This window comes from Pleurodeles waltl, chromosome 6 (assembly GCF_031143425.1).
Source record: "Pleurodeles waltl isolate 20211129_DDA chromosome 6, aPleWal1.hap1.20221129, whole genome shotgun sequence".
NCBI lineage: Eukaryota > Metazoa > Chordata > Amphibia > Caudata > Salamandridae > Pleurodeles > Pleurodeles waltl.
In genome coordinates this window covers 1,154,800,233-1,154,918,482 of record NC_090445.1, presented here as the reverse complement: position 1 = coordinate 1,154,918,482, position 118,250 = coordinate 1,154,800,233, and the positions used below count along the sequence as shown (strand labels likewise).

At 44.6% G+C, this 118,250-nt stretch overlaps 1 protein-coding gene across 1 annotated transcript; it reads left to right on the top strand.

The window, feature by feature from the left end:
* The first annotated feature begins 455 nt into the window (after positions 1 to 455).
* On the top strand, positions 456 to 48,122 carry EIF4EBP2 (eukaryotic translation initiation factor 4E binding protein 2). The gene is made up of 3 exons (XM_069240372.1): positions 456 to 763; positions 24,251 to 24,427; positions 42,986 to 48,122. Exons 1-3 carry the CDS (start codon positions 631 to 633, stop codon positions 43,015 to 43,017), a joined length of 342 nt encoding a protein of 113 aa, XP_069096473.1. The 5' UTR covers positions 456 to 630; the 3' UTR covers positions 43,018 to 48,122.
* Positions 48,123 to 118,250: the final 70,128 nt, after the last annotated feature.

The following is a 118,250-nucleotide window of genomic DNA, read 5'->3' as shown; positions in this document are numbered from 1 at the left end:
GATAACTACAAAAATCCCATTCCAAAATGACAGCCAACGCTATAATCCTTCACGTTTAACCGTGCCCTGAATCATTTATATAGAAGGGCATTTTTAAATATATAATTCGAATTACTCTGAAATAGACAACAATGGGAGGCAAAGAAAAGAAGAAAACTTTGAAAAACTGTACAAAACAAAACCAAGTATATGTATAAATACTATACCAGAAACTGTGTTGAAAATACTCAGAAACAAATCCCAATTTTTTTTTTATATAGCCATGAGACCATATAGTTATTACCAAAACGAGTTCTCTATATCTAAACCTTTGTCGAGATGTTTGATATTATGTGCATGTTCCAAGATGGCCGCATTTTAGACAAAATGTAGTGACGGTCGTTAACAAGAACGTGCTTACATCCGTAGTATATTTTCTATATCTATGCCTCTCGCTGCCGCCTGCTTCCTGACGTGGGATCTAGCTGAAGGGCGGAGGAGAGAGTGAGCGAGGAGGTGGTGGCGGAGGTGGGAAGAGAGCTGGGTGAGAGAAAGGAGTAAGTAAGGTCCCGTAGACCACCCCTGACAGGGAGTCAGACCTAGCAGCGCAGACCTCCGCCCCAGAAGACAAGCTCTCAGCACAGCCCGGACATGAACACTGGACACCACTACAGCCAGAGCAGGGCCATCCCCACCAGGACCATCCCCATCAGCGACTCAACGCAGCTACCTCATGACTATTGCACCACGCCCGGGGGCACCCTCTTCTCTACCACCCCTGGAGGTGAGGGTTTGTTGGTGTGACTGAATGTTTGAAAGGGGTTGCAAAGGGCGGTGCTAGAGTGGCCCATCTTGGTATGCAGGGGAGGGGTCAGTTGGCTTTTGCACGAGTATTAATAACATTGCGTGGGAGTGGCTGGCTGTGCGGGGTGCAGCACTCGTGGTCAGGACTAGTTGTGTTGAGTACTCGTTATGTCTGCACCTATGACCCTTCGCTTACGGCGGCCACATGTGGCCTACGTTAAAGGACACATGGTCTCTCAACGCATGTGTCCCCAGCCCTTCGAGGCACGCCGTTTCTCGGTCCTAGTCGTATATGTTTCTTCGCCAATTAAGTGGCGTACCAAAGGTACCATTCTGTGCGCCCTAAAGCTAGTAAGCAAAATCAGCGTCCTAACTTCGGTAGTAAAAAAAAAAAAAAGCGGTTCTGCTTTAACTCAGTATGCCATTCAGACCCCTGGGGTTCATTTTCTTGAACAATATTATATGCATCTCTGAGGTTGCAGAGCGTTGGGTTGAACCTCTCGGCTTGTGGGACACATTGTCTTGCAGGCCGTCTGATCCACTTTGGATTGAACGTCTGGCGTTTACATGTGGCCATGACGAAGAACATTTAAGTCTCTTAAATGCATTTTCTTTAGTTGCCTTTTCATTTTAGTGTATGTCGTAGTTGTACAACCCTCGCAAACGGAATATACTAGTCAATGTACCAAAGCCCTGCGGTGTAAACTGCGTTTAAGTTAGTGATCCTGCAGAAAGTAATTGTAGGGTAAATGTTCTTACGAAGATTTTTGCACAGTTGCCCTTTGGCCGGAGAGAAAGGTGTGTAGTGTTCATTAGATCCATGCTTTACATTTTATAATAATAAAAAGGGAATGTCCTTTCTGGGGTAGTAGTAATTCGTGCCTAAGAGGCCGAGGTGCTAGCCGCTGCTGTATTTAGTGCTGCTTGTGGAACCATGTGTACCCTGATTTCTACCAGACCTTCTGTTTGCACCCCTCCATCACCGCTGAAAAAAAAGCTCAGACCAAGGCCCGTGCTTACATCCCCCAAGACTAGTTGGTCTATCTACTTGGCTTAGCGCGATCGAAAGGAGTTGGTGCGGTATTTGTAAACAAATGCGTAGAAAAGAGAACCCGTGACTGTTTCGCAACGAGAGGAGGAGAGTAACTTTTTTCTATAACGGCAGCAACGTACACTGCATTTCGCTTGTTCTGTATTCCAAAATATTTTAAGGTAAGCAGACTTCGATTAGTTTTTAGATACCTTTAGTTCGTTAGCATTTCTTGTAGGTATACTTTACTTTTCAGTACGTGTGAGAAGTTATGAAAAAATATACGTTGTGTTGGGAAAAATACACGAAAAGTCCTAATGAAAGCCCATCATCAGGCTCCGCCCTTTTCTTGGGATGCCAATTCCTAGAAATGCTCTCGCGTGAGGCATGCGAGGCCAAGTGTTGGACGTTCTCTCTCTCAACCTCCTCCTCTCGGAAACAGTGACGCCGAGGGGCATACATGTTTGATAAAAGAATCACTGAATTTGCACCGACTAACAGCGTTTTATTTTTTGAAGTGCCAGCCTTCTGGGGCTTGAATGTAGACTGCACTTCTGCACAACAGAATGCGGAAGTGCATGTTTTCACACGTTGGGGAGTAAAGTCCCCTAACTTGTCTTTACCTTTTTTTTTTTACATATCTTTTTCAGCGCACTTTCGTGTACTTTATATTTCGTTTATTGGAAGCAATGTCCATTAGTCTGTAAAATACGTTTTATCCCTTGAGAACGAATGGACCAATCTGAAAAGCAACGTGGGTTATGAGTGTCCAGTGACCATATTAACCCGGCTTTTAACTTAGTTTCTATCTGATACCTGTTCAGTAATTCTGATCAATCACCACTATCCACACTCGAAACCCCACATCTTCTAGGTTGTGTTTTTATGACCATCGTAAATATCTAAATTTACTCAGCCAGGAGGACTATCAAATGTTCACCTTTTTGTGAATGTGTAATAAACTGTTTTTTTGAAGCCAAATGCTCTTCCTGTGAAACCGCACAATATACTGGGAAAAGTAAGGGAGACCAGAAGGAAGGATTACATTAGACAGTGGCTGTAGGTAATCTTAAAGGTTGGTGCTAGTGAGTTTTTAGCCTGATTTTGCAATTGTTGCATATGCCATAGTTGAAAGTAGAGCGCCTAGCCACAGGTAGTCATTGGAGATTGTTCAGACAGAAACAGAACCTCGACAGAGAAGGTCAGTAAGTTGTCGGTACCAGAGCTTATAACAAGCTGGAAACAGTTGATCCAGTGGAGGAAATCCTAGGTACACATAGTGGCAGTAGGTGAGTCATGAATCTGTCAGTCCGGATCACTGCAAACCATGCATCACTATGAAGAAATAGGAGTATTTTTTGTTAAGCATACTTCGATTGGAAAAATACTTAACTTCTGATGGAGGAGAGTAAGATCCTTGTTACAAGGAAATCCTGGTATGGAATTTAGCAAACAGATGAATGTAAACACAGATTGGAGTTTGTAGTTGGGTCCCCGGCTGGAGAGAGACTATCTCTGCCCATATTGAACACCACTAGTCCTCAAAAAATGTTACCAGACCTGCAGGTTTAGTGACGTGAATAATCTTCTTGACCTAGCTGTAATGCTCTTGACCCATAAACTCGTCTCAAACTGTGTGATCTTTGGCAAATCATTTTTCTCCTTGAATCAACTTTTCGTTCATTACACATAGGAGAGCACTTTCAAATTTCTGAGTTCAGCATGTCTGCAGTACAAGGAACTCCTGTTTGGTTTAATAGGCTAAACGTTTGTTACATGTATAATAAAATATAGCCCACCTGTGAGGTACACGTGAGTCTGAACGTGCCTCCTAGTTGGCTAATACCATTGTCATCAGGATGTTGCAGAAATGTTTCTCAGGTAATATTTAAATTCTTAATTTTCATAAATATATTACTGAAGCACGAAGTGTTGGGGCCCTGTCGTGTACAGACATTTTCCATTGAAATGGACACACACCTTCCCACCACATTGTTTTACTGATTAAAAAATCTCTCTATCTCACCTGGGGAAATTGGGTTTCAACAACTATTTATCTTTAGCACACCACCAAGCAGAATGTTAAGATCCTATCAAAAATCTCACTTCAGAATTACAAAAAAGTTTTTCTAACTACTGAAACATATTTTGAAATATTTGTACAGTTCACTTGCAAGCTATTTTTTTGTTGTGTGCCCAGCATGATTCTAAGGTAGTTCACTTTACAAAATCCTCTAACTTGCAGTCAGAGAAAGTAAACACCAGTCTTGAGAATAAAAGAAGCAGCAGTTTGTAAGCTGATCATAATAAAATGTTTCCACCACACGTAAGAATTACAGAAATGTGCTTAATTAGTGCTTTCCTAATTCTGATCTATTTTGAAAGATTTGCAACATTTTTTTGTTTTCCAGAACAAAAAACATTGTACAGCCTTCTTCCAGAACACCACTAGGACCCAGCATGGTTGTCAAAGAAATCCTTTCACTTTGAAATCAGAGAAATAAAAGTAAACACCAAGCTCCCTTGGAAGACAGAGCCTTACATTTGACCCCTGTCTTTGAATGAACAGCAGAAGAACAACATTTAAAGGCCTGTTTATAGAAAGCAAGCACTTGTGGAGGAATACAGTAACTAGGCTGTACTCCATAGGAAGGACAATGGCATACTGAACAGCTTAAAACAAGATCAGCTAATAGGAAACAAGCAACTGTGAGTTACAACCCACAAAAGCCAATGGTAATCAGTTATGGAATGCATTCCCAGATAACCTTTCATGAATTTCAGCAAGAAGTCTTTGCAAACCAGACAGCTGCCCTGTCTGGTAGGCTTCAACCTAACAAGATTTTAAGGCAATCTGTATTGCTCATCTAGTTTCTGGCGTGGAGTGTGGTGGATTGGGGAGAGTGGAACGGAGTGTGGTGGATTGGGGAGAGTGGAACGGAGTGTGGTGGATTGGGGAGAGTGGAATGGAGTTTGGTGGATTGGGGAGAGTGGAACGGAGTGTGGTGGATTGGGGAGAGTGGAACGGAGTGTGGTGGATTGGGGAGAGTGGAACGGAGTGTGGTGGATTGGGGAGAGTGGAACGGAGTGTGGTGGATTGGGGAGAGTGGAACGGAGTGTGGTGGATTGGGGAGAGTGGAACGGAGTGTGGTGGATTGGGGAGAGTGGAACGGAGTGTGGTGGATTGGGGGGGAGTGGAACGGAGTGTGGTGGATTGGGGGGAGTGGAACGGAGTGTGGTGGATTGGGGGGAGTGGAACGGAGTGTGGTGGATTGGGGGGAGTGGAACGGAGTGTGGTGGATTGGGGGGAGTGGAACGGAGTGTGGTGGATTGGGGGGAGTGGAACGGAGTGTGGTGGATTGGGGGGGGGGAGTGGAACGGAGTGTGGTGGATTGGGGGGGGGGAGTGGAACGGAGTGTGGTGGATTGGGGGGGGGAGTGGAACGGAGTGTGGTGGATTGGGGGGGGGGGAGTGGAACGGAGTGTGGTGGATTGGGGGGGGGGAGTGGAATGGAGTGTGGTGGATTGGGGAAGATGGGGGTACATAGTGAAGGATAGGAGAGGGGTAGGTTGGGGGGGGATCAGTGAGGGTGTAGGCTGGAGTGCGGTGGGGAAGATTGAACTGGAGTGGATAAGTTTTGTTTGGAGTAGGGTAGATTAGAGTGTGATCGATTGTATTTGGGTAGATGCATTTTAGTGGGTGAATTGGGGTTGTATGGGTTGGAGTGGGGTAGACATTTGACTTCTGTCAGTATCTGAGTGGAGGGATGTGGAGTGGCATGTTGTAGAGTGGACTGGAGTGGCGTGGAAAGGTGTGGAGTGGCATGTGGAGTATGCATGATGTGGTACTGCACTGCCATTACAGAAACACATTTAAATTGAAATGACCTTTACATTTGCACAGAAATAGTTTAGTGCACACAAACGATCATGTGTGCAAATATCACCTACTGTATTGATGTGTTTTGGTCATATTCAAATATTTGTTTCCACCACACCTCAAAATTACAAAAAAGTACTTCATTTGTACTAATTCTGATATTTTCTGAAACATCAGCACAGTTGATTTTTAGGTTGTAACTTACCAGTTAGTACAGCTGTATGATTTGCTCAAGACATCTTGGAGGATTTTCAGAAAGTTGACCCAGGAGTGCATTCCACCCGTTGATTACCATTGGCTTTGTGGGTTGTAACTCAAATATTTTGGCTTTTAATTTGCTTTGGGCTATCCAGCTTGAGTTCTTCCTTCCCTTTTCCCAAATCTTGTTTACTGTATACTTCCACTAACTCGCTTTTTGTAAATAAGCCTTTAAATCTTGTTCTTATCTTGTCACATTTACTACGCATTTAAAGACAGAGGTCAAATGATGGGTCCATTCTTCCTGCAAGCTTGGTGTTTATATTTCTTTGTCGGACTTCAAAGTGATTCGATTTATGTGACGATGTTGCTGGATACTGGGGATAGGAAAGAGATTTTTTTCCCTAGTACAAGACAACATGTAAATGAACGGTGTAAGTATTGCAGAATATACCAGAATTATAGAACGCACGTTTTTACTTCTGAAGTGCTGGAACAAAATACTTAAATATGATCAAAATGAATCATTTAACTAGGTGATGCTATTTTAACACATTTACGTCTGTGCACTGTATAGTTTTATTAGTAAACCTGTATATCTGTGCCAGTGTAATGGTCATATCAATTGAAAATGTTTTGCGTGTCATGGCAGTGTGCTACCACACCATGGATACCCCAATGTGCGACACTCTACTCCATACCACTGCACTCTGCATCACTCCACTTTACACCATTCCACGCCACTGCAGTCTGCTCCACTCCACTTCAAGCTACGCTTCTCTACTCTACCCAGTACCACTGTACTCTGTACCAGTGAACTCTTCGCCACTGCACTCTACAACACTCCACACTACACAACTCCACTCTACGACACTGTACTGTGCCACTCCGCACCACTGCACTCTACACCACTTTATGCCATAACTCTGCCCCTGTGCGCAACTGTATTCTACCCTGCACCCCTCCACTTTAAAACAATGTACTCTGCCACTCCACGCCACTGCAATTCACGCTACTCTTAACTACACTCTACTTTGCATCACTGTACTCTGCCACTCCTCTCTACACCACTGCACTCAGTCTACTCTGCAACGCTGCACTCTCCGCTACTGAACTCTGTGCCCCTCTCTGTGCACTATTCCTTTTTACGCCACTGCACTCTGACTCTGCACTCTAATGGTACTATACTCTGCTGTGTTACTGTATTCTGCAACACTCTACCAACTGCACTCTGTGCGTCTTGACTTTGCGCCACTCTAATGTATGCCACTGCATTTTACGATGCTCATTGTACGCCACTGAATTCAATGCCACTGCACTCTACGCCCCTATACTCTGCAGCACACTATGTAGATTCACTAAATATCTGTCCTCATCTGCCACTCCAGTGTATGCCACTCTGTGACTCCATACTTTGCCACTCCAATACACAACACTATGCCACTCCCCTACAAAACTCCACTCCAGTCTGAATGGCGGGAGAGTAGTGTCTGCCCTATCGATTTTCCAGTCTAGTGAGATTTAAACCCACAGGACTAGGCCGCCCAGCAGTAGAAGGCTTTGCTTCTTATTTAAAATTAGGAAACCTGTCCTATAAATTGGGCATTGGACCATGTGTTTGGAACATGATGGTGTCATAGGAGTCTGTCTATGCCCACCCTGCTTTATCCATTAATTTGGAATGCAGCCCAGCAGTGTTCCAGGTAAGTTCTCACAACTGCTTGGGCTTCCTCATAGACTGTATATTAATGTCTTTGAGGTATTTTGACCATTAGTGACACCCACTAAATCAATGGATATATGATCAGCGTTACCAGGAACATTTTGATAAAAAGGGAGGGACTAAAGTCAGTTGACCAATTTCTCCCAGTCTTGGGTGCTTGTGTTTCATTTAAGGGAGGACCTGACCTGGCACTGCTTGCTGCACTGTCTTCTTGGAGCAGTTGTGTATTTGCTATAATGATCCCTTGTGCACTGTGCCACAGAAACCACTTTACATCTAGCTGAGGAGCCCCAATCAGGGAGAAACCAGGCTTGAGTTGCCAGGGCTCTGGTTGAGGGAGAGTCTGGTGTGGCAGTTGGTCCTGGTCTGTCACTGTTGGAGCAGGGTCAAGACTGATTTGCACATGGCTGGGTCCAAACTGAGATGGCATGGTTGGCAAAAGAACCATGGGTTGGAATATCTCCAGCTTAATCTTTTGTTTTCTCATTGGAGAACTATTTGATTCTATGATATATATTGGAAATCCTCTATTTCACAGCAGAAAACCCTTTTCCTTAAGGACTGTACCAATGTTCATGCACACTGTATTTAGTTTAGTCAGTGTATCTCTGCCTCTCAACAATTTGAAGAGGTTCCTCAGTAGTTGAATGTGGCCTAAATCCATAGCTCCAACGATCCACATATCTCTGCATATCCAAGCCTGTCTTAAGTGTAGTTTGTGTCCCTTCTTTAATTATGCGAGCCATCTTTTCCACAAGTCTATTTTATAGAGTACTATAAAGGGACAAGGTAAATGCTCAATTTTACATCAGCCAGAGATATCTGCATACTAGTAGAAACAAACTCCAACAAAAGGCACTGACCAGTGAAAAGGAAGAAAATAAATGACAACGAACCCAACCAATTGTAATGGGCAAGCTAAAAGCTCCTTTTTAAAAGTTTTTATTTTTTATTGCTATTAGCGTTTAGAAATACTAGATCCTCACAAGCAGCTGTGCACATGCAGTGTCTCAGGTAGGACCTAAAAACAGGAGGTACTTCCCTAGGGATGGTTCTCGTTATATCCTCGTAATATCCTCATTGTAGGAAGCTGGCCTAGTGTGTGGTGGATACCTATGGTACGTACACCTTATAGCAGGTGCAGGGTTCCCCTGTTAGTGAAATGTAGGCAGTGCCTAGAATCCAGGGTCTCTAGGGGTAGCTGTGGATATGAGCCAAGGCTTATCTAGGAGACGTGCAAAGCTCATGCAATACCACTGTAGTCACACAGAACTTAAACACATGAAAGAAAACACTCCTTGTTACAAAATAAAGATACTTCATTTTAGGGACACAGTTACCAAAAATACTAGATAGGAAGTAACCCCCAACAGGAGGTTAAGTAAACACTAAATATCTACACTAGTAATCAGAAATAGGCATAATTTGCAATAGAAAATAGTGCAATATAAATAGACAATAATAACCCTAGGGGGAGCCCAAACCATATACCCGCCCCCGCGACCAGAAATAAATTTCCCCAAACCACCAAAAGGACTAAAAATAAGAATGCAACACCCAGACAAGACTGCAAGAAACCAGCGGTGGATTCCTGAATAGGAAGACCTAAAAAAGAAGGGGACTAAGTCGCAGACGTGTCCGGTGGTGGCAGGAGCCACTATCCACCCGTCTGTTTTGCAGGTGTTGGTTGACGGTAGGACGAAGATGGTCAGCAATGCAGCCCTAGAGTTGAAGTGTTCCTGGAGGATGCAGTAGACATCAAATGCTGGATGGAAGATTGCAGTCTGTCTGTGGTTTGATAAAGCCACCGACAAGCCTTGGCGAAGACGAGAGTCGTGGTAGAGGAAAAGTGGACTGTCTGGAACCAGCAAGGCCCATGATGACTCAACCCACGGGGTAGTCTCAGGGGACCGCCAGCAAGGCAGAGTCCTCGGAAGAAAAGGCAGCCCCCGCTGGAGACCCAGTGGAAGAGGACCAAGGAGTCGCAGAGGAGCCCATGTAACACAGCTGAAGAAGGGTTCCTCGCCACAGGAGAAGCATACAGAGGGCTGTGCATTGAAGGGAAGAGTGCTGGGGGCAGAGGCTACACGGAGCCTGATGATCCCTTGGAGGATTTGCCAACAAGCCTTGGTAGCTGCAAGAGACTCTGTGCACGGGGTAACTGTCCTGTGTGGGATGGCAAGGGCTTACTTTCACCAATGTTGGACAGCTGGCAGAGAGGACCAAGGGGACCACTCCAGACCATCACCCGTGATGCAGGATCCAGGCAACTCAGGATGGAGGAGATCCACGCAGCCAGTTGTTGCAGTTGGTACCTGCGGATGCAGTTGAGTGACTCCATCACTCCAAGGGAGATTCCTTCCTCATTCTCTTGGTGACTGAAGACTTGCTACCCTCATAGTATGCACAACCGGGGAAATGTTGCAGAAGCTGGAAGGAGCCGTGGAAACAATGTTGCAAGCAGCGTCTTTGTTGTGGATGCAGATTGTTGGTTCTTGGAGGGTCCAGTCGCAGTTCCAGGGGCCAGAAGTCGAAGTAGAGGTTGCATAGGAGTCCTGCTGGAATCTTGCAAGCCGAATTAGAGGACCCACCCAAAAGGGAGGCCCTAATTAAGCCTGGAAGGGGGGGATTGGTCACTGAGCTGGCTGACCACCTATCAGGAGGGGGCTCTGACATCACCTTCTTGACCTGGCCACTCAGATGCTCCCAGAGGCCTCTGCCCTCCTTGGATTCACGATGGCAGAATCATAGGACCCTCTGGAGGAGCTCTGGGTACCATCCCTGGGGTGGTGATGGACAGGGGAGTGGTCACTCCCCTTTCCATTGTCCAATTTCATGCCAGAGCATGGACTGGAAGTCCCTGAACCTGTGCAGACTGGTTTATGCAAGGAGAGCACCAAATGTGCCCTTCAAAGCATACCAGTGGCTTGGGGAGGCTACCCCACCCAAGCTATGTAACGCCTATTTCCAAAGGGAGAGTGTTACCCCCTTTTCCGAAAGGGAATCCTTTGTTCTGCCTTCCTAGGCCTAAACTGATCAAGCAGCAGGAGGGCACAAACCAGTCTGAGGGGGTGGCAGCAGCTTGGGGTGCTAGAGAACCCCAGAAAGCTGGTCGGAGCAATGCTGGAGGTCTTCTAAGGAGCCCCCAGAGTGCATGGAATCCTACTTCCAATACTGGCAATAGTATTGGAGTACGATTCTGACCTGTTTGATATCAAACATACCTAGGTTCGGTGTTACCCTTATGTAGCGCGACATAGGTAGTGACCTATGTCCATTACACACTTAAAATGGCGTCCCTCTCTCACAAACTCCTTGAAAATGGTGCTGGAGTTCGTGGTGGCACCCTGCCCTTTGAGCCACAAGGGCCTACCGTATGGGGGGACTTAGTGACCTGTAGTGAATAGGGTGCATGCACCCTTTCACGCAGGCTGCAATGGCAGGCTTGCAGATACTTTACACGGGCTCCCCATGGGTGGCATAATAAATGCTGCAGCCCATGGGGAGCCCCTGGTGCCCCAATGTCCCGGGTAGCATATACTGGGCTCTTACAAGGGGTTACCAGTATGCCAAATGTGGGATGTGTGGTCAAAGCAACCAAATTTGAAGGGAGAGCGCGTAGTCACTGGGGGTCCTGGTCAGCAGCATCCCAGTGAACACAGTCAAAACATACTGACAACAGGCAAAAAAGTGGGGGTAACCATGCCAGAAAGATGGTACTTTCCTACACTCATTCTTCAAAAATGAAATTATTACTTTCCTATGGGAGAAAATTCAATCATATGGCTATTACTACTTTGACATGTATTTCCATTCAGACCTCCTGTAGAGCAATATTGACACTTTCAAATTCAGAGTCAAGACAAATATCAATAGGACCCTTGTGTACTGTGATTAACCAGACAAAACATACCTGTACAAATTCAACAAAAATATATATTTATTCATCAAACTTAATATCCTGTTTTCTTCATGTTTTTTTTATTTTTATTAAATTGGTACATTCCTTGTATGTCAATTCGGAATTTACTGGGTTTGTTGTTGCAGAATGTCATTCTGATAGCAAGCCTCTTTTGTAAGTCAAAACCTGTGAAAGACTTTTTAGAGATATTCGGGAAACTTCCCTGGGAATGCATTCTGCCAGTCGCTTACCATTGCCTTTGTGGTTTGTAACTCACATTTTCTGGCTTTGTTTGTTGGCCTTATTTGTTTTAGCCTTACCAGCTTTTGTATGTCTCTCCCCAGGAGCAAAACCATTTCACACTGCCCCCCCCCCCCCCCCCCAACCCTTGTATTCTTCCAGGAGTGCTTCTTTCTGTAAACAGGCTGCAAATCTGGTTCTAATTGTCACATTTGCTGTGCATTCACAGACTAGTCAAATGTCAGACTCTGTCTTCCGAGGGAGCTTAGTGTTTACTTACCTTTCTAGGACTTCAAAGGGATTGAATTTATATGACAATCTTGCTGGACACTGGGGATAGTAAAGGGCTTTTTTTCTAGCACACAACATATAAACTGTACCAGTATTTCAGAATGCATCAGAATTTTTTTGTTTTTTTAGTTCTGAAGTGTGTTGAAAACAAATATTTTAATATAGTCAGAACAGATCAGTGCACTAGCTGATGTCATTTCCACACACAATTGTTTGTGTGCTGTATAGTTCTGTGAAACTGTTTGCGCGAATGTGATGGTCATTTCAATTGAAACTGTCTGTAATGGCAGTGACTATCATGTCATACTGTCTTCGTCCGTGCGGCTCTTCGCCACGCAACTGCATTTTGCCCTGCGCCACTCGACGCTACTGCATGCCTTTCTACTCTGCACCAATCTGCTCTAAGCAATGCATTGTACGCCACTACACCACTTCGTTCTAAGCCATGCCACTCTGCACAGCTCGACTCTGCATCACTGCAGTCTATCTGTACCACTCCACTGTACACCAATCTACTGTATGCCACTCTAACCTATTCTGCACCATTTCACTCTACACCACTTTACTCTGCCATTCTGATCTACTTCACTGTACTTTACCCCTTTGCCACCTCCTTCCACTGTACTCTATTCTACTCTGCTCCACGCCAGTGTGCTCTACACCACTGCATTCTGACACTCTACTCTGCAACACTTCACTCCACCACTGAACTCTGTGCCACTCTTCTCACTAATGCTGCCTCTGCCAATGCACTCTACGCCACACTGCTCTGCATCACTCATTCTGTGCCACTGTGTTCTGCAGCACTGCACTGCTCTGCCCTTTATGCAACTCACTCTGCAACACTCTAATCTGTGCCACTCTACTCTGCACCACTGCACTCTATGCAACGATCTAATCTATGCTGCTGCATTGTATGTCACTGAATTATATGCCATTGCACTCTATGCCGGTGTACTCTGCAACACTTTATGCCAGTGCAATCTTAAACCAGTCCACTCCGCTCCGCACCACTCCACTCTGACACTCAACTCCACTCTCGCCATTCCACTGCACGACACTCCATGCCACTTTCCTCTGCTACTAACTTTTAGCCATGCAGAACAGCAGCCACACTGGTGTACAACATGGACCAAAACACATTGGCGAGGCCAATGGCTCTGGCATGGGCACAACCTGCTGCCTTTGCCAATACTTGTTACTTAACTGTAAAGGAGACATTAGTACTACCTTCCAAGTTAAACACATCTTAGAAAATGAAATGAATATCTGTGATGGGTGTAGCCAAGAATGAATAACACATCCATTAAAAAAAAATAGTCAACCACAACAACCAAATATTGCAAATGATCCTTTGGGATATAGTGAAGGCCCAAAGTCAACACCAGTCTTTTCCCAGAGGGCAGCACACAGTGGCACAGTACACAAATGAGTTTGCCACTAACTAGTGCTTCTCAGAAAGTAAACATTCTCTCTAATTTCCCTAAACCACTCCACGCAGGTCTCCATTCGCGGCCACGAGTAAAACCTGTTAAAAACTTTATCAGGAGATGTTTCCAAGTGCCTCGTGCAGCTAACAGGAAAGTCCTGCAAATACCACAAGGAAGCCACAAAATTATCTCCTTAACATTAGGAGAAGGTTAAACACCTAGTTTGTTTACAATCTACTGAAAAACAACCCTCCGATCTGTTGACAGCCGAGATCTGAAACCAACTCTTTTCTAGATACTTTGGTACATTACACACAACTGCATCATCTAAGCCAGTGGTTCCCAACCTTTTGACCACGGTGGACCCCCCACTTAGTCATTACTGGAAGCCAGGGACACCCCACTGAATCATTACTGGAAGCCGACGACCCAGATCTATACATAGTCGATGATTCGAACAACAAAATAGTACCCAAAAAATACACAAGCCTTCCATCAAGCATACAATACAGTGATACACATTCTATTTAATTTGTAAACAAATAACATATGTATTTTTATTTATTTCATGGGAAGGTTAGAGCTTTTTTTAAATCAATTAAAGCCACACATTCATTTAGTGTATTCTGTATGATGCACCTGCACCGCTCCCACAAATCAATTTGAAGATACTAATTACAATTTTAGCCTCCTATTTCACGTTCTGTGATATTTAAAGTATGTTTTTAAAAATATCAATTATGTTTAGCCATTTTATTTATATACACTTTTCTAAGCAGTTGCAGAACTCCTGTGGAGGCTTTGCAGACCCCCAGGGGTCTTGAGACCGAAGGTTGGAAACTACTGATCTAAGCTACACCAAGCCCACTCTTCGGCAGCCACAATGTCAACACTGCTGAGCTTCACCAATCCAAGCTACAGTCTCACTGTTCACACTACCATTTTTTATAAGTGGGCAACCTGTAATTGCAATTTACTCTGGTAATCTGCAGAATACTCAAATCATATTTCCGTAGCAAAGTCACCAAATGCATTAGTCTTGTAGTCCGTTTACCTGTACCTTTCACACAAGTCAGACCAAAGGTTTGTATTCGCTCATGAATAACACTAGAACATGCCTTCAGCCCAAGTGCATGCTGACACCTTTCACTTGTGCTGTAGGGTCTTTTAGGCATCTGAGTGTAGCAGAACCAGAGGCAATATTATGCTCCTTCCTACTCACCCTCTGATAAAAGTGACTACCCCCAAAGCAACATTGCATGTAAACCACGGTTACGTTGCATGCTGATTTGGACTCCTCATGCTTTCACAACTGGTGTTTTAACTATCAGTTCATTAATATCCTAGAAAATACTCCCCCCAACATACATTTTTATCTTCCTTTGTGTTTGTTTTAATATTTTAATGATCACTGAAAATCCACACACACACATCTCAAATAGCCACACATCCCCCAAAAATGATAACTAATCCTTATCTTTGATCAGCAGAACATTGACAGTTTCACTTATCAAATTATACTTTGTCCTGATCTTTTCTCACTGGTTATAATGTGCCCTAAGAAATCAATCTACTTAAGCAGGCAAAAATGTATTGGTTTTCTTCTGCACTGTCAAGGCCCTAATCATTTTGATAATAATGTATATGTTTGTGAAAAGCATTTACATAAGTAACCCAAAAGGCAGTTGGTAATACTTGTACAACCAAAATACAATAACGGATGAGGTCACGTAGTGACACTGAGTGCCACATAAGCTGCCTGTAAATCTATAATCCAACAAAAACCTACCATGGCCCGCTTGTCCTGTATTTTGAGTAGTGGATGACACTCTGGCGCAGTATTCTCACCGAGAGAACATAGAATGACACAAGACTCACTGGTCTGTCTTTTTTTTTATTTATTTATTTTTTATGATTATCTGAGAAGACCCACTTGGACACATGCACAGGTTGAGTAATTTCCTTTACAAACGTCTTCACCAACTTGTCTTTAAGATCCTTTGGAACGCAATTGATGCCCAATTTGACACCTTAACCACCAGACTAGATGGCATGGGAAATAGTCTTGACAGACACCAAGCATGACTGGCGGATGCCGAAGAGCGCATATCTGGACTGGAGGATGGGTCCACGAAAACTATGAAGAGGCTGGAGAAGGTGGAAGCTTCGCTTCGAACAGTAGCCATTAAGAAGTAAGACCTAGAGGTGAGAGGCCGCAGAAACAACTTGTCCATCGCTGGTATTGCTGAAACTAGGAACACCGGCAGAATGGACTTCTTTGTGAAGGGCCTATTGTTGTATCTTCTAGGCAGCCAAAATTTGACTACATTTGTTGAGTGCACCATTTGCTGGGGCTGCCTCCAGCGCCTGGGGCCCTGGCACGGCTCATCATAGCGCGGTTACTTAATTTCAGAGACCGCAACATGGCGTCTGCCTCGCCAGGGAGAGTCTACTATACTTGCAGTCCACTGCCACTATCTGGTTTAACCGGTTCGGTGCCCAGGATGAGGTGATCTCTTCCAAGGCGCCGCTTCCCCGGTGCCTTGGCCGAGATCACCTCGTCCTGCTATGGGCCCCTGGGGGGAGCGCTAGCGCTCCCCCGATGGCCAGGCACCCCCCTCCCCTGGGCAGGGATGGGAGGGGAATCGCTTCCCCTTCCACCCCTGATTGCCCCCCCCTCCCCCCTCCACCCCCCAGTGACCCTCCATGGCGTCTGATAAAGTCAGCAGAGGCGTTCCCTCCGGCGCTGGAAGATCAGCTTCCAGTGCCCGATCGGAGGAGAAATCCTGAAAGGAGAGGAAATGCGATCGGGCAGCAGAAATGCCACTAGACACCAGGTTTTTTTTTTTTTTTTTTTTTTTTTTTTTTTTAGTTATTTGAAATAAGGGGAGCGGCCCCTTGGGCAAGGGTCGCTCCTCAGGGGGCAATTTATTTCTTGGCATTTCTGCCCCCTAAATTATTAGGCTGATCTGCCCCGGGGAGGGGGACAGAAATCCCAAAAATTATCCCTGGTGTCTAGAAATCCACTAGACACCAGGGATAATTGTTTTTTTATTGTTTTTTAAAATATTTTTTTATGTTTGGGGAGCGACCCCTTAGGCAAGGGTTGCTCCCGGGGGGCGGCAGGGGGGGCAAATTATTAGGCCATTTCTGCCCCCTCCCCCTGGGGGCAGAAACCACAAGACACCAGGTATTTTTTTGTTTATACTAACGCATAAGGGGAGCGGCCCATTTGGCAAGGGGGGCAGAAACCTCTAGACACCATGGATTGGTGTGTGTGTGTGTGTGTGTGTGTTTTTTGTTTGGAGGGGGCAAGGGTCTCTTCCCCATGGGGGCACATTATCGTTGGCCATAACTGCCCCCCCTATTTTGGAAGGCCAGTCTGCCCCAAAGGGGGGGCAGAAAGCCCACCAGAGAATTTTTTTTTTTTTCTTCAAAATAAGAGGTTGGGGGAATGGCCATACCCCCACCCCAAATAAATGGGGCCAAAGTTGTGGGCAATTACCCCCGATCCACACCCCGGGGGGGACAGAAAGTCTACTAGATGCCAGGGAATAAAAATAAATAAAAGAAAATAGTGGGGTGGTGGCTACCAACCAGTATGGGTCTGATTATGCCCCCACCCGAACTGAAGGGGCTAACAGTCTTTCAGCTCTCCCCGCATACTAAAACATCTTATCCCATGGCAAGCAAGAGGACATTTGATTATTTTTGGTTTTTGTCTTACATTTGGGCCATGAGAACTTGGTAACTCTCAAAATCGTCCCACTTGGAATGGTGAGGGCTGCACTTTTTTTTTTTTTTTTACTTTGGGACTCTGCCATGTAGAAAAATCCACAAGACCTAGACACATCTGAAAACTAAACATCTAGTTGATTCCAGGGTGGTGTGCTTCACATGCACCCTTTCCTTCCCCAGAATGCCCTGCAAACCTGAAACTTTGCTGGAAAGCACACATTTTTCCCACATTTTTGTGATGGAACCTTCCGGAATATGCAGTAATCCACAAAATTCCTACCACCCAGCATTGTCTCATCTATACCGATAACATTTCGGCTGCACCCGTGAGCCTAAAAATGTTTTTTTTCAAACTGCCCTTTTGGACCCACTTTGGTTCCCCCTCAGTTTCGACGTGTTTTTGGCTCTTCCCTGTCACAAACACTTGGCCCACCTACACAAGTGAGGTATCATTTTTACCGGGAGACTGAGGGGAACGTTGGGTGGTAGGAAATGTGTCCCGTGCAGTGATCCCACACAGAAATGTGGGAAAAATGTGATTTAAAAAAAAAAAGTTATTTTTATTTTTTAGCTAAATTTGTAGTTTGCTGAGGATTCTGGGTAAGAAAATATTGGGGGATCCACGCAAGTCACACCTCCCTTGACTCCCTCGGGTGTCTAGTTTTCAGAAATGTCAGGGTTTGGTAGGTTTCCCTAGATGGCTGCTGAGCCCAGGACCAAAAACGCAGGTCCCTTCCCCCCGCAAAAACAGGTAGTTTTCTATTTGATCATTTTGATGTGTCCACGTTGTGTTTTGGGGCATTTCCTGTCACGGGCCCTAGGCCTACCCACACAAGTGAGGTATCAATTTTATCAGGAGACTTGGGGGAACGCTGGGTGGAAGGAAATTGGTGGCTCCTCTCAGATTCCAGAACTTTCCGTCACCGACAGGTGAGGAAAAAGTTTTTTTTTTTTTTTTTTTTTTTAGCCACATTTTGATGTTTGCAAAGGATTCTGGGTAACAGAACCTGGTGAGAGCCTGAAAAGTCACCCTATCTTGGATTCCCCTAGGTCTCTAGTTTTCAGAAATGCACAGGTTTGGTAGGTTTCCCTAGGTGGCGATGGAGCTAGAGGCCAAAATTCACAGCTAGGCACTTTGCAAAAAACACCTCTGTTTTCTTTGTGAAAATGTGATGTGTCCACGTTGTGTTTTGGGGCATTTCCTGTCACGGGCACTAGGCCTACCCACACAAGTGAGGTACCATTTTTATCGGGAGACTTGGGGGAACAGCAAAACAAGTATTATTGCCCCTTGTCTTTCTCTAAATTTTGTCCTTCCAAATATAAGACCGTGTGTAAAAAAGACGTCTATTTGAGAAATGCCCTGTAATTCACATGCTAGTATGGGCACCCCAGAATTCAGAGATGTGCAAATAACCACTGCTCCTCAACACCTTATCTTGTGCCCATTTTGGAAATACAAAGGTTTTCTTGATACCTATTTTTGACTCTCTATATTTCAGCAAATTAATTTCTGTATACCCGGTATAGAATGAAAACCCACTGCAAGGTGCAGCTCATTTATTGGTTCTGGGTGCCTAGGGTTCTTGATGAACCTACAAGCCCTATATATCCCCGCAACCAGAAGAGTCCAGCGGACAAAACAGTATATTGCCAAATATCTGACATTGCAGGAAATAATTAGAGTAAAATGTAGAGAAAAATGGCTGGGTTTTTTCACCTCAATGTAATTAATTTTTTTATTTCAGTTGTTATTTTCTGCCGGAAACCCTTGTAGGATCTACACAAATTACCCATTGCTGAATTCAGAGTTTTGTCTACTTTTCAGAAATGTTTAGGTTTCTGGGATCCAGCATTGGTTTTACACTCATTTCTGTCACTGACTGGAAGGAGGCTGAAAGCGCAAAAAATCGTAAAAATGGTGTATGTCCCGGTAAAATGCCAAAATTGTGTTTAAAAAAGTTGGGTTTGCTGATTCAAGTCTGCCTGTTCCTGAAAGCTGGGAGGCTGGTGATTCTAGCACCGCAAACCCTTTGATGTCATTTTCAGGGGGAAAAACCACAAGCCTTCTTCTGCAGCCCTTTTTTCCCATTTTTTTATTTTATTTTTTTAAACAAAATTTTCACTGTATTTTGGATAATTTCTTGGCCTCCTTCAGGGGAACCCACAAAGTCTGGGTACCTCTAGAATCCCTAGGATGTTGGAAAAAATGACGCAAATTTGGCGTGGGTAGCGTATGTGGACAAAGTTATGAGGGCCTAAGCGAGAACTATTCCAAATAGGCAAAAAAAGGCCTGGCACAGGAGGGGGAAAAGGCCTGGCAGGAAGGTCTTAATGGAACATTGTTGTTGTTGTAACAACAATAATGACTGGCATCCTCGCATTCGGTGGGAGGTCCTCACTCTTCCATATGAGCATAGAGGCTTCGAAGTGTGCCATATGAAGCTTTATTTCTGGCAGCACAGTGTCTATTCTCCCATCACTGGTTTCATCCGGATGAGCGCATTCCTTATGCAATCCCAGAGCAGGACATTGCTGCCCCTATACCTTTGTGAACGCTGTTACCCCGCGGTGTTCCCTTGGACCCCAAGGATGTTCAAACATTGTCCACTAACAGCCGGGCGTGGCGTAAAATTCAGCGATTGCTGAGGTATGATTTAGTCTGTGCTCCCACACTGCCATTAACACTGAGCGATGTTTCCCAGATCATATTTTCTCATGCACCGAGGACACATTTTGCTGGTGACACCCAGCTGGAACTTTGTGCTATGTCACTAGCAGAGTGCTTTCTGCTGTTGCTTCCCTTCATACGTACAAACCCCCCCCCCCCCCATGTTGGTTATAGCGGATTCTGGAGCGCAGCTGTTCTCCAGGCTATACCAAGTGAGCATTGCACTATTACCTGTTATTGATGTGAAGCTTTGAGAGGCATGGGAGTTAGACCTCGGTAGATCCCTTTTGGAGAGCATATGTCCGCTTGTTGGGCTCAAACCCGTTGGGTATCCTTTAACCACAGACCCAAGCTCTTGCACTTCAAATTCTTGTGCAGTATATACGTAATGCTGTGCGCTTTGGCCCGCATGGACCCCTGTAGATCCTCTGCCTGTCCTAAATGCCTTGCACCCCTGGCTCACTTCCTGCACCTGACATGGACGTGCCTCCACTCATTAGTGCTTATTGGTGTGGGGTGTTTGGCCTGCTATCAACAATGGTGGGTACAAATATTAATCCTGACCCACTGATGGCTCTGTTGGGGTAGTTGGCCGAAATTACTAAAAGCCTGAGGCTGTATGCTGCTAGTGGACTCCTGCTTGCCAAGAGGGAACTTCCCCTCCTTTAGGGAACCAAGAGGGTACCAACCACCAAGAGATGGATCGCAAGCCTACTCTATTGTGACAACACTAGTAAGATTTTTGCATCTCTTCAGCCACCATCTCGTCCTTAGGATATTTGGCAGCTGTTCAGAGATTATTTATGCACCCTTGACACAAGCCTGTCCAGTCACTTACACAACGCAGAATTGTTGATATGTGATACTGAAATTGTTTATTGTTAAATGCGCCTGCATGTCTTTGAAAGCCCCTACAGGTTATTGTCTGCCGTCCGACTTCTTATCGATACGTCCTTATGATAGAAATGCCTCCCATATTTTCTTTCTCCTTTTTGTGGGATACTGTATTTTAACCCTCATAGCATTGTTCATTTATTTATTGTGACATTATCATTTTCAAGATCAAACAGCAATGCAATCAGCAAATGCAAAGTATCAAAAAAATAATATCCTTTAGAATGCCAAGCAGCACATGTCAAGCCTTATGAGCTACAGGTACTGCTTATTTTCTTTAACTTAGTCATGCAAACACTTGTGTAAACATCCACACTTCTCTCTGAACATATCCTTGAGTTCTACAAGTAACTGTTCATTATTGGAAATGTTCACTCTCTCAACCGGCATGCAGTGTCAGAATGTAAACGGATATCCTACTACCATTGGTGTAACCAACTTATGACCGCTTTACCCTTGCTGGCCACATGATTCTTCATTTGTAGAACTCTATTAAATTCTTAATCTTGGAAATAATCCAGCACGGTAATGTTGTGCTTTCTGAATGCCAGTAGAATAATGCTAGAATATTACACTTTGCCACTTGTGCATAAATGTTTCAGTTAAAATGGTGATTGGTGAGCCACAATCAGCCATGTTGTCTAAATCACCACTCCTGCTCCCGTCGGACGTTACTTTCATCTATCCCAATTAAACTATTGCTACTATTCACATTGAATGTTTTGATCTCTTTTTAAGAACCTCTTCAGTTAAACTAACCTTACTTTAGCTGGTGATCCACCCTTGTCTAATTTAGCAAAATGCCCAAACTATTTAGTTGGTCTTTTTTTTCCCCAACAGCTGAACAAATACTACAGTTGCCCAGATGATTTTTGACCCCCACAGTACTAACTCTTGTTGTCTTTCTTAGTCTTTTTCCCTTTTTCCTAATGTTTTCATTTTACACCTCTTCCACCCCCCCCCACTAAACTTAAATGAACACTGTCCTGTTTTTGTTTTTTTTCTCCACCGCACAGGGCTGATGATATGGATCTTACTAAGCCCTTGGTGAGTGTTGTTTCTTCTAAGGTTGGATTTTTTTAACTGAGCAAGTATCCCAGAGTTTGAACAATAACTTTTCCACTTAAATGTTGTTCAAGGTTTGTCTCAAATTTGCTCATTGATGCCAACAGGTGCTGGACTGCTGTGTTTAGACTGTCACAAGACTGCCCTGCTTCCTTATAAAGAATCTTTTTTTGGCCTGAAATTTAGCTCCTTGTTAAAGTGGCCTTCCATCCTTCGTAGGTTCTCAACACACTTGTCTCCAAAATCTGCAGATGCAGGTTCCGCCTTTGGAAGATTCTCATACATTTTATGCTTCATCACTTGAACAATTGAACACAATGCCTTTCTTGTATTCTTGTTCAAATATTTTGGCATCAATGGCTAGTAAATCGTTTTCAGATGAGTAGGTTCATTATTTCCACTTACGGTCTCCGTGGGCTTTGCAGAAATAAGTTTGAAATATTAATAATTTGTGCAGTTGCCATGGCTAAGCAAAAATAAATCAAAGATGGTTTTTAGTTGCACAGAAAATCACTTGTAAGTAACAGTAACAGCCATCAGATTCTCACTTTATATGTTGTGAGCCACTGTCTTTAATATATGTATGATCACTTTTTCACAACCTGTGCCTAAGGTTTATGCAGTGTTCAGCTGATGATTCTCTCTCTGTTACATGTGATGTCATTCCTCAAAGTACAGTGATATCCAGCAACATGCTTATATGTTGAGTACTCAAGATGGTATCACTTAGTTTCAAATCTCTTGCGTAGTGATTTGACGGCGGGGGTAACACTAAATGGTTATTGGGTACTAATGTACCTGTACGGGTGTGCGGTAGACTCAGAATGACATAACTTACTTGCTCAGGGTCCTTCTCTGCACAGTTGTCGAAATCAGAGCTTATATTTGCACAATATGTTGCTCTGACATTGTTCTGGCAACCAAATAACCCGGCGTTATGACCAAAACCGGGGTGAAAGCAGCTGTGATGATCTGCCAGATGTGATGGTGAGCTCCGTTTGTTCTTGTCTGCATCGTTGAAAGTAATCTTGTAAGGTTTTTTTTTTTTTTACGATTGCAAGAAGAACCTGGTACGTAGAGTTGAGTATTGGTATTATAACCTATGCTATATAACCAGTGCCTACAGGTCATTGAGAGAAATTGCCAAGTGACCAGGAGTCTGGAATCTTAGTTGGATGTAGCTGAACCTGCTGGGGTCGGTTTTGTTGTCTACTGCTCTTCAAATAAACCTGCTTACTTACTAAACAACCCATGCAAAGAGCAACCAGCCAGGAGGATCTGGAAAGCAAGAACCCTCAGTCAGAACATAAGTGACACAAGCATAGCACAAGTTCTAAAATATGACACTTCAGTGTTACCAACCCCTTATGTTAGAAATGTTTCTCCTTCCATTGCTAATGATATAAGTTTACAGAAAATATCCTATGTACTAAATATTGAAATGGTTTCTGGATTCATGAAATGATTGTCTTCATCCCACAAACCAGATCATAGGATCAGGGAATGGGTTTTGCAGGCACAGAAGTCTTTTCTTAAAGACCTGGTGTATCCTGGGATGCACATTCATTTTGGTTAAATTCTTTGTCCTTTGATTTTGTAAGTTTAGGGTGGGAATTTTGAAGAGCTTTGACAGAATTTTCTACTTAATGCAAGCACATCTGTTAGCTTAATGGTGCAGCCACGGCCTATCCTTCTCACAATATTGACAAGTCACATTCCAGTTTTTTATCTAAATGTACTGCTTAGGAAAAATCTGGTTTTAAGTTGAGATTTGTAGCTGCCCAGTTTCGGAAAGTTTACTTTGGCTTCTGTACTTCTCCAGTAGTTGTGATATAGGAGTACTTTCTATAGTAGTTTCAAAGAATTTGGCCTAAAACACTCAATTGTCCAAAGTGTATATAGCCATTTTCTCCATGTGTATAAACTGTATGGTTTATTGTTGAATGACAAGTATTTTTTTTGTAACAAAGGTGCCTCTTTCACCAAGTACTGTGTTGCTCTATTTTTTCTATTGACTTTTGATGCTTTTCTAGTGATACTATTTGGAGTGGCAGTGTTACACAGATGAAATGATTTGTTGCAAGGTTGTGGAGCAGCATGTTTAGATTTAGGTCTATGGGTTTGCACAGAATTCCAGAGCTGAATCTGAAGACGACTGTTTAAAGTCTATTTCTGATTGAATTGAAGTTCATGTTCGTGATTCAGAATGAGCTGTATGTTGCACATTTTATAAACGGTAATAAAATGTCTTGGATCTAACTGGAAAACAGTGCTACTTGAACTGTTGTACAACAAACAGAAACAAGTCTTCACTGACAGTTGTAAATCATGTACTCTGCTCATTGTGTGTTTTGTTGGGTATTTTGTCATTTTGATGCAGCACACTGACTTTACTGGGTCTTTGTAGGTACCAGAATAATCTATGACCGCAAATTTCTGTTGGATCGTCGTAACTCGCCACTGGCACAGACCCCACCACGTCGCCTGCCTGACATCCCAGGGGTTACCAGCCCTACCACAATTGCTGAGGAGCCCAAAGTAGAAACTAACAACCTGAACAATCATGACGGAAAGCCAGCAATTGGTGAGATTTATGAAACTTGTCAAACCGTATCACTCCATTAGCTTCCTATTGTGCCCCTGACTTTGAAATAATAGCAGTTCTTCATCATTGGATAATAATATCCCACATGCTAATTTGGTGTCTAGCCACCCAACTCTGAAATCCGCTTCGGCAGTCTCTATAGTAGATCTGGTCAAGTTTGCCAATTTTTGCAACCACAAAACTATAAAATTGAAGCCAGAAAAGACAAAGTGAGAATGCAGGGAATGGAGCAAGAAGAAGCTATGGGGGAGAGAAGGAAAACTGGAGTGTTTGGGCCAAAGCAAGCACCTCCAGGGGGTCCAGGCACTTGCATACCAGCTGTGTCCCTGCCTCTGGAAGTCTCTTTACTGGTTGTGCATGCCTGGTGGTTGTTTTTAGCTGCTTGAAGGTGGACTCTGCCTCCAGGAAGCTATTAGTGGCTTCACAGGCCACGTAAAGCAAAAGGGAGAGAATGAGAACACCTCTTCTGTCCACCCACAGCCTTCTTTTATTGACGTGTAATGTCAATAAAAGACTAACAATTATTTTTTTTGGTTTCCTGTTGGCTTACTTATAAATCCAGCCTTTTTTAACCACTTCGCTGCCAGGCCTGGTCTCCTCAGGTGCCAGGTCTTTTTTTTGGCTATTTGGGGCAGTTTGCGTTTAGGCTCTCATAACTTTTTGTCTTCATAAGCTACCCATGCCAAATTTGCATCCTTTTTTTTCCAACATCCTAGGGATTCTAGAGGGACCTAGAGTTTGTGGGTTCCCCTGAAGGAGACCAAGAAATTAGCCAAAATACATCTATTTTTTTAGTTTATTATTTTTTTTTAGGAGGGGTGGAAGCTGCAGAAGCAGGCTTGTTTTGTTTTATTTATTTTTTTGCCCTTGAAAATTGCATCAACAAAGGGTTTGTGGTGCTAAAATCACCATCTTCCCAGCTCTCAGAACAGGCAGACTTGAATCCGAAAACCAAATTTTTCAACAATTTTGGCATTTTACTGGGACATACCCCATTTTTACTATTTTTATTGTTTTTAGCCTCCTAGTTAGTGACAGAAATGGGTATGAAACCAATGCTGGACAAAACTCTGAATTTAGCAAGGGGTCATTTGTGTAGATCTTACAAGGTTTTCCTACAGAAAATAACAGCTGAAATAAAAAAAATATTGACATTGAGCTGAAAGAAACAGCCATTTTTCTCCATTTTTTTACTGTGTAACTTTTCCCTGCGATGTCCGATTTGTGAAAGCAATATACCATTAAGTCTGCTGGGCTCTTCCGGTTGCGGGGATATATAGGGCTTATAGGTTTATCAAGAACCCTAGGTACCCAGATCCAAAAAATGAGCTGCACCTTCCAGTGGGTTTTCATTCTATACCAGGTATACAGCAATTCATTTGGTGAAATATAAAGAGTGAAAAATAGGTATCAAGAAAACCCTTGTATTTCCTAAATGGGCACAAGATAAGGTGTTGAGAAGCAATGGTTATTTGCACAGTTCTGAATTCTGGGGTCCCCATACTAGCATGTGAATTACAGGGCATTTCTCAAATAGAAGTCTGTTTTTTACACACTGTCTTACAGTTGGAAGGGAAAAAATGCAGAGAAACACAAGGGGCAAGAACACTTGTTTTGCTATTCTGTGTCCCTCCAAATCTCCTGATACAAATGGAACCTCACTTGCGTGGGCAGGCCTAACGCCCACGACCGGAAACGCCACATGGACACAACATTTTAAATTGAAAACTGATGTGGTTTTTGCAAAGTGCCTAGCTGTGGATTTTGATCTCTAGCTCAGCCGGCACCTACGGAAACCTACCAAACCTGTGCATTTTTTAAAACTAGACACCTAATGTAATCCACGATGGGGCAACTTGTGGGGCTCTGACCAGGTTCTGTTACTCAGCATCCTTTGCAAACCGCAAAATTTGGCCAAAAAACACGTTTTTCCTCCCATTTCTGTGACTGAAAGTTCTGTAATCTGAGGAGCCACAAATTTCCTTCTACCCAGCTTTCCCCCACGTCTCCCGATAAAAATGGTGCCTCACTTGTGTGGGTAGGCCTAGTGCCTGTGAAAGGAAATGCCCCAAAACACTTTCTGGAAACATCAAAATTATCAAATACAAAACCAGCTGTTTTTGTGGGTGTGACTTGCGTGGATCTCTTAGTGTTTTCTTACCCAGTATCCTCAGCAAACCTCAAATTTAGCTAAAAAATATTTTTCCCACATTTCTGCGTGGGATCACCGCAGCGGGATAAATTTCCTACCACCCAACATTCCCCTCAAGTCTCCCTGTAAAAATGATACCTCACTTGTGTAGGTGGGCCAAGTGCCTGTGACAGGGAAGAGACAAAAATATGTTGAAATCGAGGGGGAACCCAAGCGGGTCCAAAAGGGCAGTTTGGGAAAAAAAAAAGAAACATTTCTAGGCCGACAAGTGGGGCCAAATTTTTATCAGTATAGATGAGACAATGCTGGGTGGTAGTCATTTTGTGGATTCCTTCAGATTCTGGAAGGTTCCATTACAAAAATGAGGGCAAAAAGTGTGATTTCCAGCAAAGTTGGAGGTTTGCAGGGCATTGTGGGTAAGAAAATGGTGCGGAGTGCATGTGAAGCACACCACCCTGGACTCATCCAGATGTTTAGTTTTCAGATGTGTCTAGGTCTTGTGGATTTTTCTACATGGCAGCGTGCCAAAGTCCAAAAAGTGCAGCCCTCACCATTCCAAGTGGGACGATTTTGAGAGGTAGCCAAGCTCTCATGGCCCTAGTGTAAAACCAAAATAATCAAATGTCCTCTCGCTCGCCGTGGAATAGGATGTTTTAGTATGCAGGGGAGAGCTGAAAGACTGTTGCCCCTTCAGTTGGGGTGGGGGTACAACCATGCCCATACTGGTTGGTGGCCACCACCCCACAATTTTTTTTTAATTTTTTTAATTCCCTGGCATCTAGTATACTTTCTGTCCCCTTACGAGAAATTGGCACGAAAAAAAGCCACAGAGCCTAGTGGTTTCTGCCCCCGTTGGGGGCAGATCAGCCTAATAAAAGTAGGCCGATATGCCCCAAGGGGGTGGGGGGGGGGGGAGGCACAGAAATGGCCTAGAATACATTTTCCCCCAGGGGAGTGACCCTTTTCTAAGGGGTCGCTCCCCTTGTGTGAAATTGACGCAAAAAATAAAAATCCCTGGTGTCTAGTGGTTTCGATCTGCTAGCCTCATTGCTTTTCATTTACTTTGCTAATGAAAAAAGATAGTTGATAGGAAAACGCTATAGGCAGTGTAGAAAAAAGAAGCTCCAAATGAGGGCGTTGGAATTTCTATCGAATTGATCAGCACCCAACCGTGTTTTTTCACCTCCTTTGGAAAATGTAGTAAAACCAGCAGTGGTGACATGCTATTACGGGCTTTAGACTATAGTGCACGTTAATAGCCATTGGTGGCCATGACCTCCAAAGTTTCTTCCTTGAGTACCACTATGAGCAGAAACTTAAGACCCAGCTCATTCACTATGATGGAATCTGACAAAGGGTGAATGTCTGCCCTATATTGTAAGCATGGCTTCAAGCTTTGCTTGAGGACTTTCCTGCCCAGCTGTGCACCCAAGGCTCAGGACTCCACCATCCCCTCCCTCCCCTCCCCCACCCTCTCTCCCCCTCTTTCCCCCCCCATCCCCCCCCCCCCCCAAAAAAAATCTCCAACAGCCACTGGTGCAGGATTCTGTGGTAATTCGGTAGAATGAAATCAAGGTTTTGAGGTGGGGAATAAAAGAAATGGTCACTACGGTTGGAATCACTGACCATTTGTCAATGTAGATTTCAAGACAGTCAACTGGAAACAAATTCCTGATACTTCCGTTGCCTGAAATGTAGTTCCATCTCCAACAAAGCAATGGTGTGGCTGTCATACTAATCCTAAAAGAAAATCATTTTCAGGTGCCAGGTTCTCTGCCTCAAGGTAAGAAATATTCACTTGATCCAGACTTTCCTTTAAAGCTTAAGTAGGCTCTTCAAATATTATTGAAGGATGCACTTCAGTGTGCAGTGATAGTGGTAGCATCCTGAAAACACCAAGGGTTTGTAGTTTATTCCGATCTACTCTTCATCCCCTTAACTTTGGATAACAGACTATCTATGCATTCTTTTTTGGAAATGAAATATGCACTGTGATTCAGTTCACTAGCTTATCAGCCTTGGCCCCAAAAGCCATGTGATTTTTCTTCATATGACACTTGCAGTGACCTCAAATACATTCACATGGTAGACAAAGTGTCAGTTTTGGGCTCCATGTTTTAATGCATTTATTGTTCCAGTCCATAGACTCTCCAGAACTCTAGTGCAGAAGAGACTGGAGGACCGGAAGGACTGGACATTTGTTAGGAAGTGACAGTGTATTTAGAGGAAGACCAGTTCTTTATCATGTGGTTCCTGGGAGAGGTGCAGAGGGGTACCTTTTCTGAATTCTCTTTCCATTAATCCATTTTCTGACTTCTTTGTGCACGTTTGGAGATCCTATGTGTATCTGATGGTCTAAGAGAAACTATTCCCCATCAGGAGTTCTGCTGCTTGGGTTGAAAGTAAAACACCAACCCCAAACATAAAACCAAAATCTTATCTAATGGGTCAGTAAGCTTGAGAGTTCGATCGAGAGTTACAGTACAGAACGGCCTTTAGCTCCAAATATACACTACTCTGCTTCATCAATGCTTTACATGTCAGCATTAGATAGACATGAGATTTAAGTGAAAGTTGCAAATTCTGAATTATATGGGCAGTCTGTCAGTTTAATTAGTTTGAAATTGGAAATGAAGAAAACCCCTGACATTGTTCAGGTATTTTAAGACCATGCAGACAAAAGGGAAACATGACTGTCGTAAAGACCTATTTGTGTACGAATGAGAAGCTTGGTGCTGTAGTGGAAATACTGGCTCACCTAAGGAGAAATCTTATCTTAAAGTGTTGGGTGTCCCACCTGCAGACTCTTAACTACAGAATTAATGTGTGTCCTAGTTGATGTATTTGTAGTGTGCTACTGAGAGATTTCTTGAAAGCAGATTACAGACTTGCAAAGCTCTAAGATGCAGCTTAAATTGAAAAGGCATTGTGATGATTTTAAACTCTGCAATATGGAGGTACATAAAACTGCAGTTGGTGGGACAGTGATACTGGTGGATATGACAGTCTTAAATTTCAATACATTTGCCAGAAAAACAGCATTGCTGGAGGTTAAAAAAAAGTTCTGTAAAGGGTATTGTGGTATTGGTAGGGTTTCACATTGTATTAAAAGTGGACCACCAAGGAAGGAGATATATTTTCATGTAACATCCACTAGGTTTCTCTTTTATGGCATGACCGCAGAGAAAGGTAGAACCTGGTCTCTGTAAGCACTACTTATTTTGGAATGCAGTCTGTGGAGGTACAGTGTATATTGATCCTGGCTGACAAAGGTTAAGGTCCTGCCACCTTGAGAATCGGGTGGGAACAGTTTTGGGGGGTGGAGGGGTGTCAGACATGTTTGTTTATTGACCTTCGAGTTCTCTCTGCTTTTTTTCTACTTTTTTAGGCACCATGTTGGCCACTGTTTGTGTTAGTCGTTATTTATTGATGGACTCGTGTAGATCCTGGTTACAGTATGTAAAGAAATGGCTCCCTGTTGCAGTTACCCCCCACTTTTTGCCTGATACTGATGCTGACTTGACTGAGAAGAGTGCTGGGACCCTGCTAACCAGGCCCCAGCACCAGTGTTCCTTCACCTAAAAAGTACCATTGTATCCACAATTGGCACACCCTGGCATTCAGATAAGTCCCTTGTAACTGGTACTTCTAGTACCAAGGGCCCTGATGCCAAGGAAGGTCTCTAAGGGCTGCAGCATGTCTTATGCCACCCTAGAGACCCCTCACTCAGCACAGACACACTGCTTACAAGCCTGTGTGTGCTAGTGAGAACAAAATGAGTAAGTCGACATGGCACTCCCCTCAGGGTGCCATGCCAGCCTCTCACTGCCTATGCAGTATAGGTAAGACACCCCTCTAGCAGGCCTTACAGCCCTAAGGCAGGGTGCACTATACCATAGGTGAGGGTACCAGTGCATGAGCATGGTACCCCTACAGTGTCTAAACAAAACCTTAGACATTGTAAGTGCAGGGTAGCCATAAGAGTATATGGTCTGGGAGTCTGTCAAACACGAACTCCACAGCACCATGATGGCTACACTGAAAGCTGGGAAGTTTGGTATCAAACTTCTCAGCACGATAAATGCACACTGATGCCAGTGTACATTTTATTGTAAAATACACCACAGAGGGCACCTTAGAGGTGCCCCCTGAAACTTAACCAACTATCTGTGTAGGCTGACTGGTTCCAGCAGCCTGCCACACCAGAGACATGTTGCTGGCCCCATGGGGAGAGTGCCTTTGTCACTCTGAGGCCAGTAACAAAGCCTGCACTGGGTGGAGATGCTAACACCTCCCCCAGGCAGGAGCTGTGACACCTGGCGGTGAGCCTCAAAGGCTCACCCCTTTGTCACAGCCCAGCAGGGCACTCCAGCTTAGTGGAGTTGCCCGCCCCCTCCGGCCACGGCCCCCACTTTTGGCGGCAAGGCTGGAGGGAACAAAGAAAGCAACAAGGAGGAGTCACTGGCCAGTCAGGACAGCCCCTAAGGTGTCCTGAGCTGAAGTGACTCTAACTTTTAGAAATCCTCCATCTTGCAGATGGAGGATTCCCCCAATAGGGTTAGGATTGTGACCCCCTCCCCTTGGGAGGAGGCACAAAGAGGGTGTACCCACCCTCAGGGCTAGTAGCCATTGGCTACTAACCCCCAGACCTAAACACGCCCTTAAATTTAGTATTTAAGGGCTACCCTGAACCCTAGAAAATTAGATTCCTGCAACTACAAGAAGAAGGACTGCCTAGCTGAAAACCCCTGCAGAGGAAGACCAGAAGACGACAACTGCCTTGGCTCCAGAAACTCACCGGCCTGTCTCCTGCCTTCCAAAGATCCTGCTCCAGCGACGCCTTCCAAAGGGACCAGCGACCTCGACATCCTCTGAGGACTGCCCCTGCTTCGAAAAGACAAGAAACTCCCGAGGACAGCGGACCTGCTCCAAGACAAGCTGCAACTGTGTTTCCAGCGGCTTTAAAGAACCCTGCAAGCTCCCCGCAAGAAGCGTGAGACTTGCAACACTGCACCCGGCGACCCCGACTCGGCTGGTGGCGATCCAACACCTCAGGAGGGACCCCAGGACTACTCTGATACTGTGAGTACCAAAACCTGTCCCCCCTGAGCCCCCACAGCGCCGCCTGCAGAGGGAATCCCGAGGCTTCCCCTGACCGCGACTCTTTGAACCTAAAGTCCCGACGCCTGGGAGAGACCCTGCACCCGCAGCCCCCAGGACCTGAAGGACCGGACTTTCACTGGAGAAGTGACCCCCAGGAGTCCCTCGCCCTTGCCCAAGTGGAGGTTTCCCCGAGGAATCCCCCCCTTGCCTGCCTGCAGCGCTGAAGAGATCCCGAGATCTCTCATAGACTAACATTGCGAACCCGACGCCTGTTCCTACACTGCACCCGGCCGCCCCCGCGCTGCTGAGGGTGACATTTCTGTGTGGACTTGTGTCCCCCCCGGTGCCCTACAAAACCCCCCTGGTCTGCCCTCCGAAAACGCGGGTACTTACCTGCAAGCAGACCGGAACCGGGGCACCCCCTTCTCTCCATTCTAGCCTATGTGTTTTGGGCACCACTTTGAACTCTGCACCTGACCGGCCCTGAGCTGCTGGTGTGGTGACTTTGGGGTTGCTCTGAACCCCCAACGGTGGGCTACCTTGGACCAAGAACTAAGCCCTGTAAGTGTCTTACTTACCTGGTTAACCTAACAAATACTTACCTCCCCTAGGAACTGTGAAAATTGCACTGTGTCCACTTTTAAAACAGCTATTTGTGAATAACTTGAAAAGTATACATGCAATTTTGATGATTTGAAGTTCCTAAAGTACTTACCTGCAATACCTTTCGAATGAGATATTACATGTAGAATTTGAACCTGTGGTTCTTAAAATAAACTAAGAAAAGATATTTTTCTATATAAAAACCTATTGGCTGGATTTGTCTCTGAGTGTGTGTACCTCATTTATTGTCTATGTGTATGTACAACAAATGCTTAACACTACTCCTTGGATAAGCCTACTGCTCGACCACACTACCACAAAACAGAGCATTAGTATTATCTCTTTTTGCCACTATCTTACCTCTAAGGGGAACCCTTGGACTCTGTGCATACTATTCCTTACTTTGAAATAGTGCATACAGAGCCAACTTCCTACACAGTACCTTGGGAAACAATGGGGAAACAAAGGCCTTGCACGATTTTGGGAGGTGAGGCATTATTGGAGCAGATGCAGTGTTTCCATATTGTCACCGGGGATGTGAGGCACGGTTTCCTTACTGCTATGTAGGGTAGGTTAGGCGTTGGTTCCTTACCACAAGGTGAGGTCTCAACTTTGCGGTACTGTGATCACACCATGGGGCCACAGATGCAGTGGAGTCTGGTGCTGCAGATGTCGGCGACAGCAGTTTGGACTCGTGCTGTGGTGGGACTTCAGAGGTGCTGCACCAGTTTTGGGCCTGTGTTGTAGGTCTCGATCGTTGCACTCAGTGGGGATGACCGCTCCAGTGCAGGTAACCACGCGGGGTCGGGGAGCGGCACTGGTTCAAAGTCCTCCTGGAAGGCTAGTATCCCTATTGCAGCAGAACTCATTCCCAGGGATCAAAGAACTGTATTTGCCACCACTTGGCAATTCAGGACTCTCAGCAAGAGAGCCCAAGTGCTGGTAAGTGAAGATTTTGATGTCCCTGAGACTTCTTAACAGGAGGCAAGCTCAGTCCAGCCCCTGGAGCACCTTTGGAAGCAGAATGTATAAAGCCAAGTAGAGTCCTTTTATTCCCAGGACAGAAGCAGCAGGTCGGCACAACAGGCAGATTGGTAGTCCTTCCTACAGCATCCACCTCCTTTTTTTTTTTTTTTTTTTTTTTTTTTTTTTTTTTTTTTTTTTCCCCCTGGCAGAATGCCCTCAGTCGAGAATTATACGAACTATGGTGTCGGAGGTCCAGTACTTACACCCATCTGTCATTGAAGTATGCAAACTTCAAAGAAAAGTCTTTGTAGTGCACAGGTCCCTGCCTTCCCTTCCTGGACCCCAGACATACTCAAGGGGGTTGGAGATTGCTTTGTTTGAGCACAGGGACAGCCATATTTAGGTGCAAGTGTCAGCTCCTCCTGCCACTCTAGCTCAGAAGACCCATCAGCGTGGTGATGAGCCATCAGGATATGCAGGGCACACCTCAGCTCCCTTTGTGTGACTGTCTTGAGTGGATGTACAAACAGCCCAGTTGTCATCCTGACCCAGACTTGTATTCAGCAGACAGGCAAAAGCACAGACTGGTTAAGCAAGAAAATGCCTGCTTTCTAAAAGTGGCATTTTCAAACCTACAAATCAAAAAAACAACTTCACCAAAAGATGTACTTTTAAATTGTGAGTTCACAGACCCCCAAACTCCAGATCTCTACCTGCTCCCAGTGGGAAAAATACAGTTGAAATATAATACAAGGCAATCCCCTTATTACCTATGAGAGATACATCTTGCAATAGTCAAAAATGAAATTAGTATTCACGATCAGGACATGTAAAACACACCGGTACATGTCCTACCTTTTTAAATACATTGCACCCTACCCATGGGGCTGCCCTGGGCCTATCTTCGGGGTGACTTACAGGTAAAACAGGGGAAGGCTTGAACCTGGCAAGTGGGTGCATTGGTCAGGTAGACACAGCAGTTTAAAACTGCACCCAGACACTGCAGTGGCAGGCCTGAGCCATATTTACAGGGCTACTCGTGTGTAGCACAATCTGTGCTGCAGGCCCACTAGTAGCATTTGAGTTACAGGCCCTGGGCACACACTGTGCACTGTACTAGGTAATTACTAATAAATTAAATATGCCAATCGTGGAGGGACCAATCACCAATACATTTTAGACCAAGAGTACATGCACCGTAGCCCTGGTTAGCAATGGTAAAGTGCCCAGGGTCCTAAAGCCAACAAAAATAGGGGAAAGAGGGCAAAAAAGTTTGGAGATATCCCGGAAAAAGGGCAAGGTCCAACAGTTCACAAAACTAAATCTTAGCATTTTTTTGTTTTTTTTGTTTTTTAAACTATGTCGGAAAAGGTGAATTAAAGAGGTTCTAACATAGTGTCACAGTGTCCTCAAACAAGTCTATCCCACTATCTTGGTCGAAAATTATGTAAAGGCTACCTAGAAGAACACAAATGTTTCCCTTATCAGACATCTCTCCCATGTTTTAAGTTGAGTTTAAAATTGTTAAAATTATTCAAGGCACCATTTTAACTTGATAACACAGCTACATTGCATCTCGGAGATGCTACTTTCAGTAGTCCTAAAACTAAATAGGACGACAAGTCTTTACATTTGTGAGCCATAGTTAAACTGTTGCCAAAGACCCACTTATCAGCCAAAAGTCCTTTCACATTCCACATGAATATGGCAATATCATTGTTGGCATTCCTTCATAAATCTACTCCACATGCATGAGAAAGTGCTGCATGCTTTTGCATATTAAGCATTTGATTTTGAGGGTCCATCAATACTGGCTTTGCAGCCTCCAAAGAATCTATCACAATCCTGCAAAACTACAAAATGACAATTGGCTAACTCCTGCCCCTGCAGAAACAGCACTCTGTTAAGGCCGAATCAGCAACTGCATCTCATGAGAAATATCCCCATACTTGACCGAAACCTGGTGGAACGACTCTTCGGCCTCTGACATCGCTATCGCCATACCGGACGGATACAAGATCACCAGAAGAGATCGAACCAACGGAATCGGCGGAGGAATAGCCATCGCCCACAAATCCACCCTCAAGATCCACACCCACACGGACGACACTCTCAAGACAGCCGAACACCTCCACTTCCAGATCCACACGGACCCCAACACGACCCTCAGAGGAACCCTCGTATACCGCCCTCCAGGACCAAGAGCCCCTTTCAGCGACACCATCTCCGACCTCGTAAGCACCCACGCCCTCGCCTCTCCAGACTACATCCTCCTGGGAGATCTAAACTTCCACCTTGAAAACAACAACGACGCCAACACCGCTTCACTGACCACCAACCTCCACAACTTCGGACTCCACCAACTGGTCAACACTCCCACCCACATCGCCGGTCACACGCTTGACCCCCTCTTCAACTCAAGCAACCACATCTCTCTCAGCCACACCTCCGAACTCCACTGGGCCGACCATCACTGCGTCCATTTTACCTTCAAGAAAAACACCGAACACCACCGCATCCCTCTACCACCTCACCACCGCTGGGGAAAAGTCACCAAAGACCAACTAACCAGCTCCCTCGTCAAACACCCACCACCCGACTCCAACGACCCGAGCGCTGCCGCCATCAACCTCCATCAATGGATCCTCGACTGCGCCAACACCTTAGCTCCACTCAAGAAACACACCACCAACCAAGGAAAGAAAAAACCAGCCTGGTTCACAGAAGAACTGACCACCTCAAAACGCACCTGCCAGAAGCTCAAGAAGAAATGGATCCTCGAGCGCACTCCCGACAACCTTGCCACCCTCAAAGACGCCAACCGTGATCACCACCAACGGATCCGACTCGCCAAGCGCGCCCATTTCACTGAACGCCTCAACAACAACGCCCACGATTGCAAAGAACTCTTCGGCATCGTGAAGGAACTCTCTAACCCTAACGCCAACATCAACGACGTCCCACCCTCCCAGAAACTCTGCGACGACCTCTCCACCTTCTTCCACCAGAAAATCGCAGCCATCCACGACAGTTTCAACACCGCTCCTCCGCCAGACCCACCCCTGACGACGACGCCCACGCCTGCTGCCTCACCGCCTGGACCCAAGTGGACGACGCCGAAACCCTAACAACCATGAATTCCATCCACTCATGCTCTCCCACGGACCCATGCCCACATCACACATTCAACAAAGCTGACGCCACCATCGCCCCCATACTCCGCAAGATCATCAACCTCTCCTTCAACACCGCCACCTTCCCGGACAGCTGGAAGCACGCAGAAATCCAACCCCTTCAAGAAACCCAAGGCTGACCCCAACGATCTCAAAAACTTCCGACCGATCTCTCTCCTCCCTTTTCCAGCGAAAGTCATCGAAGATCGTCAACGCACAGCTCGCCCACTTCCTAGAAGTCAACTCCATCCTAGACCCCTCTCAATCTGGATTCAGACGAAACCACAGTACCGAGACTGCACTCCTCGCCGCCACTGATGACATCAGACAACAAATAGACAACGGCGAAACCTCAGCCCTCCTCCTCCTCGAACTATCAGCCGCCTTCGACACAGTCTACCACCGCACCCTACTGGCCCGTCTCCACGAAGCCGGCATCCAAGACAAAGCCCTCAACTGGATCTCATCCTTCCTCTCTGACAGAACCCAGAGAGTCCGGCTCTCCCCCTTCCGCTCCAAGGCCACCAACCTCATCTGCGGCGTCCCCCAAGGCTGCTCTCTCAGTCCAACTTTGTTCAACGTCTACATGGCCCCCCTTGCAAAAGTGGCCCGTCAACACAACCTCAGCATCATCTCCTACGCCGACGACACCCAGCTCGTCCTCTCCCTGACCAAAGACCCTCTCACCGCCAAAACCAACCTCCACGAGGGACTAAAATCCATCGCCGAGTGGATGAACAACAGCCGCCTGAAGCTCAACTCCGACAAGACGGAAGTCCTCATCCTCGGACGCTCCCCCTCGGCCTGGAACGACTCCTGGTGGCCCACTGCACTCGGACCCCCACCCACCCCAGCCAACCACGCAAGAAACCTCGGATTCATCCTCGACTCCGCTCTCACCATGTCCAAACAGGTCAACGCCGTCTCCTCTTCCTGTTTCAACACCCTCCAAATGCTCCGCAGAATCTTCAAGTGGATTCCAATAGGAACCAGAAAGACGGTAACTCAAGCCCTCGTCAGTAGCAGACTTGACTACGGCAACGCACTCTACACAGGCATCCCAACAAAAGACATCAAACGACTCCAGCGCATCCAGAACGCATCCGCCCGCCTGATCCTCGACATACCCCGCCGATGCCACATCTCCCCCCACCTGAAAGACCTCCACTGGCTCCCCGTGGAAAAAAGGATCACCTTCAAACTCCTCATCCACGCTCAAGGCTCTACACGACACCGGACCCTCTTACCTCAACACCAGACTCAACTTTTACGTCCCCACACATCAACTCCGCTCTGCCAACCTCGCCCTCGCCATCGTCCCCCGAATCCAGCGCAAGACCTCTGGCGGCAGATCCTTCTCCTTCCTCGCCGCCAAGACCTGGAACGCTCTCCCCACCTCGCTACGCCAGACCCAGGACCTCCTCACCTTCAGGAGACTCCTCAAGACTTGGCTCTTCGAACGCTAGCAGCTCCCCCCCCCCCCAGCGCCTCGAAACCCTGACGGGTTCATAGTGCGCTTAATAAGTTCTCTGATTGATTGATTGATATTTAAGGAGGTGACCTCAAGAAAAGGTTGTTCTTCCTTAATGTATTAGTCAGTTGCCAGAGCAAACACTGTGCTTGGGGAAGCTTCCTTTATGCAATTTATTTCTGTAAATGCTGTCCTAAAGGTTGTCTATTCCGGGTTTTCACCTCAGCCAGCCATTGTTTATTTTGCTATTAAACTCCAATCAATTTGAAAACCGGGTTTGCGGAAATGTATTAGTAAACCTAGTTCTCTTTCATAGGTGTTTTTAAAGTGATTCAGGATTTCATCCCTCTTCTAAAACAGGGAGAATAAAAAAAACATAGTATATTGGCCATTTTTCTGGTGGCTCAAAAATGAACTGGTTAATTCATGAAAGGCATGCTGGGGCCCTGCACCTTGGCCATTCATTATTAAAGAGACAGCGTTAAAACATCTGTAAAATGCTTTGTCGGTTGTACCATTTCCTGTTCTGTTTTTATTTTGGGTGAGAGGGGGAGGGTTGACAAAGTGGGAGGAATGATTCTCAGCCAAACATAATTTATAGTCTTGATTATTAAATTCATTGTTGGATACAGACGAGGCAGTGTTGGCTTCTATAGATCTAACGTAAATAGGTCTCTAAGTAGAGGTTTCACAGTAGGCTGCAAACTGTGAAAGGCAGGTCGGCCTAGGTAGTTGGTAGTATGCCTTAACTTGAATGAATACAAAGGCAAGCTTACAAATCTTTGTCTAGCCAGAAGTTATGCTGCTACTTTGGGACAGTTGCAGTTATCACATTTTAGTTTCTACTTTTTGCATGTTGTGAGCAGGTCAAACAATTTGAACATTCCAACAAAAGGACAGTGATTTATAAAGCACTCCTTAAGTGTTTTGGTGTCACACTGGCTCCAAACACTGTACCCTGGAACTAAATGTGCCCTAGTTGCATTCTTTAAGAGTGAAGTTTACTTTAAACAATTCATCTTGATACACTAAACCAAGAGGACATTATGAAAGCAAGTACTACTAGTTTTTCTCTTTCAAATGTTAAGAATTATGAAAGCAAGATTGTTGTATCAGTTTCTCATTTGGTCTTAGTCACTGAAAGTGTCCTGTGATAACTGAAATTTCTCCAGCATTGGATCTTTTATAGATTCACATGCTTAAATCATTCACAGTTGCTGAAGTGGGAGTCCCAAAGGTGTACAACCGGAAGCAGTTGTGAAAAACTTACGTAGAAGTTACTTTTAAGACATTTACTTTAATAGCTTATCAGCACAATTTAAAAAGAGCTAAAGTCCAGCCAATCGGGCAACAGCACCCTTTAGAGCCCTCACCATAGAGGCTCCAGTCTCTCAGATTTTCTGCTGCACGTCGTGTGATGGGAGTCTCCCTGAGCTCTGCTTAGTTTTCTATTCAACAACTCTGCATTCAAGGAGATTCACTTCAGGTTCTATACATGTTCATATTATCTAAGCTCGTACTACATGACCATGTCATAACAACCTAAAAATGTTTATTTAGGCAATGTGGAGCCTGTGGCACAAAGAAATTGCACTCAGAAGACCCGCATAAAGAGTGTGTTTACTTCCTCCATCTGGACCATACAGTCGGACTGCAAGATTTGCCACACGTTTTCCCAGAAAACTCAGACAGAGGGATGATTACTGTTATGGTTGCAGAAGTTAAAATCTAAAGAACATCCTTTCGAAGGGGGATAATGACAACTCTAGGACAGAGAAATCCTTCAAGAGGGGGAGATCTCATGATAAGGAGCCGTCAGAACCACCAAAAGAGTCTGCCAAGAAAACCCTATAATGCATAAAGCTGTGGAGCTGTTACAGACTGCAGTCAAAGAGAAATTTTCCTCACAAAGTTTAATCTGAGCCTAAAACACCATCCATAGTTTAGGTTTCTTTACAAAGAACTTCAAACTCTCTTCTGTCAAAGACCAAACCTGTTTCTAGGGGGTCACAATTTCAGTTTTTGTCTGACTGCTTTGCTTTGTCAACAAGAGTAGTTGATGACCACCACTACCACCATGACGTTGACCTCTGCAGTATCTCCTATGGTCATCTCCAGTGCCTTTAAAGACTACTACCACCTGTAATGTATTGTCTAACACTTCACGATCATCGAATAAAGTGTCTGCTAAAGTCCCGACACTTTCAGCCACGACTACACCGAAGCACTTATCGACCACGATGTTGACAAAACCATAGACGATGAAGATGACATTGACTACACCGCTGAGGGTAACACTGCCAACGACCGCACCGTCTATGGAACACCAAGAAAGACCTCGTTGACTAACCTGCCGACAAAGGCATCAATGATGGAACCTATGCCTCCATTTACGAAGGCACCTCTGACACCACTAATGCCCGTTTTTGCCATGTCATTTTCTGACACATTAGCTATTGAGGCGATCTTTCCTATACACATGTACCAAAGTAAGGTTTGCTCCATGATTATTATAAGCGGTTCCCAGATCCAGCTGCAGCTGACCTTCCACCACAACCTCAAACACCTATTCAGTCTCTGCAACAAAAAACACTGATGCACCAACCTCACACGTTAAAACTACCAGTGACCCCTTTAACATCACTGTCGAACACATTGGCAGCCCTTCAGTTGATAATTTGCAGACCTCGATGAAGATGCAGAGGAGTGTGAGATCCGGGACTCTGCCTCCATACACAATGAATGGGACCATCCCTTGCTACCTACACAATCTCCTGCTCCACCACCAGTGGATTTACCACCTGTTGATATTGGTGGTTTTCATAACCGCATAGAGAGGGCAGCAAAGAGGTCCCAACTTCCTTTGACCACCAAACAAACCGATTGCTTCCTTTACGATTTTAAGGAAACCATGAATAAATCTATAAAAAAACTATACCAATTGTGTATTGTATTTGGCAGGAGGGAATCAAAACCTCAAAGGCCTTCTGTAGTGTCAACAGTAATGCCTGAACTACACAATGTACAAAGCACCAAATGATTCACCGGCATGTCTAGCTGGTCATCCCAAACGAGATTCCGTTATCACTCAAGTGGCTCAGCGACATTTAAAAGACCCTTCAATCCCCATCGCAACACCTTCGGATAGGGATGGGCGTCATCTTCGTCAGCATAGCACCCATCACAGTCAGAGCAGCCAACTCTCTGGCAATCCTAGGAGGGTTTGACCGACAAATGAGGTTTGATATGGCTCAATACATAGGGCCCTTGCCAGAAGAAGCAAAGATTGATACCAAGAAAATTCTCAAAGAGGGAGAAGGGGCTTCCTCTGAAATAAGATTGTGTAATGGATATCCACCGTACAGGTTTCAGACAATTAGCCAGAGCAGCAGTGCTAAGAAGACAAAGGCTGGCAGAATCAACGTCATTCAGACCAGAAATTCAAAGCAACATCTTAAATATCAAAAACACAAAAGGCAACACTGACTATAATTAGCTGCACATTCCTCAAATTTTCAATACATACTGTATACGCTAATGGTGCTTGACAGGGCAAAACATGTGTTGGCTGAAGTTCGTATTCATTGGCTGAGGTCATACAAAGTTGGAACATCTGAGATCCAACAATTTCTTCTATGGAATGAAATTAGATAGTTTTTGTTTGTGTCTTGTATATTGTTTGTGTTTATTTGTATTGGATTGTATATTTATAAGTATTTATATTTATAAATTATGATTTATAAATCAGTGGTCACCAACTAATTAGGTTAACAGACACCCAGACATTCATGCTATTGTTTTTGGATTGTATTTCTTTATATACTTATGATTCAACATCTTAAATATGGTGTATGACGGCGCAGCATAGCTCGGCAAGCATATTGAGGATAGTCTGTAGGCTAGCAAGGCTGTACAGAAACAGCTAAGTCTCTAGGAACCTTACAAGTGAGGCATCATCCCTTTCGGGGAGCTAGGGGCAGATGTTCATTTTCTTAGAGGAGGATTTCAAACCTATAAACTACAGTTGCAGCCTTTCCAGAGCCAATATTGGCCACAGTACACCCAACAATTCAGGCAACCACCTCCAGCAGCTTAGAAACAACCAGCAAGAGGGAAGCAACCTCCCAAAGACCAAGACACTGCCTGAAAGCAGGGACCTGACAACACTTGCTCCCAACGTTTGGGTCGTATATCATACTACTATCTATGGTCCATCATAACACTGGACAAATGGGTCCTGGATGTCATAGCTCAAGGACACGTTCAAATTCACAAGCCACTGAATTCTTCCCACTCCACCTCCCCACCACCCCAAGGGAGCACCACCATGCAAGCAAAAGGTGCAATCAAGGAAATCCCAAAAAGTACAAAGGGAATCGGTTTCTTCCTGATAAGGAAAAAAAATCAGGAGACTGACGCCCTATCTTTGACCTTTAGAAGCTCAACAAGTACTTGAAAAAACAGTCCCTTTTGCATGGTCATCCTGGAAGATATTTTACACCTACTCAATCATGGGGCAACATGACTGCTCTAGACCTTCAGGATGTATATTTCCATGCCCCAATCCATCCAAAATTAGTATTTAGGCATCTCTTTCAGTAAGATGAGCCAATTCTATCTTCCCACCTTCCACAGTGTACATATAGTATTATTAAAAATGCTAACTGCTGGCTATTCTGATTCAAGCATTTGAATCCATGAAACATCCAATACTGGAGAAGAAAATAAGCTACTTACATGTAACTGTAGTTCTCCATTATTGCTATCTTTCATTGGTTCACATGTGACCCACCCTCCTCCAAATAGATGCTGCCCTTACAACTATTCAGTGTACATCTCAGTTCTTTTGGAAAATCTAGGAGACTTCAGCTTCTGTGGTGAGGGTACTAAAGGGTGCTGTCGTCTGATTGGCTGGACTTTGGGTCTTTTTAAATGATGTTGATAAGCTATTAAAGAGTCTCTTTTTCTCTACAGCTTTCATCAAAACATTTTGTATGTATTCTCTACATCATTTGATTGTAATGAAAGTATCAATTTTTCTAACACTTAATGTTTTTCACCACTCCTAGGGGACGATTCTCAGTTTGAAATGGACATCTGATTTCTTTTGGTGATGGCAAGAGACACAGGAGAAGCTCCCATAAACAACTCGTACCTGACTTGAAGTAGAAGATCTTTCCCTGCACCCGAGGAAGGCACACTTTTATGTCAAGCTTTCCTTCTGGTGCCGATTCATCAAGAATAAGCTCCACCTCTTCTATCCTATATTGCACCTGAACGTATCCGAAATCCACACCGTTTTTTCATTTTTAAATTCCACATCACCTACACATAGGAGGAGAGACACTGAGGTTATGGTATAGCCCATGTCAAGCAAGCCATATCAGATCATTGAACATGGTCAGCAAGCAATATCAGATGTATTCTATAGCTCGTTCATCAGTTTGTAGGCTGATCTCTTTTGTGGTGCTTTTAACACATTGGCACTTTCATAATTCTGTTGGCATGTTTGATTTATATTTTTTTCCTTTGGTTGGTGTTGGGAAACGCTCCTTTTCTGGTTGGTTGATGGGTTCCAGGCCAAATGCCCACATCGGTAAATGAGTGTTTTCCTTTGTACAGAAATTATGATTGCAGTTTTTATTATTTGTGCGTGTGCCAGTAAGGTTTGTGACACCTAGATTCTTTAAATCCTTTGGTGATACAATGCACATCCTGCTAATCCACTTTACTTAAACCAACCTTTCCAGAATAAAATATGCACGGTATTGCAATGTAGAGTATAAATGCACAGGATAATAGACTTTTGTATTGTTGGCTTCCATTTTGGAAAGTGGGGTGAACTAAACCAAGCAGGTTTCTGATCTGACTTGGCATCTTGAACAAAGTTCACAATTTGGATTTTTTAAAAATCATTTTGTTCCCTTTCGCAAGTGATCTATACGCACAGGAGTCCACCACCTTTGTGAGGGACTAATATAATGTTGCTGTGCCTACTGATTTTTATTTAGCTTGAGCCATTTGTGTTGGTAGAGTGATAGGGCGCGTGATAAATTCTAACATTTAAAAAAAAAAAAAGAGATTTGGTGGGAGGATCCTGCTTTACGTTTTTTTTTTTTTTTTTTATTCATTTGTGAAACCATCATAAGCTGCTTTGTTGCTCTTAGTGTCAGAAATGACTGTTTTCCTTTTAATGGTAATATGCTCGCAAACCGAGTAAAACAGTTGAGCTCTCTGCTCTGGAAGGAAATGTCTCAATTGGCTTAATTTTTAACTCGAACATGTAAATGCACCCAACTCGTGCATTTACAGGCCCTGATCGAGCCACCAAAGGGAGTGCTTTCCTCCGTTATTTGCGATGAACTGTGCAAATTCCTTCTCACACTTAGATGTTTTATTCTTAAATATTTGTTGCAGTAACGTTCTGTCTCTTCATTTTGCTTTACAGTCATTATCCGATGTACAATGGAATTTGGGAGACCTACTCATTTCAGATTTCAGTGATACATTTCACTGTTTGACAATCGGATGTTTTTGTTTGTCATAGTAACTCCCCCACTGGACGACGAGACGGCAATAACTTTATAGTGGCAAAGCTGATAAAATAGTGTTTTACACACATGCTTTCAGCAGTCTATCTTATTGAGACGTTGTAAAAATTAAATCAGCCTTCTGGTCTTATGGAATACCCATGACACACTTGACAGATTGTTGAATCCTACTCACCCTCCCTCACAGTTCATTCTCTGCTTTTTGCTGCATCAAAAAGCAATACCTTAATGTTTCTGTATGGAAACTTGTTTTTCTTTGTAATTAGTCGGTTAAAGTGCACCCTTTCAGTAATCGGTAATCCCCGTGTGTGCAATTGAGGGTGACTGATATTAATGCAATCTTTAGCACACTATTCAGATATTGAGCTGTTGGTGGTTGTCACCCAGCCACCCCCTCCTCGCCCTGGCAGTGCCTTGGCTTGGGTAACACGTAATAATTTTGATGTATCCTTTTGAAGCTTCTTGCTGTTGATGCAGTTTAATTTAGTTTAATTTGTGCAAAATTTATCTGGCCCTTTCGTGTCAATTGTATATGCTTCCTCCAGTGAGCTTGGACTGCTTGGCAAGCTCTGTACATATGCGAACTGCCTCACAATAGTAAAACGTCATTCTGTTATATTTGTTTTAAAGGGAGCATCAATACACTTGGGTGATGATTTGCTCATACAAGTTTTGGCTACTTGTTGAGCTGTTCAACCTGACTCAGAACTGTGTTGGGTCAGAATTAAACTGCTGCTTGCTCTGGGGCCTTCAGTGTTCATTTTGTGTACCAGTCACCCCCAATTATTCAACAGTCTGTGACTAATAGGAATTGTGTTGCTGCTTTCATACCAGTAATGTTTTGAGCCTCAAATTAAGGATGTGATTGGCTAGGGAACGTGGAGTGAATGTTTTGTTCTTGTGTAGAAATAGGTGCAGTGCTGCCTTGATACTTACCTTAACTGTTACTGATGCTTAATAGAATACTTTGAAATTGCACTTTATATTTCACCTATTTTCTCAGCTTTATAATCTGTGGGTAAGAAAATTGTATTAAAGTGTTGGCTCTGCAAATGTTCATGAAGTATTGGAGAAGTACGGGTGTGCAATTTTTTTACATACAGCCCAGAAAGAAAATACATGAAATATAAACCAAAATGCATCCAGATATACTTTTCAAAGTTTTCCATTCACTGGTTCTGTAGTGCTGTCCTAATTGTATGGCACATCAGGGATAGAAAGCTAGTGTTCCACATAGCATTTACTGATTGTTTACCTTTGATCACTCAAACCCTCTTGATCTTGTTGACTGAAGATCATCCGTGTTTCCTGCATCTTTTTTTTTTTATTGATGTTCCTACCAATCTACCAAGTTGACCACAGTTGTAGCATTGAGTGTACAGGAGCTTCTTCAATGAGATATGAAAACAAAGGCATGTAACATGGATTCATTTGCCATTCAGAAACGCTTAACAAAATCATACAATGAGCTATCAGTGAAGTCTAAACACAGCCAATTTTGTACTGATGTCCTAATCATTGATGCTCATTGATGGTTGACACATTGGGGTATTTTGGAAGATTCAAACCATATCCCCCTCGTTCACCTTTATCCATAAACGAAATGAGTTCAACACAGTTTGTTCATGACTGCTTTTGACAAACTATTTCCTCCTCTGAAAAGTGAATACGAAAGATCTACAGAATTTGCTTACAGTTTGAGATAATGAGAATTCTCCAAATGAATAGTTCAAATTATGTATGCAGATCTTTTTTTCTATGTGTTTTCTTGTGCAAATGATGTTGTAGGCTGAAGTGATGCAAACGTCCTCTTGCAGATGACAAAGCAGGGGCAGGTCTGTAAGGCCCCTCCACCACAGTATTAAAGAATTGATACTACATCTCTTTACCACAACACTATCTTTTTTTTTTTTTTTCTTCTTTGGATAGCCCCTATCACTTTTTACGAAGAGTTTCTTCAACTTAATTCACTGTTTCTTTGTGATGCATTTGACTGTGAAAGCAAATTGCTGCTCATTTTAGTAAAAAACAAATCTTTATTTTTTAGCCAGTTACATTCTGCTGTACCACATTTCAAGTAAAGCTAAGTAGTAGAATCAAAGGTTGTGGGTATAGTTCATTTCTATTTTTAGCCAGTGGTTAGGGGGTGATTTGTGGTGTAAGATTCCTGCTATTGTTACCAGTACTACTTTGTGCATTACACTGATGAGACAAATTGGAGCTCGTAGTGGAGTTTTTGCCTTTAGTTTTCGGTCTGGCGTCTAGCATAGTCAGTTACTGTTTCTTGTAGCCAGAGAATCCCTGACATGCTTGTGAACATGTAGGTGTGTAATGACTTGAAACGTTTGGCAAAATTAAGGCAGATGATAAATTGACCATAATTAACACCAGTTTTTAGTTCTTTATGTGCATCAAATAAAAACTGCAGTGCAGGGATGCTGGTCTTCTTATTTGAACCTTTTCTCTTGGGTCTGAACTTGGCATCATTTAATTTACCCCAAACATAGCCACTTAACATGAATGTTAATGATTTGCATGACTTTCCCTTGCTTATCCATAGGCTCAATTGTCAGCTTTTAAGTGACCACCAGCGTGTTCTTCTGCACACCAGATCATTTTGGCTTCTAGATTTACTATTGCGTTGTATTTCCATTATTAAGTTATTTTCAACTTTGCCCTTAAATGATTTATTTCATATTCAATATGATCTACGGAGCCAGATTAAGCTACTGGGTAATACTGTCTTTGCCCTGCGAATTTCTCTCCTGTAGAGGAAAATGTGCTTTCACTAAAATCGACCTCTATGCAAATATGGGAACAACCTCATTGTAGAAGGTGGCAGGGAATTAAATGGTCATGTCTAACTGTATAGAAGTTAGATTGCGTGTTTTCTATCCCTTGCGGTGCAATTTCTATTTGGGTGTTGGAAGCAGATTTAGAAAAAGGCCTGAACGTTTGATTGAGTTAAGATTTGGCCTCTTTATTGTGGATTAGAGTCTTAATTAAAAGATTTAGATCTGTAAACATGTGATTTGTTATGCTTTTATACTTTCACTTGGACGTTTATGCATGGGAAACTGTGACTAAAATGTTGCTAGTTCATGAAAATAGAACACTACGGCACAAAATTCCTTGTGCGCTCCCTAGAGTGTGGGTCTGTGGCATTCTAATCTTCCCAGTCATTTGAACCTGATCACCTCTGCAGTGGCATTGTAGGTTTTAGCTGATCTCCCCCCCCCCCCCCCCCCCCACCCTCCTCTCCCGGTACAATATGGACATACTTTCATTTTCTTTTTTTTTTGTTCGCGTATCCTTAATAGAAAGGATGCAGGATGGTTAGCCGTGTGAATGCTGAAAAGGAGTGTGCCAAGGAAAAGCTGTTGTGTGTGTTTTTTTTTTTTTTTTTAAACCCCAAGTCATAAGTTCTTCATCATGGTTGGAGTTTGGTAAATGTTGTGTTATTATGCGAGTCCCAAATAACAGATTTAGAGGTGGGTGTATGACATGGACCAATAAAGTTATGGCTTCTTTAGTTCATATTCAGCCAGAATGGTAAATCAAATTATGTAACACCTGAGGTGGTGGCTGTAAGAAATGCCTTCATTGAAACTTGCAACGGACAATATGTACATTAAACCACTTTTGATTTCTCCTATTTTCATTCTTTGAACAAATTGAGTAGATTATTGATTGGTCTTCTAATTTACTGTACGTCTGATGTTGCCAGTTAATAGCCTTAGTTAAAAATACATAGATACATTTTCCATATGTTTAAAAGCAGAAAATGGAAGAATTCAACTACTGTTTTCATTGAACAGGAACAAACTATGGTTATTTTACAGGTACAGACTTGTATGAAAGAGGCCCTCCTTTGTCCCTCCCTGCTGCAGTCCTGCTATAGCAGGCCCTTTTATATTTTCCATACATTTCCTCACACCATACATCGCAACCCTGACCCCAGCCCAGTGCAGTTCTACCCTTCACTGGGTATTTTTTTTAATTTTTTTTTTCTCCTTTGATTTCTACTCTTAATGTTCATTATAAATGTGCTTTGGTACAAGCATTTTTTTAATTTTTTTATTTTCTCCACACTCTGGACAGTGACTAAACAAATTACATTGAAACAGGCAGGTGTCTGGATTGATCTCTTGCCAGTTGTTGCTGTTAACTGTGCAATCAATAAAGGATCTGGAGTATAAAATTGTCTTATTTTTTTTGGGGTGGTGGGGGGAGGGTTGATCTACACTTTTTATCCTGTTTTTGATTCCAACCATTAGAGGAGTTGTCTAAAATGGTGTCCGAGTAACTAAGGTATTGGCTCAAAATCTTTAGGGAATCTTAGTTCAAAACATATCAAGGAATTATCGGATTCATCCTACTTCAGAATTTTATTTTCAGGAGAGCAATGTAAATCACGTGGAATACTCCTAAGTAGTCCAATTATATTGTTGATTTCTACATAACTAGTAATCCCAAACCTGCAGATTGTGATTGTGGATAATGTCTGGGCATAAAGTTTCACTAATGTTCACAAATTGTATTCTTCTTTTGCTCACATTTAGGTGACTATTTCCTATCGGGAACAGAGCGCAGGTCTCGTTTTCGCTCCTACCTTTGGGTGTTGCTTCCCTGCACATTCATTGCTTCTCATACTCCTTCTGCCCCCCACCCCCTTCGCTTCAAGTTCCTATGTTGCTCTCCCATCCTCTCCTTGATTCCTGTGTGCTCCTCTGTAACTTTCCCATCCTGTTCTTAACGTCCTATTACATTCTTTGAAATGTTTTTTTTACTCTTGTTTTGTGGGACCAGCAGTTGATGCTAGCTGATGGGCTGAAACCTCTTCAAAGTATGTCAACATAAGTTGGAAATCGTTTAATTAGTACACTTTGATTCTTCCATCTTTGGATGGTTAAGAATAAACAAGAGGATAAATATCTTGCATTGGGCCCCCACACATGCATCACACAGTCGCCATAGCTTCATACGCAGGTGTAGTCATAGTTTTTCCCCTGTGTTGCACAACATCTGCAATAATCATTCTCAACCTGTGGCTATCCCTTACAATTTATTTTGAGACTTGATACTGCTTCTGTAGCCGGTTTATTATAGAACCTTGTGCACTATTACTGGATGCATCATATGCTGCATGCACCTATCTGTGTACATATCAGCCCTGGTTCTTTTCCTCCTCCCACCTCTCCCCTTCCCCCTCCTCTGTCAAGCTGTGTGGCTAATAATCTGTTTAAGCTAATAATCAACATGGGTCTGCCCCGTCTTCTCCCACATCTTTTCTCAGATTAGTTATCTTAAGCTACAGCACTCATTTACACCATTTATCCAGTGGCTGTATTGTGTTCCGTAAAATATTTATCATGGTGGTGTCATTGCAGTGGTACCTGGCTTTCATGCATAGAGAAGGTGCAGGGGTACTTAAAAAAAGGAAAAGCAAGTTTGATTTATTATGAAGAGCTAGATTTAGGGTGTATGTCACTGGATGCAGTACCAAAATACCCTTTCTGTTAGAAAGGTCATGAGGGATCGTTCCAAGAAACTTGGGTGGGGTCCCGGGAGTGATCCCAGTCAGTGTTAGTAACTGGGGGAGTACTTAATATTCTCTTCAAGAAGCATGCTGTGGGTTTTTGCAATGAAAGATTGTATCTGTCTCCCTCCGCGGGTGTGGCCTCAGTATCATAGTCTTCACTTGTTTCAGGGTTGGATAGTACAGCCCACCACCTTCTGTGGGGTCCAAAGAAAGCTGCTCCCAAATCATCTCACACTTGATCGGGTCTTTCTTGATTTGTAATTGGCATTTGATAAAGAGTGCCAACTAGTCGGATCGCATAGAGCGAGGTTCTCAAAAGTTGTCAGAGGTGGGCCTCTTAATGTTTGTGTGCACCCAATCTTTGAAATGTTGACACTGCAAAAGAGATCAAAGCACTGATCAGTGCAGAGCTTGTTCCCCGTACTACCAACTGCAAACCTTTTTGTTAGTATGGGACATCTTGGGTCTGACATACTCTCAAGGAGTATCTGACCCCACAGCCTGCTCTGCTGGTTGTGCTTTGGAAAGTGATAAGGTTTTACATGAGTTTCAGCAGCAGAGATGGTGGGCTATCTAAAGTCTGTGCTAATTCTCCATTTTTTCAGGACAACGTTCCCAGTAGACTTAATTTGTGGCTCTTCCTCTATCATGTATTATTGATTTCATTCTACCTTTTTGTCCATGGTCAGGTAGAGCAGACATTCCATACCCTGGCGAACCCTCTTCATACACTGTGCTGTCTTCTGTGCTTCTTGGACTCCTTCCTGGGTGCTCTGTGTGAAGATCAAAGCACTGGCACTGCCTTCAGTACCAGCCATGCCTGTGTACCCTATGAGGATAAGCAGATTTGATTGGGGGCCCTCTTTAGGCATGTTAACAGTGCAGCAGCACGTGTTGTACAGCTATGCCTCCTGAAATTACTTTTTTCCTTTTCTACTTCAGTGTCATCTACAGGGAAAAATATTTTCCCTGTTTATAGCATTACCTTGCTCTACACCCCCTCCCCCCTAATTTTTGTGGGGCTACCTTAATCGTCCATCCCAGTAAAGGGTATTAGTTTGCAAGGGTATCTCTCAGGCTATATCTTCGTTGCAGAGGAGTTTGTAAATATGCTAAAACTCATCTTTCCATGGACACACTACTTTGGGACATGATTGTTCCATCCTTATTGTAACTGTTTTATATATGCTTACTACCTCTGACGAGGCATCAAAGTGCTTTTCGTCGAGTAGCACGCTACTCCAAGACCAAAAAGCATTAGTGGTGAATTAGTATAGAGCAATATGAATATAGTATTAATATAGGGAAATATGAGTTAATATGAGCGGTGGACATGTTAGTCTGTTAGTTGGATTCAATAGAATAATGGAGGGATCGACGAGGGAAGATTTCAGAAAGTTAGTTGGGTAATCCTAGTAGTATGATGAGGTTTGGGATGAGTAAAGGAGAGATGGAGGGACAAGTCTGTAGAAAGGGATTAGTCAGATCTTAAAAGTAAAATGAGGTTTGGAATGACTCAAAAGAGATGCATGAGGGAGCATTTAGTAGAGTTGTTTTGGAGATCATAGTAAACTGAGGTTTGGGGGGGGGGTGAGTCAGAGTGTGGAGATAGAGGAATGATTGAGAGAGGTATATGGTGAGACGATGTATTGCATAGGAAAGTATGTATTTTGTTTTACTTTAGCATTTTTTTTTTCTCTTGCACAGTAGAACTAAAGTAATATATAGATACATGATTACATAGAAAGGGAATAAATGTATAAGGAGAATAATATATTGGAACTTGAAGTTGTATAGCACATACATTGAGATTTAGAGTTGTATAAACAGGCTTTCGTGTGTTGCAGTATTAGAAGGTAATTTGTGTACTTTTTATATTATTTTTTCCTCAATATTTAAAGTGAAATGCTTGTAGGTAAGATATTTACCTACTGTGATAGATAAATAAAACGGCTCATAAGCATCTAATCAGATAACTTGCAAAGAAATTATGCAGTGACCTATGAACATGTCAAGCATAGAATAATATATATTCACTGAAAAAAATACAGGTTACATGGACGTTAGTTTCAATTTACTCGTACAAAACCGTAGAAATTCAGCAGTTCTAGTTACCTGAGCTAACTATATCTTGCGTAATGCATTGCTTATGACCTCACATATTACATCACTCATGACATCGGTCAAGGACCTCTCTGATGGCATCGTCCACACACCCACTCATTTGCTGATACAAGCTCTTGAATTCTCGCTCTTTTCAGATACTGAACGAAAAAAAAAAAACGGTTCTGGTTAGAACCCCCACTGAATTATACAAAGAGCTGCGTTTGAGTCTTTATTATTCATCAGTATTTCCTTACCTGTGTGAGTGCATATATAACTTTTCATTTCCATGTATAAGTTTATTTACCAGTTTCTGTCTAGGTGTCTCAATCTATCCATAATTGTGTCCCTGGGTGTGTTAGTGTTTGTGTAAATCGGATCGTGAATATATCAATGTATATGATAGCGTCTACCTGTATATTTGAATGGAAGCATTACTATTTAACTGGCTTTGTTAGATTCTGTATTAGTGTCTTCCTGGGTGTCTCGGTTATATGCATCTGTGTGTTATTGTGTATATTAATGTGTCTCTGGATGTATTAATCTATAAATCAGAGTGTCAGTCTGCAATCATGTGGGGCTAGATTTGTCAGTGCGTGCATCATTTTGCATTTGGATATGCCAATATATGCAGTAGTGGCTGTATCAGCAATTGCATAAGTTTGTATATATCTGTGGGTGTATGCATGAGTTTCTGCCTGCCTATCAGTGTATGCATCAGTGTGTGGTAGTTAATACATGGAGTGTACTCCTAGGTGTATATATCTATCCATCTCTCTCTCTCTCTGGGTGTTTCAGTGTATTCATCACTGTACAGCTGAATGATTCTCGGAATACATACATCAGTGTCCACGTGACTGCATGCACCAATATGTGCCTGGATTTATCAGTAGATGCATAATTGCATCCCTGGATGTATCTGTAAATGTAAGAGTGTGTCTGAATGCATCACTGTATACATCGGTGTGTGCGCCTGGCTCTCTGTCTATATAAGAGTGTATCTCTTGTGTCCCACTACATCCATTACTGTATACCGAAGTGTCAAAGTGTATATGTCAGTGTATCCCTAGATGTGTGATTGTATACATCACTGTCACACTATTATATTGTGTGCAATACAGTGCACCTGGGTGTTTCAGTCAATGCATCAGGGTCACCTGGTTGTCAGTGCATACAACACTGCATGCCAGGGTTTCCTCACTAGTACGCACGTAGGGGATGTTAGTGCATACATCAGTGTGCATAGGTGTGTCAGTGTACAGATCAGTGCCTCTCTGGATGTGTTATTGAATCTATCAGTGTGATCCCTGGTGTATGACTTGGTATATTAGTATCTGCGTTGGTGAATACACAAGTGACTTTATGACTTTCACTAGACACAATTACATTTCTACAACTCCAATATAGCATTTTTTTAACCATTAAATTACTCCTTAGTGCATTCAACATACTAGATTCAGCATACATGAGGGTTCACTTTTAATATACTGATAGAAACTGGAAACGTCCATGAAACTCTTTATCCAAGTTTAGCTGAATACCTTTCTTATATAATGAATTACTTGTATAATTCCTTTACATACCTCACAAACCCAGTATTTATCTTTTATAGCATTTTGTGAACACGCTACTCACTTTTTGCAACCTAATACTAATTTATTCATATACTAACACTTTCTAAAATAAAGTACATTTCACTACACATACCTGAAGATTCTCATTCTAGTGCTCCACGTTTCTCTTTCAGTATTGATTACAATTTCTTTTCACTGAACAAAGCTCAGAAAATCAACCACAAGAATGGAAGTCCACTCTCCATAGAGAACCAGTAATGGCAACCTCTTCAACTCTCCTTTCAAGGTTGCTGGGTCAGTAAACCAATCACAATCTCCCTTTCATGTTAATACAATGTTCTGCAACGTCTCACTGGTTTGTATAGTTAACCCTGTGCAGTGCTTCTGAAAAGTTAGCCAATAAGATGAGTTTTGCCAGATCTGCGGACCAACTGTGGTGTACAATATGTAAAATTCAGTTTGATCCATGGGGAAGTTTGGAAATTATTGGGGTCGAGCCTGCGTTGCATGCGCTCGCGCATGTGTATCGCAGCAAGACGCTTTAGGGTTTAGAAAAGGGCTCGGAGCCCTGTCGACATCACGTCAGTGTTTTTCATTGGTTTGTGGGCTTGCCTAATATCTGCTTGCTTTCATTAGTCGAAGGCATGCATACGTCATGCCTTTTCCGGTGGTTAGCCCTCCTCGAGCGCATCGACCAAGTACAGAAAACATGCGAGGCTCGCTGTTTTCTGTCAGGCTCGTGGACTACTTTTTCTCTAATTTACTAGCATGACTTTGCTTGGCCGAAGTCGAGCGCTTTACATAGTTAATTGCACTTTTTCGGGTTACATACATAAATGCACTTTTGCCGATAGGTGAAAAGTCGGGTTAGGACTTTACAACGCTATCAGCTCTAACATGAGCAAACGCGAGACCCGTTGCATTGTAAATGCTTGTTTCTTTTTCTTCTTAAAAAAAACAAAAAAACTTTTTTTTTTTTCTTTTCTTTTTTCTATTCCCTTCCCCCTCATGCTCCTGTAGCTCTGTTACTGTGGTTACACAGTCTGCAAGATTCTGCTGCACCAGGTCACAAGTTTGTTTGACTAGAGCATTCTTTGTTTCAAGCCAGGTGCGGTTGAATCTTTCAGAGTAAACATATCACAGCTCTTTTTACTGTTTTCCAATTATTATTATTATTATTTTTTTTTAAACCCAATCCCACATATACTTATAACTCACATCACCTCACTACTGCTAACGCACCACGGAATCCTAGCTATTATCTACAGCGAATAGTGGATTCTGTCCTAGAGGACGATGGATCGAAGCAACAGGTTTGAGGGGGTGTCATCAATGAAGGTCATGAGTATCAACAAAGGTTAATAACAATCAATATATATAACTCCAATCAATAACCACACCAGTTTATTAAGAATTCATAGATTTATGTACCTATATTAACAATGCTAATGTCACGAAAATAACTCTCGAACACAAATGATAAGCATATAAGATCAATAGCAGTTGGTTAAAGTGTCTTATATATCTCAATTTGATCAAAACAATTAAATTATCTCCAAAAGAATTACACTTATTAATAATACAAAGACCGGTACTAGTGGCAAAATATACATTAGTTCAGCATCAAATTATTTCAGAACATGTCATTTCAAAATTAGTTCCCTCACTAACCACAAATTAGCATCAGCATATTGGGCTTCATGTGTAAAGAATTTAGTAACACAAATTTAGAAAACCCTCTTTATCTCAGTTAATGATTAAGGCATAAGATGCAGCTGGTACCTAGAAAGCAAAAGAGGCACATATTACATTACAGTGACATACATTACCAATGATAAAAGTAGAAACAGCAAGTAGCTTGCTTCAGCCAGGGGACACCATCAGTTATGGTCTAATGACCGCTAACCCACTCAGCCAATATGAACTTCATCTGCTCCAGTCTGCTCTCCAAACTCTAAAATTGTAATAATCATACTAACACCTAAAGAATTCTACCCAAGTTGTTATACTAAATCCTGATAAGCTTATGATTGGCTGAAATGAAACCACCCCCATAATTGACCAACAACTAAATTGACGACCTAAAACACAACAAATATACGCTAACTATAACATTTTCTTCAAGAATAACTTCCTCTTCAGTCTCGTCTGTAGCTCCATTGTTTTACCGCCTCTCGAATATCTTGTCTCAGGAAGAAACTTTTACTATTTCAACTCACTTCCATCCTCGAGGAAAGACCCGATATTAGTAACATTCTCAAACAATAGGACATTTCAACGTATGCCATGCTTGGTTAAAACATGACCTTGTAAGCTGTGAGCACTTCTATGCAAACTTCAAAGACACTTTTATGTAAGCTTTTGAATCATGGAAAATAACCACTGCTTTTATTTAGAATTTCACTCAGCTAAGAACTGAAAAGCAAACGTTTTCAAAAGTCACTCGTTTTGCACGTTAATTCATTAAGCGTTTTAGTATACAAATCATTAATAAACATATTAGGAAATTCACACTCCCAGTCCCTCCTCTGATGATGATTCTTGTCATCACATCAATCCATTGTTTTTCTTCTTTTATTTCCTTTATAAAATGTATTCATTTGTATTTTAAAGTTTCTTCTATTCTTTTCCAATGTTCTTCTAAACCCATTTTAGCACTTTATACATTCACCAAATTCCAATTAGACAAAATATAATTAACACCCATTTTGCTATTGTCAAAATAAAATTTCTCCCCACATTGCTAAACCAATTTCCCACATCTTCAATCCCTTTTCCCAAACTGTAGTTTCTATTAGTTATTTTAGATCCTTACTATTAGTGTTTGTTACATTAGTAATTAACTTTTTGACTTTACCCGAGTTGTCAGGAATGTAGGAAAAATGATTATAACCTAATAATTTACAAACTCTGACCTGTTTTGGCAAAAGAATGTCTAACGCAAGGCCATTCTGAAGTGCCATAGCTCTTGTAGCAGCCAATTCTGTATCCAGAAGAATGATAGCTCCGGAATATCTTGTCAACATGTTATCTACTATTGTAGACAACTTCTGAATCTTAATCGAATTTAGGACTACTCCCACTGAAGGAATTAAAGCCCCGAATATGTCTCCCACAATGCTAGAAATTGATTCTCGCTTTTGTCTCTTTTGAAATTTCATTGTATCGGGGATCTTACTCAAGTCTTCCAACGGATAGAGTTTTGGAAAGACTATTCCCAAATAACATGTTTCTTCCTCTACGAAGACGGTAATATGCATTTCTTCCACAAATATAGTAAATCCCAGGTATTGGAGGATCCTGTCCATGCATCATAAAACCCCACTTACTCCTAAACATAAAAACATGTCTACACTCACTCTTTCCAACAAACACTGTCATTTTTACTCCAAGGTCTATGCATACAAAGTTTTCCTACATGCTCAGCATCTGTTGTTAGTTTTCCTTGTTTAGTAATGTCACTATAAGCTTAATCTATTCCAGGCTTTCTACTTATGATTCCCTTATCTATATTTGCCTTTATTTCTCTCCTGTCTTCTGTGTTATCCGAAAAACTTATTTTCTACTGGTGTTGGTAAACAAGTTAAATTATTGCGATGTGCGAAAGCTGTGCCAAAAGTTAAAGTAGGCTCAAAGAAATCTCTCGTAATTACTGTTATTTTCTTTGACTATTTTATTCAAATAACCTATAACTGGTATGAAAGCCAATACAATGTCATAGTTTGAATAAAAATAGTGAATATATTCTTGAATATAGAAACGCGTTAGCAAAAGACTGCAACTTATAGCATAAGTTACAAGCAGGTTATGCTAAGTAGTTCCTCCTTCCACTGAAGTCGGAATCTGTGTACATACATAATCATTCGCGTCCATCACCTCAACATACTCATGCAATAAGCGATAGAAAACATTAGAAGAAAGCTCTTTCTCTCCGTGTAAGTATTTGACATCTATCCTAAATTTATCTTTTGTTAGTGACTTATCAACCAAATCTAAAGAACTTATTTTCGTAGTCTGGTTAGCTCCATCCAGCTCCTAAACAGGTGCCCTTACGAACAACAATAAACATTAACACACTCACGACCGCTAATCCAATACTAAACACTTTACAACAACTAATCCTACTTTTTTGGTTATGTGAGTTACTCATTTTCTATGTTTAAAAAAATAAATAATTCAAAAACACTTAAAAAAAATAAAAAACTTCAACAATCCCTCCTAACATTTTTTTTCTTTCTTTCAATATTTCATTCACTCTTGGGCAGTTCTTTTGTCAAGTTCAGTATAGCAGATTGTCTGATTCAGTAATTCATTTATCTTCTCCAGTAAATCTTATTTGTCTCTTCAGTATGATTTTTCAAACTCGATTTCCATTTTCTTTACCCAAACTTTATTTCTTGAAAGTCTTCATGTTCCAAAATAAGAATTTTTTAAGTCTCTGTCAAAGCAATAGCTCAAAAATTCTTCTTGCCAATCACTTGTATTCAGATATGCCCTTTCAGGTCCAGTATATCTTCTACTTGCAACTTTTTCTTTTCGGGCGTCTTCCACTTTCACTATCTTCTCCACTGGTGTTTTCTCCAGGCAATTCTTTCTCCTCTTGAATTGGTGGTATTACATCAACTTTTCCACTCTTTGCAGCTTTCTCTGGCCAATTGTCTCCTTTCAATGTTCCTTTTGTCAGTAATCTTCTCAATATTGAGTCTTTACTTGCCTTGGGACCTTTTTCTTCAGACGTTCCCACAATTGGTTCTGGAAGAGTATAATCCACTTGGGCGGGAACTATTCTCACTTCCTTTTTCAATGGGGTTTGTCTCTTCTTTGGTTTGTCAAACCACTTGCTGCTGAGGTCACCTCCATCTGAGCAGATCTTTCTTCAATTGATTCTTGTTTTTCACCTTCTTTCGAGGGCACCCCCCTTAGATCGAAATCAGTCTTATCTCTTTCTTCTTGGACTGATTTTTTTTTTTTTTTCCCTACTCCCTTTGCACCTTGTTCAACTTCTTCACTACTCCGTTCTTTTTCCTCTGTTATGGGAGTAGGTACATTTCTGTCATTCTCGACATCTTTCTCACTTTCCTTCCCCCCCCCAATATTCTCAACTGTTAATCTCAACAGTGCCTCTTCTCTTTCTGTTGGATCATGCACTTTTCTCGTATGGCTTGCTAGCACCCAATTCGGCAAACCAGGACACTTCACAGTAGTTCTTGTAGTATTCCTGATCTGATAAGGTCCCTTCCACCGTGGCTCAAGGCAAGCCTTTCGTACGTGCTTTCGTATAAGCACCCAGTCTCCGGCTCTCAGACTGTGACCTTGACCTTGAGTTTGTTGAGCTGTTTCAACTTCCACCTGATGAAAGACCGAACCACATCAGCCAGGCTTTTGCAGTAATCTAGCACCATATCATCTGTAATATTCACAAGTGCTTTTGCGGGAATTGCTGGCAATCTCACTGCTCTCCCCATCAATATTTCATGCGGAGACAACCCAGTCTTTTTGTCAGGTGTTCTTCTCATTGACATTAGTACTAGAGGTGAAGCATCTGGCCATTTCAAATTTGTTAAGGCACACACTTTGGCCAATCGTGATTTTAATGTTCCATTCATTTGCTCTACAAGACCTGAAGCTTCTGGGCGTTAGCTGCAATGTAGTCTCTGCTGAATGGTTAATGCCAAAAAAAGCAATTTTATCACCTCATTATTGAAATGTGTACCCCTATCTGATTCAATTGAAACCGGAAAACCAAAATGTGTAATTAGTTCTCGCAAAAGCAACTTAGCCACTGTGAGACGATCATTTCTCCTGGTTGGGTAAGCCTCAATCCAATGACTGAAAATGCACACAATCACTAGCATGTATTTCAAACCAGCACATGCAGGCATCTCAATGAAATCCATTTGCATTCTACTGAATGGACCTCCCGCCACATGTATGTGACCTATGTTGACAATTGTTCCTTTGCCAACATTCATCTGTTGGCAAACTATGCACCTATGGGACACCAGCTCTGCTGCTCGTCTGAATTTTGGATCGTACCAGAAGTTCTCATCGCATCTCTTCCAATATGCGCTTGACCATGGTAGTACCTAGCCATTTGAGTTAACAAACTGTTTGGCAAGACTACCTTTCCCTCAATGGTAACCCAAATTTCATCTTCCCTTTGTATGCATCGATGCCTAATCCAATCCCTCCTTTCCTCTTCTGGAGCATTGTTCTGTACTGCTTTCAACTCGTCTAGTGTGTCCACTATCTGCATAGTAAAATTTGCATACATCTCATTTTCAGACATCAATTTTCTTTCAATGAAATCCCATTCAGAGCACAACATTTTACTACTTGATTTGCATGAGCATTTCCCAAAGTTACATAATCTTGTCCCCTCTGGTGTGCACTGCATTTAACCACGGCAATTTTCTCTGGTTTCTGTACTGCCTGTAACAAATCATGTATTCTTTCTCCATTTCTTAAAGGTGAACCTGAAGAAGTCAGGAACCACACTTTGTGACCAAATCTGCCCAAAATCGTGTACAATACCAAATACATATTGGCTATCAGTGTAGATTGTCACTTTCATCTGATCTGATAAATGACATGCTCTAGTAAGAGCCACCAACTCAGACTTGTGCAGCAATCACTCCTTTAAGCCATGAAGCTTCTAATATGGCTGTGACTCTACACACTGCATATCCTGCTCTTAATGCACCTCTGTTGTCTCGTAAACAGGAACAATCGGCAAAGAGAATCTGATCGTTGTCTTCCAGACAAGTATATTTGATATCGTCTCTTAGTTTAGTACATAATTCTGTCACTTCCAAACCATCATGTTCAACATCGTCTATGTTAGACAGATCTTTCCCCTCATTTGGTAATAGAGTTGCCAGGTTAAGCACTGTGCACCTTTTTATCCTTACATTTGGTGCCCCCCCGAATCACTGTTTCATATCGTGTCAGTCTTGGATTTGTCAAGTACTGTGTTTTTGACCTGGTCAATAGACTTTCTATTGAATGAGGTATCATCACTGTCGGAGGATAACCCATCGCACGATTTTCACTTTGAGTAATGCTCTGCTCAACTGCTGCAACTGTTCTTAAGCATCCAGGTAAGACTGCTGCAACATTATCCAAAGTATCTGAAAAACATGCTACTGGACGATTGACACCACCATGTTTTTGTGTCAAGACAGACAAAGGAACATCCACCTCTCATATGACTAAACAATAGAAAAGGTTTTGTGTAATCAGGCATACCTAAAGCTGGTGCTTGACACAAACTCTCTCTTAGCCCAGTAAAAGCTCTCACACATTCCTCATCCATCATTATGGGATCTGAAACATCCTAATTTGTCAACATCTGCAATGGCTTTGAAACAGCTGAAAAATTCGGGATCCACTGATGACAATATCCTACCATACCCAAAAACATTCTCAACTCTTTTTGTGAACTGGGCATTTTCATTTTCATTATTGCCGCTACACTCTCTCTCTGGAAATTCTCCTCGACCCTTTCTCGATCAAATGTCCCAAATATTTCACTTCTTGCTGACAATACTGCAACTTAGCAGGAGAAACTTTATGACCATTGTCTCCCAGAAAATTCAACACTGCAGTTGTATCCTCTTTGCAGCCTTCCTTTGTTTTCAATCAAATCATCAGTGTACTGTACTAAAGTCGACTGATAAGGCTTTACCAATGACTACAGGTTCTTTTTCAAGATCTGGTTGAAAATCGATAGTGTAGAATTCCACAAGGGTTTTCAGAATCACTAACAATAGACTCTGCTCAGGAATTTGAAACAAAAGAAATCTGCTACCCTCATGTAGAGGTACTGAAAAGAAAGCTTGGTACAAATCAATGACTGAACCATTCTGATTCACATGGAATCTGAAACATTATTACTGCTGGATTTGGAGCAACTGGACAGCACTTCACCACTAGTTCTTTTATTTTTCTCAAGTCCTGGACCAGATGTATTTTCCCATTCGGCTTTTTCAAACCCATTATTGGTGAATTACACCGACTGCTCATCACGTCTTTAAAAACTCCTTGCTCCAAAAATTGTTCTATCAATGGTCTTGTCCCCTCTATTATCCCATTTGTCATCGGGTATTGAGCAGTTTGTGGAAACACCCCATTCTCTTTCAGTGCCACTCTGACTCCTTCAACTCCTTTAATCAAACCAATGTCTTTTCCTAAAAAAAAATCCCAAACCTTTGGTCTAACCCTTTCCTGCAAGTCATTCGGCAAATCCTTCTTTTAAAAAACTTGAAAGAAATTGATTTAATCTTCCAAATTGTGCTCTTCGTTTGTCTCTTCTTCATCAATTGCCTGATCATCCTCAACATTCAATAAAGATAGTTCACACGACATAATTCTTTTCATCAACTGGCAAATTTTTCTCATTGTCACTAAAGATCTCCAGCGTGATTCTCTTTCTTGAACACATAATCGAACAATTTACCTTGCACAGTAAGTCTCTTCCCAATAGTGATACCGGACTGGAATCACAAACAACAAAACTATGACAATCCCTAAAATTTCCAATTTTCACTAGAACTGGTTCTGCAAGGGCATTAACCAACTGTTTATTTGCAACGCCTACTATCTGCACCGTTTTTTTGGAAACAAGTATGTGTGGGATCTCTGTTGTCCTTATCGTTGAGCGTGTTGCTCCTGTGTCAACCAAAACATTTATCTCATGACCATGTACTTCACCCTGCACATAAGGACCTCACCTATCCACATCTAATGATGCAGCCTTCATATACTCGTCCTCATTTGAACTATCCAACGGCCATTCAGCGTTTATTTCATTCTCAATTTGTAAGGGAAATTGTTCAACTATCTTTGCACTTTTGTTTTCACTCTGATTCATGACCACTTGCGAAAGCATAACCTGTTGCTGTTCCATTGGGCTCTGTATCATTTGAACCTGTCTCGGTATGTGCATTTGCTGTACAGGCACCATCTGCACCTGTGGCTACATTTGTTGTATTTGTGGCATTTGTACCTGAGGTTGTACATTTTGCGTTTGTTGCACCGGCTGTAAAGGCTGACAACCTCGCATATTATTCACATTATTCTGGAAATCTTGATTTTGACCTCCTATTCTAGGTCCTGCCCTGAAATGAATTGACACCATCTGTTTGCTGAACCATTCCTTCCTGATTCAGCATTGGACACTGTCTTTTCCAATGTCACAGCAATCAGCAAATGTGACAAAGTAAAACCATGCGCCTTTGCTGCTTATCTCACATCACAACTGAACTCAAATCTACATTTCGATTAACTACCAGAAGCATCATTCCACCTTGACTCAGAAACAAACCATTTCCCTGTGGCAGTTGTTGAAATCCTGTCTGTGCAGCCTTAATCTGCATCACCATTGCTTTATCTTTCAGCTTTTTCTGCTTCAACTCAATTTCATCACTACAGTATTCTGCAAAGCTTCATCAATTGGCTTTGCTTGCCAACAGATCAAATGATTCTGGTTTCATCCCATCAACAAATCTGAACACCAAATGATTCATGGTCTCCTCAATTGTTTCTGCACCACTGAATTGTTTGAAAGCCTTCAACAATCTTTCATAATACACATGAACTTATTCCTTCAGTTCCTGTGTTGTTCTATCTATGCGCTGCCAATCAACATTTTTCGGCAAAATTCTCATCTTCAAAAACTCAATGACTTCATAGTAATGATTTTTTTACTTCAGAAGATGGCACACCTGTTTTTGAATCCCTTTGTGGTTCACTCGTCGGCCAATCAACACTTCTCTTGCATTCAATCTACAAATCTGCTGGAACAACAATGTCAAAAAGTGTATTCAAGTCTTCCCACAGACATTTCGAAAGTTTCACAAACCTATCTGCTGGTACCACTCCATTGATTTCTCTCTGTCTTGGGTAATCATTCGTAAAACTTATATCACTTCTATTCCAGGGTACATGTATAAAGTTCCATCCTGGAGTTTCTCTCATTGGTAAAAATTTTACTGTATCCCCTGTCTGGACCCATCATCTTTCTTTGGTCTCTTTTCCTGTCCCATTTACTCTCCCATTTGTCCAATGCCCTCCAAACCTGCAGTTAAGTAAATGAAGTCTTCTTCCTCCAAATTTAATCTATAACTTCTTTTTAGTGTTTTCATTTTTGTCAACTCAATGTCGTAATCGTCTGCTACATCTTGTAACTGTTGATAAACCCTGTTTGCTCCCTTAGAAATGACTTTACATAGATATCTCAATTGCCCTTCGGTTTAGGATTTAAGTCTGTTCAACCTTAAGGCCCCTTCTAAAAGTTCGACCCCTTTCATGTTTAATCTCACCTAATTTATTGTCTCTTCCTCTTTATCCCTTCTCTCTTGTTGTTTTGAATTGTTTAAATCTTCCTGCCATTTTGTGATTTCTTGTGAAGACAAGCCTTTCAATGATACTCCATTGGCTTGCGCTCCTGCTCCTCGCTCTTGCCCTAGTCTCGTACTCTGCTGCGGAGCCATTGTTCCTAAATCCTCAACAGGTGACAAATCTATTAAATAATTTGTCTCCTTTAAATTTGGTCCTTGTCTATTCTGCACATTTATCAATGAATTCGCTCCACACTAACATATAATGGAGTTACCGGACCCATCTTCATAGGTATAGTAATTGCATCTGGATTAATCAGTATTCCAACTTTCTGCATCTGTCCTGCACTCATTCTCTGCATCTGTGGAATTTGTATATGTACAGGTTCTCCTAAATTCATCCCTTGATGACCTTTTGATAACACTAAATTAGTAGTTTTCACAATCTGAGCCTCTGACTGTATCTCAGGAATGTTCATTTCAAACTGCTGTCTGTTGCTTAATGAATCATTAAAACTACTCTGCATCTGAACTCTCTCATTGTCCAGGATACGCTTTGTTGATTCTGAAATCAGTGGTGCAGCAGGAGTTGTATTACTAATTACACTCCCATTTGATCTGTTCTCATTCTGCTCTCTCACATTTGGTGGAGGATATGTATCTAAAACATGAGTAACTATCTCATCATCGCCATTTCACCATCATTAAACATAACTCGCTTCAGCTCCTTCATGTCTTGTGAATCCTTCTTTCTCTTGCCATCTTTTCTCTCAATTGTATCTTCCTTTTCTCACAGGAAATAATCTGTCCCCATGTAATGTTTCTATTCTCCACCTTTTCTGCTCTTCATCCCATACAGCTTCAGATAACATCTTTTCTACTCTTCTCGTTTTCTTTCCAAATTTTAAAGGCTTTTGCTGCTTCGCTACCAGCTCCCATATTGCTATTTCTTCGTACTCTGCTGGCCTTGATGAATGTTTTAAACTGTACATTTTTTACCTCAAATTATCCAGCATTCTTAAATTAAATGTACCATGTTCTGGAAAAGCTAGACAACCTTCTTTCTTTGTAATCTTAACCCAATGTTTCAACCAAAGACATGCCGCTGCACCTCTCGCCTCAAATGCAATATATTCTGGAGTATTTTCTGGCAGACAAACCCCTCCTTCGAGTGCCGGAATGTATTCATCACCCCTCAATGCACTTCTCAAAGCTTTGAAAAACGTAATTTTCGTCTCAATTTATTCAAACCCTGATATCTACAACAAAAATTATTCTCAAACTCAAGTAAAACAAATACAAACAATAAAAAAAACAAAAAACAATCATGGAAAGTGACTACGATCCTACAATTCTCTTTGACCCCCTTGCCTTCCAATTGCGTTACTCTATTGTCGGACTGATTGACAAATCTGTGCGTGAATCCTTCTTACTAATAAACCAATCCCAGCGCTGCACCAATTTCGTCACACCCACACATTCACCCCCCTTCCACCGAGACGCTGACAAAGTCTGTCGTACCAATCTTTCACAACCCACACATAAAATCAACACACTATTAATTTGCGAGCTATCTTAATAAAATAAAGAAAACAAATTTGCTCATTCACTACAGGTAGGGTAACGCATATCCTTCAGAACCTTCCAAAGAAACTTTCATCTTTCGCCTACTCCTTTTTCACAGTACCCACAATTGTGAGCAAAATGTGACCTGTGAACTTCACTTCTCCACTGTTTGTTGGATTATTGTCTAGTGCACTTAGTACTCACCAAGTCTTCAGTATAATTTCATTCACACCAATTTCTCACAAACTCAACTTACCAATCACGACGGATCGGTCTACTAACTGAACGAATTACAAGTGCCTATCTACACTTATTAATATATGCCGGAGCCCCTGACCGCTCTCCTTGGGTCTGTCATCAACAATCAGGTGGATAATTTTTCCTGCATCAAGCGCCACCTACTGCTTCCCTACTCTCATACCGCTAGGAGTACGCCCCCTCCATCTAATCAACTCATTTGAGTATTTCTACTCCTCCAGACTCCTATCCAACACAATCATCTGCAAATTAGCTAAAGCTGTGCAAGCGCAAAAACACTTCATTCAAATACGATCAAACACTGCCAGGAACGTAACATTTAACCTAGGGGTCTCCAAGACCCAGAGAAAGTCACTTAAGGCAACTTATCCTCTCAAGTTCGTCTAACAATTTGAAAAAGAAAAGCAAGAACAAACCAACAACTTCAGCGCACCCCAAACCTCACGACATCATCAAAACAAGCTTCCAAAAACTGCTAACGCGCCACAGAATCCTAGCTATTATCTACAGTGAATAGTGGATTCTGTCCTAAAGGGCGATGGATCGAAGCGACATAGGTTTGAGGAGATGTCATCAATGAATGTTGTGAGTATCAACAAAGGTTAATAACAATCAATATATAGAACTCCAATCAAGAACCACACCAGTTTATTAAGAAGAATTCATAGATTTATTTCCCTATATTAACGTCTCAAAAATAACTCTCCAACACAAATGATAAGCATATAAGATCAATAGCGGTTGGTTAAAGCATCATATCTCAATTTGATCAAAACAATTGAATTATCTCCAAAAGAATCACACTTATTAATAATACAAAGACTGGTAATAATGGCAAAGTATACATTAGTTCAGCATCAAATGAGTTCAAAACATGCCATTTCAAAATTAGTTCCCTCACTAAACACAAATTAGCATCCACATGTTGGGCTTCATGTGAAAAGAATTTAGTAACACAAATTTAGAAAACCCTCTTTCTCTCAGTTAATGATTAAAACAATATATATTATTAATATGCAGTAATTAAGTCATAAGTTACAGCTGGTACTTAGAAAGCAAAAGAGACACACATTGCATTACAGTGACATTCATTACCAATGATAAAAGTTGAAACAGCAAGTAGCTTGCTTCAGCCAGGGGACACCATCAGTTATGGGCTAATGACAGCCAACCCAGTCAGCCGATGCAAACTTCATCGGCTCCAATCTGCTCTACAAACTCCAAAATTTTAATAATCATACTAACTCTTAAAGAATTCTACCCAAGTTGTTATACTAAGTCCTAATAAGCTTATGATTGGCTGAAACCACCCCCTATATTGACCAATCAACAACTAAATTGATTACCTAAAACACAACAAATCTACGCTAACTAGAACATTTTCTTCAAGAATAACTTTTCCTCTTCTGTCTCGTCTGTAGCTCCATTGTTTCACCGCATCTCGAATATCTTGTCTCAGGAAGGAACTTTTACTGTTTCAACTCACTTCCATACTTGTGGAAAGACCAGGTATTAGTAACATTCTCAAACAATAGGACATTTCACCTTATGCAATGCTTGGTTAAAACATGACCTTGTAAGAAACAACGCAGCAACCCACTAGGGGTAACTGTGAGCACATCTACACAAGCTTCAAAGACACTTTTATGTAAGCTTTTGAATCATGGAAAAATAACTACGGCTTTTAGTTTGAATTTCACTCCGCTAAGAACTGAAAAACGAATGTTTTCATAAGTCACCCGTTTTGCACGTTAACTCATTACATTTTAGTATAAAAATCATTAATAAACATAGGAAATTCACACTCCCTTCACCCCAAAACAATATCTACACCCGCCAATGGAATTAGTCTTCCATACTGTACCTACTACCTTCTATTTCAACTGCCTTTCATTCCGTACCAGCCTCATTCAGCGGCAGCGATCTCTGGAGTGTTTCTCCAGATTACCTCCAAGATGCTCAGAGTGTGGCTTGTGAGTCACAGCTTTGTGTTTTGGGCCAGAGCGAGTGCAAAAAGAAGTGGTATTGACAGGGACCTAGGTTTGCCTAATGTGGCTATTACTTGGATTGGCCATAGAGGGTTAAAGTGGCATCAGTTACTTCCATTGGTTGAAACTATTAAGGATTGCCAACATCCAGATCTTATGATTGTACACTGTGGTGGCAGTGACCTAGGTGTAGTTACAGGAGTTGGTTTGGAATTCATAATGAAAGAAATCTTTGAAAAATTGATGACACTTCCCACACAATGCCTTTATTATTTCAAACATTTGCCAATGGCAGAAGTAGAACTGGTCAACTCAGTTCTGCCCACAAATAGAGAAATCCGGAGAACATGTAAGTGAAGCTGTTTCTGCATTCCTCAGGGACAATAACATGATTTCTATATATCACAACAACTTACGATTTGATGTGGAGGGTATATACAGAAATGACAAAGTTCACCTAACAGAGAAAGGCAACAAACCTTTCCTGCATAACTTGAGAGACTGTATCCTCTATTGTGTAGTAATCACCTACACAAAGGTTCTTTTCAGAGCCAATCTATTACCCATATACACTTCTATGTATACACTTTTTTTTTCTTTCAAATCTTGTTTGGATCCGCAAATGGTTCTGTGGATATGTCCATTATCTAGAGAAAGAGCGAATCTTAAACCCCACAAATCCATACAGAGACAACATAGTATTGTGGAAAAGATATATTGATGACATATTGGTTATCTAGAAAGGGGATGAGACACAAGTGGTGACATTTTTGGGGTGGTTAAACAGACCGGACCAGTTCTTATAATTCACTCGCACAATGAGCAAGGAACATTTGGTCTTCTTGGATTTAAACATCATAGCCACTCATGGTGCTCTTAAAACAACCACCCATGACAAACCAACAGCCACAAACTGTGTATTCTTGTTTGATAGTGCTCACCCCACCATTTGAGAGAGAACCTACCATTTGGACAATTTCTCAGATTGAGAGGGAATTGCTCAGAGATATCAGATTACGAAAAACAAGCCCAGAGTCTAGCATCTAAACTGGATGCTAAGAAATACACCCCCTCCCCCCCGACTAATCAACCGAGCCATGAAGTGAGCTTGTAACAACAACAGAGAAGCCCTTCCGGACACCCCTACCCAAAAAGAGGAAAGACCGATATGTATCACAACATTTAACATGGCCTCCAATCAAGTAAGCAAGATCATCATCAACAACCATTGGCACAGCCTCAATAGTGGCTCATTAAATATTCCCAAACCCATGTTTTCACTTAAACGGGGAAAGAGTCTTAGAGACATGCTTGTACACACCTGCCCACGCCATCTTTGTAGTAAACCAAAAGATATCAACTACCTACCACTACCCAATGGACATTATTCATGGGGGAACTGTAGTGTGTGCCATCTAACAAAGGTCATTAAACAGGTCACCTTTAACAACAGCACAACATGGGATATTAGAGACTTCTCCAATGGTAACACTCAGCGAGCAATATACATGATCACTTGTCCATGCAACCTACATTATGTGGGGATGACTACTCGCAAGGTTAAGACTCGCATCTGCGAACATTGTAGTATCCTGAGATGTGGACGGGCTACGACTAAAATGTGTCATTTCAAAGAGAAAGCACACACAGTGGAGGATTACCAGTGGGGTATCCTAGAACACCATAAATAAATTAATTGTGAGTCTACACTGTTTGAAAACGAACAATGATGGGTTTATAAATTGCGCACACACCAATTTAGCCTCAATGAGAACATAAATTAGAACATACCTTGGAGCCAGCTTACGAAGTATTAACATCACATTAATCATTAGTTGGATAATCATCTCCTGAAATGAATGGTACACCTAGGCAGCACAGAAGGTCCTATGTCCATCTCATTCCTTTACATTCCATAGTGTCACAAAGAGCAAAACCTCAACAATAAATAGCCACTCACATATATGTCACCATCGCAGTAAGAAGGGAACGAGTAACCCTTCGTTAAACACAAGAAAGAAACTCCCAAATTATCAAAACAATATGGGAATCCCCAGTTCTGCATCTGTAAGCCTATGAAGCCCCAATGACCTCCGTGCAATTACAGTACTTCTAACTACAGATCTCTAACCATTCAAATATTGCCAGGAATCATACTGAAGCTGCAAAATCTTTAGCAGTACCCCGATGCAACAGTAGGTGGCACTGTGCGACTGAGAGCCAACGTTTTGTTGCTCCAGAAATGAGCTGCATAAAGCGGCTTTCGTGCATGCTGAGGTAAGTTCCTTTCTTTCTCCTCCACCAGACACAGATCCAGAGCTACCCCTCATCTCTTCACAAGACTACTTAAATTAGACCTACTAAGTGTGCAAGGGTAGATCTTATCATCTAAACCCAAAGGGTTCAAGCTTTGTAGACCGTCACAAGGAAAAGTCTGTGACCGCTCACTCCAGATTTGTCTTTCGTGCTTGATATTGGGCCATGACACTGCCTTGATGAGCTGAAGGCCATCCGGGATCGGGAGAAAAGCTGTTTGTCGCCATACATCAGAAGATTCCACGCCATGAGCAGTTGAAGGGAAGATCCTATTCCCATAGTCATCCCTGCAACAGATCTTCATTGAGGTTGAAGTCCTCAGATAACTCAAAAAAGAAGCACAGAAAGTCAGTGGGTCTTGGCCTCTTTAGGCCACCTTAAATGCTGAGAAGGTGCAATGTTGTAAGTGAGCCTTTCGGAGTGTCTTTCAAATTCAGTCTCTTCAGGGGCCAATTCAGACCCTCATCCAGGGGCAAACTAAATTTCTGGGTCATTTGGCGACACTGCAGCAAATCCAGGAGTTCCATGGAGCTATGCTGTGTCACTTCGGCATGCTGCTTGGCTCCCTCTGGCATACCCTCTGGCCCTAAGAAAGGGACTTACGAACGGGACTCGCCAGTGGATCTGCTTGCAGAGACAGCTGGAACCTCTGGACTCAATTCGGGCCACACACTAGCTTTATCGCTGTCAGTGTTCTTCGTGTCACAGCCTACACCTGACCCCAGAGCATTGACAGTGGACCACAAAGCACAACCATTAGTTCTCTCGGGCATCAAGACTATGCCCTGATCCTACTGAGCCATCATGTTTTCAGCAGCTTATTGGACTCTTTGGTCTTGCTTCAAAGAAGGGCACAGATCATCCATAATGTTTTCAGCACAGATTCTGGTAATGAGCGCTATGATGAAGGGAATGAGTTTGCTCGACCGTACACTGAAGATAACTTGGATGATGATCTAACGAGTCAGTGGACAGAATACTGGGCTGGTCTCGTCCTAGGCCAGTTACTGTGGAGAGTGCTTTCTTTGGAGTTGTGATCTGAAGTCCGCCTGAGGTTCTTGACCTCCATTTGTCACCAAAGTCCTCCAACCCTGAAAGACTTACTTCTGTGATGACCTTGTTGCCTTTCAATGAGGCCCTCAGATACTCCCTTTTTTGGTCATGGGAAAAGTATTTTTCCAGACTGCTGGTAAACAGACAGATAGGCACCACCACCTTCACACGGTTAACACTGTTTTCCTAATACAGCACCCCACCCCCAGAAAGCTTAGTGGTGCAAGCATCCATGAGCAGGGTCAAGCCAAACACCTTTCCCACCAGCCCACAGGCTAGAGATTCAAAACACCTTTAACATTTTGAGAATTGTATGTTGTCCAGCCCGGCATTGGAGGCTTTCAATGCCAGCCGGATAGTGGGCTGCTATACTCAACTCCTTTGGGACTACCTCACTCAGGTAATACCTGCTGTACTGAAGGACTCTCGCCGCACTCTAAAGCAAGTCATTCAAGATGGCTGTGACGCAAAATTCACAATTCGCTGTGGGTTAAATGCTACAGATTGGATTGGTTGGACCATTGGCACTTGTGTAACACTAAGGAGACAAGCCTGTAAGAGGTCTACCAGCTTCTCCAGTGATGTCAAATCTTTCCTAACGTAAGTGTCCTTCAATGGCTCTCATTTCAAAGTAGACTCTGGCCTTGAGTGCTTTGAAGAGGGCACAGCCACAGCTCACTCTTTGGGCTTGCCTGCTCCAATGCATCCGTCACGTTTTCGGGCGGGTCTGATCAGGACACTGGTTGGGACACCCCTTGAGGTCACCGAATATCCTAAAGAGGTAGTGTACTGGGGCAGGAGAGCAGCTAAAGGCATACACGGAAACAGGCACAGGAAAGTAAAAGCAGAGCAACCCTTGTGTGAACAAACAGGAAACAGATTACTAAAGGACAAACACGCTGGGGTTGTACACAGTAGGGCGCAGAACCTCCCACAGTGACAGGGAATGTTGATGCCTCTGTGCAGTCTGCTCTTACAGATAGTCACCCTGCCAGCCCCATAGAAAGGAGGCAGCAGAAGTGATTCTGTCTCTGGACCCTAGAGCACAAACAAGGATAGTACTTACATACAAAAGACAAGCTCTTGTGGGTCCAGCTGGGAAAACAGTGATGATTCCTGGAAAAACAGCAATAGCACACTGTCACTGCTAGGCCCGAAAGACAACATATAACACTGTACAAGGATGGGGGCTGGACCAGGAGCCAACCCCAGTACAAAGGAGGACACTTGTACACTGGTGAAGACTGATAGAACACTTACCACACTTACCAGACAGAAATACCAAGAGGAAACAGAAACAGAAGGAACAAACTAAGAGGTAGAGGCAGGAACTGGGTACTGGCCAAAGCTGAGGCAAAGGCAGGACTTGGACTGGAAAGCAGGGCACAAACTTCTGGCTGGAACAAACCGAGACAGGACTGGGAAACAGAGAGCAGGCTCTGGCTGGAACAGGCAGAGACAGGGCTGGAATACAGGGAGTAGGAATAAGCAGTATACAGGACTGGGAACCAGAGAGCAGGTTCAGGCTGAAGCAAGGCAGGAGCAGGAAAGAGAAACAGGGAGCAGGCTCTGGAAGAAACAAACAGGTACAAGGCTAAGAGATAGGAGCAGACTCTGGCTGGAACAATCAGGAGCAGGACAAAGAAACAGGAAACAGGTTCAAACTGGAACAGAACAGGAACAAGAATGGAACACCATCCGTTGAGGGGTCTGTAACACAAAGTAATCGAACTCCAATGCACGACGGGTATCTTGAGGAAATGGCTACTTATAAGCAGTTCCAAGCTGCAGAAAACCTCAGGTGGAATCACATGACTGGGATGCACAGGAGAGGTCTCAGGTGTGTGTAGTTTCAGACACTCGCAAGTCCTGGATGAGAGGACCCGGTGAAAAGGAGCAACTGGACTTCTCCCATACAAAACAATGGGAAACAGAATCCAGGCTTTCCTGACTACCAGGCTGTGCATTATGGGATTTGCAGTCCCAGGAAGCAAATGTAATACTACAAAAGTATACCATGGCAAAAAGAGAAACAAATGGAACTCAGCAAGGGACTCTAGATAAGTGTTCGAGGTGATTCCCAGGCTTCTGACAGTCTCCTTACAGCGCCCCCTAGAAATGGGACGACAGAGTCGTAACAGCATCAGTTTCACCAGCGGTTTTGTGTTCACAGTGGGGCAGGAGAATATTCAGTTTGCTGTGCTCTCTTACGGTCTCCTCAGTGCCTGTCGAATGTTCACGAAAGTGATAGCAGTGGTTGCTGTGCATCTTGGAAGTCAGGCATTCCAGTCTACCTTGATGATTGGCTGCTGAAGGTGGGCTTGCCCCATTCAGCCATAGCCCATGTCCAGACAATGCCAAACTGTATAACTTCATTGGGGTTCACACCACACTTCTTTGCAGACATTTCCCTTAATTGGACACAGTAGAGTTGTCTGCCTTCCACCTCATGGTGCTCAGAGCCTAGGAATTTTGTGCTGTGATTCGCATGTTTTAGCATCTCCTAAATCTCGATGAGGATGATTCTGAGGCTATTGGGAATTCTGGTCTCCTGCATCCTGCTGGTAAAGTTTGGCTGATGGCCTTTGCAGGCTTATCAGAGAGAAATCAAGTCCCAGTGGGCACAGCATCAGGGGTATCTGTCTGACTAGGACTTGATTTTGGAGGCGACTGCAAAGGATCAGCAGTAATGGCTGCTGGACTGTGATGGGGTCAGCGGCAGACCCTTTTCCCTACCCCTCCCAGAGCTAACAGTGGTAACTGATGCATTGTTTCCAGGTTGGGAAAGCCATCTGGGAGAGGTGAAGCTCAGGTATTTGGTCTCTGGAGACCCACCTCCACAAAAACCTCCTGGATTTGTGGGTTGTGTGCTTGTCGTAAAAAGCTTTCCTGCCATCCATTAGAGGAAGGCTGGGCAGTTGCTCATGGACAATACCACTGCTATGTAATTCTGCAACAAGCAGAGTGGGGTAGTGGGCCCTATGTCAGGAGGTGCTACACCTCTGGAAGTGGCTGGAAAACCAGGGTATTTTCCTGGTGGCATCCCACCTGGTGGGATCTTTGAACACCAGGGTGGATGAATTCAGTTGCGTAGGGAATAACGAATCCCACCTGGAGGTGTCACAAGGTCTCTTCCATGAATGATGAGAATCTTGACACAATCTCTTCTCCATTGGAGTGCAACATCAGTGTCAGCATTTTTGTGTGTTAGAGTTCTCAAGATAGCTCTCTAAGAAACACATTCCGCCTAGAGTGGACCTCAGGACTCCTGTACGCATTACGCTGCTCTCTTATGCCCGAGCTTTGAAGAAGATCAGCAACAACTGGGCTCAAGTCATCCTAGTGGCAGTAGATTGGGCAAGGAGAGTCCAGTACCTGGAACTCCTGCCCATTTGTGTCTGTCCTCTGATTAGACTGCTGCTTTGGGAGAACCTTCTATTGCAGCAGGGCAGGGTACTTCACCTGGGCCTATGAAATTGTCATCTCCTTGCTTGGTGAATGATCAGCAGTAGATGACAGCATTCGGCATTCCTAGCAAAGTAGTTTGTGTCAGTCTGGCAGCCAGGCATCACTTCATGAATGCAGTGTAGGCCTGCTGTGGGGACAAGTTGGTGGTTTGGTGTGGGACTCAGCATATTGACTCACTTGATACCAAACTTTCTGGAGTTTTGCTTTTTGTGTTGTCTCTAGCCCATCAAGGACTTTCTTTGGGCACAGTAAAAGGTTATTTGCCGACTGCCTCGACTTTTTGCCGTTGCCGTACCAGCCTCTCCATTTAAATCTGAGATTGTGATGACTTTTGTAAAAGGACTGCATCATTTGTTTCTGTTTCTTGTTTCATCATTATGCCCCAGTGGGACCTGAATCTAGTTCTTACATGTGTGTGTCCTCCCATCCTTTCCTAATGTGATTTTTACTATCATCAATGTACACAGGAAGTAACATTATTACATTTCCCATTATCCAACTGCACATGAAATGACATCACTGGCTTCCTGCCAAAACCATCTTTACAATAAGATACTCATTCATCTGCCCCCTCCCCCTGCGCATCTGCCCTCTTCCAGGACGTGCTTAATGGTGGCAGCAGTGCAGGCATGCCATTGATGCACCAAAGACAAGCCGGCCTGTGCCTGTCCATCCCTGGGCTATGCCCATCACAAGGAACCTGTATTCCCCCTTACCCACCTCTAGCCTGCTGTGTTCTTTTGTGTTCCCAATCCCTGCCGCCCCTCTCAACACTGCTGTCACACCACACAACACGGTATGAGCATTAACATGCCCCTTCAACAAGTTCTCATGTACTTTCCCCACCCTACACCTACCAATCCCCCACCAACAGCATCCTGCATTCCGCTTCCTCACACAAACCTGCCACCCTCTCATGCAGACCAAGCACCACCCATGCAACATGCCACACTAGTATGCAAGTTCCTCAGCACCCACCAACCTTAACGACTACACAGACTAAAACTTTGTTTCTTCTAGAAAACCTCTGAAACCTTGTCCTCACCCAACACCGCCCACACTGCCAAACACCTGTGGACCTGATTTTCTCCTCAATCAACAACATTACAGTCGACAAGCCAGCGATTATGACTTGAACAGACTATGCCCTCATCACATTCCGCATACCCATCCAGCATCACCACACACCTACCACAGCCGGATCTACTTGTCACAGCAGGAAAAGCATGACAGAAAAATACTGGGCTTCCGCCCTCTTTGCAAACAAGTGTCATCAAACTCAGTAGTTGGATCACTGCATGTGCAGACACCCTTGCTCAAGTTGACAAAATGCCACTGCATGCAACTGGAGCTCAATCGGGGGACAAGTACACAACAGATATAAATCTCTTAAAGTCCACCCTAACACGCCACAACCAGCAGACATAGACTACCATGTGCACATTTCTTGCAAAGTGCATCAACCCAGGCACAAACAGCAGTAAGAGAATCTTCGCCTTCATCAGAGATTTCTCTGTACCTCCTGCGCCCTTCAGCCACATCATCCCTTCTCAAGCTGTTTGCAACAGGCTCTTGAAATTCTTCTGCAACAAAATCACCTCCATGTACAGCAACTTCGCGCTCAACCGGATCCCTACCGCCGCAGCTCAACTTCCCATCAGGACCAAAGAACAAATTCTAATCTTGTGGTCTGGCGTCACCACCATCGAAACCACCACCACCTTCAAATGTACCCCTACCATGAAGACCATCGACTTGGGGGCCTCGTCTGACCCTTGTCCCAATACGCCTTAATCAAAGACCTACAACTGACAAGAGAAGTACTAACATTCATCCTCAATGCCTCCATCAATGAAGCCACATTTCCGGACACCTTAAAACACGTCACCATCACATCCCTGCTCAAGAAACCATCTGCTGACCAAGCCATGCACCCCAACTACAGACTGATGTCTCCTACTTTACCTAGCCAAGGTTTTAAAGAAACGTATCAACTGGTGCCTCACTGACCACATCAGCAACCACCAGCTCCTCAACACCGTGTAATCCAGGTTCAGGCTCAACTACAGTAGAAAAACAGTACTCATCACTGCCATGGATGAAATATGCATGATCCTTGACAGAGAAGACAGCAGACCTCATTCTCCCAGATCTGTCTGCAGCATTTGACAGTCTCACACCCTATACTCATCGTGCACCTGCACAGGATAGCCCTGCCCTCATCAATGCTTCAATAATCTCTCTGGCCAATGCCATCTGTATGTTCTCCTACGCTAATGACATCCAAGTCGTTATCTCCCTCTCGTGTACGACCCCCACCATAAGAAACAAGTTCACCACCTGCATAACCAAAGTTGCTAACTGGATGAAAGTTAACTCTCAACACTGACAAGATGGAAGTAGTGATCTTCGACAAGACCTCAATATTGGACTTCAACTGGTAGTTGGTCAAACTCTGAACCAGTCTCTGCACCCATGCCAGGAACAACTGAATCATCATTATACTCAAACTGGACATAACTGCACAAGTCAATGCTGTCATTGGATCCTGTTTTCAAATTCTGACTGTTTAAATGGCTTCCAAGCAATGCCAGAAACAAACATCACTCATGCCCTAGTCAGCAGTAAGTTGGACTACTGGAACACCCTTGTTAGAAATGGGGTCTCTAGTTGGCAGTCGGTTTGCACCCTGTCCAAGTAGGGACCCTCACTCTAGTCAGGATAAGGGAGATAGCCGCTCAGATAACCCCTGCTCACCCCCTTGGTAGCTTGGCACGAGCAGTCAGGGTTATCTCAGAAGCAATGTGTAAAGCATTTGCACATAACACACAGTAATAAGTGAAAACACTACAAAAGGACACCACACCAGTTTTAGAAAAATAGCCAATATTTATCTATATAAAACATGACCAAATACGATAAAAAATCCAACATACAGTAATAAAAATATGAATGCTGCAAGATGTACTTAACAATACAGTTCCTTGAAGTTGATAACTCCACCTCGGGCTATCACGGCGTCGTGAACAACAAAACCAAAAGTTCAGGCTGGCCTCGGCGTCGCATGCCAGCTGCGGTGTTGGGAAGACCCACAAACAGTACCTTGAGTTTGCAGGGCGTCATGATCCTTGCCGTGAGCGTCTGTTCCGGAGTCGGTGCAGGAGTCGTCAGGCCCTTGAAGTCACGCACCTCGGGCATCGAACTCTAGGCTGACTAAATCAGGTGCGCTGGCGGGGATGGCATTGGGGCTGCGGTGCGAAGCGGGACGATGCAACGTGCGGTGCCCACAGGTCACGGTGCAGGCAACGGCTCGGTACGGCGTCGGTGAGACCAGGGCTGCGGTGTGAAGCGGGGCGGTGCAATGTGCGGTGTCCACAGGTCACGGTGCAGGCAGCGTCGTCGTCCTTGCAGAAGCGCTGTCGTCTGTAGGCCCAAGCCAGCGGTGCAGGACGGGAAGGTGCTTTGTGACCCTCACGAGCTGTGTCCACAGGCCACGGTGCAGGCAAGGATACCTGGTGATGACACTGGAGCCGATGGTGCTGGCGTTGGTGGACCGGGGCTGCGACGCGGGACGGGAAGGTGCTTTGTGCTCCTCACGAGCGGTGTCCACAGGCCACAGTGCAGGCAGCGGCGCTGGTGTCAGCAGGAGTGACGTCGTCGGGGATGCCCAGGCTGCGGTGTGAGCAGGTGATGCCAGAGTGCGGGGCCCACAGGTCACGGTGAAGTCGTCCGATGACGGCGTCCGTGAGACCAGGGTCGCGTTGCGAAGCGGGGCAATGCGACTCTGTGCGGCGTTGGCAGGTCACAGTGCAGGCCAGTGGCGTCGTTGGTGGCGTTGCAGTGGTTTCTCCTCTTGGACAGCACAAAACACTCAGTTCCCAGTGCTGCAGGTCAAGGAAACCGAAGTCTTTGGTGTCCCTGAGACTTCCAACAGGAGGCAAGCTCTACTCCAAGCCCTTGGAGAATTTTCTCAAGCAGGACACACAGCAAAGTTCACCCTTTGCACTCTTTTCAGGCAGATGCAGCAACTGCAGGCAAGTCCAGCAAAGCAACACAGCAAAGGGACAGTACTCCTCCTTCAGCTCTTCAGCTCTTCTCCTGGGCAGAGGTTCCTCTTGATTCCCGAAAGATTCTAAAAAACTGGGGTTTTGGGTCTTCTTCTTATACCCAGTTCTGCCTTTGAAGTTGGCAAACTTCAAAGCAAAGTCTCAAGTGTTTGCAAGATCCTTCCTTGTCCAGGCCAGGCCCCAGACACTCACCAGGGGGTCGGAGACAGCATTGTGTGAGGGCAGGCACAGTCCTTTCAGGTGTGAGTGATCACTCCTCCCCTCCAGCACAGATGGCTAATCAAGATACGCAGGCTACACCCCAGCCCCCTTTGTGTCACTGTCTAGAGGAGAGGTGTGAACAGCCCAACTGTCAAACTGACCCAGACAGGGAATCCACAAACAGGCAGAGTCACAGAATGGATAATGCAAGAAAATGCCTACTTTCTAAAAGTGGCATTTTCAAACGCACAATCTTAACATCAACATTACTAAAAGATGTATTTTTAAATTGTGAGCTCAGAGACCCCAAACTCCACATGTCCATCCGCTCCAAAAGGGAATCTACACTTTAATCAGATTTAAAGGTAGCCCCCATGTTAACCAATGAGAGGGACAGGCCTTGCAACAGTGAAACTAAGTTAGCAATATTTCACTGTCAGGACATATAAAACACATTACTATATGTCCTACCTTAACCATACACTGCACCCTGCCTTTGGGGCTACCTAGGTCCTACCTTAGGGGTGCCGTACATGTAAGAAAAGGGAAGGTTTAGGCCTGGCAAGTGGGTACACTTGCCAAGTCGAAGTTACAGTCAAAACTGCACACACAGACACTGCCGTGGCAGGTCTGAGACATGATTACAGAGCTACTTATGTGGGTGGCACAACCAGTGCTGCAGGTCCACTAGTAGCATTTGATTTACAGGCCCTGGGCACCTCTAGTGCACTTTACTAGGGACTTACCAGTAAATTAAATATGCCAATTATGGATAAACCAATCCACAGTACAATTTATATGGGGAGCACTTGCACTTTAGCACTGATTAGCAGTGGTAAAGTGCGCAGAGACAATAAACCAGCAAAAACAGAGTCCAAAACCTGGAGGTCAGAAGGCAAAAAGACAGGGGATACACGCCAAAAAGCTGCCAGGTCTAACAACCCTCTATGCTGGGCTTACCAAGCACATCACCAGAAGACCACAAACTATCTAGAACTCAGCAGCTGGGTCGTCCTCAAACTCCTGGAGAGAGAGCTCCACTGGCACACACATTCAAGGCTCTGCACAACTTAGGCCCCACTTTCCAGAACAGTCACATCTTCTTCCACCAACTAACCAGACACCTCTGCTCTGCAGGACTCTTAATTAACCAAATTAATCTAGCCAGGGCTAGGCACACACACACCTACTCAGTGCCAGGCTATCCTCGAGGGCGATAGGGTGCTTTTAAAATGCACATAACCTAAGTCTCCCTAAGCCTCTAAAGCTCCTTACTATAAAGACAGTTTTCCAAATTACTATAACCTCAATGAGTCGTGTAAGTGAACTACAAGAACTCTCAATCACACTGCCATACACAACAGTGTTTCCAAACAAACTGGTGGACCTGAGCCTCCTTTTTCCAAATGTGGTAACTCCTACTCATGTTGACCAAAACATCTTCCCAGCATTCTTCGCTCTATCTCACCCCACTAAGTCGGAGAGTCCATTGGCTGGATCCCAGAAGAGCACTCAGCTTCGACATTAATCGTGCCAGGGAACATAGTGTAGACTATCAGCTCTTTGAGTTCACTAGAGCAAAGAATGGCAGGCTGTGCAGAAAAGAACAACTTGCTGCTCTATTGGTCTCTGTATTAAAACCTACCATGACTGGTTAAGATGCAGTCCCCAGAAGGTTTGCAAGCTCACTTCATCACAGGGAAGGCTGCGACCACTGCATTTGCACGCAGAGTCTCTTTTCCTGACATTTGCCAAGCTATGATAAGGGATTTGCTTCATACATTGGTGAAGCACTATTGTCTGGACAGCCAGGTCCGACGAGAAGGGCATTTGACCCACTCAGCCCTGATTGAAATTTTGGGGGTTCCACCCAGAGCTGCAGGCTTTGACTCGATAACCCCTGAATAATGCAAGGAGTTAGTTCAGTGCACCAACATTGAATTAGGTAAACCAGTTGGATAACAGCCCTGATACGGACCCTCTGATGAATCCTATGCAGGCATTGTTTTGATGTTACTCTCAGTCCGGTACAAGTTTCAAGGACAACTCAAACAATCTTTAATTTGTGAATAGCACCCTCAGAGGGCACTAGCTTTATGGACATGTAGATTAAAATATTCTTTTTAAAATCATCATTCTACTGCATAAAATACGGTAACCGCACAGAATTGAAGTATTGCTAATGCCAATGGGTCTTGCTTCATAAGAATGTTGTATGGTATTGTGAAGTATAACAAGTAAATATGATAGGAATTACTATGTATTTGTGTGGAAGCAAAGAACTGTAAAATAATATTGATGTAGGTTAAAAGGTCAGATGACAGTTGCACTGTCAATCTAGACCTAAAGATCCATCTAGGTTAATAACTGCCCTCCTCCCATTTATGCTGCGGCCAGAGAAAAACATAAATTATCTAGTTGTTTAAGACACTTGAGTAGAATTTCAATCTCATGTGTGCCACTGAAAGTTCAAGGTCAGGCAACTGGATAAACAAAATGATCACAACTATGTTAAGGGCAAGCATTTTTATGTGGAAGCACATAACCTGCCAAATCAAAACACTTACTTCTGGCTCCCAACGCGAGGGCAGAGCCAAATCCCCTCTCTAGTAATGCTCACATAATTGTCTGATTACAGCTTTGCTCTCAAGCCAGACAATAAAAAATGAGAGCAGTTGGACATATTACATTTTAACCAGCAAAACCAAGCCGAGCATTTTAATGAGATGTTTGAATATCCTGACATCCCAACACATTAAGCCCATTTCTTAGCACTATGCTAAATTTTTGTTACAGTAGTAAATAGGGAAGTGTGCCTTGTGAGTTTCTCTATATGGATCCCACAGCATACCTTTGAACAACTAGTTCATCTGTTGCTTATCATAGCTCAGCCAGTGGAGCAAGATTGTGTGTGCTTGGTCAGGGACACCTTCAGCACAGTTCCTGACTGAGTAGTTGTATCAGCAATGTGGCACAACCTCTGATGGTTAATTCTAGCTCAAATACCTCTCCTAACCAACTCTGTTTTTTAAATAGTTTGCCGGCTGATTATCTCTTGTGATTTCAAAATAAACCAGAGTTTGGAGACACTATCTCTTGCCAAACTAAATTATCATGGCACAACCTTTGTCTGATCTATCTAGATGTTTATCCTAAAGTAAGGTGCCATGTTAATCACAAAAGTGACAAAGTGTCAGCTTAGACAGTAGTCAGCCATGATAAACTCCACATTTTTATATGCTGTTAGGAACTTCACACCTTCTGTTATAGATAACAGACTGCATGTAGGCCATGGAGCAGAAATAAGCTAACTAAAATGTAGATCGCAATGCTGTTCACAACATTGTGGAGATTGTGGTTAGATAGTGTCATAGGACTCCCATTGTTAGAATGAGGCTGCTGTATTTGGAGCAGCAGCACCGCTGTTTGTGGGTAACTCAGTCAATCGCACACCATCTTGGTAGCTGCGGTCAAACCCTTTCAGCTAGCTAACAGTACCTCACCAAAACCTGAAAGAAAAGGTGACTTGTGGCAGGCTGAACATGACACTCGTAACTTCTCAGGGGGAATTGTGGTCGACAAGTCCCTGTAGGAGGCTGTCCCTTTATGTAGGGTGCAAAACTAGGCACCCTATGCAGGGGGTCCGGGCAACCATACATTGGTTTCCAGAGGTAAAAATTAGACCACCTAATGCTCCAATGTTTTAAGGTAGCTGGTCGAGCAGTTAGGCTAATCCAGGAGATTTGCTAAGTATTTGCTGTACTCACAAATCCAATCATGCACCACACACACTCAATGAATAACTGAAGACCAGAATTTATAAAAAAAATACTTCAGACTTTTATATAAATTTTAAGACCAAGATCTTTAGGATACGTTAAGTACTTTTTGAGATATGACTTTTCAAAGTTTTAATAAAGTTAGTCTTTCTGTGCATAATTACGCACCATAGGAATCAATAGGCAGTCTCTTAAAAATGCATTAAAAATCGTACAGTTGAGTTAGCAGTCTCTTTTTTTTTTTGCAGGGTGATCAAAGTAGTCGGTGGGCACACTGTGTCAGCTGGAGAGGCTTGGGCGGCTCCCAGTTCCAGCGGGAGCAGCATTGGAAAGTCTCTTGGCACAGGGCCACCTGGAGGGGCCACTTGGAAAAGGAGCTGGTTTGCAGATTTAAAGTTGGTGCCTTGGTGTCCCATTGGGCTTTTGAGGTCGCAAGGGGTTGAGGACTCGGGGCATACAGCAGATCCCACGATGCAGGGCTCAGGGTGACCGGATGCAGGGCGATTTGAAGGTCTTGGATGCTGTGCGCAAAGGGGCCCTTTGGAGCTGGAAGTAAGTCTTCTTCCATGGGCTTTACAGGATGTATTGGGCACTCTGGTGCGGGGTCCAGGGTGCCACTGAAGTCCCTTGACTGTGGCTTCCTCCTGGTCCAGTTGCAGTTCTGGGTGAACTATTTTTAGGGTTGTCCAAGGTGCACTGAACAGTACCTGGGGTATTGGTACAACTCGGCCGCAGGAGAGGACTGTGCCAACAAAGTTGGCACACTTGCAGGTCTTATCTGGGCTGTTGTTGGTGTGTTGTCGGGTCCAGCTGCAACTTCCAGTTGCAGAGATATTGTCCAGTCAGTGAAGTGACCCTCACCGGTTTGTTGGTTCCTAGTATGTTTCTTTATTTTCTTGAGTGGTGCCTCCACACAGGAGATAGATCTTTGGCTATTTGCAAAGCCTGGAGTCCTCAGGGTCTTTTGAGGTTTGTCCAGTGGTCAGCTCCTCCACAGCGGCGATTGTCGGGACTCTGGTGCAACAAGCAGAGGTCTTGGAGCCTCTTCTGGTGCAGCAGGTCCTCTGTTCTCGTCCTGTTGGGTTTTTTGGTGCTGTCTTTTTTTCTTCCAGATGAATTTAATTTCTTGATCTAGGGAAGCCCTCTAAATACTGAATTTAGTGGACGTTTTAGGGGGAACCTGGTAGTGTCCAATGGGACACTTACCCTTGGGTGGCTACACCCACTACAGTGCCCACTTCCTGTGGGAAGGGTCACTTCCCTAAACCTCATTGGATATTTTCCTGCCATCCAACATGGAGGAAAATGAAATTGGGGGGGCGTCCACTTTGCCTTCAAGCCCCTAAGGGTGGTGCATGCTTAGTAAGACCCTTCCTCCTACCCTTTGTGTGTTTTCCCGCCTTTGCTCTCACCAAAAGTTAGCGTTGACAAAGGGGGAAGCCACTTGCTGCTACCAGTAGGCCTGGGGGCTCGAGTTTCAAGGGCGGTAGCCCTTTGAAGCTCACCACCAGTAGAGTGCACATTTCTGAGTCAGGAGGTGTTAGCTGCTCCACCCAGGAAGGGCATTGTTCTACAAACCAGATAGCCATGGCTCTCCCCCAGGTTTGTATATTGGCTGCCTGGAAGTGGCAGGCTGGATGGAACCAGTTTGCAACTATGCCAGTTAGGTTCACTTTTGCAGGGGGCACCTCTAAGGTGACCCCCGGGTACTTTTGGGTTAATTCCAATACTGGTTCTTTTTTGGATTTATCATTCTGAGTTGTTTGATACCAAACAACCCAGGGTGCAGAGTGGCTATCATGTAGCTGGGGAACTCTTGTTTGACCAGAGTCCAGTATATGTACTTAAAATGGCTGCTCTGTTCACTCACTATGTCCCAGGTTTGGCAAGGACACAGTAGGGGCATACTGCTGTAATGTTATTTGGGTATTGACCACTGATGTCTTGTAACACCGCTTTGCACCTGGCTTAGCTGCCTATGGTCACTTTAGTGGTCACTGGTTATAGACTCCATTTTGTATTCAGCCTAGACTCCATTTTGTGTTTAGTTTAGCTTCACCACCACGTTAAAGTATTTTTCCGTGCAAACATGTTAGCAAAGTGTTTTTCTACTTCTGCGTGTCTTTCTTCTCACCGAAGAACTAGGACTGATACACGACATGTAGGAGGTGAGCAGTTAGTACGATAAGGTCGTAACAAGCTAGTGTTTATCATCGACAAGAGAACGGTTTGACTTTGAGAGGCGTGCTTTGGGATGATGGCCAGCTCCTGACGCATTCCTTTCAAGGTTTACCTAAACTAGCCAGCATTTTTTTATATTTCCATCTGAGAGCGGGTTGTTTAAGCTATAAAAAGGCAGCCCTTCTCAATAGAGATGAATTCCGAGACCTCGGTCAGGATTGGACGTCAAATGCCTGACATTGTTCCAGTGAGGGTGAGGATCTCTTTCTCGCAGTTGAACGGGGTCGTCTTCTTGCTGGCATGAGAAAGATGAAGCATCTGGTGATGAATTTTTATTAATTATTTGCTTTGCATTGCATATGAATATATATCTAAATATCAATATTTAAGTGTTTGTATCCTTGCATGTATATATTTGCTGTTTATTGATTGAGGATTCTTTATACATGGTCTTACGTTGTTGTTGCACATTTTGAAAGTACACTTTTTACTATTCAAACCTTCCTTCACGAACCTTGAAAAAAGCTATAATAAATGTCTTCTTCAGATTAAGAAGTGCATTCCAGAGAATCTTTTCGACTCCTTTCAGTGTGTATATATCGGCTCAGTCGGAAGTAAAGCAAAACAACTACTCATGCAATTATGCTCTCACATATAGTATGGTGCACCCTGCCTTAGGGCTGTAAGGCCTACCAGAGGGGTGACTTACCGATATCATATGCAGCGTAGGGTGAACAGGGCACACAGGGAGTGTGCCACGTCAAGTTTGTCTTTTTAGGTTTGCCCCGGTACACTCAACCTGCACTGGCAGTGCTGGGAGCATCTGGGTGCAGGGCCCTAGAGGGTGTCACAATCGGTGCTGTTCCCCTCAGGGGCCTACTCATACTATCCCTTGCCCTGGGTACAGGGGTACCCATTTATCAAGGTTTTATAGTGATATGTAAGAGTGTCTCCCATTGTGCAAAGCAACTCAACAGATTTAGGAAAAGAGCTCTGGCCCAGGTAACCTGATTAGCAGGGGCCCTGGGTACCACAACTTCTAGGACACATTAACATTAACATCAGGCAAAAAGTCAGGGCTAACCATGCAAAAAGAGGTCTCCTCTCACAGTCCCACCCCTTTCTGTCTTTAACAAAAAGTCTCTTACGCACACACGCAAAGGCAAAGAAAGACACAGTGTGGTTTTCAATACATTTGTTGAAAAGACTGCAATCTACGATAAAATATATGTGCTGCAATTATTAGGGGATTGAGGTGTAACAGTATTAGAATAATGGTGACCAGCGAGAAGAAAATAAACGGTTCCAACATATTGGAATGAAATACATAGACAAACTCTACCTTGCCTCTAACTCCTAAGCGAGAGCATAGCAGTGATAGCCCAATCTGTCCTCACTTAGTCCATGAGAGGAGCACCCACCTCCATTCCCTGAAAGAAAGAGGTCTGCCCGCCGTCTCCTGGTTTGGCTGTAGAAACAGGGCCGAGGTCAGTGATGAAATGGCATGCATGGATGGATCCATTACAATAGAACATACTTTGAGTCATGTATTACAACTTTGCATTTCATAAAATATGAAGAAAAATATGCAAGTATCTCCAACGAATTGTATGGTTACTTTTTGAATGTTAGTTTGGTAAAATTTGTACCTAATTATATATACATTGTGTATTAAAGCATAAAACATTGTGTAGAAATATACAATTGGAGAATATATATGTTTTGATATAAAGCAAACAAAACAATGTATTTGGCTTTGAACTAATGCCGCTGGATACAAGTCGTTTTCCTTTTGTGTTGAAACATGATTGGGTATTTCACATATTTTTTCCCAATCTGTGATGGTGTCACATATTGTGAATGTATTCAGGAGCTGTTTGCTTTAGCTGGAATAGTATTTGCATATGAATGCTCTGAATGTTCAATGTGGTGATTTTTCCCCTTTGTTTTGGTACCAACTGCTGGTGAAGATGGGCAGATGCACTGGATCAGATTCTGTAGTTCCGAAGCACTCTGGGATGCTGACATTGCTTGTGCATTGATTCTTGTAGGAACAGATTGTTCAGGCATTGCAGCTGTTGATAGCTTGAACATTGAGATCTGTCCATCATATTGAGCATACTTTGCATTTGGCTGGTTCAGTGGTTGGTATTATGCTTTGTGCTACTTCAGTGGTCTCAGAAGTTGTTTCTTGTTGATGGAGGCTGTGGGGGGTTCATCTAGTGGCAGTTAAAGGATGATTTATTGTACACAATTTATTCACCAGAAGGCTGGTGCCACTTGTGGAGCATTCATTTTATGAAAGGATCGGGTCGACACTCAAAACTGACAGCCATTCAAAGGCAATGTAAAATGCCAGTAGGTCTCTGTATTTCTTCTCTGATGGATGATTTATTATCTTAGTGGGAGAAAATAAGAATGTTGCAGCTAATGATCAAAAGGATGGTAGGAAATCTGCAGAAGAAGGTTAAAAGCAAGGACTGAATGATTGAAGGAATCAGTCCAAAAACTGGTGGATAGGTCAAATCCAATGTTTTTGAACAGGTGCACTAGGCCAGTTGTGTTGGAGTCGAAGATACTTTAAACAATGTCTGTGACATGAGTAGGGTACTACATCTACAGGAGCTTTTTAATTTCTGACGCTGAATGGGCTGTCTGTGAGTTATTTGTTTCTGCCAATGAGGTCAAAGGAATCTCTTTATTTACTAAAATTGGCACTAATTTATTTAACATATCAAAACGCATAGTAATGGTCTCAATGCGAGGACAAGAGATATTTGTGATTGCTCTTCAAGGGATGGCATACAAGTTTATTCCACAACATTTCATTATCTCTGATATAGTTAGCAAACATAGTCGGCCTTGGGTCATCCCACAGCAGCTTTCGTTAGTGACTATTAAATAGGAACTCCTAGGTTCAGGAGTGTGAGATGGGTTAGGATGTATGAAATCGGTACAACTGATAATGTGCAGCTTAGACTTGGATTCAAAGTGTTACAAGCCGCATGCAGATTTTTAGAATTGAATGGTAGTGAATGATCTAGGGGGATGTGTGCATCCTGATATGCTTTTGAATGCTGAATAATCTTGAACAAGGCAGGACAATTAAATTCAAACAGTAACCCTCACACCTGAAGGAAGGTGTTATGTACTTTTTCAGACCAGCCCAAGGATTTGTATTTCAGCAACTCGTGAAGGGGAAGAGTTGTATTAAGAAGGGAAATTACTCCATGTAGGAGCAGAGATAGTTGTTTTTTGCTACAGAAACGGAGCGTCTTTCATTTGCTCTATACTGGTTAGAGTATAAGTGGCATCTTTTTAAGCCATAGGTCTTTCCATGAAGTGAAACTGTAGGCTTCAAGCACAACGCTCTGATTTATGAGCTGCCACATTGCGTTCCGAGGCCATAGTGTTTGTAATGGGCAATTAAGCTGTGCGATTATTCCTAGCTGAGCCTGTCCATGTTGGAGAAGACTTAAGTTCTCTTTTAGAAGGTCGAGTGTCGAATAATTATGTTACTTAAAGGATACATTATTTTAGAATTTTATTTGAATAGCATTGTCTCTTGTCAGTCCCTTTAGGACTATTTTTGCTTTTCATTATAATTGTATAAATTGCTGCCATTATAACATGTTTAGCTAGAAATGGACCAATAGGAAAGCTTTGGAATACATGTTTTCATACATTTTGGACAGGTGATCCTTCACAGCTGGTAGGTTGGCCAGTGTTACCCATCTTTGGCACAACTTACCTACACTGTATGTGGTAGCAGTCAAAGGCTTATATGTGTTATGACTGGTGTCTGGTTGATTAGCTAGAGGACCATGTGTTTTGGAGAGAAATCGATGCATGTATATATATATGTCAATGTCAATAGGCCACAGGGCTATACCTTCAGGATGTAATTTGGTTGAACTGTGTGTACCAAAGTGAATTAAATAATTTATTTCATTTTCTGGGATATATTCTTTCTTCTGGCCATTTTGATATTTTGTCAAATTTAAATTTTGAATAGAGGGTGTTTAAAGTAATTCAAAGAAGCAAACCCCTTTTGTTGAGAAAGGTTATTTCTCTGGGTATTTGCATGCTCTGCATAGCTTTTCTTTACCTCGAATTTGCCAAAATGTTGCCCCCAAATGTTTTTTTATTGATGTTTTCGTTTCCATAGTCACAGCCTTGTATAGCAAGATGTGGTATCCTATGTGGTCAATGTAATCTAGAACTTTAGTATGTGTTACGACCAAGGAGCTTGGAATATTTGAGAGGAGTTGAAGCTGGGAGTGGGAGAAGTGGTGGCGCCTGATGGGGGTCTGTATATTGTATTGATCCTGAATAAACCCTGGAAACATCTAATCTGCCTTGCATGTACCTTTCTACACTGACTGTGAGTGGAAAGAACAAGTTGAGAGAGAAGACTTAAACATCACGACCTGCAGAGTTCGCACAGGTGTTTACTTATGTACCTGCTGATTATCTAAAGCACACCTTCCAGGTCAGTGCTTCTCGGCCAGCATTATTGAGTATAGTGCCCGGACATCTCTGCATTTTGGTGATCTTGGACAATGCTGGAGCTCGAGCCTTCAAATGTGAGCAAGCTGTGCGTGTGACGGATGAGCACCTTAGTTTGGAATCATTGGCGTCCTGGTTCACGTGCCACTCTCAGCTCACCGACGGCTCCAATCACTCAAGCTGCTATTGGGTGGATTTGTTCTACGCTGTATGGCGTGCGCACATCTGTACGCACCTACTTGACTGATTGACTTGGGCTCACACTTGCTCAAACTGCATAGCGCGATAATATTAAATAGGCCTGACTGGATGCGGAGTTTGGAGTGGCCTTTTTGTTTTGGGCTCCCTTCACAGTATGGTCGCAAGAATTACCGTCCATTTTCTCTTGGGAAATGTTATCATCTGCAAAGATTATTCATTACTTTAGGAGACTTCGCTGGTCATCCACATTGAATCAATTCATTTGAACGCAAACCTCTTTGGAAATTACAATACTATTTATTAGAAAAATAACTCTGAAACTCATTCACTTTTTATTGTTTCTTTCCTTACACGTAGCCCCTATCACTTGGGTTTCATTCCAGACAATGATGATTTTTTTTCTTTCTTTTTCTTCTTTCCATATTTGCTATTTTGCTTGGTGGTTTTATAAATTAATTTCACGAAGAATGTAGCAGCACCTCAGTTTTTCATTTCCTCTCCTGATGATCCTCCCTTACCATGGCAAAAATTGAAGAAAGCTTTCACTCACTATTAGACAGTATGTGGGGCCTCTTTAAGTGCAGAACAAAAAATGTCATTAATAATGTGCTGTTTAGGTTCCAAAGGTCAAGATGTTTTTAAACACCTTACTGATCTTTTTTCTGATGAAGCAGATACTCTTAAGGAGTAGGACAGCTGTTTGGAGAAAAAATAGACTTACATTATAATCCAAAACAAAATACCATTTTAGAACGTTAACATCTTGGCAAAAGATTGTAAACCTCTGGTGAGCCAGTTGAGGCATTTATACACTATTAAACAAATTAGCATGAATGTGCAACTTTGGGGAAGCCACTAAAGAACGGTTGCATGATCAGTGTTATGTTAGGGTCAAAACAGAGGATCACATAATTTGGAATCTTTGAAGAGTTGCTAAGTTTTGTCGGACGCCAGGTTCCACCAATATTTTGTGGTAAGGCATTCCCTCCATGGGCACATTAGAAGGCAGGAAGAAAGGTTCTTGTGTTGGAAAGAAGTCTACTTAACTGTGTCATCTTGCTATGCATCTTTTTATTGATGGATGGGTAAAGATGTACTTATGTTTAATAGGAGAGAGTAGTGTGGTATTTAGACATATGTTTGTCTAATAAGAAGGAGGTGTGTGGTATCCTAGGTGGTTAATGTATTTTAGAACTTTAGTATGTGTTGTTACTAGGGAGCTTGGAATGTTTGAGAGGAGATGAAGGCTGGGAGTGAGAGAAGCAGTTGCTCCTGATGGATGGGATCTCCTTATTGTATTGATAATAAATAAACCTTGTAAACTCCTCATCTGCCTTGCATGTACCTTTGTTCACAATATTTTTAATAAATTATTGGTTATACTCTCACCGGCGTTACGTTACCTTGAGTCTTAGGGGGACAGGTGGATTACCGAGCCGCTGGAGTGCCGAGGAGTCGGGCGAGAGCGGAGGTGCTGGAGAGCGGAGGATTGCACTGCGCCGCACTACAGCTACTGCTACCAAGGCGCTACCGAGGCACGTCCGAGGTGAGTGGGACAGTGGAGTGAGAGCGGGAGGAGAGCAGTGTGGTGTGGGGCACAGCGCAGGGTTGTGGGATGAAGGCTGTGGTGAGAACCAGAGGTCCAGAGGTGTGGTGGGCTGGGGGCTGTGGCAGGGCTGCGGTGGGCCAGGTGACGGGGTTGGGCAGGGCACGCCTGTTCCGCTGTTCTCTGTCGACTGCTTCCTCTTGCTCCTTGCTCTCTTGCCCCCTCCCACCTACCTCTCGTCTGCCCCCCTGTAGCTTCCTTCCTGCTCCCTTAACTCCTTCCTCTCACTGACCCCTGCACCCATCCAATGCCCTATCTACTGTCCACATGTCGCTCCCACTGCCACTTACTGCCACCTCTTGCACCTCCCACTGCCAGCATTGGTGCTCCCTCTGGCTCCTGTCCCACTCTTCTTGCTTGCTCCTCTTTCCTTCACCTTACCTGTCTTGCCTTGCCTCTCTTGTCTCACTCACTCCTTGCTTGCCTGCTTGCCTGCTTTGTTGCGCCTGTTGCGTTCACTGCCTTACTGCCCTGCCCAATTGCCTTGGCTTCAGCCATAGTCTGGACGTGGTCTGGACGGGTGGGCAGGCAGGTGGGTAGGTGAGCGGGTAGGCAGGTGGGTGCTGGAGGGAGTCGGGTAAGTGGCTCAGAGGGCTCGGGCGGCTCAGGGCTTGGGGTGGTAGCAAGCATCTTCAAGAACCCTGTGCTGTGAAGGTGCCATAGGCTGCTGCTTAGAGTGTGCAATGGGACTCTCACTGAAGCAGCCCTGCTATGTCTGGGTGTGGTTTGTGGGACCCTGGTGAGACCCGCTCGTAGTCCATCCTACTCAACCGCCTCCCTAACTACCTGTCTGCGCCACTCCAGGTCCCCCTCAGGATACTTATCCAAAGACAGTAGATAACTGAGTTACTACATTACCTACCACCTGTTACTCGTCACCCACAGCCAACCCTGCCATCCTGCTACCCGGATACCTAGCGAACAGTACAGCAAGACACTAACAAGGCCATAATTCGCTCCGGAAGAACTAGGGCTCCCCAACCTCTCGTCAGAGGAGGAAGCCAAGTCGGGGAAGGAGGACTGAAACATCTGAAGCCCTAGTTAATGTCATTGACATCATTGATCCAGTAGGGTCCTTGCAGGACAGTAGCTCAACTCCGACCGCCCAGACAGGGTCCCGTGATGGGATAATCCAGCAGGCCCCATGTCTGTGCAAGACATTCTCACAGCTACAAAATGCCAGTCCAAAATTTATGCCAAATTTCTTCTTAAGGATCCACTTTTAACCATCTATGCAGCAAACTCAAGTATCGCAGGTCTACCATCTCCTGTGGAGCCAACTATCATCAGTCAATTAGCCGCTTTTGGTTTAGCTGCAAATACATTGTGTAACCTTAAGCTTGTTGGATGTCTCCCAAGCCCTCCAACGCTCTCTCCACTTGAGCTATCTGCTCTTCAGATGGCAACTAAATCATTTGCAGTGGCATAAGTGCAATCTCATGGCCCTGGAACAGAGTTCCTGTCCACAGGCGAAATTGACAGCTGTGACCGCTGCACAAACAAATCCAATATAGTAGAATCCACTCACTGCCTTCCCTCCTGTCTGGTATTGTCAGAACCAAGGCACCAGGCTCGAATTCAAACTACCCATCGAGAATCTGCACCAGTGATACCACCCTCGTCACAGACCGAGCAGACCCAGTGCCTGATCAACACTCACCAAAGGACCCAACGGACAGATCTTGTCTCATCGCCCCCAACCCCCTTGACAGCTCTGCACCCGAGACAAACTAGAAGGTGTTCACAGCAGAATCCTTTTTCGCTCACCTCCCTGGAATAGGAGGCACTGGTGGCAATATACGGAGATGGGGCCTAAGGGCAGAAACAGTCCTGCTCTACCCCGCACTCACCTGCAGAACCTTGCTCCGACACCAGGCGCCGACCTGGCACCGCTACACCTCTTGAGACTGCCACAGATCTAGATATACCAGCAGTTTTGAACATCATACAGAGAACCCTCCAGTTCACCGCTTAAGTCTTAAACTCCCAGTCTACTAAAATGGATACTCAAATCAAGTCTTTTAAATACTCTGGAAGGTTTTACTTCAGGAATTGACTCACAAATTGCAGATCTTAATAATCTGATAGACACCAGAATTCTGCTGACTCTTGGCTATATGTCTGTCCCTGTACCTGTTCTCCAATCCTGGATAAGCTGGGATCCCTACCAGAAACCCTAAGCAGCATCTTTGAGGATATGAAAAGAGCTCTGACCAAAAACGGGGCAGCAAACCCCCAGTCTGCTACCAACACCAGGAGTGACAACCCTCCGCAGCCTCAAATAACATGTCTGCAGGCTGTGTCTCAGGAGTCTTCCAAGTCACACAAACAGTCACACACCCCTCATTGTCACAACAAATTTCAACAAAAGATCCCACCTGGTCAAACTGTCCTTGAATCCGTCAAATCAGGAAAAGCTCAGCTGGAGAGAGCAGGGGAACAATTACACACCGGAAGCGTCAACTACTCATGAGGCCACCAGACTTCAAAAAAGGACTTGCATCATGATGCCCTTGTCTCAGGCTGCCCATTCGGCCCCAGCACCGACCCTCTGTAACTGTGGCACAAGCTCTACAGTAACTCCGATGTTCCCTGAATACAAATCGAGAGGCACATTCGACTTGTTGAATCGGGGGAACATTCTATGGCTGCTGAGACAGCTTCCTGAGACGGCAATTCTCACCTCAACGGATATGGTATCAGTGGAACTTATTCCAACTTCGCCATCACAGACGAATGAAGCAAACAAAGTGACCTGGACCTCTGCTAAGGTAGCAGAGCAAGTACTAGGAGTTGATGGGTCTTTTAGGAATTGAGGGATCCACATTAACCCCGTAACAGACCCTGCCTATCCACATCTTCTACTGACACGACAGGGTGACAGGGAGACTCAACCACCGCCCTATGCCTTTAATGGCATTCCAAAGAATACTCAAGGCACGTTGCTCTCCCCCGGAAAGCATGGGCAAGCACAGTGCCCTCATCCTGTACCAAGGCCCCCTCCTTCCCTAATGAATGGAGCTGGCTACCCACAATCTGAGCACAGGACCAAGACAACTATAATGGAGCAGGCCAACTCCCAGTGATCAGGAAGATAAAACCAACCTTGCAATGTGCTCCTGGAACATAAACGGGTTGATGGATTACCTAGAGGATAGGAGCCTACTGCACTATCTAACATCATTCCAAATAATAATGCTGCAGGAGACCTGGATGGAATCTCCACCTGCAGTCCGGGGATTCATGAGTTATCACGTCCCGGAAACTAGGAGGGCCCGTTTTGGGCACCTGAGTGGCGAACTCATTATATATCTCAGCTCAGCAATGAAGGGGCACCACCACATGCCCTCAGCCACATGCAAAAATCTGATGACAGTTTTTCTTTCTATGACACAAGGGTCTTCGAGCCTCGGTCTAGCTCTAATGAACATCTACATCCCACCGGAGCAAGCTCGCAAACTGGAGGCTGTATGACAGCTGAAAGAGAAGATTGAAGAGATACTAAATAATGCTCTGTGCTCTGAGCTGATTCTAAGCGGTGACTGAAAAAATTGGGAACAGAGCTTTCTGAAGAAGCTGTTACGGTGCAGAACACCTTCTGGCAGATCCTGTATAAAATGTAATCTAGAACTTAAGGGGATAGGTTAGGGAAACTGCTAATAAAATACCTTGAAGCAATGGGTCTTCGATCCACCAATGGCCGTTACAGCACGGATCATTCACGTTTTTTAATCAAAAAGCGAGAAGGCTAATAGACTTAACGATTCTATCATCATCCTTGTTCTGCCGAATATCGAAATTCCAGGTAGCAAGCAAAGGCGAGAGCGATCACTTACCCCAAGAGTTGCACTTCACTCATCCAATTGATCACCATGACCCCACAAATGTGCTGCAGCGTGCAACATATACAAATAACAGGAGGTGAATTAAATGGACATCAGAGACCACACCAGTCCTGGCAGAAAAAGCCCAATGAATGTGGTCCCTTAAACTGGACATAACAGGCCCTGAGCAAACAGCATAGGCAGCACATTCAGCCTGGGATGAGTTAGTAGGGGAATTTCTAACATCCTGTCAACAACAGTCTCAAAGCACAAGACATTACAGTCCTCAAGGACCTCCATCCTGATGGCGGCCAAAGATACTCGAGCACAATCTAAACATCGCCCTTCGCCTTCTTCACAAAGAGCCTAGAGATGAGGCCTTGAGAGCACTGGTGTCTACCTCCAGATCTGCCTACAGAGGCCACATTTGGGTGCACCAAAGAGACAAGGCAGCCGGGCTAGCAGGGAAGCTCCTGTTTGCCTTAAAGTCAAATAGGCACGCACAGTTCTGGAGACACATAAACCACCTAAGTTCTGCAACACACACCCGCTCCATAATTAACGTCTCAAAGCCTACTTGGTATCAATATCTCTCCTGCCACTTTGGTCCACCGACTCAGGGTCTTGTAGGTGAGTGTCCCTGGCCCCAGGAAATAACACAAGCTCAAGCACAAAGTGCCACTTGCTTTTCTTCACAATGACCCAGCCGCCTTTGAATTCTCTTAGAAACAACGAGAAGGAGAATCATTAAGTGTCAGAGCGAGGGAGCACCAGGACCTAATGGTATTCCTGCCGTCTTGTACAAAGAGGACTCACAATTTTGGGCAAAACATCTCTCAGTACTTTACATTAGCATACTTGCCACTAACATAATTCTGCAATCATGGAGAGGCTCAGTCATCTCCCCAGTCTTCAAAGGAGGCTTGACCAATGACCCAGCAAACTACCGATTGATTGCACTTTAAGATGTTGAGTCCAAAATCTTTGCAGGGATCCTGACAATAACCTGATCCTGTTTAACCAAACCGGGTCCCTAAAGGGGTAGGTACAATTGCTAATCTTAAGGCTGTATCACTGCTATTCGATCAATGCCAGTGCACCAAGAAGTCCCTCTTCCTCTCTTACATAGAATGTAAAGCAGCATTTGATTGAGTAGACAGAGGGAAATTAGGTCTAAGCTTGCAAAATGGGGCATTCCATGCCACCTGTTTAAGGCGATAGCCCTTCTCCACACAAATACTTGGGTGAGGGTCAAATTAGGTGGCGGGACGCACCTCTCCAGAAAACTTCCTACCTCTTAGGGTCTGCGGCAGGGATGTGTGCTTGCACCTCTTCTTTTTAATCTCTTTTTGGCAGATCTACCAGCGAGACTGGACAAGGTGAACTCGCATTCACCAAAATTGGGGAATACTGCTATGGGCATGCTTGATATATGCCGACGATCTCATCCTTTTCAGCCATACCACAATAGGACTGCGGAGGCTACTCAACACAACAGCAGGATTTTCAGAAGAAAATGCTCTTCTCATTAACTCGCGCAAATCAAAAATGATGTCCTTCAGGGTCACCGCAGCACCAGTGTTACCTGGGCAACAACAAAATTGAATCAGTGCTTGAATTTAAATACCTAGGCATCCTCCTTGACTACAACAGATCTTTCAAGCCCCACCTGGAAAGCCTCAGCCGGAAATCCATCTCTCTTGCATTTGCATTGAAGCACATTAAAAACACCACTGGTTCTTCAACTTACCTGCCGCTACTGAAGATCATCCAAGCCAAACTAATTCCAACAATTACATACAGCAGTGAAGCATTGAGGGGTATAGGAGAGGAGCACTTGGACAAAATGATCGCCAAGCTCTTCAAGAGGCTGTTCAGCCTACCAAACCGTGCTTCGCAGGCCCAAGTCCGTCTTGAATTTGGTTTGGTCAGACAATCTCTAGCAAGAAAAAGGGCATTTATTAACTTAAGCTATAAACTTAGGACAGCAATACAAGGCTCTCTAAGTGCCTTCATCTGGGCTGAAATCACAGCGCAATCCAACTCCCGCTTTCATCTTTATTTTGAGTCCTCTCTGGAGGCACTGGACCTGGTAGACCAACTACCCCCAATTCAGCTCGTAGCAACTCGTCAAGTGTGTGACAAAAGAAAGAGTCAAGTCCCTCTCCCAGCTAATGGACAAAGATGTTTTATCGAAACAAAGCCATTCCTGGCTCATCCTGTCATCATACGACAATGTCTTACCTGGGAGTAGCAGTCAATCTATGGATTAAAGCAGCTTTTATGAAATATCGAGAGGGCTGTCTTCCAACATATGTCCATCTCTCCAGGTGGACGCAAGTTAACATGAAGGGGAACCTGTCAGCTCTGCGGGCTGGCTTCGGAAACACTGATCCTTCAGATATGTTTCTGCAAAAGAACTATGATGGACCGCAAAATGCGCCTACGACCAGTATGGCTTCAAAGGGGACTACCTAGGTGCAGGCCAGCGATTTTGGCTGGATTCAAAGGGGACGATGTGCAGCTTAGCTGCAGGCTGGTGAAATTTCTGGGCAAATTAGGGAGCCAGCTCCTAGAGATTGAGCGCTCTGGGCATGCGCACACAATTAGTCAACAAGCAATTCTGTAATACTCCACAACCAAGTTGCATATTTTAACCTAAAATCTGCCTTTTATGTGTGTTGTGATTTTATCTCTATATTGATTATGTAATAGTTTGAATTAACAGAACAATGGTAAATAAATTACAAGTAATACATTCTTTGGAATAGATCAACTTGTTAATGGTTATAATATTATTTTGGAGCCATTCCAGTTGTTGTGAAAAGTAGAAAGCTGAAGGGTCTGCCCTACCATAACTTTTGAAATATGTGAATTTCTTTAGAAAATTCAGGTGGCCATTTAAATTCGATGTCTGGCAGTGCTCCCACTGTGTGTCTAATTGCATATCCCATGGGAATAACTAGGTCTGTGTATGTAGTAATGTACACAATGGTGTGGTATGAATTCATTTCTTAATAATTATCAGCTTTTCACTAACTGTCCTCATTATCAGAGGTTGCATGTGATTGCAGGTCCAATGGCATACAAGTAACAGTTCGAATGCCCTAGTCATCTGAAAAAGAATGAGGGATTATTATTTCATTTAAATCAGTTTTCACAATATCATGTATTTGCAAAGCTTCTGTGAATGCCATGACTCAGTAAGGAACCCTTTCCCATACCACGTCATCCAGAGCAGGATATGTGGTTATATTCACAACATGGTTATCACATTCTGCTCTATGTGAGGAAGAATGTGGTTGTACTTCACGAACTATGTGCAGTGATACAGTTTAATTGGGAATGTGATGTCTATTCAGTAACAGCAAACCAACAATCACTTGGGTGACCCACAATAGAAGGAAAATGACTCCTGTGCCAATCCATAAGTAGGACCATAGTGATATTGGATACCTCTCATGAAACAAGTGATTAGCAATTGGTGGCATTGAGTAACTACATAGTATGTTTGTAAATCATTTATTTGACAGTCAATTTCATAAAGTGTTATTTGTCACAAAAACATATTTTCCATTGATAGTGGCACACTTTGGAGGTTCATAGTATACCATAGCATTAATTGGCACCATTTAAATAGTAGAAATTGAAGCATCCAGTCATGGATGATACTGTATGCAAAGATGGAGACACAGCAGGCTGAGTAGTATCCGGATTGGGACTCAACCTCTAATCTTCTTAGAGTGGCTCCTTCAAAGAAGGAAGGGGTTGTAAGGATCTACTTTTAAGGATCCTTGGTGTCTGAGGGGGTCTTCTGAAAAGTATTGGTCACATAATGATTTTTAACATGATCAATAGACACCTTTCAGTTGGTCTTAGACCTAATCTGTCAAAATTCTTTATTTGATCATCAAGTGACCATAAAAGATACAATAGAATACAATCTTACATAATAATCTTTCAGCATATACAAATATTATTAAAAGCATACGAATTAACATGAAAAAGGAAGCACTTTATCATCAAAATTTTTAGAAGGAAAAGAGTTCATAATACACTGCCTGATCCTGAGCATATGGTGTGTTGTAGAAAAGACTTGGGGCCACATATACGTATATTTGGAATTGCGATCCCCTAATTGCGATTCCATGCGAATTGCAATTAGGGAATCACAATTCCAAATGTAAAACTCCACTGAGTTTCTTTTGCGATTTTCGGTGGGTCACAAATAGACCTGCCTCATTAAAATTAATGAGGTAGGTCGCAATTTGCGGCCCACCGGGAATCACAAAAATCACAGTGATGGAGGCCTGCTGGTGTCTGTGATAGCTTTTAACTAAAGCAATCTTTGTTTTAAACGCAGCCCGTTTCCCTTAAAAAGGTTTAAAAAGAAAACAAATGAAACGTTTCAGTTAGTGGGACCACTACCTGCTCTTCCAAAACGTTCTTGCATGCATGCAATTTGAGATTGGTGCTAACTACGAATGTTTTGCGACCACATTCAAGGTCACAAAACAATCATACATACCATTCAGATTCGGTATTAGGAAGGGATGCCCTGAACACGCCCCTTCCTAAAACCAAATCGCAAAACCCAAATTGCGATTCGGTAACAATTTACCCAATCACAGTTTGGGCTTTGTACATCCCAAAAAGCATTTTTCTAGTCTCAAACAGGCCGATTCTGCAAATTGACCCATTTGCGACTAGAAAAATGCTTTGAAATGTGTCCTTAAATAACTAAAACTCTGTGTTGACAATGATTGCAAAAACACCACAGCAGCCTTTCATTGCTTGACCATTGCTTGTTTTAAAAGAGGTAAAATGAACCACTTTCTCAATACAAAATAACAAGTACAGAGTTGCATAAAATTCAACATGCTTTGTGCAGCATAACGACTGCATGGACAAACATGTATGTTTTTTAAATATGCGCCCTGCACAGAGTACACCACAAGGAAATGTACGATATTTAACCTAAATCTGGTCACATGAATCTATGATTCAAATTAGAGACCCAGAAGAGGTAGGGTTCAATACCAGGATTAGTGCGAATCAAAACATGGGTTGAAACAGTGGGCTTCTCAGAGCCTTTGTGCAGCCTTTGATTTGTATATTGCTCAAGTTTGAGGCAGTAAGCTAAAACTGTCTGATTAAAAGAGGTCTTACTTAATTCATATCTTCAACCGTAACAAAAGCAGTTGTAACTTAACAAGATAGTTTATGTAGCCGTACCCCACTCCTGAATGGCAGATATAAGTACTGGTAGTTTTAGATATGGCCATCAGTCTTAATAAATCAATTCTCGACCCTCTGTCATCCAGGATGATCTCTAACTCGTCATAGGCCAGCCCCATAGATAGCGTTGAAGCAACACTTTGCCACGTATATTGTCATAAGTTCTCTAATAGGTTTACTACCCAATCCAGATGCAAAACTGAATGCTGCCTCCATACTTCTTATATGGCTCACAGCTCTGGTGGTTTTCAAAGGACCCCAAGTAAGTTTATCATCAAACGATTCCCAAGTGCAGATATGAGGGAACCATACACATTTTTGCATTGTTAACAATAAAAGCAGTAGCTTTCTTTTTTAGAGAACCATAAACCGTTATGTGTTTTTGCTTGATTTACAGTAAGGTCCAAATTGTCCATGTCAACGGAGGTAAGATTATAACTCATGTGCCTTCTGCCCCAAGAACTGGAAGGGGTAGTGTGTAGGATGGACCAAATACTTGATTATGAGGGATCTTTTCTTGGGCTATATTGTCTACTTTGAGAATTCACTCATCAGCAGGTATAAAAACCTTTTATTCGCTAGTGGGGGCTTGTCTATGATCTCTTGGATGCTTTGTAAAACATTTACATTTTCATCCTGATGATTTTTTTTCCTTCCACCACATTTCCTAGATTATCTTGGTCAAATACTTAAATTTACATATTCCAAAAAACATCTTGTATGGAGTGTGACTGATTAATACTCCACTAGACAAAGTATTTAGTGCTCTTTGGGACAAATACCCGTTATGGTACCTACTCAGTCATGAACTTAACACCCTAGAAGTGAGCGCTTGTTTAATCATACCATTGACTCCCTTTTTGAACCAGTTACTTTCCTTATGAAACAGCTGCAGATATTGCAGGCATACTCCTAGAGCAACCATAGCATCTGTGAATGACTTTCTGGCAAATGCAGGACCGTTGTATGAATGAAAGGTATGAGCTGCACCTATGGCTATTAAGCATTGCAAGTCTTTTAAGAACCCTCAGCATTAGCTTTACTTTGTGGCCAAACCCATAGGAATCAGGAGCATACATCGATCGCACCAGTACATACTTATGTCGATTGGCAGATTTGATTGACCCAAAAAGATCTAGATAAATCACGCCAAAGGGCAGTTAGCACTAGTAATAGAAGTCAGCCCTAGTATTTTCACTTTGAAGGGTTTCATTTGCTGGTAAATGTTACACTGTTGCACATAGTTTTTAGCTTGTTTTAGGTAAGAATGGCCACCAGTATCTCGCTGTAGCATGGCAACTGTGGCAGTTATGCCAGCATAGGGAGACACTAACCCCTCATGAGCTGCTTTATTTAGATCTAGTCTAACCTGTTTATTAGGTCTCTCGCTCCAGGTAATGCTACAAAAGGAGTTTTATCTGAACTGAGGGTGTAGGAGTATTTGCCAGGGAAGCGGTCTGGAGGCCTTTCACACTTGGCTGTTGCTTGTATGTTTACCAAAATGTCTGTGTGGATCTTCATCTGAGATCCAGTTACAGCTGCTGCTTCACGAGTTTGAACCAATAACTTTGCAGCTAAGTCAGCAGCACAGTTCCTTTTTAGTCTCATTTCCTTCACTTTTATGGATTATGGTGTATTGCACATAGACCAACAGAAGCTTATCTTGTAAGGCAGCTACCATTTTGTTTATTATTTATTAATTTCTGTTTTGAATTCTTGAATCCATTCAGGTGCCAAAATGGTTCATCAATATTGTAAATTTGAGCACAGAAGGATGAATCTGACACTATTAGTTTGTAAACTGCAGGATCAGCCATCTGCAGAGCAAGTAGCGAGACGTGAGTTTCTGCTGACTATGCAGTGCAATTACCTCACGTTTTAGTGTGTGTGTGCAGTGACTTAATGTCAACGTCTTCAAAAACTCCCTGCACTGCCAACCAAGCCGCAGAATACTTTTGCATAGTTCCAACCACAGGCTGTGAAGAGCCGTCTGTATAAATCAAACTTGGATAAGTCTTGATGTGTAATAGGATAGGAGTTTGTGGTATATTTGGTGTATACTGGAGAAGTTCTTGAATTCAGAGAGCCAGCTCAAACTCAAATTTTAGATCAACTGCACTTAAAGAAGAGGCCTACTGCCCCAACACAGATCTAAGCGTGAGCATTAGGTATGCTTGCTTTTCTCAACTCTTCTATGCAGGAATAGGCAAGATGATAATTACTATTTTTTCCCAGTGCCAAGGGTCACTCTTTCAAGATGACCACATGCAGCTCAGCAAAAATGTTCTCTGTGAGAACTAAGGCCCTCATTATGACATTGGCGGTAAATCCGCTTACGCTGGCGAATATCCGTTCACCATATTATGACACACACACACCAATCCGACAGACTACAGCCACATACACAAATCTGCCAGCCCAAAGGTCAGTGCTAAACTGGCAGTCCCAAATCCCACACAGTTACGCCAACAAAGCAACAGCGATCACATTATGACCCATGAATCACCACGGCGTACATTCAACGGCAGTAAAACATTGGCAGTACATACCTTCGCGCTCACAATGGACACCCACATACAGAACAACACTTAATTGGCCAATTCAAACAACACACACCTGACGCCCATACACACAACACACCCACACACCCACACCACTATAAAACACCCACCCACATTACCCACATCCCCCTTACGTACAACAATTGCCACCAGGAGACAGAGAAGGAGAGCACAGAGACAACTAGACACATACACTCCTCACACACTCCGCATCACATACCCCACCACATCACCCTACACACTCTCACCAACACACATCACACAACACCCATGGCACCACAAAGGCACCCCCATTTCACTGAGGAGGAGTTAAGGGTGATGGTGGAGGAAATCGTCAGGGTAGAGCCACAGCTATATAGCAGGGAAGATGGAGCTATGGCAGAGAATCGTGGACAGGGTCAACACCGTAGGACAGCATCCAAGAACAAGGGACGACATCAGGAAGAGGTGGAACGACCTACGGGGAAGGTACGTTCCATAGCAGCAAGACACCAGCTCGCCATACAGAGTACTGGCGGTGGACCCCCTCCTCCTCCCCCACAACTCACAGTATGGGAGGAGCAGGTACTGGCAATACTGCATCCTGAGGGACTCACCGAAGTTGGTGGAGGACTGGACACTGGTAAGTCAACTTTCAACAGTTATCACCCCCCCATACCTGCATGCCATCACACACCCCCACCCTCACTCCATCACATCCCACACATTCCACCAACACATCTCACTAATCCCAATGCCAGGCCCTGCATGCCGTAGCAATGCATGTACACCCCTCCCAGCCCTGCATGGACACTCATCACTAAAGCATTCAAAGCGTAGGGAAACTAACATAACCGCAGTACACCAACATACACAAGCAAAAGCTGGCAGGGGAACACCAACCATAGAGGGGAAGCTACAGAAGTACAAATGTCAGACATTTGAAGCACAATACATAATTTACATCCCCACCGGTACCCCAGCCAATGTCAGTGGAGAGGAGGTGCCACCACTATCCAGTCCCCCAACAGAAGAGGCCCACAGTGATGACAGTAACTCTGGACTTCTGGATCTGGACGACCTACCTGGCCAGTCAGGGACCACTGGACAGCCGGTCACCCAAGCCCACTCACACACCACCACAGAGCCTCCCCCATCAGGAACTAACACCACAGCACCCACCCAGCGTACCCACACCTCTGTCCTCAGGACACATCAATCAGCAGTGTGTCCACCTGTACAGGGACCCCTGGCCACACCTCGCACACAAGACAGTCAGGGACCTGGGGTCAGTGGCAGTGGGCACACTGTTCAGGTAACAGAGGCACAGGCCAGCAGGGACACTGGGAGGACTGCTGTGCGCCAGGGGGAGGACAGGAGCAGGGAACCGACTTTCCAGGTGACACTCTCCAAGATCCTGGGAGCCTACCAGCATTCCCAGGACACGATGGGCCAGATCCTAGACAATGTGCAGGAGAACAGACGGCTGCAGGAGGGACAGTATCAGGGGATTAGGGAGGACTTGCAGACCATTAACAACACCCTGATCTCCATAGCAGGGGTGCTGGCAGACATGGCCAACATCATGAGGGAGGCAACAGCACACCAGCGGGCCCCTGCGACTAGCCAGTCCATTGACCGGCCCTCCACTTCTGCTGCCGCTAGTAGCCAGGAGGCCCCACCACAGGACTCACAGGCCACCAGCACCCCCCCTCCTGCAGAAGGTGAACCACCCCGCAAACATTCCCTGCGACCCAGACAGAAGCCAGAAACACTTGCCAAAACCACCGCAGGAAAATGAGACTCTCCTGATTGTCCCCTTGTGTCCCACTCTATCACCTTGTCCACCTTGAACTGCCATTGCTCCCCCTCCCTTGTCCCTGTGGACACTGCACCTGTGCTACAAACAGACTCGAAAAATACCCTGGACTTTCCTCCATTATCACCCCATTCCATTGCACTTCCCCCCCCTATATTTTAGCACAACAATAAACACCCTTGGATAAAACACGACTACTAGTATTTCATGTATTGCAAATTTGTATTCATTGAGACAGCTACAACCATTGCAAATGAACTTTACATAGAATGAGCATAAAATGAATGACCTGTTGCTGGCTGTTGTGATCACATCAGGACAATGTTGTTATATTACCAACATCTGTAAAATGAAAATCCATAGGTATCAGTAAGTAGGGGAAAGAAGTGGTTAATGCCAGCATGCTAATGCCACACAGGATACAACAATAGTCATAGAAATGTGAAGTTGCACTGTCTCACTTGTGTGTCATTGGAAGTACTGATGTATCACCAATGTTCTGTTGTCCGCATCCTCATCCTCTGCCTCCTCATCCTCACTGTCCTCAGGGTCCACTGCTGCCACAGGGGCATCTCCAGTCTCCTCCTCCTCCTGCAGAAAAGGTACATGGTGTCTTAGGGCCAGGTTGTGCAACATGCAGCATGCCACTACTATCTGGCAGACCTTCTCGGGTGAGTAGAACAGGGATCCACCGGTCAGATGAAGGCACATGAGCCTGGCCTTCAGGAGGCCAAAGGTCCTCTCAGTGACCCTTCTGGTTCACCCATGTGCCTCATTATAACGTTTTTCTGCCCTTGTCCTGGCATTCCTCACAGGGGTCAGCAGCCATGATAGGTTTGGGTAACCGGAGTCACCTGCAAATATTGAGGGACAACATTTAGCCACACACTATCCCATATGGCCAACAGCATGGGCATACACCAACATATACTGGGGGGGGAACCAAGGCTTACCTATTAGCCACACCCTGTACCTCTGTAGTTGAGACATCACATTTGGGATGCTGCTATTCCTTAGGACAAAGGCATCATGCACCAACCCAGGATACTTAGCATTGATGTGGGAGATGAACTGGTCCACCAGGCACACCATCTACACACTCATGGAGTGGAAACTTACAATTCCTGAACACCTCTTCATTTTGCCTGGGGGGGACAAATGCAATATGTTTCCATCAATCGCCCCAATTATATTGGTGATATGTCCCATTGCATAAAACCCTGCCTTCACAGTGGCCAAATCCTCCACCTGGGGGAAAGCAATGTAGCTGCACATGTGTTTTATCAGGGCAGACAAGACTCTTGCCAGCACGATTGAGAACAATGGCTATGACATTCCTGCTGCTGTCAAGCCCACTGTAAGTTGGACAGAACCAGTTGCCAGGAAATGGAGCACTGATAGAACTTGCACAAGAGTGGGGATCCAAGTCAGATGACGGATAGATGAGATCAGGTCAGGTTCCAACTGGGCACACAGCTCTGTGATTGTGGCCCTGTCCAGTCTGTTGGTGAGGATAATGTGCCTGTCCTCCAGTGCAGCCAAGTCCACCAGGGGTCTGTACACGGGGTAGGTATCCATCTCCTATTCATCCGCAGCGGTAGGTATCTAAGGGACACAAGAGTGAGTAGGCTGTCACATTTTGAACAACTATACCACAACAGCAGTCCACATCGTGCAAACATGTTTGGGGACCGTGTAATAGAAAAGTATATGCCTACATATCCTGTGACGCATGAATAATCAATAGACCTGTTCACCCCCCATGAAATGGCGACCATCTGTCCAGTGTGGAGGGACAGGTGGAAGTGAGGTAATTCCGGCGACGTTCTGCGCCGTGGCGGTAGGCGGTCGTAAACCGCCGTGCCATTCCTCCTTGGTTTATAATGGGCCCTATGGGGTACAGTGGCCAATGGGGATCTATGCCGGCGGTGATGGTATGCACCGCCGCGGACGTGACCGTCATTTTCTATCTCAATCCTCACTTGTTTCCTGTCCTTCCATAGGAGAGGACCTATACTGCATGTGCTTCTGTGACCTGTGTCTGGAACCTACCATGGGCGTGTTACCAGGGAAAGGGCCCCAGCCTTCACTTCTGAGAAGTTGGAGCGACTGGAGGATGGGGTCCTACCCCAGTACGGACAGCTGTATGGGCCTCCAGACCAACAGGTGAGTACATTGTGGGCATAATGCATGTGGCATGAATGCATAGAGTTGTGTGTGAAGGCATCGTGTAAGGGGGGTGGGTGGATGTCCTCTTGGCGGTGTACATGTTGTGCACTGGGCTATGTGTGTGCCAGTGCTGATGGGATCGGGTATGGGGGGCCATTTGTGTGACAGGCTAGACTGTTTGTCTAATGGTGTTCTCCTGTCTGTATTGCCTCTGCAGGTCGGCGCCTATCAAAAGAAGGGGATCTGGCATGCCATCGCCAAGGAGGTGCGGACCCTCGGGGTCTATGGCAGGTGGAGCACCCACTGTCGGAAACGGTGGGAGGACCTGAGACGCTGGGCATGGGAGACTGCGGAGGCCCAGCTGGGGATGGCCTCCCAACGAGGAAGGGGTGCCCGTCGAACCCTGGCCCCCCTGATGGCCTGTACATTGGCTTTCATTACAACTTATGGCTGGTGGGGTGGTATCCGGGTGGTGGTTGTGTGTCCTTTGGTGCCCCTAGGCCAGACATAGCAGCCTAGGTCCTCTGGCTGCTAAGGGTTTCAATGTAAAATACTGCTTACCTAGCTTGTTAGTATTAACTTCTGGGCAGGGCTGCGTGGATCGCAGGTGTACTGCAGTTGGCTGTGTGTGCCCCTCTTCATTCCTTAGTGATTAGCCATTTCACTGGTAGTGCAATTAATAGTGCGTAGGCCTGTTCCCTCTGTGTGAGGGTGCTGTGTACACCAACAGTGGTGTTGTTGCAGTCATGGACCCAGTGTATCCTTTGTCTCTCTCTCCCCCTTTCTTGTTTTGGCATCCAGTCCTTATGTGCTTAGCATCATCTTGCGGAGGAGCAGAGGCACCGGCGACAGAGGGAGCTGCATCCCACAGGACCCTGGAGGCAGAGTCCACCGACGCCGAGGGAACCAGTGGGACAGAAGGCGAGGCGAGCACCACGGCGGAGACTGGAGGGGACAACACAGACTCTGATACCTCCTCCGATGGGAGCTCCCTAGTGGTAGCGGACACCTCTGTGACCACCCCAGCTGCAGGTACAGCCGCCACCCCTGTACCAGCACCACCCTCCCAGTAGCCCCTCAGCAAGTTGCCCATGCCCACTCACCCAGGAGGTGGGCATCTCCTTTGCCCAGGCACCTCAGGCCCTGTCCCAGAGAGCCCTGCTGCCCTGCCAGAGGAGGCTATTGACCTCCTGAGATCCATCTCTGTTGGGCAATCAACCATTGTTAATGAAATCCAGGAGCTGGCAGCCCAGATGCAGCAATGCAATGCATTCCTGGAAGGCATTCATGGTGGATTGGCGGCCGACAGAGATCATTTCAGGCTCTGGCTTCCTCTCTGATGGCAGCCATTGTCCCTGTTTCTACCGTCCCCCCTCCAACTTCCACTTCCCAGTCCCATTCTCCTCAACCCCAACCCATCCCAAGCACACAGTCAGACGAGCATGCACACAGGACGACACCCAAGAGTGTCACAGACAAACACAAGCACCACATTTCATCCCACAGGCACTCACACAAACACCATTCAGTTGCAGACACGACAACATCCACTATTTCCACTGTCTCCCCCCCTCCTCCTCCTCCTTCACCTCCACCTCTCATCCAATTACGTCGACACTCACACCTGCATGCACTACAGCAATATCCACTACCAGCATCATCACCACACCAAGCAGAACACACACCTCATTGGCAGACACCTCCACAACATCCATGCACGTGTCCCCTGTGTCCTCTCCCACCATGTCTGTCCCCCCCTAAAGACACAAACGCAAGCACTCACACACCCAACAGCCATCCACCTCACAACAGCATACAGCCCATGCACCTGCACCCAAATCCAGCAGACATACACCTCCGACGACCACTCCCTCATCCTCCACTCCCATTACTCCTCCCTCCTCCCACCACAACATTCCTAAGAAGCTTTTCCTTGCCCAACTTGACCTCTTCACTACCCCTCCCCCTGTCCTGCACGTGTGGGCAGGGTGGCAAGGACACAGCCCAGCATCTCAGCCAAACAGTCCACGGGGACAGTGGTAGCACCACCTATTCGTGGTGGTAGGGATACCAGAACAACACTGAAGTGGAAGGAGGCAGCACAACCTGGGATGAAAGGGAAGAGTTCGGCACCAGCTCTGAGGAAGGGGAAGGAGCTTGCACCAGCTGGGAAGAAGGGGAATGAGCCTGCACCAGCTGGGAAGAAGGGGAAGGAGCCTGCACCACCAGGCAGAGGGGGGAATAGCCCATCCACCACTGCCAGGAAGGGTAAGGGATCCCTAACCCATGACCAGGAGGAGAAGAGGCACTCTACGCCAGCGGAAGCTGTCAGCCAAACACTGCCACCACCACCAGCTGTCACAGGGCCCCCACCACCAGCCGTGGATGTGCTGCCATCACAGAGTGCAGGGGCTGTCCAGGAGCCTTCCCCAACCACCACCAGCATGCAGCCATCACAAAGTGCAGGGGCTGTCCAGGAGCCTCCCCAACCACCACCAGCATGCATCTATCACAAAGTGCAGGGGCTGTCCAGGAGCCTCACCCAACCACCACCAGCATGCAGCCATCACTGCTGGTGGACGCCATGTAGTCCACCCGCCAGGGGCTACTGTGCGGGCTGCTCCCTCCAGAACCAGTGGGCAAGACATCCACTCGACAGACTGTGGCCTTGCACTCCCCAGGACAAAGCACAGGGCATGTTGCCCCCTCCAGAACCAGTGGGCAAGACACCCACTCAAAAGACTGTGGCCTTGCACTCCCCAGGACAAAGCACAGGGCATGTTGCCCCCTCCAGAACCAGTGGGCACGCCACCCACTTGAGAGACTGTGGCCTTGCACTCCCCAGGACAAAGCACAGGGCATGTTGCCCCCTCCAGAACCAGTGGGCAAGACACCCACTCGAGAGACTGTGGCCTTGCACTCCCTAAGACAAAGCACAAGGCATTTTGCCCCCTTCAGAACCAGTGGGCAAGATACCCACTCGAGAGATTGTGGCCTTGCACTCCCCAGAACAAAGCATAGGGCGTGTTGCACCCTCCAGAACCAGTGGGCTTGTTCCCGCATCGGGCTGAGGTGCCCCCCCTGAGGTGCCTGCCTATTTGACAACTGATGGCCCTGCAGTGTTCTATCCAGATTGGTGTAGGATTCGAGTAGGGTCTTGGACTGTGGCCATGTGGGCCCTTTAAACTATGGACTGCGCAGTGTCTCTTTTTTATACAAGTGTACATATCTGTTTCATGGCCAAATCGAATTCTTAATTTTGATGTTGAACTGATTACAATCATGTTTATCAATTCCTGTTGTCCTTGCATTATTTTGCATATTTTTGGGGTCAAATTGTTTTTGTAATGCCGTTAGTTGTGTGTATGGTTTGTGTGTGTCGGGTGTGTGTGGTGCGTGTGTGTGTCACTCTCGTTTTCCTTTCACCCTCCCTTGTGTGCTAGGCGGCTGAACTCACCATCGTCTTTGCTGGCGATGGTGTTCCAGGTGGAGCATAACGTAGAAGATCATCAGGAAAACTTGCAGTTCGGGTTCATGGCAGTGTGGTTCTTCCCTGTGTCTGCAATGGTGAGTCCTTTCACTTTTGTGCTCTGTTTCCGCCAGGCTTTTGTTGGTGTTGGTACTGCCCCGGAAAAGGTGGCGGTTTGCAGGTTCTTAATATGGTGGGCAGAACTTGGTCTTCCGTCTGACTGTAGGCGGCTACCGCAGTGGTGACTGTTGTTTCCGCCCTGGCGGTTGGTGTGGTACATTGGCTGTCTATCGGGGATATCACCGCCATGGTCATCATTTGGCGGATGTTATGGCCAACCTGTTGGTGGTATTACCGCCACTTTATCACCCACTGCCAGGGTCGTATTGAGGGCCTAAGTGCTTCAACTCTGAATACAGCCATTATTTATATGCAGTAGGAGCTGTCTGCCCCTGAATATAAACTATATAAGTTTAGCCTGGGGAGCTGGGGATAATTCTAATAACTAGGTTAATCTTGTTATCCGAGTCTGTAAAAGTTTTGTCTCTAGCATGTCTGCTTGGAGTACATGCAAGATGAGTGTTTTTCAGTCCATTGTTTTGCAGAAAATGTGGGAGAAATTAAAGCACAAAGGCATACCTCACTCAGCATAGTGTGGCAATTAAGTATTTCCAGAGTAAGGGAATCCTATCAGGGCTTGTAACGTTCTTAGTGCCAGACCCTGCCCTCACTGGATAATTCATACTAGAGAAAAATTACATTCAAGATAGCAATTTTAGATTTTGAAAGTTAATTTTGTAGCAATGTGAAATCAATATCTTCACTATCCAGTCCACCCTACTCATCATCTATGACAAATGTTATCAATGTAAGATAGAGGCTAGGGATCTGGTTTTAAGATCTCCATTGGGCATGCAGCAAATAAGCCAGGATTGTTCCCATAGGCAACCTTTTAAAAGAAAATTTGGGTCTGTTTAAGGTGAAAGCAATTAAGTACTGCCTTTCAAGTACTATGGCGGTCATTATGAACATGGCGGGAAAGACCGCCTACCGCCGTGGCGGCGGTGAACAGAATCCCGCCGTTGGCGGTGAATGGAAACCCGCCATATAATGAACGAAAATTCCAATACTGCCAAAAATCACCAGTCCACCACTCCCCGCCATGACTCTGTCGGTGGGAATCCCAGACCTCCCCACCCCGCCACCTCCAAGCACAACCACATCCCGCTCTCCAAATAATGATGCACAAATCACCTCGGCGGACAGTGGAGGCCGGACGACCATTGGCGGCTGTAACTGCCACAAGCGGCAAGTGGACTCAACAGCAATAAGTGCACACATTGGCTAGGCGTATGACCCACACACCTGACACACATCCAAAACCCCATAAGACACCCCCAGACACACCCCACAATCCCTTGCAACAAAAGCAGGACAAAAGAAGACGGAGAGCACCAGAGCCAGACAGCGAACACCAGCATACAGGACATGCACACTGACCCACAGAAGAGCACACCTACCTCCTTCCCAGGGCCGACACCATTCCCCACACTCACCATGTCCCCTCCAAACATCCACCGAAAGGGAGTTAAGGACCATGGTGGACGAGATCTTGAAGGTGGAGCCACAAATATTCGGGGCCGAGGTGCAGCACACACCCATCGCAAGGAAAATGGAGCTGTGGCAGACCATTGTGAACAAGGTCAATGCAGTGGGACACCATCCACGCACCAACGATGACATCCAGAAGAGATGGAACGACCTGCGGGGGAAGGTCCGGGGCATGGCATCAAGGCACCACATCGCAGTGCAGAAGACTGGGGGAGGACCGCCACCAACACCACCCGACTACACTGACTGGGAGGAAAAGGTACTGGACATCCTGCACCCAGAGGGACTCACTGGAGGAATAGACTTGGGTAAGTGATCTACAATAACCCCATATCAACCACACCTGTAATGCATGCACCACCCCACCCACACCCACCAGGACCTACACCCCACCCAGGCATTAGCCACTACAACTAGCCCCTGCATGACCACAAACCCACTAACAGGCCCACATCCCTCCCCTGTGCACAGTCACCCATCCCTGCACATACCCAGAATGGAATGACACCCCCACCACAATGCAATCCCACACTGGCGCAAAATGCAATGTCAACCTCACAAAGGCACCCTGGAAGGCCACTGAAAGTAACACCAGCACAAAATAGCCCAGTCCTGTACACCTCAAACGTTCATGCAGATGTAACAGACATGTCTATGTCCCCCAACAGGCACCACCACCCATGCCACCCTCACGGACGGGACAAGGAGTACCAGTGCTCCCCCTGGAGACAGAGGCACCTCACAGGACACTGGTGAAGGATCCCTGGACACCGATGAGCAGGCAGGCCCCTCACACAGTCCTGGACTCTCACCATGCAGCAACCCCACCTAGGAAACCACTGTCACCCCTACCACCCAGTCAAGACCAGCAGCCCAGGGCAGCCGTACCCACACCAGTATACCCAGGGCACAGACTGGTGGAACACAGGTACAGAGGCCACAGTCTCCCACTCCCAACATGCAGGAAGGCGAGGGTCCCAGTACACGTGTTACTGCCAGACCTACGTAGGGGACTCAGGCACCGGGGTCTAGGGCAAGTGCAAGGGTCGCAGTGGGTCAGGGGGGAGGCCACAGGATGGATGCAGCAGCCCAGCACGTGATCTCTGAGGTAATGGGGGCCTACCAACACACCCATGACAGGTTGGCACAGATTGTGTCCACCCTGGAGCACAGTCAGAGGATGCAACAGGAACAACACCAACAGGCCATGGAGCAGTGGAAAGAGCATAATGCCACAATGGCCACCATAGCAGGAGCACTGCTGCAGCAGGTCAAAAACCAGTCTGACACCCACACAGGACAAGAGGCCCCCACAACAGCACCGGACAACCAGCATCAAATCACCCCAGCAGCAGAAACATCCCAGGAACTACCCACACAGGAAACACAAGGGCCTACCATGTCATCCCATGAAGCTCAACAGCAGGCGCCCAAACGGACCCTCAGGCCACGTTATGGCACTGGAACCCCAGCTAAGACCAAGGCCCCCTCCAACAATTAACTCTGCAACAACTTCAAAGCAACCATCCCACCTAATCACCAACTACACATTGCTGAGAGGCAAGATAAAATACTGTTAGACAAGATGGACCCATCAATACTACCAACAAGGCTGCCACCATGTTGGTCTTGAGGACACCCCACCCTTACGACTTCCCATCACTGTAAATTGCACAATTCACTCACTTCAACCAATAAAACACTTTTCACACCTGTAACACTGTTGCCTGTGTTAAATTGTGAACAAAGTGGAGTATGGATGCAACTGGCAGAGAACAACTTTATTGTTGAATCTGTGCATGATGGGAGTCCTGTGTGCCCATATGGTGGCAAGGAGGAAATGCGTGTATTTTCAGTCAGTACCATGCAGAAGTGGGCCATGTTTTGCCTATTATTACCAACCCCCCATATGACTGAGCACACTGACAGTAGTAGTCACTAACCCCAATGACAGGCCTAAGTCCCACACAGTTACTGGAAGTAGAGTTGTATCAGTTGGTTCCTGGAATTGCCATCTTCCCCTTCCTCCTCATCACCATCACTCTCCTCACCTCTCTGAGGTAGCTGATCAGGACTTATAGCACCCTCCACCTCCAGGAGGGGGATAGAATGTCTCACTGCCACGTTGTGCAGCATGCAGCAGGCCACCACTATTCTACACACCTTATCTGGCCCATAGGCCAGGGAACCCCCAGAGTTATGTAGACACCTGAATCTAGCCTTCAGGAGACCTATAGTTCGCTCTATTGCCCTCCTAGTACGTCCATGTGCCTCATTGTAATTCCTCTCTGCATCAGTCCTGGGATTCCTCACAGGTGTCAGGAGCCAACGCAAGTTTGGGTAGCCAGAATCACCTAGAAAATGGTGCAATACAGACTCGTCATTGGTATGACCCTTAGTCAGGCAGGCATTTTTTTGCAATGTGTCAGTTACTGACGTCTTGTAGTTGTTCCATCTTCTGTGGCACACTACTGTTCCTCACCACAAAGGAATCATGGACGGAACCTGTGAACATGGCATTCACATGTGAAATGTACTGGTCTGCGGTACATACCAATTGGATGTTCATGGAGTGAAAGTTCTTCCTGTTTCTGTACATCTGTTCACTCACTCTTGGGGGGATGATCGGTATGTGGGTGCCATCTATGGCACCTATCACATGGGGTATGTTTATGTTGGCAAAGGCATAGAATTCAGACTTGATGGCAGGTAGGTCAGCACTTTGGGGAAACCTCACATAGGGCTGCAGATGTCGGACAAATGCATTCAGAAATCTTGTCAGTACCATGCTGAACATTTGCTGTGAAAAACCAGCACCCATGCCCACTATCACTTGAAATGAGCCCGTGGACAGGAAATGGAGTGCGGAGACCACCTGCACTTCAGTTGGAATGGCATGCTGATTACAATTTCCCGAAGTTAGTGCAGGATCCAGTAATGCACAAAGGTCCTGAATAGTTGCACGTGTGAGTCTGTAAGTGATTATGATCTGACGCTCCACCATGGTCCCCATATCCACAAGTGGTCTGTACACCGATGGTGCCCGTCCTCGCCACAAGGGTCGGTACCTACGAGGGGTTACAAAAAGGAGTGATGAACACACATACCTAGGCACACTTGTCATCATTTGTGCACTGCATTGTTCATTGTAGTGTCTCGACAATAACTGCTACCTGACAGATATACATGTACATCATAAGGAGGGAACAGAGTATTTCATGTATGCTACTACACTGAATGGACAGAGGCCTAGGTGCTTCATGTGGCTAGTAGGGCCTGTATTGCGAGTAGTAAATAATTCTAGATGCTTAAGTGATGGCAAAATGTCTGCCCACTGTAGATCTGCCCTTTCGTTGTGGAAGTGACCTCATACCGCTAGCGGTTGACGTCACAGCGTAAGGCGGTGTTTACCGCTGTTGGCACCCCTCATTGGCTAACATGGATGCCAATGGGGAATCCTGGCATATCATGATCACCGCCGGCGGTGACAGTGCATACCGCCGTGAAACGTATGCGCGTTCGTCATCGTTTGATCACTTGACTCCCTGATCTTGTGCGGACATGTACTCCACTCTGTGTACTGCTGTGGCCTGGCTATGGATGTGCCTCGTGTTGCAGGGGAAAGGGCCCCGGCCTTCACCTAGGAGGAACTGGAGAAGCTAGTTGACGGGGTCCTTCCCCTGTATGCGAAACTGTACGGATGGCCAGAGGTACAGATGAGTCTGAGTTGGGGGGGAGCACTCTGTGTGTGTAATGGATGGTGTTGATTGGACATGTGTGTGCACCTCTGAGCCTGCATGGGCCATGGTGCATGGCATGCTGCGTGTGACTGTCCTGTAAGTCTGAGCGTACTGTCTCTCCCATAGTGGACGATTAGCCAGCTGTTCCTATCGTGCAAGTGCCTGACCTCTATGTTCCATTTCTGTGTCGCTCTTTTAGGTCAGCACCCACCAGAAGAGGGCACATTGGCATGCCATCGCCAAGGAGGTGCGGACATTGGGGGTCTACAACCGACGGAGCACCCACTGTAGAAAGAGGTGGGAGGACCTGCGGTGCTGGGCGTGAAAGATCAGTGAAGCCCAGCTGGGGAAGTCCTCCCAACGTGGATGGGGTGCCTGTCGGGCACTGACCCCCCTCATGCGAAGGGGTCCTGGCGGTGGCATATCCAGACCTGGATAGGCGCTTGAAGGTTGCACAGCAGTCACAAGGCGGTGAGTACTCATTTCACATACTTCAGTCTGGAAGGATGTCTGGGTGTGCATCAGGGTTCATGCTGCTTAGAGGCAGGGACTTTCACTGGTGTCCATCTACTTTATGGTCCCCAAGGGGTGTAGGGTTGTCTTTGTCAGGTCTCCCATACGTCGCCTCCTTAGGTAGCCCAGGGGATGGGTGTTGAGCAGTATTCTGGTCAGTAATGAGGGCATTGGCTATGGGCATAATGAACAGTGCTGCCTGTTGGGTGTGTCTCCTGGGTGGGTGTAAGTATGGCCATTATGTACCTGCATTCATCTATTTACAAGTGTCTCTCCTGTTTTGTCTCCTGATCACTGTTCTCTTGTGTTGGTTTCGTACAGCATCAACATCAGGCGAGGGAGCTGAGGCACCGGCAAGTGGGGAGGCAGCGGCCCACAGATCCTCCGAGGAGGAGACAACGGACGCCCAGGGGACCAGTGGGTGGGAGGGCGAAGTGAGTTCCACGGGGGAGGCTACTACCACAGGAGGTAGTGACTCCGAGAACTCCTCCGATGAGGGCTCCACGGCGGTGGCGGACCCTAGTGCACACACCACTACCGTGACATCTTCTGCCACCTCCCATTCCATCACCGCCCTCCCTTCTGCTCCCCACCGAGTTGCCTGTGCCTGCCCACCCAGAAAGGTGGGCATCTCCTTCGCCCCAGGCACCTCCTCCCCTGCCCCAGTCAGCCCTACTGCCCTCACAGAGGAGGCTATTGACCTCCTGAGAACCATCTCTGTAGGGCAGACAACCATTGTCAATGCCATCCAGGGGCTAGCATCAGAGGTGCAGCGGACTAATGCCTATTGGGATGGCATTCACGGTGCTGTGTCAGCCCTACAGAGCTTTTTTCAGGCTCTGGCCTCCTCTCGGATGGCAGCCAGTTTCCCTGGCCATTCCGCCCCCCCCTCCAACCTCCTCTACCCCTTCCAGCACCCCACTCCCTTCACCCGTCCAAGGCACACATTCAGACACCCAGTCAAGCACATCAACACACAAGAAACACACTTCAAAACACAAGCACTACACCTCCCACCACAAGCATTCACACAGCCAACAGACACCTGCACACACAACAACGTCCACTTCTCCCAGTGTGCCCACCTCTTCTGCCTCCCTGTCTGTCCCCTCTACATCCACACTCTCATGCACTGCACCTTCACTCACTGTTGCTGCTCCTCTTCCTGCACTCACCACAATAGCAGACAGCCATACATGCATCCCATACACCACACCTGCACTCACCACCACTACTGTAGTCGACACATGCAGCACTATCACCAGACTTGCAGACACCCACACTACATCCACACTAGTTGTCTGTCTTCTCCCACTGTGTCCACCCCCCTCCTCCAAAAACACACAAACGCACCAAGACACCCACCCATCAGACATCCACCACACCACAGCATACTGACCAGTCACCTGCAACCACTACATGCACCCCTACACCACATACATCCATTCCCTCTGCCTCCACTCCCACGCCCTCATCCACGCCTACCCCAATTGCTCCAAAGAAAATATTCCTCTCCCTTGCTGACCTCTTCCAACCCACTGGCTCACCCCGTCTTGTCCCCAAACGTGCCCACCTCCTTGCCCTTTCGCTCCTTCCACATCACAGCCCACCCCTGTCCGCCCTTCACATTCCCGTGCCCCTTCCCCAGATACGAAAAAGGTCCGGACTGAGCCTAGGCCATCTAGCTCCACCCGTTCCAAACAGCCCCCACTCCCTTCCAAGGACAAGCCCACCCCCTCCACCTTCCAAACAAAAGTCAAAGGCCCACCCCGACGAAAATCCCCACCACCCATTCCCCCCTTCCGTGAGGTGCCTGGATGCCCAGATGGTGCCCCATGAGGTGGAGTACCATGCACTTGTGAGAGTCAGGTTGGGCCCGTTGTGGTCCATTGCAATTGCCGAAATACGGACTGGCCATTGGCCCTGTTTAGACTGTTTGGCTTGTTGAGCTTCATATTAAAGTTTCTGTGTGGCCTGTGTTTGGGCTGCACGCCGTTGAACCCTGGTCTTTTGTTTCATTTGTTATGGGTGTGGGGCATTTGTATGTACTATGGTCATGTTGGATTAGCCTTGTGTCGGGTAAGTACCTCTTGATGTGGGGGGTATGA

What these genes read in the sequence shown, in the direction of transcription:
- EIF4EBP2 (XM_069240372.1), top strand. Translation starts at nt 631, where the DNA reads ATGAACACTGGACACCACTACAGCCAGAGCAGGGCCATCCCCACCAGG. An exon ending in CTTCTCTACCACCCCTGGAG is followed by an intron (nt 764 to 24,250) that starts GTGAGGGTTTGT and finishes GGGTCTTTGTAG; the next exon opens with GTACCAGAATAATCTATGAC. An exon ending in TGACGGAAAGCCAGCAATTG is followed by an intron (nt 24,428 to 42,985) that starts GTGAGATTTATG and finishes CACCACTCCTAG; the next exon opens with GGGACGATTCTCAGTTTGAA.